This window comes from Meriones unguiculatus, chromosome 15, assembly GCF_030254825.1.
Source record: "Meriones unguiculatus strain TT.TT164.6M chromosome 15, Bangor_MerUng_6.1, whole genome shotgun sequence".
Classification (NCBI taxonomy): domain Eukaryota; kingdom Metazoa; phylum Chordata; class Mammalia; order Rodentia; family Muridae; genus Meriones; species Meriones unguiculatus.
This window is the reverse complement of record NC_083362.1, coordinates 14,884,426-15,028,604: the sequence shown is the minus strand read 5'-3', so window position 1 is coordinate 15,028,604 and position 144,179 is coordinate 14,884,426. Positions and strand designations below refer to the sequence as shown.

The following is a 144,179-nucleotide window of genomic DNA, read 5'->3' as shown; positions in this document are numbered from 1 at the left end:
TGCAGTCCTAGCACTCCAGAAGTAGGGGCAGGCGTCTCAGCACAATCAGTCTAACCTGCAGGTTAGACTGAGAAGAGGCAGGTGTCTGAGAAGAACCTCGCCTATCCACCGTGTCCTCGGCCAGCCGGACCCACACACACCCTGCTTCCACAGAGCAATTCTTGAGTTGAACCACTCATCTCTGGTGAAACCAAGGCTCCGCAGCACTGTCCACAGAGCTTTCAGTGGTCTCTGCCTTCCCTGCTGCTTCTGGAATAGGATTTTCTTGTTAACGTCAGCCCCATGGATGTGCCTGCTTCAGTCCTCACTAATTAGACAACAGTTCTGCAGCAGTCATGACCCCCAATTGAATTAGGGATCAAATCACAGACCTAGGAGCAAAGAGGCCTCGAATTGTGGATGAGCTAGCAGGATGGCCTGCACCTTCCTCTCCTGGCTATGATGCTCCTTGCTGTAGTCTTGGTGCTGGGTGCCATCCTGAGACAAAGCAAGGATGCTCTGTGACACTGTATCCATCCCATGTGGGACTTTGTATCCTCTTCCTCATCATCCACTTTGCTATGTGACCCGTCTCAGTCTGCTTTCTGAGAATGTTCAGGATAATGTATTCATTATAAAGGTGTGTTAAGCCTGTGGGAAGCTAGGAAGTCCAAGAGAATTGGGCCAACATTTGGTGAGGGCCTTCTTGCAGCGAAGGAAATCACAGAGAGAGACAGAGTGAGCATACTAGCTTGGTTTGTTTACAATGCTAGCAACTTCCTCATGACCTCATCTAATCCTAATGCCCTACAAAGCATTAAGATCTAAGGACCTGTTAGATGTTAATCTGTGGACGTTACTTTGGAACCAAATTTCCAGCACATGAACTCCAGGGGGACATCTCATCCAAGGCCTGTGATTCCACCTTCTGGAAGCTCTAACTTGCATTTCCTGCCTTAGTGTGCTGTTGCTCTGAAGGCACACTGTGACCAAGGCAACTCGAATGGAAAGCATTTAATTGGGGGTCTTGCTTGCAGTTTCAGAGAACAGCTCCTATCATCATGGCAGGAAGCATGGAAGCATGCAGGCATGCAGGTGTGCTGCTGGAGAGGTAGAGGTAACTGAGAGCCACATCCTGATCTGTAAGCATGTGTGAGTGTGTGTGTGTGTGTGTGTGTGTGTGTGTGTGTGTGTGTGTGTGTGTGGAGAGAGAGAGAGAGAGAGAGTGCCTGGCATGGGCTTTTGAATCTCAAAGCCCACTGCCCACTTCCAGTGACACACTTCCTCCAGCAAGGCCACACCTCCTAATCCTTCTAATCCTTTCAAAGAATTCCACTCCCTGATAACTAAGCATTCAAACATATAAGCCTCTGGGAGACATTCTTATTCAAGCCACCCCACCTGCCATCCTTCCTTCTCCAGGTATAGACCCTTTCTTATGTGGACCTGTGAGTGGCTAGACATGGAGGTGGTCATGGATATGGCTGAGTGCTTCTCCCCTTGGTTTCTGGATTCAGTCAGCATGTAGAATTGGTAGCTTCCAGACACACATGCTCAGTGCTGGAAGTCTGGGGCAGAGAGCGCCATGAACACTTCTGCCTCTGGTTGCTCTGTGGCCCTGAGTGTGGCTTTTTACCACAGGCTGTTTTCTCCAGATTGTCTCAGCGACACCCCCGGAGCACTAAAGTCCCCAAATGCTGCAAATCTAAGGATCATCAGGATCCATCCAGGTCGACCTTGGAACCCCTCAGCAGAGTAGCTGTGAGTGATTGTCATTAAGCCTATGGTTTGAATCTGGAATGTTCCTCATCCAGTCATATTCTGAGTGGTGCTCCCCAGATGGCAGCACTATTTGTGGGGCCTTCAGAACCTTTAGGAAAGGGCCAGGACTGGGCTCAGTAGGTCTATAGGATGGTCATTGAAGGATGTAGCCCAGCCCCTGTCTCAGGCACCCTCTCTGCTTTCTGATCAGCCATGATCTGAACAGCCTCTGTCACAGGCTTTCACCAGCAGGACCTCCCTTCCGTGAGAGCATAAAGTCCTCTGAAACAATGAGCCATATAGATCTTTTTCCACATAAGTTATTTCTGCCATGTATTTTGTCAGAGTGAAATAAAAGTAACCACCCTCAGGCTTAACACACCTTTATGATGAATACATTATCCTCTGAACGTTTTCAGAGCAATAGAAAGCAGACTGAGATGGGTCACATAGCAAAGTGGATGATGAGGAAGAGGATACAAAGTCCCACATGGGATGGATACAGTGGCACAGAGCATCCTTGCTTTGTCTCAGGATGGCACCCAGCACCAAGGCTGCAGCAAAGGAGCATCATAGCCAGGAGAGGTCATGCTGCTATTTTGAAGCCTCTGTCAGAAGGCCAGCTGGCTCCCAGTCTGCTGTTTTGTCTCTACATACATACATACAAACATACATACACTATATATATGTGTGTGCATATATATGCATGTATGTACATATCTAGAGTATGGTATACACATATATATGTGTGCATATATATATTGTAAGTTTCTCCTTTGCTTCTACATTTACATATATGTATGTAGTATGTGTAGTGTGTTCTAAGGCTTCTCCTTAGAACTGAGCACCAACCTTAGGCCATCTGACTTGAGTAACCATAGCCCTGCCTTGTGGGATGACAATCTGGGCCACATCTTTCTCTCTCCCTTGTCTCGGTTTAGATTCAAGGCTCCTGGCTGGCTGGCTATTCCCAGAACACAGCCTGATTATTACTCTGCCTAAATCATTGCACAGACTTCAGGCCAGGGACCTATTTCCTGACAAATGTCTTTGGTGCTGCCCATCTGGCCGCCTCTGGGATAATTTGAGATTCCTAGAGAGGATAATGGTGCAAAGTGAAGGCCGGATCTCGGGAATAGGGTCTTCCTGCTGCAGTGTGGGTGCTGAGTGATTTCCCCAAAGAGAATGTGGAAACTTGAACTCAAAGCTCCTCAGAACTATCAGAAAGGACGGTAGGACTTTTGGGAGATGGCTCTTTCTTGAAATCCATATGTCGCTAGAGAGGAGGAGCAGGGTGGTTAGGGGCTTGTACTTAATGAGGTTTTAGGGATTCAGGCTCTTCCTTTCTCTCTTTTGCTTCCTGGATTTGGGGTGAGCAGTCTGGCTTTACCATTTTGCTCCTGTCATGGTGTGTTTACTTTCCCACAGGCCCAAGAGAAATGGGGTCAATTGGACCTCAGTGGAGTCACAAACCAGAACCTGTAGAACTTCGAGCTGGAAAGAATCTTGTCTCTTCCTAAGTGTGGACATCTTTTTGGTAGGAGCAAGGGGAATTCAATGTGCGCAATTCCAAGCGTGCAGCCCCGCCCTTGGAGGAGTGCGGCGCAGGCAGCCGACATTGAAGCCAGGCCTGTTCCGTTCTGACTTTACAGATTTTGCTTCCTCAGATCCTTCAGAGCCCATGCAGTTCAAGGTGGGTTTACTTGTCTGCCTTGGGACCTAACCTGCTTTCTCCTTTAGGATCTGACTTTTCCCCTTGAATGCACAGGAACTAAATGCACAGTAGATTCTTGTGGGCTTTAGGTTGCACGCAGAGTCCACATGGTAAAGCTTTGCACAGTCAAAATTGCCCTTTACTGTCCCTTAAGTCACCCCATAATCACATTGAGTGACCCCTTTTAGTGAGTCAGTCTGTACTGGTGTTAGAACACACTAGGTTTGTTTGCTTCTGCTGAGTTGAGCATCAGCGGCAAAGGTTGGCCTGCACCTAAAGGGGTCATAAATATGCAAAATATTAGCTTTCATCACCATCATCCTGCTTGGATGACAAGGTGTTTGCAACGTGTGTAGCCTCCAGGGTCCTGTTTCCGCTCACGTCAAGGTAGAAAGCACGTAGGATGAGTGATGGACGTCATGACATTGCTTCCTCACTCTTCAAATACAAAGAATCCGATTTGTGGGCATGTATGTGCCCCACTGGAAGCCACAGGCAGCGATGCAGCCGGTTTTCATGCTGGAGCAGGACCAGTCCTGGTCTACATGCTTCCTTCGAGCAGTGATTGGCTCTGGGGCACTCTGAGGCCTACAGTCCGTGCACTGTTGTCTCTTGACGCTTGCTTGCAATGGCAGACACTGGGGCTCAGGCTAGAGATGTTAAGTGCTTGCCATGTCCTACTATGTGTGTGTGCTACCTGCTTCCTTATGTGCTAGAGGGAAAGATCAGACCATGGAGAGCTCATATTCTGGAATCTGCTTTTCAGCCTGGCCTTGGATATGGCTTGAGTGAAAGAAGAACTTTTAAATGTAACTTCTGGAATGTTTTTTTGAAATTTAGATTTTCTTCATGCATGGACTTTGAGTCTATGTCTCTTCTCTAGGTGCTCCCTTGTTTCAAGTTTCTGAAAAACATAACGCTGGTTTGAATAGTCATTTTTTTTCTTCATTTACCAAAAGTGTGCGCACTAGTTAAGTGCTATGCTTGGCACTCCAGGATGAAGACTCTTCAGTCTCACACCTGGTGAAAGATTAACCCTCCTCTGCCATTTTATTAAGTTTCTCTAAGCTGACACATTGCTCAGGTAACTTAGAAGAGATTTCCCATAGTGCTCTCTTTATGGCTGTTAGCCAAACCAAACAAAAATGAGCCACAACATTTTTTTTCTGACTCTATGATAATGATTCTATCACACATATTATCCATTAAAGAGTGAGCAGGAAAGCCCAAAACACATGTGACTACAACAGAGACTCTCGTTGGCAAGGGTTCAGCAAAAACACCTGTCATTCTCCCTCTCCAGCATCCACAAAACTTCTGATGGAATATTTGAACAGCTTTAGGGTACCATTCCTTGAACACTGGTCATCACCGCTGGGCTAAATACTTTACCTGTACAATGGCCTTTCTGCTCTATCCCTGGAGGTGAGGCCTTAAAAGCTCTCATCTGTGGCCAATGGAATCAAAGATCCAGATAGTTCAAGCCAGTATCCTGATTCACAAAGCTGGTGACTCCTTGAATTAGAAGTCTAAGAACAGGGCTGGCATCTGCTTCCGATTTGAGCTTTCTGGCTGTGTCATGGCATCATAGCAGAATCCCAGGAAAGAGGAAGAGATTATACAGTAAGGCAGGAAAGAGGAGAGGTGCAGGGGTGGGGTGGGGAAGGAGAGGGTACCAGGCTTCCTCAGCAGCTAATTGCCTTCCCTCTAGAGTTAGATTAATCCCTTCCCAGTGTAGTACCCTTGGTGACCTAAACATCCCCACTGACTGACCCCCCCTTAATGCTTCTACCAAGTCAGCATTCGCACAGTGTGAACCTCTGGGGGACATTCTCAAACACATCCATACGAGAGCACGTTGCAAGCCAGGCTCTCCTTAGCCCTGACACTCATATTCCCAACAGTCTTCTACACACGTGCCTGGCAAGATTCTGAAGTAACTCTCATTTTTGTCATTCAGCATTGTTTGTCCCCCTGCACGCTACTCATGAAGCCTTAAACCACTGAACTATTGCATTTTTGTCCTAAGCTTGTGTGTTGAATCCTAAACCAGCATTTACTCCTTATTTTGCCCTGGAGCCAACCCAACAGCCTTGGCACTGCTCTGGGCAATTCGTAAGTCAAATGGCTACAGTGTTAATGGAGATAATGACTCCCTGTGTCTTCCCTTAAATATTCCTTCTTTGACACACTGGGAGGGTCAATGATAGGAATTTGAAGTCATGTAGCCATCGTAGGGTGGAAACATTTCTAGGCAGGGGGGATTGGTTGGATTGAGTTCCCCCAATTCGTATATTGAGGTTTTACCCTCTAGTGTCTCAGACTGTGACTATATGCGTATTGCAAGAGGTAATTATTTAAAGTGAGAGTCATTGGTATAAACCATAATTCAGTAAAACTGTCATGGAGGAAAGGTGACAGGAGGATTATAGGAGAAAGTGGCCATCAGCAAGCTTCAAAGGAAACCTTAATCCTGCCTTCTAGCTGGCAGAACTGAAAGATCTGCCCACTTTTCTGCTTCTTGGTGCTGGCAGCCCTAGCAAACCAATGCAATAGGCCTAGTCAATTCTGCAAGTCATGATTCCTTCCGAGGCCAGTGCAGGCAAGGAGGGCAGCAAGGCCAGGCGGGCTCCTGGAGTGGAATGGGAGGGGCACTGTCCCTTGCCTGGATTCTCTCCTAAGTGCTTTGTGGTCGGTACTCTAAGCACTATGATGAGATATATGAGATCACCTTTAAGGAGCCAGACGGAAAGGCAGAGTATTAGAGCTAAAAGCAGCCCAGAGCCCGGCACATGTAAAACCATGTCCTGCCATCTATGATCCAACCACAGGAAAGCCATCACCTTCTCTGGACTATAGTTTTATGAAGCAATAATGATGAGGCCAGTTCCTGGGCTTCTTTGAGGAGTACTTGGAAAATGACATCTCAAAGGCTGCAAAATGAGGTTGGTGATGTGTGCCTGTAACTCCAAGTGCTCAGGAGGCCAGTGTGGAGGGATCACAACTCTGAGGCTAGCCTGCCTCAAAATGCAAGGAAAAGAAGTGTGGAGAGAGGGTTGAGAATGTCGCTCAATGGTAGAGCACTTGTCTATCATGTACTAGAAACTGGGGTTCATCCCCAACACCACACACACACACACACACACACACACACACACACACACAGACACGACCTAGCACTGACTCACTTCGTTTCCTTTTTCTTCCCTGAAGAAGGTAAGAATTCATTACAGGTGGCACCTGGCCACACACCTGCTACTGGGAGCCTCAGATCTCGCTTTATGTTTTCTGAATAATAAGTTAGCATCTGCCTGGTCTGGGCCTCCTTCAGTCCCCGCCTCCAATGATGCCACCCCTCCAACAAGGCCCCACCCCCTCCAACAAGGCTACACTTTCTTTTCTTTTCATTTCTTTTTTAAACTTTATTTTTCTTTTCTTTTTTATTTATTTTACACCCCAAGGGTGCCCCTCCCTCTTCTCCTCCCAGGTCCCCCTTCTCTCTTTTCCCTTTCCCCTCTTTATTTCTCCCCTCCCCCCATATCAACCCTCCCGAGCACATCAAGTCACATCAGCACTGAGCATATCTTCAACCCCTGAGTCCAGGCAAGGCAGCCCTGCCGGGGAGAAGTGATTCAAAAGCAGGCGATAGAGCCCATACTAGAAACAGGACTCCCACCCCTCTACTCGCCAGGCAACCCATATGAAGACCAGGCTGCCCTTAGCTACATGTGTGCACGGGATCTAGATTACCTTCTTTTTCCCAGCCCTCTCCCTCCCCCTTTCTCCCCACTTCTGACCCCCACCCTCCCCACCCATTCCATCTCCTATAGAAAAAGGGGAACCCTCCTCCATTGCTGGTGAGAGTGCAAACTTGTACAACCTCTCTGGAAATCAATTTGGCCCTTTCTCAGAAAATTGGGAACCGTTCTACCTCAAAACCCTGGGCATATACCCAAGAGATGCTCCACCATACAACAAGGACATTTGCTCCACTATGTTCATAGCAGCTTTATTCGTAATAGCCAGAAACTGGAAACAAAACAACCTTGATGCCCCTCAACCTAAGAATGGATTCAGAAATTGTGGGGTATTTACACAATGGAATACTAGTCAGCTATTAAAAATAAAGAAATCATGAAATTTGTAGGCAAATGGACGGAACTAGAAAAGATCACCCTGAGTGAGGTAACTCAGACCCAGAAATTGCACATGGTGCGTACTCACAAGCAGATGTTAGACCTATAGTACAGGATAACCATATTACAGTCCATAGACCCAAAGAAGCTAAGTAACAAGGAGGACCCAAGGGAGGGTGCCAGGATGTCACTCAGAAGGGGAAACAGAATAGAAAGCAGAGGTGGATGAAGAGAGGGAACGAGGCTACAATTTCATAACCCTTCCTTGATAATCCACCAGCTGGGAAGCAAACATTCAAACCTATGAGCCCCTGGGGCCATTCTCATTCAATCCACCACACCAGCCCAAGCTGCCCTTGAACTAAGACGGGTGGTTTGAATGAGAACGCCCCCCATAGGCTCACATTTGAATACTTGATCCCTAACTGGTAAAGCTGTTTAGGAAGGATTAGGAGGTGTGGCCTTGTTGGAAAAGCTGTGTCACTGGGGGTTGGAAATGAGAGAGCAGGAAGAAACAGCCTGTATCCAACCATCTGGATTCTCCTAGCAAGCACTGAGGAACAGGGAAAGCCTGGAAGGTGGGGGGCTAGCCTATTTGGTGTGTGTGTGTGTGTGTGTGTGTGTGTGTGTGTGTGTGCTTTTTTGCTTCAGATAGGTTTCACACAGATCTTTGACTGGCTTCAAACTACTTCCACCTCCTGAGTGTTGGGGTCACAGGAATGCACCAAGCCCAGGGAGTCTTTTGCTTTTGTTTTTACAGGGGGAGACTGGCTTTCACAACTGTCTCCTGGCACCAGAGGAGTCACCCCTAAAGGAGCCCTGGCATCATCTGGGAGCTGGTTGGAAAGGTGAGGTCCCCAGCGCATCCTCTTTCGTGAAGCCAGAATCTACATTTAACAAGGTCCTAGGGCAATTCTAACGCACATCAAAGCTCTGAAACACACCAGCCTAAAAGTGAGATGGTCCTGAGTGTGGGCAGCGCTTCTGAATCAGACCTTTGCAACAGAGCCCCAAGCAACCGGTCTTCGTGGTGCCGATGGACCCGCCTGGAAAAGAAGTCCATCCCAGAAGGAAGCCATGAAAGAAAGAAAAAGAGAGAGAATAGAAGGAACTCTCGATGGCTAAACACGTTACTTTTCCATCTCACATTAGCATCTCCCACAGAAGGCCTCTGTGGGTTCCTAATGGTAGAATCGATACTCCTTGTGCTTCGGCGAGTGGAGGCCAAGATTATTTCATCTGAATAATTTATCGTCTGCCAGCATTAGAACTTGAAGACTTGCCAGCCACTGCTGAGTTCTTTAGGATGCTGTAATCCTTTCGTCCTTTCCTGGCTTTATCAGGTGAACTCTAAAAACTCCTTTTGCCTAAAGAGGCTATGAACTCTTGTACTCAAATTCTTAAGGATGTGTTTTGTTGAGTGTTTATATCTGCCTATATCTTCGAGGTTCAAACCTCTATCAAGTTTGAACACATTTGATCCCAACACTCAGGAGGCAAAGACACGCAGATCTATATGAGTTCGAGGCCAGCCAGGACTACAGAGTGAGTTCCAGGACAGAGAAACTCTGTCTTGAAAAACCAATATATATATTATATATACAATACACATGTATATTGGCTTTAAAAATATTTATTTTATTATAGAATTGTGCATGTGCACACATGTGAGTTCAGGTGCTTGAAGTGGCCATAAGAGGGCATCAGACCCCTCTAGAAATGGAATTACAGGCAGTTGTGAGCCTCTCGGTGTGGGTGCTGGGAACCCGGCTCTGGTCCTCTGCAAGAGCAGTATGTTCTCCTAGCCAGTGAGCCATCTCTCGGGCTGAAGTGCTAGGCTTCTGTTGTGACAGTAGAAGCTGTGTTCTCATGCAGAGCAAAGCAGATTATCTGCCACATTTATTTTAACAAACAGCTACTGAATGCCTTGCTTGCCAGCTCTGTACACATGGAGAAGCTCAGAGGAGCACGGCCCTTGCTCTCTGCTCCCTGAGCATGGAGAGGATCTGAGGAGGAGCAACCAGAGCAGACTGCGACCAGCACCATTGACAGTCAGGCCCATGTCTTTCTCAGGCAGCCATGGAAGCTTCACCTGGGAAGAAGAGCCGATGCCGGCATCTTACGGAGGAAGAGGGCTGTCTGGGTTGGTGAAGGTGGAGGTGAGCACCAGAGAGGATGCCTCGCTTCCAGTCAGCGATATGAGAGATGATCCTCAGGGCCGTGAACCTCCAAGGCCTCATCAGAATGCGAGCCAGTGGATCAGTTACACTTGACGGCTGTGTCTGCAAGTTCCTGTCAGAAGCAACTTAAGAGAGGAAAGACTCGCTTGCTACGGCTCCAAGTTGCCGGTGTGCCAGAGAAGATGTTGACATAGCAGTTTGCATGCTGGCCAACAGGAAGCAGGAACCGGATGATAGGAAGGGCCCTGGCAATGTGTAACCCTAAGGCCACATCGCCCATAAGCCCCTTGCTCCCACTAGGTCCCATCTACCCTGCAAGCTTCTCAGTAACACTGCCATATCATTATGAATCCACTGGGTGCTAATCTCCTGCTTTAAGTCAGAGCTTCCGCACTCAAACATCCTCACGGACACACCAGAGGTGCTACCACTCTCCTAGGCATGTCTTAATCCAATCAAGCTACCGTAATTACTTGTTACACTCAACTACATTTCCTACCAGACCATTTTCCCTGCAAACACAAGCTTGGGCAAGTGGGCCTCCCATCCTTGTCACATACTCGGGCTATGCTGTCCCGTGTCTTGTTTGCCTCTCAGGGGAGGTGATGGTTGATCATCTAATATTCCAAAGCCTCACTCCTCATACCCATATAGCATCCCTGCTCAGGAGGAGCTCAAGAAGAGATGGATGGATTTAATTGAACAGTTCCCTGCACCCACACCCACGCCCACACCTGCTGTAACAGTGACTGAACAACCGTGTCCCCCACATCTGAACACATGCCTGCCAAAAAAGTCAGGTATGTGTGGGGGTCACAGACAGGTTCCTTGGCTATCGTATTTTTAATAGGATCGCTGGAGCTGCCTTATTCCAGGCAGTCACCACTCCTAGAATCTTCAAGTCTGGACGTCTCTAAATGTTAACTTTTCATGAGCTAAATTATTCATTCATCCTTCTACCCTAGTGACATTTTGATTGCGGCTTTCACTCTTTAAATTTTCAGTGATCTCAGATTCTATTCGTGCCTGCCTCGGACATAGTAAAAACCGCAACTGGAGGATAAGGAATTGCTGGCTCTGCAGCGCTGGCTTCTGCTGTGATATTACAGAGCACTAGCTTCCTCTTGAGCTAAGGAAGCAAGGAAGGCATCTGTTTTCAAATGTGACATTCCTTCCCCTAGGAAGTGCTTTCAAATGTGTTTTGGTTCTGCCTCCCGCTCTTGCCTGCCTCCTTGCCTCTCACAGCAGAACAATTTCATATTTTTTTCCAGGACAACTTGGGGTACAGGATAAAAGCGTGCCTTGAAATTCAAAACTCTACAGATTTCTGCCTATCGGTGACGTGTGGGAACATTAAGGCTGGCAGATTAAAAATAGGACAGTTCGTATGTGCATAGTTCAGTAATGACCCTAACGTCCAAAGAAATAAAACAGCAGGCACTTGCAGCGATGTTTATAGTTTCGGTTGCAGAGCTGAGGGAGGAGCAAAATCTGGAGCATTTGGGAAGGAAGCCTCAGAATGACCTTGCAGAGAGGTCATGGATATGTGTGACAGCTGATGGGGTAAGACTTTCCCATAGGACACAGACGATGCTGTGGGATTAACTGGGGCTTCCTGTTCCATCCACCCAAATTTAACCAAATACTCACGTTCTTGAGCTCTCCCATACTTTCTCTTTACCGTAAAGCAGAAGCTAAGCCACCACGAGGAAATGAAGCCTCTGGGAAGATGGGGCAGCATGGCTGTCTCCTTCTGTATTTAAACTCCCAGAGTTGTTCTGGCGCACTGCCTCTTTTTTCACGATGTTGCTCCTCCTGAAATCATCTCCTCCCCTTACTCAGCAACCCCCGTTCTCCCCTTGTCCATTAGAGCACAGTAAGCTATGAGAAGGGTCGTTCAGAAGAAAGGGGGGGTCTGAAGATAATGTAATAGTTGACAAGCAAATGCACAAAGCTCTTTGTTTTTAGGCAGTGCATGTCTAACGAGGGTTTGCTAAATCCCTATCCTATTAGCTACTCTTCTTGTCACTATGACAACACATCTGGCCAAACAACTTAGAGAAATAACATATCTGGGGTCATGGTTTTGCAGATTTCCATCCCTTGCTTTTCTTGCTTCTCTTGGTTCTGCCTCCACAGTGAGGTAAAATGTCATGGCAGTAGAATGTGGAGGAGGAGACTGTTCACTTCATGGCAGACAGGAGCAGAAAGAGACAATAACCAGGAAGCAGTACAGGCGGGGGTTAGGGCAGGGTATCAAGGTACAATTATTCAATGATGTGCCCAGTGACCTGCTCCCTTTAACCAGAACTCATCTTCCACAGGTCCACCACAGGTCTTCCAATAATCTATTCAAATTCTGAATCCATTAAAGCACTCATTAGGCCACTATCTAACCCCACTATCTGTTTCTGAAAATTCTTTCATAGACAGACCATGAAGTGCCCTTTACTAATTTCAACCCAGTCAACTTGACCGTCAAGATTAACCTAAATATATAAAGTCTTGTGTGTGTACACACACACACACACACTCATATTATAAAGTCTTGCTGTACCATGCACGAGTTAGTAAGCCACAGTGCAGCATGTTAAACATAAGTTGGGAAGAGAAAATGCTTGAGAACCTCAGGGGACTTCCCTCCTGGGACATCCGGAAATCTTCACATAAGTGGTGTCTGGGGCAGAGCCAGATTTGGAGAAGTCTGAGACTGTGTGAATTGCATGGCCTCTCAGTGACGTATAACAACAACAGAAACTATAACCTCAAGAAACCTTGATCCTACAGCAGTTTCACAAAACAAACAACAACAACAAAACCAACAAGGTCCATGTGAATACACTGCTAACATCTTACCTATGGTCTTAGGAGATGCACGTGTAAGTGAAAGCATGAAGCTTAAATCTTACTGTCTTTGCAGTGAATATGCCCCTGGAGATGACATTTAAGTGGGTTCCAAGGTTGCCTCAGAAGTTGTCAGAAAAACGAAGAGAGGCTATCTTGCTTGGCAAAACTGCTATTATTTGCAAAGGGCAAAGACATGAAAATAGCGCACATCACAGTGCTAATTACATGAAAGCCAGCAACGAGCGAGGTCAGAGACACCATCAAGATGTCATTTATGTGACAGAGGTACAATAGGACAGCGATTCTGATTACATTCGTTGCCATATTCCGTTTTACCAAAGAGCAACATGACCAGATTTGCTTAAGATGGCTATACCAGGCCACTGAGGAAGACAGTGCAGCCACTCCTGATGAGACCTGATAGACTAGGATCAGAAGGAAGAGAGGAAGACCTCCCCTATCAGTGGACTGGGGGAGGGGCAGGGGCAGAGAAGAGGGAGGGAAGGTAGGATTGGGAGGGGAGGAGCCAGGGAGCAACAGGGGGGATACAAAGTGAATAAACTGTAATTAATAAAAATAAAAATATTAAAAAAAGATGACTATCCTGGAATAGAACAAAGAATTTCTTTCTGATGGAAGCATCGAACACCTTGGTGATGGATAGTTGCTGAGCCTGGAATTGCTGAGTTGAAGCTCCAGGGAATGACTTAGGTCTGTAGATACCCATGTCAGAGATCTGGCTGCCATTGTTTGTGTAGGACATTAATAAACCGTAGAAAAACACTGGGTGCTTTGAATGAAAATGGCCCCCAGAGCCAGGTGGAGGTGGTGTATGCCTTTAATCCCAGCACTTGGAAAGCAGAGGCAGGCAGATCTCTGAGTTGGAGACCAGCTTTGTCTATAGAGTGAGTTCTAGGACAGCCAGGACCATACAGAGAAATCCTGTCTCAAAAAATGAAACAAAACAAAAAAAGGCCCCCAGAGGCTCAAATGTTTGATGTTTGGTCTCCAGTTGGTGAAACTGTTTTGGGAAGGGTTAAGAGGTGTGGTCTTATTGGAGAAGGTGTGTCACTTGGTGGATGGGGTGAGCTTTGAGGTTTCAAAGGGTCACACCAGGCACAGCCTTACCTCATCTGAACTCTAAGCAAACCTCCAAGTTAATTGTGTTCTGTTCTAAGTTGCCATGGTTGTGCCATCTCTTCACAGCTATTGAACAGTGCTAAGATAACCATACCACATCCTGTCCATGGACATAAACACCAGAGACTCTCGGGAATAACCCTGTCTCCCTCTGGTACCATCTCTCTTCTTGGAGCCACGATTAAATATTCACTAATCCAATTTTTGCAACAACACTACTGAACATAAATGTCAGTTAATGAGAATCAAATAAAGTGACGTATAAATGTTAAGAAATCATTGTCACTAGTGCATAGGTAAAGATACTATTGACTGTTATTATATATGTGTGTTATTGAAGAAAAAAGGAAACTTTTTTTTTTTTTTTTTTTAAGTTTAGGGAGCTGAAGAGCTCTTTCCTCTTCTGCCCTGGATGTTGCCACGGCATATTAGTTCCAAAAGTGGAAAAGTTTTTTCCACTTTTACATGGTTTCAGCTAGTTGTGGTCAAACGCAGTTCAAAATATTAACTGGAGAATTTCAGGAGTAAATAACCCAAAAGCTTTGAAACCTGTACAACTGTTTTATTAATACCTCTTCTTTATCTCCTTTTGCACCTGATGAAGAAAGTAAGTGTTGTTATGTGGCGTGTCTAGGATAAAGCCTAACACTGTAGGTTTAGTAGCGTGTGCACTTACAGGTGTGCCTGGAGTGCCGGAGTGTGTCCTGGAGAATTGTACAAGTTGTCAGACATCCAGGGGCCGGGGGCAGGAGGGGGCCAGCCTCGAAGTTACCGAGCGGTGCAGGAATTCGGAAAGTGCATTCCCCGTGTCTGCACTCGTCTTTTTCGACATGGACCCAGTTTGCTGTGGGATCTGTGTTTGTGCTTCCCACTGTAGGACAGAGCGCAGTCTCCTTTGAAGCCGTGGGAGAGAAAAACCTTTGCCTGCACACCACTCCAGGCGAGGTTTCTGCCGCCTTCTGCTCCTGCCAGTGTGGCAGCCACACATGCCCTTGGTGGCTCAGACAGGATGCCTTCTGAGTTTGCTGGCCCGCCTCTGCTCCTCGCTGCGTATATATATCAATCTTCAAAGCAGGTAGAGCCTCTCAGACAGACGCCCCTGAATCTGGGCAGGTGGCCAGCACATCGCAGCACAACAGGGAAATCGTTGACCGTTTCCTCATGCTGAGTCAGCAAGAACTGGGGAGATGCACCATCCATGCTCATCTTCGGGGACCAAGGGACTCAGTCTCTCAGTGCTGACTTATACATGTTTCTAGTGTGGGGGAGGGGGAGTTGAAAGTACAGGTTTCTGATTGATTACTTTATTTCTTTCCTTCCCTCCCCTTTCTAGTCTCGCTCCGCGATCAACTCCCATCTCTGTCTCTCTGTCTCTGTTCCCATCTCCTCTCCTCCTTTCTCTCCCCTCTGGCTGTGTATGTGTTCGTTTTGAGATAGAATCTTATTATACAAGTAAGGTGCCCTTGAACTCATGATTCTTGTGAATCTGCTGCCTCAGCCTCTTAAGTGTTGGAAACCATTCCCAGCTTTCTGACTTCTAAGGTTGAAATAATTATAGAATAAACTTGAGTCTGTGGTTAAACTGTGGCCTTGATTTCTGAGTCAGCCCATCCATCCTGACCCTCCGGTCAACCTTTGAGTGTCCACCTCCCTTGTTTACGTGGCAGATCAACTGAAGTCCCTGGACTTCAGGATGCCAGTGACCTTCACGTTCACAAGCTTTTAGCTGCCTCTTTGTTGTAGCCCCCACCGTTCCATCACCCCGAAAGCTCTCCCTCTCTGGGACCTTAACCGTTGATGCTTTACTCGGGTTATTTATGGAAGCTAGTGGGAAGCACGCAGTTGAGTGTGACATGACTTCTCTCTATGCCACGTGGTGCTGTCACTGAGTTCTAGCTCAGAAGACGCCAGCAGAGGGACCGGCTGTAACTTGTGGAAGCCTTCCTCACAGAGATTCATTACTCTACTCCTTCCTGTCTGCTGGGTGGAAGAAAGGTGTGGTGAGCCACGAGCTGAAAGCTATCCTGTCGAGGCTGACAGCTACAGTACAAAGGGAACTTGGGCCCCTTAGGCTCAAAAAGCTCCTGAACAGCCCTGCATCCTCAAGTTCCCATGGGGGAGAACTTCGCTGTGTCAAAGACTCGGTGGTTCTTTGGGTTTTCTGCCCCTTACAGCCAATCTCAACCCCTACATTGACAGTCTCGCCCTGCTCCTGTGCTGAATTTCTTTTCCCCATTGTTTATGCGTCATTGCCCTTGGACCTCAAGTCTGGATTCTTCCAGATTTTCTCTGGGCATGGCTTCCCTCTTTACCCAGCCTCCAGAGGCCAGGCAACACTCGTCCTGAAGTGACTCAGAGCTCCCCAGGGTGCCCAGATTCTGCTTCGCTGTCCTGTCCTGTGTCTGCGCACTGAGAACCATTCACAGATGGGACTCCCAGGAGGGGCATTGCTTTGGTGTCTGCCACAGCCACAGCCCAGAGGACCAATTTGCCAGGACTGCTGACTGAAGAAAGAGCTGTGAAAGCAAACAGAGCTCTCAGCTTGAGGAAGGGGCTGCAGCTGTGAACAGTGCCTTGCAGAGTCCTGAAAAGGACACTCGCTGGGCAAAGAGGCCTGTGGACAAAGATGGCTCTTGTGAGGGTTGCAGGTGATTCAGCACAGGCAGGGACACTGCAGAGGCAGCAATGGACTCCTGGGCTCTGTCTGCATCCATCACACTAGCCAGGAGGCAGTACCACCTCCCTAGGGAGCAATGCCCTTGTGCCAATCATTTATCCATTCTTGTATGAACGCTGCATCACGCAACCCCTAACTTTGAGGTAAGCCCAACAGAGATGGTCTTGATATCATCATGAAGTTCAGAGTGAAATAACCAGCTACAGGAAACATTAAGGAGAAGGGCAGGCCTGTTGGAGGCAAGCATGCCATTCTAGAGTGAGCCAAGCTAGCTAACATCCCTGAGAAAACGTCATCTTTCTGGAGTCACTTTTGTCTGTTTCTTTTTACCCTGAGCCGTAGCAAAGGGGACTGGGGCCTTTGGTGTCCAGAGTTCTTCAGGATAGAGACACAGTCGTCCCTGTGTCCGCTAGACCGGAATGCGATCTACGGTGAGCAAGTATTTGTTGACTGACAAAATGAAAAGGTCTCGACCACAGGCTGAGCTGAGCACCTTAAACCAGTTCCATAAGAACAGAGGGAAATGAGACGGCTGAAGAAGGAGACCACACCGCTGTGGGGCAGCGGCAAAAGCCCCAGGAAAAGCCAGTGGCTGTGCGGTGGGAGGTGGGCTATTGTCGAGTGCGGGTTCCATGTGAATTGTGTCTCCCCTGAGAGGATGTTCCCGGAGGCCCCCTCGGGCTGTGCTTGTGGCTCACTCTCTTACACAGGCACCTATTAGACAGAGCATGTGGAATAGGTGATATGGCTCCTTCCCTACATATCTTGGTACCACCACACTTGGGAACCATCTTAGCAGGAGACAAAAACTACCCACAGCTGAGGGAACGAGTGACTCCCTCATGAATGGCATTAATGGTCCTGACCCCCTGGAGATATGAACGAGTCCTGGGGTCTTAGGTAGGGTGGACTAATGCCCAGATGGAGGACCAAGCAGCTCTTTACCGTGGGAATGACCAATATTATATTCAACAGTTTTCCAGAAAACCGCTTCGCCAGGCCACTTCGCTGATGCTACTCAGATGCTTTCTCTCATTATGGCGTCTCTTCCTGTCTCTGCGACATCAGGTGATGTTCCAAGAAGGAAGAATGTACTTGGGATCTCCTCAGAGTCAAGGCCGCAGGTAAACAGAGTGAGATGGAGGGTGGACAAATGGAGGGTGGGGGAAGGAGAGAACACAGAGATGTCGGGACCAATGAGAAGAAAAAAATATTCACACACACACACACACACACACACACACACACACATACACACAATTCAGCCAGGATGAAAGCAGAGGTAAAGGCTGTCCGTGATAGGCATAGCCATTGGCTGCATAATAAAGACTTTCTATTGGTTAAGTTTATGTCTTAATGGTCCTCTCTAAGGATACCACACAATCAAACCACTGCAAACCCTGGATGAGCCTCTGTCTTCACGGGTCCACCACAGCTCTGAGGCACAAATCCAGGATATAACAACAGAGCCTGCAACTGTGGGCATTCCTGGCAAGGGACCACTGGGACTCATGGCTTGGGACGACTTTTGCTGATATGACTGCAGAAGTAGTTGGATAGAGAGGTGCGTGGCTTGATGTTGGGGAGCCTGTCCAGAAACCAACAACCAATGATAAGCTCGGAGGTGGTGTGGAGGAACCTGATTGGTCGCCCAAAGCTATAGAAGGTGCTCTTTCTTCAGGGAATAAACCAGCCTGTATCTGCTCATCCTCGGATTGCATTCACCTGACTCCCGGCGTCTGTGTGGTGACTTATCCCCTCCGCTTGGACCCCCTGTCCTCAACCATGGGCTGGACCCTTGGGAGGAGGACGAACATGCAACCATACGTGTGCTGGCATTTTCGGATTAAAGCAAGGGAAAAAAAATCTCTGTAGGAGCAAATTCTCTAGCTAATGACAAGCTACATGGTTTGGGGGTTGGTGACAAAGTTGTAAGCTGCCTAGGAATAAGAACTTGCTTTCTTCTGACTTTTCCCACGTGACTAGCCCCAGCATACCACCCAGCATAGGGTGGAGCTTAGGCATTTGCTGAATAACAGGCCACTGTAACCCCTGGGGTCTCATATATATGAGTACTGGGTACCCCTAAAACTAGGAGGGTCTGTTGATTGTGGGAGCTCTGTTTGGTGGGTGGAAGAACTCCTCCTCTGCCTTAAGGGCTCGGAGCCTGGTGTGCAGAGATGTGGTTCATCAATTCCTGGTCCCTGAGTGGCTGCTAAAGCACCTCACCTTGTTTTCACAACCTGTGACGCGGCATTATGCTGGTGGAGGCTGGAAATAGAAACCAGCCTCTACTGGCCGGTGCGCCTGCTGGGCCTGCACCTGCCCTGACACGCACCCAGCACTTCCACCCAAGGGAAAGCTGATCTCTCATCCTGAAGGCTGAAGCCAAGGCAGGGGTTCTAACGCATCGCAGCAGTCTATCTCCCGCCTAACACAGGATTTAAACCCCGTTTTACCTTTGCTGAAATGCCAGAGTTATAAGATAATCAGTTGCCGCTGCTGATGCTCAGAAGAGTGCCGTCAACATCTGTGTTGCTAGGCAACAAGATACTTCCCTCTTCCTGTGCATCACTGGGTGGCTCAGAGCATCCATGACTTCCCTGCCAGCAACATCCCACCTCTGATGCTGTGCTCAGGAGCCTCTGGCTAGCTGCCTTGCTTTGACCAACAGGGATGCGCTTGGCTGACTGTCTGATCTCAGGGACAAGAAGAGAGTTAATATGGATTGAATCTTGAAGGTGGTCTTTGGCTACTTTATGGGCCACTGATGTCCTTGGTATTATGGAACTGAATTTCATTTCTAAATGATCCGCTCGGATCTGACTCCTCCCCTAAGTGGGTCAGGGTAAATTTAGACAAGATCTTTAGAGGCTCTAAGAATTCAATTCAGTTTGGAATTGACTTTTAAGGACATAATGTTCTCACGGGAAGATGCTCCCACCTTGCTGTTCTGAGCTCTCGTGTTAACCGGCTGTGGTCTGGGAATGACCTCCTTCATGTTCTCAGTGATGCCAGTAAGTGGAGAGGTGGCTGATGCAGCCCCTTCTACGGCCAAGAGATTGGGCATACTTCCTGGGCAGAAGTCCAATCCCAGAGTGTCGTCTGAGGATTCAGAATTGCCAGCCCAGTCGGTGGGCACGACAACCCTCCGAGCATCCATTGCCCCTGCAGGGAGGTTCTGCCTCAGCAAGGCTCCGGGGGAATTCCTATATGGAAGCCATTCAGCGGTTCGTTCTATTTGAAGAGGAATCAGGAAAGTTCTGGAAATGGACATCCCACTTTCCATAGCCGCAGAAAGACGATGTTCAGATCCAAATAAAGAAGAGACAGGATGAGAGGCAATGGGTCAACACCTGGCTTCCTACGCTGGGGCCACCCAGCCAAACCCAGGGGTTCTCCCTTCCCTGAAGCCAGGTTCCTGGGTGACAGACTGATGCACCACTGCCAGTGATGGATGCATGTTTTAAGCAAACAAAGGGAAGCTGTGGTTCCCCAGTGGTGGGGGCTATACGCTCTTTCACATGCTGAGTTCAGAGGGTCAGCCTTTAAGGCATATGCTACGGTTGGGATCTGGAGGGTCCCTCAGGAGGCCCTGTACTGAAGACTTCATGGCCAGCCTGTGGCACTAGTGAGAGACAGTGGGACCATTAGCAGGTGAGACCCGGTGGGAGGAGGTTGGGACATGGGCGCTGAACTCTGGAAGGAGTTACAGGACCCTGGTTCCTTCCTACTAGCCATCATGCAGGCAAAGCTCTGCTGTGGGCCCTTGCCATGATGCACTGTGCCATCACAGGCACAAAGTGACGGCCAAGCATGGATTAAACTCTGAAATCATGAGTCAAATAAACCTCTCTTCTGTGTGCACAGATGACCTTGGGTGTTTTCATCTGTGACAGAGAGGTGGCAGTGTGGAAGTGCCTTGGGCAATTCCCTTTCCATAACTGATCAGCAGATGTAAAAACACTGCAAAGTGTGTGTGTGTGTGTGTGTGTGCATCCTTCTCCATTAAGAGTGTTCTAAGACTTAACAGGCTATAATCCCTTGAGAAATGGCCCCCACAGAAATTAAAGAAACAATTATCAGCAGCTATTGCTTTTCTGGGAAATTGAGAAAAGGATTTTAGTCAAATGGGTCATTTAAGGTTTTTACGAAACCCTGACAAGAGATAAAATGAAGTCAGTGAAATTCAAGACAGGTCTTAGTCTAGTCAGCTGCAGGGGAGCCAGGAAGTCCCCAGATCCACACAGTAGCTTAAATGTGCCCCTTGGTGGGGCCAGTTCAGCTAGTCGGGACTTGCATGCATTGGTTGTCCCTTCTGGGGGAGGGAGGGTTAGTTTTCTAGAGTCAGAAACATCACAGGGGTTAGTGCAAACTAGGTGCGAATCCTGACTGCCAATTATAACTGGGTGTGCGGGCTGTTTCTACGTCAACTTGACAAAAGCTAGAGTCTCTAGAGAGGAGGGCACCTAAATTGAGAACATGCCTCCATCAGCTCAGGCTGTAGGCAAGCCTGTAGGGTATTTTCTTAATTAGTGATTGATGTGGAAGGGCTCAGCTCATGGTGGGTGGGCACATTCCTGTGGTCCTGGGTTCTGTAAGAAAGCAGGCTGAGCAAGGCATGAGGAGCAAGCTAGTGAGCAGCACCAGCCATGGCCTCCACATCAGCTCCTGCCTCCAGGTTCCTGCCCTGTTTCAGTTCCTGTCCTGGCTTCCTTCAATTATGGACTACAATGTGGAACCATAAGCCAAATAAACCCTTTCCTCCCCAGGTTGTTTGGTTGTGGTGCTTCATCATAGCAACAGTAACCCTAGGATATTGGATAGGATATTGGATCACCTTCAGACAGCCAGAAGCCTTTCTGACCCTTAGTTCCTTCAGCTATAAAATTAGAGGAATCACCTTGGTCAACAAGGTGATTGAGGGCTGGAGATATAGTTCAGTGGTTAAGAGCACTTGCTGCTCTTACTGAGGACCCATGTTTGGATCCTAATACTCACGTACTGTCTCATAACTGTCTATAAGTCCAGTTCCAGGGGATCTGATGCCCTTTTCTGACCTCCTCAGGCACTAGGCTCAAGCATGGAGCACACACACAGTCAGGTCCACACATATATACACATAAAAACTAAAGAAAAACAAAGTAACAGATCATTAGATGAAGTGACACTAACAGTTTATTAAGAAATTACTGTATGGTGGGTTCTCTGCTATGCCACTGAGTGCTCACAACCATCCTCTTCAAGTCATTTCTCCATCTTGCAGAATGAGAATAGAGGACTCTGGAGAGCCTAAAGAAGCTTGATAGGGTACAGGGTTTGCACCCATGTCTGCCACTAAATCTGCTTATGGATGTGGCCCCCAAACATTGCTGGAAATAAAATTACCTGGAAGTTTAAAAAAAAAACCCAACACTGAGGTGTCACCCTGATCGGTTACATCTTAAAGGTCTAGGGGGACAGACAGTTGGGGATCCACAGGCTTAGGGGGCTCTGACTTCCCGTGGGTTCTCAACCTGGTTGCTTATTAGAATCAAGGCAGACATTTCCATGATGGCGGTGGATGGCAGGAACTTCTGGGTTGTGTTGTGTGGTCCTTATGTCCAGCAGGGCCAAGGTTGTGGTGTGATTGTGAATGGAGCCCCAGGAGGTATAGAAGCTAGTTGCCACTAATGAGTTGATATATAAAACAAAGGCTTTGCTCCTTGGGGAATGGTGGTGCATGCCTTTATTCCCAGAGGCAGGGGAATCTCTGAGCTTGAGGCCAGCCTGGTCTAGGCAGGCCAGGGCTATATAGAGAAACACTGCCTTAGAAAAACACACATACACACACAAACCACAAACAAAAAGGCTTTGCTGAAGATGGCCTTGATTGCATTTGTGTTTCCTTAGGAATACTGCTGCTTATTAATTCCACTTGCCAGCAGGCGGGAGGAATCCTCACTGACTCAACCAGTGGGTGGAGGAGGCAGGCAGGCAAGGATCAGCCCCCAGAGTGTCACTGCAATCGTCCCACAGCACAGCACACTTGCTGAGCTCAAAAATGAGGTCAGCACTGTGCTCATCTGTCCCCCTACGAAAAGAATCTGAAACAAATCCCCTTACTATAAGGTCAAGCATGTCAATTTAAAAAACAACAACTCCTTTCACTGCTTTAAATCCTCTCAACTCGCTGATGATGCCAAGTGGCATCTGTGTATACCTCTCTGCCTTCCTTTTTTTTTTTTTTTTTTTTTTTTTTTTTTTTTTTTTGGTGAGAGGACAGTTACTCTGGTCAGTTATACTGCATTGATGAACAATGCCCAAATCTCAGTGGCTTAATGAGAACTCATGATCTATTTTTAAGGTGGCTCTGGGGGCCAGGCAACTGGGGGCCCAGGCTGGTGTTATGCTTGCATAATTGTTCAGGCAGAATAAAGAACCCAGCCCGTGCTAGCTCCTAAGTTTTCCAGCACTGGGGGAACCCTTGAAACAATGTCTCCTGGATAGGGCATGGCTGATGTAATCATGGACACACAGAAGCTGTGGTTTTCCTCGTAAGACTGGCACACTCATGAAATAAGACAAGGAAGTAAGACCCTTTGAGAAGAACGGGGTCTGTAGGAGTGGGAAGGGGAAGAGGCTGGAGAAACAAGGTCAGGACCCGTTCATTGCCATTTCATTATTTCATTCAGACTGTGCTGTGCAGCGCTGGCAACGGGGCATCACCGTATATCCCCTACAGTGACTGTCAAAAATGACCATGACTTAAAGACGGTCAGCACAAATTGGCACATTCAGTATTGCTCACATCTCACTGGCAGAAGAGCTGTACTATCTTAAAAGGCAGGTGACTTCAGTACGGCTCAGGAGGAGTGAGGAGGAGAGTATGAACAGCTGTCATGACGAACCGAACGCTAATATGCAGATATGATTTTTATCAGCACTTCCCTGAGAGCCTTGGCAGCTGTCCACAGAGTGCAACCCACATGGACCCAGCGGCGGACTGTGGGTGTGGCTGCCTGGGTTGCTAGCTCACGCTGGCAGTGAGCTGGAGGGAGTAAGCAAAGACTGATGGAGACAGGGGCGTTCTCATGGGAGTCAATGGAAAGCAACTCCTTCCTCGCAAAGGCAGTCCGAGCATGTGCCCAGGAGGCAGGAGGCAAGTGTTCTGCCTGCAGGTCACTGTAGACTGCCAGCAAACCTAGTATACCACAGGGTTCCTGTGTCGCCACAATGACCTTCATTTCCTGATTTCGGTTATATCTACAGGAAAGCTTGGCTTACACAGGGCCATATCTGATTAAAACGACAACCAACCAACAGCAACAACGAAACCTAAACCCTTGTCCAACAATCAAAAACAACTGATATTAATTCTGAACTTATCTTGGACAAATCCCAGAGATGTATGGGGATTTTTTTTTTCTTTCTTCCCTCTTCCTTCCTGTCTGGCGAAGCCTTCTGTATTCAAGACTCTTGCCAACCCGTGTGAGGTCCATGTCGGGACCAGCCCGTTCAGATGCTCACTCTCTGCTTACCTGCACTCTTCACAGCACTCGCCCTGTTGTGCTACAACTTGCTTTTTAATCTAATGATTTATTTAACCCATGTACATAGTTCTCTGCATGATGCTTACTGTTTAATCAGCATCACTTTGTCCAATCCCTGTGACCTGCCTATGAGGCGGCCATTGCTATTTCTACTTGGAATATGAGATGTCTGGCCCCAGAGGAGCAAGTACTTTCCCCAAGGTGGCTGAGGAGAAAACACGGAGGCTGGAGCAGACGAGAATAGTTGGACTCCCTTGACTAGGTCAGGAGCCTTGGGGTAAAAGGGAGGCCATCATGAGCTTAAGTATTCCCAAAGGCCTGGGTCAGGGCTTGGCATCAGGAGTGGCTGTTCAGTGAACTAACCTGCTGATGCTCTGTGGTGCCTAATCTTGGTTTTCCAGATGACTACATCTGGAATTAACTAAAACCCAAGCCACTGGACATGCAAGCCAGGGACTTTCTTGGTTTATCAGAGTGAGTAAGACCCACGCTAGACCTGGGCCACACCTCCTGGTGCAGCCCACATGAAGGACACAGAAGAAGGAAGCTTTTGCTTTTGCCTCCTTGCTCTCTCTCACTCTTGCTGATAAGCCCATCTACCCTGTTGCTGAGGCATTTCTTTGCTTTCCTAGAACCTAATTCTTCAGGATTCTGATGTAGACTGAAGATGAACAATCCTCCAGGTATCCTACAGGACCCCAGCTCCAGAATGCGATGGTTGAGACATCCAGCCTCAGGGACAGAACAACTGTTTTCTACCCTTTCTAGTGGGCAACAGCCTTCTCTAGGCTACCTGGGCTACAGCCTGTAAGCCACTCGAATAAGCCATAGATATAAGAATATACAATCTCGCATATATATTCCTTCTATCACTCCGCTCCTTTAGAGAACCCTGACTAATCTGTGGGCCACCACTTGGTCGGCTTGTGCCACATTTCTCTGTGTGTTTGATCCCATACAGACCCTTTCCACAGACTACTTTAATCTCATTGGGGTTACTTGGGAACATACCCCCTAAATGAAATGACTCAAGACATAAAAATAGTTGTTTTAGGTGAGATACATTCCTTTCTCTTTCAAGAAATTTGGAGCTTAAACTTACTATTACGCCCTCTTATGTTATTCATTGATTTTATTTTAACCAGTATAAAATGGTATTTGTAAGGGTCAGAGGTAGCCTGGGGTTGGCTGTGAACCCTGAGACACTGATGAATGTGAATTCATTCCAGGATCACTGTGGATTCTAGGATTTTGTGTGTTCCCAGGGCCTTGCTGAGGGTTAGCAGCTTGCTGGGAAACCAGGGAGCTTCAGTCTTTGCAATGGGACAGGTTGTCCCAATCCCACGGGAACTGGGCTGGAGAAACAAGGTCAGGACCCCTTCATTGCCATTTCATTATTTCATTCAGACTGTACTGTGCAGCACTGACAACGGGGCCACTGTGGCTCTCTCCAGCCGGTCTCAGCTATCCCCTTACAGAGCATTAAAACAGACAGACAGAAAGACAAACACACGGAGACTTATTCCGGCTAAATGACAAACATCCAATGATGGCTTCCAAGCGCCTAACCTTAAAGAAACACAGCACAAAAAGTCCTGAGAACCTGGCTGAGTGATCTTATGCCTGGAGGGAGGAGCAAGCTGCCAGGCCTAGGAGTCGCAGAAGACTAGATAAGGGATTTTAACCCAAGCACTAGGGGTGGCTCTTGGGTCCCTAGTCAGTGTGTCGGTTCTCTGCAGCACACCCCACTGGCCTGTTCTTTTGTGAGCCTGACTTAAGACTTCAGAAACCCTGCCCAAGCCACCCTGAGTGTCTCCCTGCCTCGGCACCACAGTCTCGGACCCAGAAGCCTCTGCCTCTTCTGGTGTTTACAGCTTGGAGGATTCACACACATTTGGGAACTCCTTTGTTTATTACCTCCCAATGCCTTTGTTTTTCCATCTAGAGAACCCAAACCCTTCTCTGTGTATCCCCAGTCTCCCCATGCCCCCCCCCTTCGATTTCTCCTCTGTCCTCTCCAGAGCCCTTTGCTCCTTCCTCTAGCCATAGAGACCTTCACTTCCTGACACGTGGCATTCCTCCTGCCTTCCCACAGTGACTTTGCGCAGGCTCTTCCTGCATAGGGATGACATTTTCTTGTTTGGAAACATCCCCTGGCCCCATGCACACACACACACACACACACACAAAAAAAAAAAAGACAAATGGGTAACCCTCTTAGTCATGTAAGCAGCTCCCCAACACAAAATTAATTTACACTTATTCCTCTTGTAAGAGACTTGAGCCATTCTCCTTCCCTAACATCTAAATCCTGGTTTCCTTTGAAACTCAGAAAGACCTGAGCCAACCTCAGCTCACTTGCTTTCAGATCCTTGCTTGTCACTTGTCTCAGACATCATTTGAGGCAATGATAAAGTGGGGAGCCCTGCCAGTTTGGTGAAGGACTTTTGCCATTTGTTTCATTTCAGGCATCTGAAGATAGCTGTCATTGTGTAGCTCAAAACTGTTGGAGCTACTGATTCCTTTTTCAGGCTTATAAGTGTCTGGTGGATGACCTTGTGACATCAGTGGGCCAAAAGCTCCACCCTTTGGGTCATGCTAAGGTGCCATTTCCTGAACATCCACCTCGCTCTAAGAAGTGTCACTAACTCTATGAACACCAATTTCAATTCCCTTACCTCCAGTCCCCACCCCTCCCACCTGGAAGGCAGACTTAAGCCTTCCCAGTCTGTTTGGCTGCTTTGTGCAGACTGGCTGTGGGATTTGGCATAGTTAGTGGCAGGCAAAATGGGCCCCGTTTGGTAACAGCTGCTCTCTAAACCAAGGAAACTCAACTGTTTGTGCCACATCACCAAAACAAAAGCTCAGTAAGACAGAGGAGCTAATCTTTTCTGTCTCTGCTGCTTGCCACTCTGCACATGGTATCTTTCATACAGTAGGCATGACCTTAGTCCTCACACTATCTAGCAAAGCAGGCATTATTGCTACTGTGTGCCAACCTCGGAGAAGTGGCCTGACGATGTGCATGTGTCTGAACCAGGATTTGGCCCCAAGTCTTTGGCTATTAGTGCCATATGGATTCTGGGGCCCCAAGTGCTTTAAATATGTAGTGTCTTCAAATTTATTAAAATAGCTCGTCTATGACTCAGCCTGTGTTCTTGCTATACAGGACTCTGGTGTACACTGTGTTCGGAGAGAGATGCTGGAAGGCCCATATGTAATCAAAGAAAAATCATGAAAAATACAGTAAGTGTGGGGGCCTCTTGCAATGGAAGTTTAAGGACTCCAACATGCCTGATTCTTAGCAGTCCTCCTCTCCTTCAGAGGGAATGCTCCAGGCTGTTTAAAGGTAACCAAAGGCTTTCTTTGGTTTTAAAAATAGACATACACTCCCAACTATTAAATGGACATCCAAAATTCAGTGTATTGTTATCCAGCCATGAAAATGAATGAAGTCAACCTGGTGGTGCATGCCTTTAATCCCAGCACTTCAGAGGCAGAGACAGCGGAATCTCTGAGAACAAGGCCAGCCTGGTCTACACAGTGAGTTCCAGGACAGCCAGGGCTACAAAGAGAAACCCTGTCTTAAAAAGCCAAAACCAAACAAACAAAAAGAATGAAGTCTTGTTACTGCTATAACATGGATGAAACCTGAAAACTCTATGCTAAGTGAAAAAAGCCAGATACAGAAGGCCACACAGTCTACAAAATACCCAGTTACATAAGATTTCCTAAGTAAGCAAGACCCTGTAATGGGGCATAGTTAATGCATCTGAGATTGTAGATCCTGGAGTGTCTACAAGATAGTGGTAGTGGTTGGCAAATCTTTGTGAAATGTGCCTTTTTAAATCGTTTTAATGCCAGGTGTGGTGGTGCACAGCTTTAACCCCAGCACTCGGGAGATAGAGGCAGAATTCGAGGCCAGCCTGGTCTACAGATCAAGTTCTAAGACAACCAGGGCTACATAGTGACCCTGTCTCGAAAAAGGTGGGGGGAGGGCTTAATGGTAAAATTTATACTACATATATTTTGCCACAACTTAAAAAGAAAAAAAAAAAAACAAAAAAACAAAAAACCAACAACAACATATTGGCAGTCCTGGTTTTCAGGTGCTTTTAAAAAAACATGAATATGCACAATAACTGTCAAGTTTGACAGTCTAGGGTTCCAATATTTCATTTGAAGGCTGTGGCACTGTGGTACATTTGGGACTTTTGCTAAAACAATCAGAGTTTAGAGCCAGACAGTGGCATATGTGAGTCTTGTGTGCCAATTTGCTTGACACAGTGACATTCACCACATATACCAAAACATTAAATGCATTCAATACAAATTTAAGAAGTATCTGCAAACCTCTTAGCTCATTTTTAGAAAAAGGTAACGAAAAATAATTAGAATTATGTGCACAGATATAAAAACTTGGTGCATAATATTGAAAACCTTAACATAGCACGTTACCTCCTGGAGCAAAAATGGAGGTCTGAGGGTGGGGCCACGGCATGTCCTTGGACTCTAGTTTGCTGAAGTCTCCAGGCTGCGGGAGCTGCCATCTCCCGTTGGAAGGGCATGCTGGTGGGTGAGTCTGTGTCCTGGGTCTCAGGAATCTGCCACATCTTTCTTTAGGACAAGAGAGCAGCTGGTGCGCGAGTGGTAGCTGGTGGGGTTGCTTCCCAGGGCCCTTCCCTGCGGACAGCTGCTCTGCCTTTGGCGGACCCCAAACCCACAGAACTGCCTCAGCATCCATCTGCACAGACCGGTGGAAGATGATTTCATCCTGCCGTCCTGCCTTTTAAAAGTCTGAGTGGCTCTGCAGCAGACCTAAGTATTTGGACATTCCAGATGGCTTTGTTCATGTGAGGTCCACCACCGGCCAGCTGCCCGATGGGGCTGTCCTTAAAGCTTCCTGTACAACTCCCTCACTCGCACTGAAATGATGCTTATACTGTCAGCACCAAGTTTACCTGGGAAGTTTACCTCGTGGCCAGAGCGTGTTCCAGCAACTTTGGGGTGTCCTGTAGCAACAAAAGCCTACGCTGACTTCCAGGCAGCCTCTTCCTCTATTCTAACAGCTCTCAGACTCTCCTTTTGCTGTGCCAGCCTGTCACCATGATCAGCTCAGGAGGCTGTGGAATAACACACTGTGATGTGACTTACTCCAAAACAATGAGCATCAAGTTGCTTATCATTATTACTATTACTAACAATCTATTCGCTTTGTATCCCAGTTGTAGCCCCCTCCCTCATCTCTTGGTCCTACCCTCTCTCCCTCTTCCTCCCCTATCCCTCTTCCCTGGTCCACAGATAAGGAAGTTCTCCTCCCTTACTGTCTGACCCTAGCCTATCAGGTCCCATCAGGACTGCCTGGGTCCTCTTCCTCTGTGGGCTGGCTAGGTCACCCTACCAGTGAGAAGTGATCAAGGAGCTGAACCTTTTGGTGAGAGCCGCTTTCTTTAGGACTCCCAAAGTAACAGAAGTGCTGGGGGTCATGAGCACCTGAGAATTAAGACAGAGGATGCATAGTTGGAGATGGCAGTCCTGACTCATACTGTGAGGCTCCCTTGTTGTTGGCTCCAGCTGAAGGAATGCTGGTACACACCTGTCTCTTCCTGTTTCTTTGGCTACGTACGAATTGAGCCCAAGGCTTCAAACATGCTAGGACTGCTCTGCCATGGAACCATCCATCAGCTACTACAAAACACTGGTTTGTTGATAAGACCTCTGTTGTTATGTAAAATTCTTATTTTCTGAATTAAAAGGGTTTGAGCGTGGTAAACTGTGCAAAAGCTTTACTGTGCTAGCTCTTTTAATTCAGTGGCATCAAGCGTATTCTCACTGTTGGACAAGCATTATTACTACCCACTTCCAGGACCTTTTCTTCACCCTAAACGGAACCTCTGCCATCACTCCGTGCCAACTCCCTTTTCTCCTTCCTCCAAACCCCAGCCACCACTATTTTGTCTGTATGAGTGACTGTTAGTAAATATCATGAGAGGAGATCATACAATTGTTTGTGACTGACTTATCTTATTTACCAGGTCTTCAACATTCACCCACATTGTAGCATAATGTCCTTCTTTCTCGCTGCCAGCTAATATTCCACTGTGCACACACACTGCATTTCCCCACTCACTTGTGGGTCGACATGTATGCTATTTCTGGTTTGGGCTGTCATAAAAAGCAGTGTAAAGGTACCTACAGCTCTTATTTCCAGTTGGAAGCTCTGTGCTCCCACCGTGGGAACAGCTGGCTCTGCAGCAGCTCTGATGGAGAAAGGAATGTTAGGCTGCCTTCCACTGTGGCTGCCCCACTTAACTTCTCCACCAACAGGACATCAGGGCTCCAACTGCTCCATCTTCTCTTCAACACTTGTCTTTTGAAACTATTTAAGGGGGAACTGTGTAATCCTGGGAAGGGGCCTTATTACCTCATCTTTATAAGAAGAGAACCATTGAGTTAATGAAACATCAAAGCCTTTTTGAATAGTTCTGTGCTCTTCAGCAGTGTCTTCATAACCCCACCCTCATACCACCCCCAACACCAAAATGCTGGGCTGCATATCTGCAGAGGAGACGGGATGACGCCCAGAGCTGTGGACTACTCCCATATAGGAGCAGGTTCCTCCTTCACATCCCGCTCCCTGCATCTGCCAGCTACAGAAAACACGGAGAAACCTTCCATTCAGAGCTGAGGAAGACGAGGGGGAGGAAGGCGACAGTGAACTGTGACACCAAGACCTTGCTGTCTCCTTGGAAGGACTTTATTTCTGTGTCATCACAGTCTCAGACAGACTCTGAGGCACCATCATTTGTCTCAATTTGGCATCCGCGTGATTTTTTTTTTTGTAGTGCTTTTCCTTAAACAAGAAAATCTTGAGTGAGCGTTGTACACCGCCAGTTAATGTTTTAACAATAATTTAAAAATGGTGCTGTTGTCTCAGTGGAACAAGGGGACCAACAGTACAGTACAGCACAAGGAACGTCACGAGTTACAGTGGGCCAGGCCGACGCACACACAGGTGATGGCAGGGACGGAGCGGTGTATGTACAGGTGCCCGAAGACGCGCGGCCAGGCCGAGCAGAAGACGTGTCCTTCAGTGAGCCTTAAGTCCATCTGAGGGGCTCCGTACCGTTGCAGAAATGTTGACCTGCATCCTTCCAGGTCACAGACACTCTTGTCTTCTGGCCTCATGGCCTTTTCACTACAAAGAGTTCACTGAGTTAGACGGTCCAAAGCATTAAAAAAAAAGACTCCTAAAAAAATTAATACTGGACAAAACAAAATTTAACTTAGAACACGCTGATCTCAACACAGAGAAACCCAAGCAAAATGGAACAGTGCAAATTTAACAGAGGCAGTCAGGATCGAGAACAAGGGTGTTGGGAATCTCTTAAAATGTACATTTTAAAACTCTTAAATCTATTTATATCTTATTTACCTTTTTTTGTTTAATATATTGTGTGTAAAAAAAGATGGAGACAAAAATAGTTTTCTGAGCTATGAAAAAAATTATTACAGGCACGCTTAACTGTTTCATTCCCGAAACATCTCAGGTTACCAGGCTGAACATTCAGCAGCCGTGTATTTGTAAAGACATCCTTTGACCTTGAGGAAGCTACAGCTCTCCTTCTCGGCAGAGGTCGGTTGATGGTGATGGTCTGGTTCTGCATTACAGGGACTCATTCCCGCGATGATCCATGCAAGCTTGCATCACGTCACAGGTGTGGCTTCTCCTCTGTCGGATCCTCCTCACCGTGGTCCTCCAACGACACAGGGTCTCCGGGTGACTGAGACTGGGAGGCAGCGGGGGAAGGTGGGGCCCAACGGGATGGAAGGCGGCGGTTTGCTGGTCTTTCTGGCCTGGAGAAGCAGGGCTCTAGGGATGGTGCGAGCGCAGAACAAGGTAGTTCCTTCAGAGCCGAGAGAGGGAGACAGCATTACTCAGAGCAGCAGCGTCATGCGGGCAATGGCCCCAGACATACCTCAAACATAGCAAAGTCAAATGGAAGAGACCAGGCAGGATTCAGCATCGGAATGATTACGGCATGCATGGAGAGCAACTTACAATGACCAGGAAAACACTCTACATGAATGATTAGTGACGTGACATAAGACCTATTACGCTGTGACAAAATAAAGCAACACAGTGAGACAGGTCTGCTTGTAGGGCTTCTCCAAAACTGGCCTGAAACAGAGAGGATGAGGCAGCAACCTTGTCCCAGTACCTTTCTTGAGCCTTTTGTAAGGTCCCTTCATCTACTGAGCTGGTCTTGAAGGATCTCAGTCTCCTGAGGTCCACAGAGACCTAGGGCTGTATCCGGCTCTATTAGCAACGAGATCCAAACAGAACTCTTCCATTATTTATTCCAGGCTGACTGGCAGTAGGCTAAACAAACTCCCACAATGTGGGGGAAAAAAGAATGTTGCAGAGAGAAATTTTAATTGAGGTCTAGTTTTCTTTAATGACTCCTCACTGCAGCAGCGGTCTTACCGACTGGGAACTACCCTGCACTTGTGTGGTTCAGCAGCTGTGGCGTGCTGGGGGCTGACCACGTGACACACGACGGTAGGCCGTGACACAACTCATCCGTAGCTGTTTGCTTGTTTAAAGGGATTGCGGAGCTACCCGACCCCTGGCCTGCACATCAGGGATCAGGGACGTCCGACCTTGGAAGTTACCAATACTCAGAAATGTGGAAAGCCAAGTCACGTGAAGCGTGAGCCCTGAGGACACACGAAACTGGTGTGCTACTGCGATGGAAGGTGCAGGGACGATGTCATGGAATAAGGCCCCACGGGAAGCCAAGGGGTGAAAACAACAAAAGAGCCAGAATGAAGAGACTAGGAACAGCAGGGATGGAGGGGCAGATGCTGTGTCCAGGGAGCAGGAGCTGGCTCTCGGGGGGAAGATGAACCATGACAGACGATGCTCGGAGGTGGCCAGTGAGGATGACATGGCCCGAGGGCAGCAAGAGACCCACGGGCCTCTGCAAGGGCAGTGGAGTAAAGGGGCAGAGTCTTTCCCTCATCCCTGAGGGGCCAGGAAAAAAAGAAAATGTTAACCTGAGAGCATTCCATCAGATGCCTCTTTCTGACAGGCTTTTTATCCGACCTAGGAGGGGCCTCCCTGAGCCCTTATGCCGACGATACCATGACAGCCAGCATGTACCTATGGCTACCATGTGGATACAAACTGAAGTCGAGGTGCTGCTGTACCTGTGTCTCATTGCCTCACCTCATGGTGCCGTAAGGAGGGTGGGTACAGTCTGCTAAATGTGTCCCCTACTCCCACTACTGTCAGAGCGAGCATGTGCACGTATAATGCAAGTTGGTGTGGCTGCGGCTACAGCTCTAGCCAGTCCCAATTCACACTGAGGCAGAACAGGAACAAGCTTTTCTCAGAGGCTGTCACACCCTCCTCACTGGCATGGGTCTATGTAGGAAAAAACACACAGCCATGACATCAAGGAAATTAGGGTTTTCCTTAGCATGAACACTGGCGTACACTAACAAGCAGCTCCGTCCTTAACCCAGAAGCCACTGGGGGTGGCTGTGTGGAAATGGCCTTTCCTGCCACTTTCTTAGCTATTCCCCCCATCCTGCAATACGGGGACACACCTTTCATCTGATGGTGGCTCTGTCTCCCCCAACACAGGGTCTCACTCTGCAGCCCTGGCTGGCCTGGACATTTTTATGTAGATGGGGCTGGCCTCAAGCTCACAGCTATCCATTGCTTCTGCCTCCCCAGTGCTGGGATTAAAGGTATGTGCCACCTTGAATATCGTGGTTCTATCTTTCTTCTTAACTTCAAGTAGATTAGGAGGGTAACTCCGTCCTTGACTCTACCCAAATGTGTACCTTTTCATAGGTCTCACTTGATTCAGGCTCTGGTGGCCACGCCTGGAGTTCTCAAAAACACTAGTAACAGGGATGTCTGTTATTAGTCCTTCAGCTAATCCTGCTCAAGAACTTACATTTTCACCAATAGGCTCACTTGGAAGGACAAAAGACATTCGGGTTTATTCTTTCTGGCCTGAGTGTTTGGGAAAAAAGAAAGAGAAAAGGCTCAGCACGTTATGCACGCTACAGTCCTGGCACACAGCAGCACACATATGTAACTGAAATGCCGGGGGGCAGTGGTGGTAGGTCTAAAAGCCTGCAGAGGCTAGACTCAGACTCCCACGGGCAGGACCTGAGATGTGTCTGAGATGTCCCTCTCGAACTGCAAACTACACGAGAGGAGAAATTTAGGCAGAATCTACGTGCTAAGTTGTACCCTCTGGAGGCAGTCAGGGTGGGGTATCTGAGCTCAGTGTCTGTCCCTGGGGGTGAGAGTGGATCTCCACGGATGGTGATGGATGCCGGATGCCAGCTATGAGCACATCAGCTACACACACAGCTCCAGACGGGTGGGAACGTGGAAGAAGGCACTTACAGTGTGAGGCAGGCAGGGCTAGAGTCCCCATGGGGCAGTTAGTAAGACAGTTTGGTTCTGGACAGACAGACAGACAAAGAAGAGAAAAACAAGTTGGTTGGAAGGTTTGTTTCAAACAGAAGAACAGTACAAGTATGCCCCAAGATGGCCTCCAGGAGAGAACACTGGTCTGTGTTCAATCAGAGGCAGGCTATGCAGGAGGTGGCCTTGGCACTCAGCTCACAGGACTGTCTTCTGCCATGTGTCAACAGACTGAAGAAGGAAGCAGAGCCAAGGAGGGGCAGTGGCCTCCCAGCTCTCTGGCAGCATGGCAAGGCTGGTTACACAGTCTGGCTTGCTCTGGTCATCACAAGCTATGGCTGCCTGCACTCAACAGTGCCCCCCTGGGCACATTTAGGTGGGGGATGGAAGGATGGCCCCTGATGCCAGATCATTCTCTCGGCACACCTCTGCCTTGCTGCTGAGCTTCAAGAGAGAGGCCAGGGTCACCTGAGGGGTGAGAGGGAAGTGAGGAGGGAAGGACCACTTCCTGTCTCTTGTGTGTGGAAAGCCCAGTAACAAGGCCATGCAGGGTGCATTGGCGTGGGCTAGGCAGGCACCAGGGACTCCGCTGGCGTGAAGCCAGATCCACCACACATTCACCAAGAGCTGAACGGGATTCCCAATGGGCCTATCATGTGGGGTCGATCCAAGCAGAAATGACACACCCCTGGCATCCAGAACCGGCAAACTTGTGGGGGGGGGGCAGAGCCACGCACTGAAACGCTGCCGGTGAGTCCCGTGTATGCTCCAGATGATAAGGGCAGAGCTGTGGTAACCTGAAGTGACAGGGCTTTGATTCTACCATTAAACCATGTCCTCTGGGCTACCTCTCAGGTTGCTCTAAGCATTCACCGCCCGGCATACAAAGGTTTTAGTCCCCAGAGTTAACTTCCGCTTGGTCCCTGAGCAAAAACTCAAGATAGCCCACTGACAGTACCCTGGAACAAGCTCTATCTTACCTGATGGAGTGTTCACCTACAAACAGCCCCTCCCACGCCACAGGCACTTATCCGAGGGCCTCTGAGGGGTAGTGGTAAAACGAGCCAAGACACCACCTGAGAACTCTTAGCCTACAGTGTCCATTTTCCTCAGACCTTGGGAAGAGCAGGTCATGGAATTTCCACTTCTATAGGGAACTGTCAAAATCAACACCTCATAACCTATTTCTGGTCTGACCTCTGTATTGAGTTACGTACTCTTAGGAGGGCTGGACTGAGAGCCTGATCATTTCTCCCCTGTGAGCAATTTGAGGCAAGCGGCAAAGGAAATACTTCTTCCTCCTCCTGTCACCAGAAAGCCAGGATTGCTGACGCTAGAGAAAGTGGCGAGTAGCTTGGGTACAGCCTGCTGTCTTCTGCCCCTGCCCTTGCTGTATGCGGGCTGGGCACATCCAGGCTCCCAGGACTTGTAGTTACGTGATGACTTCCTGGACAGACCTGCTCTGTCCGTCCTGCAGTGACAGCAAATCCCTACTGCTGTCACCCCTCTCATTCTCAGGCTGCTACATTTTGCTGTGGTCATAGGATTTTCTTTCTCTTGAGACAGGTTCTCATTATGTAGCCTCGGATGGCCTAGAACCCTAAGAGATATACCTGTCTCTGCCTTCTGAGTGCTGGGATTAAAGGCGTGCAATAACATGTCTGTGGGGTTTTTGTTGTTGTTGTTGGCTTGTGGTTTTTGTTTTGTTTTTGGTGCAAGAATAGATGGGGGGAGGGGTTGTATCAGGAGTCGTTGGCGCTGACAGATCTGTGTCACCATTGCCACGTTGCACTAGGGCACAGTTTTTACCTCATCTGATGACCTGATTGCAATGAGGAAGGGTGGTTTATAAGATGACAAACTGCTGGCCTGCACTGAGGTGGCCTGGGGTCTAAAAGCTGTTCTTGTCGTTCCCAATAAATGAATTTTGTGTCCGAGTGGTTCAAAGGCACTGTAACATGCCCCACATGCAGCCACACAGAATGAGCTATCGTGTGTAGAAGTCATGACAGACAGACAGAAACACACACACACACACACACACACACACACACACACACACACACACAGAATTTCCTTTGCTTTGTTTTTGGAGACAGGGTTTCTCTATATAGTTCCGGCTATCCTGGACCTGCTTTGTAGACCAGGCTGGCCTCAAACTCACAGAGATCCGCCAGCATCTGCCTTCCTGAGTGTTGGGATTACAGGGGTGCACCACCACACCCGGCTTGTACACACAGTTTTCACACTTGCATCAAGTCTCACACAGGAAGAGCAAACATGCCCCAGACCAAGAGAAAGAGACTTTCCCAGACCAGAGAAGAAAGACAGACAAGTCTTTATGATCTGAGAACGGATAAACTTTCTTACAAGTCACTCAAGGCTTATCTGTCTGCCTGTTCCATTTCCCTCTTCACTTCCTTCCTGCTGGAGCTACAGAACTGGAGCCATTGCCCGAGATCTGACCCAGGCTTCCTATGCTAGGCAGCCTAAAGCAGAGCTAACGGGGAAGGGGCCCAGTTTACCTCCATGGATCCTGGTTCGGCTGGTGCTGCTTCTCCAGCGTGGCTGTCGCCGGTGAGGCCCGAGGGGCCATGGGCGGCCTGTTTCCTCTCCTCCTTTAAGGCATGCTCCAACAATTTTTTGTTGAGGATCCGGGCCACGTTCTCAGTGAGTGTGTAGCCAGGGGGGGCGGACAAGTCCTGCCTCACTGGTGTGCTCTCTCCCCCATCCTCCCTGCACGCCTCGGAGCCCACCCCTAGGGGACTGGGCGACCTTCCCCGAGAACTGGTGCCCGTTTCCTGGCCTGGACCCAGCTCCTGTCGGGGCTCCGCTGAGCGAGACCGGCTCCCAGCCCGCAGCCCCACAGGACTGTGGTCAATGATGTTGAAGAGGCTGGAGAGGCCATCGTTGATGGTGGTGTGCACAGGGCTCTCCCTTGTGGTGGTGGAGCGGGCCCAGGCCGACTCGCTGAACCCTTTCTGGGCTGTGCCTGGTGAGGTCCTGCTATTTGGCTGGTCAGCTTTTGAGAGGGGCTTTCTCTGAAGTTTGGGAGAACCGTACTTTGGGGAGCAGCAGGTGCGTTCAAACTTGGCCTGCACCTTCTCGATGGCAGGGGCCACCTGTCGGCTTCTAAGGCTTCGGGAAGGAGAAGACACAGGGGTGGTGCCACCTCCGGCTTTTGGCGTGAGACACTTGTGGGGGCTGCTGGTGACGCCGCTGGCACGGAGGGCCTCGGTCTGCAGGCCCACGCTGATTGTCTGGACTGTCTGTGTCCCCGCCGTCCTGGACCCATTGGTCTGGCAGGCCATATCCCTGACTTGTGGTTCCGCGGGACTGGAGCAGATGGCATTCCTGACAGAGAAGGCTACCTCCTTCATGTCGTCACTCATGTTCTTAGACATGTCTAAGCTGTTCAGTGGGGAGGCAAATCCCAGGGAGGGGCAGGTGGGTCTGTCCAGGGGGCGGAGAGACCCCTCCACATAGTCTCGGGGGTGTCTGGGTGGGGTGCAAGACCACCTGTTGAGCACAGGTTCCGGATGGCCTCCCTTGGCATCTGCCAGGTTCCCTCTTGCTCTGCTCATGGGAAAGGGGCCCTCAGGGTCCACTCTGCTCCTGCCCTCACCCCCAGACACTAGACTGTCAACCCGGCGAATGGCAGGCGGGCTGTGGAGTACGTGCACCCCAGACTGCTCCGTGAGGACGTGGCTCCGCAGTGGCTGCTTCTGGCAGTGCTCTGGGCTGGTCATGGTGTCTGTGGTCATGGTGACACTCGTGGTCAGGTACCAGGAGGAGTCGGGGAAAGGCTCAGTGCTGGCTTCGTGTCCTACCTGCCCCGCCTCGGTCCTGTCTGCCCAGAGGTCTGAAGGCCTGCTGGGACCAGCCCTGTGGGATGTGTAGTCCCAGTTTTTGCTGTTGAACTCCTCGATGTACTTCAGGTCGTCGGGAGACAGGGGTGGAGTGACATCCTCCTTGCTGCTGGCAGATGGTGGGCCCTTCTCAGGCAGGAATGGGGAGATATCCATCAGACGCTGGAACTCAGACATACAGGACACAGACACAGCCCTGGGGAGAGATGCAGAAAAGGTGTTGGCTCCTGGGCTCTGCTAATGCACAGGACGAACCCACGGAGGTAGCTGCCTTTCCCTCACTCTTAACACCTCTCGAGTGGCTTAATATGCCCACCCCACGAATGCCCTGTCTTTATTGTTCACGACAAGAGAAGTCCCTCACTGGTGAGGTAAAGCAATCGCTGGACTTTGGCAGCTAAGGCACCTGTATGTGGCTGTGGATTCCTCAGTGTTAGCATTTTAATGTCTCGTGTTTTAATCTGACATACGTTTGCTGAACGCTTCCCCATCTGCTCATCCGTCACCCCAGAGGTGGTGGAGTGGCATACTAGACAAGTCAGGAGGTGGGGTATTCGTGCAGCTTGTCTAGCCACCAGGGCAAACAAATCTTCAGAGGCTGGGGGCTGGGTGTGACCACCAACCCAGGGGGCAGAAGCTCTGTGGCCTGGCTGCAGCTGAAGTGGAAGGCAAGGTGGCTAGCAACTCACCATCACACTAGAGTGGTTTCCCCACCTTCTACAGACAAGACTTTATACCTAGGGTTCTAGCTCAGCCCTAGCCATGCCAGGGGGGTTCCCAGATCCAGCACACACACACACTGTCTCCTCTACAGGGCCTGTTTATAGCAGCAAGGCCAGGCTGGGGCTCTCCCGGGAGTGAGCTTGTACTCTCAGTGGTGGCTACACAGAAACAGCAGTGGCAGCCACACTTTGTGCCTCTGGGGTTGGCTGGCTAGAGGGGCACAGAGGTGAGACAGAATGGAGGGTTATGGACCTTAGAAGCGGCCATGTTGACAACAAGACCAGAATGCACTGGGAGCATGCTGGTGCGCCTCCCGATGCAAGAGGTATGGCGGGACCCACCACATAGTTAGAATTCAGAGGGCACGTGGCCAGGGGAGGGCTCCGCACAACTGTGGTTTTGTGTTGGACATTTTGATGCTACTCACAATTTAGAACCCCCTATTTGACTGCTTTTGAAATCAACAGAAGCAAGTCAGACTTAAGAACACAGTTACGGTGCAAAATAGAAACAGAAAGGTGGGAGGCTTGGGCTATCGAAAGCAAACGGCTCAAGGCCTTCACCTGGACCCAGAGCGAATGCTGCTGTGAATGGGGCAATGGGGCAAAGCAGCTGGAGTGGCAGCTAAACTGTGTGGGGTTCTCTATGTCAGTCACCAGCTGCCTTCCTGGTGTTCATACATGTAAACCACACAAAGAAGATAGAGCAACAGAATCTTTGAAACACTCTGAAGCTCTCCTGCTTACGGATGAAGCAACCTGAGGACCGAAGCACTTAGGTCTCAGACCCTCGGGAGCAGAGCAGTAAGCGGCATGTGCAAATTGCTTCCAGAGCCCAAGCCCACAAGCGTCCTTTGCATCACCTTGGGGGAGACCAGAGAAGGGCGGATCGATCCACGCCCCAGCAACCCTGTTGTGTGTGGACAACACAGACAGCACAGGCCGCAAAGGAGACAGTCATTTACAGCCTCCAAGTTTACAGGAAAATAAAGAATGAGGGGCGCCGAAAGTGGCAGACTGCCAGAGAAATAGCATGCGATGGAAATAACATGTACCCGCCTACAGAGGGAAGAAACGGCAAAGCCAGAGAGCGCAGGCTGGCGAGCGGGAAGCTGGTGTGTAACTAACACGAAAGGTATCAGGTCCAGTCTTTTTCTTCAGGGTTTAAAGCAGGGAAAGACTGTAACAAGTCCACACACAGCAGTAATGCTTCATAGGTGGAGAGTTACTCTGAAGTTCATGAGAAGAAAGTTTTCCATGGGCCGCTTAGCAGCTAGTATTTTCAAGCACTCCTCTGGACATAGCACACAAAGTTCTTATCATAAAACACATACCAGTGTGCGTGGCCTTTTGGTTGCTAATACTAAAAACCAGCACATCCGGGAAATGAATAATTTAAAAGCAACTACTTACTGTTCAGTTATTTTGAAGGGTGCTCACAAACACTGCATCAAAATGGAGGGACTTTAAGAGTAAAAGATTTCTAATTTAGCAAATCCATTTTACGTACCTTTGAAGATTTCCCTTGCGACTTTCTTCTTCCTGTAAAAAATAAATATTTGTGGGAATCAGACAATTTTCGCTTCCTAGGAATCCTAGTGACTTGTTCTGCTCCGGTCCCTTAAGATGTGGTTTAAAAGCCTCATGGAGGCCAAAGTGCTAAGCCACTGCCCTGAGCCCTTTGAAGCCAACAGTAAAGCAGCATCCGCAGCATCATGGGAGGGTAGGACCTCTGTAGTCTCCCCAGGGAGGGAGGGGCATGCCTGAGTGAGAAAACTGCCGGAAGCTTGTTGAGTAAGTGGCCCTCCGGCGTTCCCGGGGAGACGGCCCTTCTGTGTGGAGTTCAAAGAACTGGCAATCCTGAGTGAGCCTAAGTCTGAGTGTGTTGGCGTAGGAGTAGAGGGCAATGGAGTGAGTAGAGAGTTGGGAGACTGATGTCCTCCCGTCTAAATCTTGCCATGGAGGTTGGTGTGGCATCCTTGGGGCCAGGACTCCTGCTTGCTTTTAAACATTCTTAGGATCCAAAGCAGAATAACAGTGATTCCCCTTAAGAGCGGAGGGAGCTAGGCTGGCAAACACCGACACAAATGAAAAGGTCTGTCTGCAGAGAAGAGCCTGAAGGGTGCCCCTCCTCATAGATGCCATGCCTCACAGAGGAGTAAAGGTCCCCCTTTGAGCTTGTGCCCTCTCTGCTATGAAGGTGAACCACAGAGTTCGCCTGTAGATCCGTGGGCAAGCCTACCAACCTGATACACACTGCTGAGAGCAGGGCGTTTGACTTCACTGCTGTGACGGTTGTCCACGGTTGAGCACCCCTTAATCCAAAAATTTGTCATCTGACATACTTCAGAACCTGAAAAACCTTGAGTGCTGCTGACATTCGTTTCACACGCGAAATAAACATATTGAGTAAAAATTACCTTTATGCCACATGCATAAGGTATATATGAAACATAAATGATTTCCGTGTTTGACTTGAGTCCTATCCCCAAGACACTTTGTCAGGTGTAGGTAAATATCTCAAACTCTGTATCAGCTGGACATCTGACACCCTATGGTCTCAGCATAGGGACAGTCAAGTCATACAACGTCCTCCTATTTCAATACCATCTGAGGCAAGTCCCTGTAAGTATGAAGTATTTGGGAGAACAGTATCTAGTCCAGCCACAGTCAACTGGTTCCCATGTGAGGATTTCTAGACCAGTGTCCCCACCTCACCCTCCCAGGTTTATTGAGGCAGGGTCTCACTATCCCTATGCCAGTTTCTCAAATGAGGTTTAAAAAAAACCAAAACATTGTACTGTGGGGGGAGAAGTGATACAGTGCCACAGAAATTTGGTGGCAGTTATGACTGTGGGATGTTTTCCACCTTTGCCCAGAATAACCTAATTATAGTGGCTGCCATTCATTAATGTCTACTAAATGTTAAAAAATTTCTTAATATAGAATTATCAGTCATTAGTTCTCTAGAATAAAAAAACTGTATTATGATTTCAAGAAAAGTTGAAGATATACATGTGTTTTCTCTTTTGTATTTTGTTCACCACACCTCTTCTTTAGAGTTCACATGTGACAAAGGACCTTAGTCCAGCATTTCAGTAGGAGAATGGTCAGGTCCACCAAACAAAACGTCACGTCACCATTGGCAAAAGGTCACTTGGCTTGGGACACAGGTTGTCTGGGGAACTTGCCGGGAGCGGACTCTTCCAGACACTGGCTGCATCTAATGACAGGCCCCTCCTGCCCTTGGGGGACAAACCCAGGCTGACCTCAGCAAGGCAATTCCTGAGGGGTGGCGTATCCTCAGCTTCATCATCCAGGGAGAGTGCATCCAAGTACAGGTTCTCGCTGCCCGAGCACCTGTCCGACTCCTTCAGTTTGGAGAGTGGCCGGTTCTCAAATGGGATGGAGTCAGTGTCTGCATGGGGCCACATGGACGTGGGTCGGGGTGTACGGAGCCCTGCTTGGTGTGGAAAAGGGTGGGCCTCATCCTCTTTCGGACTGCAGAGGAAACCGCTGCTTCTCCGGGGACTGTTCTCTTTCTGTAACTGAGAGTGTTAAAAATGGAAACAATCAGCCTCCCTTTTCAGTGTGACAATCGACCATGCTTTCTTCGCTGTGTTGAGGTGCCTGGGTCTATCTGAAAAGACCCGGCTGCAAGCAAATGTTTTTACAGCTAGGACCTCAGTTTTAAAATGTCCCACAATATCACAAATGCTTTCTAAAGAAAAGCGCGTTTTACCAGTACTGCAGAATCTACGTATACCAAACAAGTCTTCCTGATGCAAACATTTGTATTAGGGAGGGTTTTTTGTTGTTGTTGTTTTCATTTTTTGTTGTAGTCATATAATTTGTTTATCGATCATCGTGTTCGTGGGAAATTAGACTCTTGGTTGTTTTTTTTTTTAGTTTAATGGGAACAGGTTTAGTACCTTCGTTTGCAATTACCTCCAGCACTTCAGTTGTGCCCCATGGGATTCTGCCACAGATGGCAAACTCCTGAGGTGAACCCCATTTTCCTAACTGACCCAAGGCAGCTAACAAATTATATATACTATTGGAGTGACTGACCTAGATTAGAGCTGTGCTGTCATGGTGCTAACGACTTTAACTGCTTGGGAGGGTTAAAACTTAGTCCACTCAAGATCTGGCACACTAGGTGGCCTAGCTTAGGCAATTGAAGCAGAAATGGGCAAACACACATCGCTTGAGTGAGAAGACAAGAGATGAGGGGTTGCAGATAAAGCCAGTGAGAGAGCAGTTAGTTGCCTAGCACATGCCAGGCCCTGGTCCAATTTCCAGCACTTCAAGCTGAGGGACCGGAATGTGGAGTGCGGCCTGCTGGTTTGCCAGTAGAAGTAATCTCCCAACTGTGGAGCAGCTCAGCGGAGCTGTGTAGAAGGTGAGCCGGCAGAGAGGCCTGGCAAGTACACATCACTGTGCAGATAAACGCCTTTCTTCCGGTGGAAGGTCTTGAGCCGGGGTAGTTTATTGGAGAACTACCTAAAATCATAGAGGAATGATGGGATAGCCCAGGGGTGTGGCTCATGAACCTTCTTTCACATCGCCTCTCTCTCGCTCTCTAAACACTTATAGAAAGTGCATTTGAGACCTGAAGCTATTTTCACCTATGAGAAGCTATTTTCCAATGAGATCTTTACTGGCTGATGAGTGTATACTCTGACTTTTCTCTTGAATAAGTACATCGTTTAACGATCAAAGTGACATTTGGATTTCACTGGGAGGAGTGGCCAACTAAAGAGTTCCGGTCTTCATGTGCTGAGATGGTAGAAGAACTTCTAAAAATCCCTCAAACCAGACAGATGGTTTTTAAGAGCATCTCACAAGCTAAGCTGCATCTTGCAACCCAGTTTGAGCCTACATCCACGAGCGAGCAGAAGCCAGGCCTGTGAGCCGCCAGGAGGAAGATGAACAGGACGGAAGGACCCTCTAGCTGTTCGAACGGAAAGCTCTGAACATTCTTGTTGGAAAGATGGGGGTGGCAGGAGCAATATCTTAGATGCAGGACTGCAGCAGGGTCACTGTTAAATTAGGGAATAAGCAGTTCATCCCAGGTTTGAGCTCAGCCCCCTCTGCTTTCTCCTCCCTCTCCCTGATAACACATTTCTTCGCAGTTCCCTTAATGATGCTAAATGCTTTACTTAAAAATTATATATATGTATTAAGAGGAAAGCATTTTATTATATCCCTCTAACGCATGTCAGTGTAGTTGAATTTCAACACATGATCATCTCCCAAGATATTTTGGGCAAAGAATTAAAATGCAAGAATCACGCTGAGAGCTGCAAATGTGCACCGAGGGTGTGTGTGAAGGAACAACTAAAGAGGAGAGCTATGAACAAACACGTCCTAACTCAGTAAAGTGGGATTTCAAAAATAAACCTAGGCAGCCAGCAGCAGTTTGCACTGGGGCTGCTAAGTGTTAGGTTTCCTAAAAGAGGAAAAAAAAAAAAAGCCAGAGCTAGAGCTGGCAGTGCCTGCTGCTGAGATGCCTGAGTGCTACTGTCATAGTATAATGGGTCCTTGAGTCCTTAACAGATAGAGTTTCCCAGGGCCACACACCTACTGTACTTGCGAACTTGCAGCAGGATGACATTTAGTGCAAGGAGAAAACATGTTTGTGTTTCAAATAATCGAGCACAACAAAATCTCTAGAGCGTCACCTTACAACTTCGTGAAAAGAAAACGGTCGCCAGGCGAACAGGTTTTAGAGGCTGGGCCGGCCGTTCAGGCTCTGAAGGCAGCTGACTTGAGAAAGCTATCGGGAAGGAGGTCAGGCCATCGGTCCTTTCTAGCCCCTAAGCACAAGGATAGCGACACTCTGTGAGAACTGGGGGCTTTTGCTCAGCCCTTTGGAGAGGTCCAGGGTGACTGCATAAAAGCTAACCAGCCCCCAATCAAATGTGGGCTGAGATGAGAGCTCTGCCAGGAGAGGAGACAGGCTGCTGCATGACCTGAGCCACATTCCCACGGCCATCCGTCATAGAGACTGCCTCATGTGGTGCAGAAACTATGCGGGACTTTAACGGCACTGGACAAGTATGAAGCACATGCTCTGTGAGTGGAAAATGGATTTAGTGAGACTTCTTTGACTGTCCGCATCAAGCTATCACAGCCAAGGTTATACGGCTTCCCGGGGAATCAAATATCAAGTGGACGCTGTGAGGGATATTTGGTTACATTTCTTGTTCCTCTGTGGAATGTGCAACTAAGACACTAAACCGGCAAGCAACTGGCTGAGTGATGAGACCCCGTGGGCAGTTCCACTTGTGCACGCATCCCCGAGGGCATCTGAGCCAGCCTCCTTTGGATAATGCTTATGGCTACTGTCTTGGTTTCCAAGTGTGGGAGTGAGGCTGTAAGACCCTTGAAGATGCTGAGTGCTTCCGTGGAATGTAGACCTGTTTCTGAGAGCCATGTCTGCACGTGTGCAGAACCCTTTCACCGAGGACCGCTCTGATGTGCAGGGAAATCCTGCACAGGTGCTGGGGTCTCTACAGCACAGGGGTGGGGGCCAGGTGGATGCCTGAAATGCTCGCTGCTGAGATGCTGACGACAGGGAAATGCAGCTCACCTCTTGGTCTGTGTTATCTTCCCCAAAATAGTCTCAAAGTTGGGTGATGGCCAGCCCTGAGTCACTTCGGGATCTGAGTGTCATCGGGATGTGTCTGACCAGGTTTTTCTTTGCTGGAAATTCCTCATTCCCCAAAGAAAAACAAAAGTTCTGGCTACCTGATTAACTTACAGCAAGTGTGACTTTCAAACTGAAGAAGGCTGGGAATGGGTTGATATGCAGCAGTGACTAGGCAAAGGGGATTCCAGTAGGCCCATGACAGAGAACACGATGGCCTCACTGGGGTGTGGCAGGGACGCTCAAGGTGAGCAATAGAAAGCAGTGGCCAAGAATGAACCGGTTACCTGTTCTTTCCTGGGAGATGCCTCTTGGAGGGGGGAAAAAGCTTCATGCAACTTACAGGGTCCAGGGAGCAGAGAAAGTTCCAAGATTCACCGAGTCTTCCCCAAGGTTATGCAAAAAGTAACAGTTGTAGAGGAAGAAGACACCAGTCAGCTGAGCTGCCTGCAATGTGTTCCCCGGAGAGGCACCCCTCACAAAGCATCGCGCTATGGTGGGCTTTTCATTAGGTGCTCCAATAAGCATCCCCAATAAACTCACTGGCTCACTGATCTAGATTTGGGTGGTGTCATTCTCTGGTCTGTAGGCAGAACTCCATCTGGGGCAGAGACATCTGTTCATGTCTCCTAAGAAAAAGTCAACTTGGGTGTGATAAATTGGTGATCGTTTTATATAAAAATACATGCTACTGTTGGCTCTGGATATCTACCTCGAGGCAGACCCACTCGACAGAGCACACAGGTGCTAGGCACAGTCTGGAAGAGGCTTCACGATGCTGGTATTTCCAAACCCAACAGGAAATGATGACTTTCCTCCTGGTAGTATTTGGAGAATTTTGAAATGGAGCCATATCAAATATTAGCAAGGTGACTCATTGGTGATCAAACCCTTAAGAGCCTCCATTTCTTCCGTCTCCAGTGTGCTGCCTTCCTCTCTACAGTTCCTAAGGCAAAGGCTCTGGGTCATTTCTAAATCACTTAGTTCACCCTGTGTCCCTCCCTATGCAAATTTAAACTTGAACTGACCTTGGCCGGTTAGCCTTAGCATAGGCGCTGTGTCACACAAACTATTGGAAGCGCACACTTTCCAACAGGCTCTCTGTTAATGCAGGCAGTGTGGGTACTGTTTCAAACTGAGATATTTCTTGAATTTTTGTGCATTTATGAGAGTGACAGATTGGAAGAGGCAAGGTATCTGTGGGGTAAAAATCCAGCCAGGGAGGAATTCAAGAACCTCCTGTCAGTGTTTTGTGAACAATTGGATTTGCACATCAGTCTGGGCCTACTCTGCAGCCGGGCAAACTGTACCAAGTGCCTGCAATGCGGAGAGTGCTGATGCAGGCGGCAATAAAACAGCTCCCTCTGAGCTCCCCGCATCCATCTGAGTTTCTTTATCAGGAGATGATGAGCTACCAGATACCTCCCTTGATTCTGGCCCTATCTAATCACAGCTCAGCAGCACTCACAGCAGGCGCAATCACCAGGAAACAGTGGCTTCTAACTCAATTTGGTAATTACTTCACTAATGGTAACAATTCCATTCAGGCTGCGGCCATCACCATGACCACGTCTTCCGTAGCAATCATAAGCGTTACTTGACTCTGGAGCACAAATCAATGAAGACAACCCGAAATAACCTCCCCTTTCAAGTTTAATCTTCAAATCCCATTGGAGGGTCACTTCCCGGCCCCTGCACACAAAGGCAAATCGCCTACAAACTGCAATGAGAGGTATGTGTGATGTTAGGGTGTGATCGTTAACCTTAATTGTCAGCTTCACCAGATTGAGAAATACCTACATTAAGTAAGGCTGACCTGGGTGTGTCTGTGGTGGCCTTCCAACGAATTACATCCTGGGGGCTCTGACCTAATAAAATGAATTAATTCCTAGGTGAACTCATGGTTGATGGTGGCATTATTGGGAGGCAGTAGAAGAGGAGGGGGTCTAGCTACAGCTTGCCCAGCTCTTCTGCTCTTTCTCTGTGCTTCCTGTCCACCATGAGATGACGTATCTCCTCTGCCATGAGCTCCAGGCCCCATGTACCACCCAAGCACACAGCACCAAGCAGCCACTGACGGACTCAGAGCTAACCACACCCTTTTGACGTGTCCTCATGGGCCTTCCGGTCACAGGTACACGAAAAGTAATACATGGAGGACAGGAGCGGCTGTCCACTGCAGGAAGCCTAACATGTCTCACTTCCTCTGGATGCCCCCGACAGGGAGTGGACCACAGTGGCAAGCTCCCTTCTCTACGTTCCTGGCTCGCAGGGCTGTGCACCGCCCTTACGCTTCCTCGCTGCGGCGGCTGCTGCTGCTCCTCGCTCTGAGGCTGCGCCGCACCTACCTGCTCCACCTGCCACAGGAGCTCCTCCTTCTGTCGCCCCCACTCCTGCCGCTCGCTGTCCAGACGCTCCAGCAGCTCCACCTTCTCTCGATTCCAGTTCTTCTCCCGGAGGTGGATCTGCCAGCGCAGGTCCATGACCAGGCCGTGGCTATCAGCCAGCAGCTTCTGGTGTGCCTCTCTCTCCTTTCTCAGGGCACCTTTGCCCTCAGCAGAGGAATCCAGCTCCCCCAGGCCCTTCTCAGTCTTCTCCTCCAGCTGCCAAGAAGAAAAGACATAGGAACCTTTTTCTGGAAGTCGAGCGTTGGAGGGAGAGAGAAAGCTCAGTATATCTACACCTGATTCACATGATGAATACTTAAGCCAAGCTGGACTAATGCTGTGGGAAAACAAAACCAGTTTTTTTGTTTTTGTTTTTTTTTGCTTGGTTGTTTTAATTTGAGACAGGGTTCCTCTGTAGAACAGCTCTGGCTGTCCTGGGACTGGCTCTATATACCAGGCTGGCCTCAAACTCACAATGATCCACCTGTCTCTGCTTCCTGAGTGCTGGGATTAAGGGCATGCACCTCCATCGCCTGACTACAAATTTCATTTTTTTAAGCTGGAAATAAAAAAATAAGAATGCAAAATCTCAGAGATTATTGAGCACAGCTCTTACAGACTCCTTCTTAGCTCCGCCCCCCAGTCTAAATCACTCTATCTTCAGCCTCTACAACTCATTGAAGGTGGTACCATGCCTGGTCCAATATTCTTGGCCCCTGTCTGAGATAATCACGGAACCTGATATTCTTTAGCAAGTCTGTCAAATACCTGGGGGTTAAATATCCAAAACAAAGAAAATTTTTCCATCTATATGGGCAAACTGGTAGAAGCCAGGGAGAAAAGACACACACAGAGGCACGAGGGCTTGCATGCAGGTCTTCCTTCCTCTGGGGACCCATGGCACATCCTGTTTTTCTAAGTGCTCTTGGTTCCTAGAACCACTGATCACTGCACATGACGTTCTAGGATTACATAAGACTTCATCAGAAACCATGCAAGCCGGGTAACGATGGGTACCTCTTAATGGCTGAGGCAAAAAAAAAAAAAAAAAAAAAAAATCAAACTGGATAAATATGCTGGTTAGTTCCTGTCAAGCTGACACAAGCCTAAACAGATCTGGGAAGAGGAAGTCTTAATTAAGAAAATGCCTCCATAAGACTGGCCTGTAGGCAAGTCTGTGTGGTATGGCCTTGATGGATAATTAGTTTCGGAGGGCCCAGACCATTTTTGGTGGGTGGCACTGTCCCTGGGCTGATGGTCCTGGGTTTTTGTTTTTATTTTTTCAAAGCAGGCTGAGCAAGCCATGAAGAGCGAGCCAGTAAGCAGCACCTGTCCATGGCCTCTGCTTTAATTTCAGTCCCCAGATTTCTGCCTTGAGTTTCTGCCGTGACTTCCTTCAGTGATGGACAGTGAAACGGAAGTGTAGGCTGACATGAACTATTTCCTCCCCAAGTTGCTTTTGGTCATGGCATTTTATCAGAGAGGTCAAAACCTAACTAAGATAATAAAACTCTAAATTTCAAAACAGAAGGAGAAACCCTTTCTAACACAGAGAAATGAAAGCACACAATAAAAACACAAACAACCCTTGCCAGCAGGCCTGCCCCTCGGGACAGTCAAGAGAGGGTCTTCAAACAGATGGAATATGGATCAATACTTTGATCTCCCCAAAAATTGCACAATGGAAGTGGCAGAAATAAATATAAAACTCATCTCCTCCATTTTAAATGACTTTAAACATCGCTTTTTGTCTGAAGCCAAACCAGATGTAATACTTTTGTATTAAGAACACATACCAACATAAACAGTGATGATACAGAGGACGGCATTTGGATAAAGGATGTGCTAGTCAAAGATGGCTACTCAGCATGTGGAGGGGCTCAACAACCCCAAGGTACGTTGGTTAGTTTTTACAGTCGCCCAGGGAAGAGGGACCCTCACCTGAGGAACTGCCCCCATCGGACTGGCCTGTGGGCATAAAGATTTTCTATTCAGAATCCTAGCTGCTTAGACCAGGTTGGAACAGAAAGGTTGTGTCTTGCTATGTTTCCCCCACATGAGAGATGCAGCCACTGGCCTCACGAGTGCTAGGCAGGTGCCTTTATTTTGAAACTGATTCTACTTTTTTTTTTTTTTAACCAAGGCTGACCTCAGACTTGGGATCTCCCTGCCTCGGCTTTCCTACAGTTAATGCACCACAAAGCCCAGCTAAACAAAGACTGTCCCATTTGCTGCTGGATCCTCGTTATTTAGAGCAAGGCTTAGTTTGGGAGAAACCAAAACCAAAACAAAATGAAACAGAGATTCGAGCTCCACTGAAAATACCTCGGTTTTTGTTTTGTATTTAAGTAGAAGAGTGCTAAGCGAGGGTCACAAGCCAACTAGCATGAGCTGCCCTTCACGGGTCTGAACAGCACATGTTGAAGAAACTTCCTAAACAGTTGGGGCAGAAGGTGAACGCTGTCGCACCACCTGGCTTCTGAACTTGAGGTACGAGCTTGTTGCCTGACAGGAAGTCCCTCTTCTCTCTGAGGCTTTATGTGCAGCCAACACGCTGAGATGTCTGAATGTGGCTCGCATCAACAGCGACGTCTTCCTTCTTCTCTGCATACATCCCCTGCACCTGTGATACTTCTAAAGGCTTTAATGGCAGCTCCTGGAACAGCATCCTTGCACATTCCACCCAGTGGCTCATGGCTGCACCAGCTCCTAGACTTGGCCTGGAAGCCTCTGCTCCTGACTCTACACATATGTTCCCGACCGACTATGAGCCCCAAACCTGAAGTCAGAGGCCAGAGCGGGTGGGCTTGTGGGCTGCACAGGATCAGTGACAGTACAGGTGAACCTGGAGGTACTTAAGTTCATGCGATACAACAGGTGACCTTGAGGGTTATCTGGGGGGGGGGGGGTTCCAGGGTCAGTGGTAATGCAGGCAAATGTAACAGGTATCAGGGATTCCTGGAGTTGTGTGAGCCACCAGTGAACTTGGGGAGTCCTAGGAGAGCTGTTTTCTTTGAATTGACAGGCCCTTTTCATCTTTTATCATAACTGAAGCTATCTGTTTATAAGGTATCTCCTTTATGGTGAACTTTTTCCTTTCATGACTGAGTCAATTCATATAAAATTTTATAGTTTGCCTCACAACAAAGGCTAGAAAATAAATGGCCAACAACACAAAGATCCTATTTCCACCTTATGACCCAGAAGCACCCCAGAGCAGCAGATGCTGTGTGGGAGACACCCTGAGAATCAAGCTAAGCAAAGGCTGCTTCCTATGGCTTGAGCCACACCCCACAGGCTGGGCTGTCACTCCTCTCTGGAGGTGGGTGGGACAAGTGGGCTCCTCCCCATCCTAGCATGGACTCAGATCTGAGGCAAGCTGCCCCTCATGGGCCTCAGTTTCTTTGGTAGAAAAAGGAAATTGGATTTGACAAGGTTTCCAAGCCGTGAGGGAAGCTATTTTCAATATTCTGAAAATTCTAAAGGACAGCCGGCTACACGTCCCCTTTTTCATAGGTCACATGACCACAGTCTGAAGACAGCATGGGGATTCGGAGTCATCCCAGCACTTGGGAGTCAGGGAGGCAGGTAGCTCTCGGTGAGGCCAACCTGGTCTACAGGGCAGTCCAGCCAGGGCTAGGAAGTGAGATGCTGTCTCAAAAAGAAGAAAAAGTGTGCTCTGGCTTTTTGTGGTCCAGAACGGTCAGCCTCACATGGAGACAGCTCCACACGGTGACAGCTTCACTGCCAGTCCCTCCACGGCTGTGTTTAGTGCCGGGGGCCAAATAACACAACGGAATGCTGTGGGTGAAGGCTCATTTCACCCCTGGGAAGGAGACTAGTGTGAGCAGAAGGGCTTGAGGCGCTTCCCAGACAGCCTCAGGGCCTGCTCTCCCTGCCGCTGCACCAGGGTTGCCACGGGGAGCCCACCTGTGGCTGTGCCCCACCCATCCTGGCTAGGGCAGAGGGGGACAGATGCACAGTGTTGAGGAGGGAGGTGGGACAAGGGGCAGGTACCTGTTCCAGGCGGCACTTGAGCACAGCCCACTCCACATCCCAAGCAGCCTTGTCGCTGGCATACTGCTGCTGCAGGCGCAGCCGGGCATGTTCGTCCTCACGGAGCTCGGAACGGAAGTCCTCCAGCAGGGCCTTGAGGGCCCTGAACAGCTGCTGATTCTCCACCACCTGTGGGAAGAGAGCCAGCTTAGCCTACTGCTGAGTGTCTCGTAGATGGGAGGCAGAGGAGCTCAGTCAGTAGGGGCTGGAGCACCTGCCAGGGTCGCTGCAAGAAGGCACAGGAGGGTGGGGTCCTACAATCACTAAATAATGGCGGGATGGTCAGCAGCCAGAGGCCTCCTCACACCAAGGCCCTGAGCAGCTCTCTTCAGAGGCTGGACCATGGGTTGGTGTTCTGAACCCTGAAGGTTAGAACCAACAAGTTGCCAAAAGCCACAGGCAGCCCCTGAAGTCAGGACGCTTTGTGGGACTTCAGACAGCCAAGGGCTGTGACTTGGGCTAAGCGCTCCATCACACCATCATTCCAGTGCCAGCTACTGAAGTAATCACTGAGCGCCTGTGGTTCTCAAAGACACAGGGTGGCCGCTCTTTGACTTATGCCTACTAAGAGACTGTAACAGTGACAAGCAAGGCGGGGTGGGAGGGGAGCTTCTGAGAGTTCCTAATTAAAGCCGGAGGTGAAACGCACAATTTACTCACACAGGGCTTGCTGATCCCAAGACTGAACTATTACCTCATTACTGTCTGTGTTTCACATAAAAGCTACTAGGCTTTCCAGGCCATGCCCACCCTTTGAAGGCACACTTTAAAATTCGGATTCCTGTTTTGGTGTGCTGGCATGGGAATTATATATCACAAAGTCTGGCACAGGACTGAGGAGGCTAAGATGGGGATTTTAAGTTCCAGGCTGGCCTGGGCCATACAGTGAGAATCTGTCTCTATTAGAGGAGGAAGGAAAATAAAGGAGGGGAAGGTTTATCGGAACTGAATACTCCTAAGTCCATTATAGCTCTTTGATAATATGGGCAGCCATGACCCCAGTTAGACAAAAAGCAGCCATGAATCCTTGACTGGATGTTCTCAGGGTGTTTGTGGTTTTGTTTACTCAGGAAAGCGCAAGGAACTAAAAGCCAAATCCTGCCTCATACATCTAAGCTCTACCTCAGGATATCAGAGCCCGCTGGCTCACCCCCGCAGGCTCACACAGTAGCTGTGTGGTGGTTTGAATAGGTATGGCTCCCACAGACTTATGTGTTTGAATGCTTGTCCATAGCAAGTGGCACTGTTAAGAGGTTTGGCCTTGTTGGAGGAAGTGTGTCCCTGTGGAGGCTGGCCTTTGAGTCACATATTCTCAAGCTACACCCAGTGTGGTACATGATCTCTCCCAGCAGCCTTCTGATCAAGACGTAGAATTCTGAGCTCCTCCAGCACCGTGTCTGCCTGCACGCCTCTGTGGTTCCCGCTGTGACAATAATGGACCGAACCTGTGGAACCGTAATCCAGCCCCAATTAAATGGTCTTCTTTATATAAGTTGTCATGGTCATGATGTCTCTTCACAGGAATAAAACTCTCACTAAGACAGCAGTTGGTACCAGGGACTGGGCTGCTGCTGTGATAGGCCCAACCATGCTTTTTGTTTGGAGGAATGTGGATTTGGGGACTTTAGGAAAGCAGTGGAATGCTTTAAGCAAGGTTTTAGTGGGTCATCCTAGTAGGAGCATGGAACACCGTAGTGCTGAGGGGATTTGAACTGGGGGGGGGCAGCACAAGAAGTTGCAGAGAAGAAGAATCTTAGTATGTTGCCTAGAGATTGTTGTTGTGAGATTTTGGTGACGATTGTGGCTGTTTTTTGACCTTGCCCAAAGCATCTGAGGCTAAGGTGAAGAGATTTAAATTAGTTGCATGGGTAAAGGAAGTCTCAAAAGAGCCTACCATAGACTCTGTCCTGTTCATGCTTGTGAAGAATGTTTTGATAAAAGTGATGAGCAAGGGAAAATGCTAAGTGTATGGTTCAAGGATTAAGGGGTCACCAGATGTAGAATGGAACTAAATCCTGTGTTCAAAGAAATGAACAGATTAAAGATGGCCAATAGAATTAAGGGAGTAGTGACCTCAACCAGCTAAGCTTCCATCTTGTGAAAAGGAATTAAAGAAAACCTTAATTAATTCCAGCACTCAGGAGACAGAGGCAAGAAGATTTCTGAGTTCAAGGCCAGCCTGGTCTACAGAGCAAGTTCCAGGAGAGCCAAGCTTAGGCAGTGAAGGAAACCACTGAAAGTTGAAAGGATGTAATTAATTGAACAAGGGGGTCACGTTTCAGCCCCAGCAAGCAGCATAGCTTGGCAGCTTTGGCAATGTGGTTCTGGCTTTAGAGTCCAGGATAGAAGAAAGAGGTTTATGGCATCTCCCTTTGCGACTAAGGAACTTTGCTGAGGCCAGGTGTGTGCCTGTGTGGAGGCCTACAAAGGCCACTGTTTGATGCTGTGAAGGTGAACCCTTCTTGGGCTTTCAGATGCCACAGCCGTGGGATAACTGCTACAGGGATCTGCTAACAGTGAGTGGACCCAGAAAGAAGTGTGTTTCGGTCAAGAAAGCTGAAAGGAGTTGGAGATCTAAAGGGCACCTTGACATCAGACATGGAGTATTTATTTCCTCCGTGTGCTCCATTCCCGATGTTTTGGAATGGTCATGTATATCCTGTGGCACTATATGTTGGAAGCATGGGATCTGTTTTTTGATTTTGATTTTATAGGGGATTACAGTTAAGAGATTGCATGAATCTCAGAAGACACTTTGCTCTCACATTGCTGAGACTATGATAGACTACAGGGGCCTTTGAAGTTGGACTAAATGCATTTTGTATTGTGTTATGGCTATAAGCCTATCAACCAAGGAGTGCAATTGGGAGGTGTAAATAGGTATAAATGGCCAGGACGGACTGTTAAGTCACTGTCTTTTGATTCAAGTGTAGGTGTAAAATAACCACAATAATTTTGAGCTAGCCTTGGGGACAGTCAGTCATTCTGTGCACATGGAAGAGAAAGTGGTGAAGCATGAAACACATTCTTACATGTGCTCAGCAGTTTTCCATGAATCTCAGGTTGTAAAGGCTCAGCCGGTGATGGCTCAGAATCTGAGCTTTACAGCCTTTTTGCAGATTGAAATTTTACTTTCTCTGGAAGCAAAGCCGGCACTTTTTTGGCATTAGCAGACACTGGATCCAATCAAATTAAGCCTTAATGTTTCTATGCACATTTGGGTTCAAGTCATCAATGTAATCTCCTATGAAGCCCAGGACGGTATTTGTTAGCACGGGGTGAAGGCGGCCAGCGAGAACAAGCAAGCCCAGGGAATCAGTGTGACTGCCACTTGTTATTATAATCCCCGGAGCCCCGTGCTGGGTGGCAGGAAACCAGAGAAGCTCTGCCAGGAACACGCAACATCCCTGTCAACGTTTCCAGGGACCCTCATGCCGTGGATGGGCATGGTTCTTCTAAAGGGTTTTGATGCACAGACGTAAGTCCAGTAATGACAGTCACTACTACTTACGAGTTATCTTTTTAAACTGTATGTGCATGTGTGCTGAGCCTGCATATATGTCCATGAACCACAGGCAGGGTTAACAGATGGTTCTGAGCCACCATGTGGGTACAGGGAATCGAACTTGGGTCCTCTGGAAGAACAGGCAGTGCTCTTAACTGTCAAGCCATCTCTCCATCCCCTACCTGCCATTTCTTATGGACTGGGCTGTGTGCTGACTTCCTCATCTGTGTGACTTTATATCTCCTACCAGTCTTGATGCGTTTTATAGAGGAGGAACTAAAGTTTTTAGCACACTTGTGTGCCAAGTCCCACTCTCAGCCACAACTTAGGCCCACCTCCACCAACGGCAGGCAGCCTAAGCCAGAAACATTTAGAACCTCACACTGCACAGCTTCACAGCTCTTTCCATCGGGGGAGGCCATCCTATCCTTGAGAAACTGTCCTCGCCTTTCTCGGGTCTTTCCTCATGCCTCCTGCTGGAATAGGTTTCAGGGTAAAAAGATGAGCCAATGTATGAGGCAAATTGATCAACACCGGGAGGGTCGTGAGTTCGAGGCTAGCCAGGGCTACTTAGTGAAGACTGGTCCATAGAGATTTCTTGACCCACAAAGCCATTTGGACACAAGAGCTGTTTGAACTTTTCATGTCAGAGCCCAACACTTTTTGGTACAGGTAAGTTTTAACCCAAACAAAACAAAATAAAACAAAAACACGCATGGCCTTCCAGTTTCTTCAGACTGGTTGTTTGGCTTTACTATTTCCTGTTCCTTAATTTAAGGGCATCCCAGTCCTTCATAGCACATCTCTCTTGGGTGGGGCATTTTAAAATCCAAAATTGAAGTCTGTGCTCTTGGATCACGCTTTACGGCAGGTTCAAGGTTGCCCTTCAGTCATCCAGACTGCCTTGCAAGCCTGCGGTTCTATTCACGGCAAGTGAAGCAGAGGTGGGGCTAAGGCATATACCAAAACACTTGTAGTGCAATGCCGGCCACTTTTTTCAGAACCTGAGACTTCTGAGACATTGCAACTGTGTAAAGAGTGATGAGTGTGAAGAGATAAGCCCTGCTGGGCTCACCTCTGAGCCATTACCTTTGGAAACAGGCTTAATCTAAAGGTGAATGGGATGCCCTGACCTGCCTGCCCCTGTGGGGTGACTCAGAAAATGACAGTCACAACAGAGGCACTGGCCTCTGTCTTCTATTTATTTCAGCTATTCACCCAGGCAGGCGGGTTCTGCGACGTTGAGGGCTCTGTCCTGATTGCCTGACCCGTGCATGGCTAGTTCCTATTTGACAAAGGTGAGAAAGGAGCTTATGTGGCATTCAGTAAAGGCAAATGAATCCATTCCAGGCAATCCTGTCTATTGGCAGGAAACCCCAAACACGACCTTAAAATGACAGATCCGAATATCAGCAACATTTTCCTAAATAAGCCATTTGTCACTCCTGCCTTCATTGTTGCACTGAGATTAAGTTCAGCATTCCTCTCCGAGGCCATTATCTTCCCGCAGATGAAAGAGGATGGGCCGCTGAAGACCGGCCTAAGTATGCTCTAAGGTCCGAGCTTTCCAGGAGTGGTAGTCTCTGTCATTTACCTTCTAGCTGGGACGGGGGCTCTTGACCAGGAAGGAGGGCTCTCTGCCTACTGTCTGAATCCCCTCTGCAAGGACCCAGCTAATAACTAATAACTCAGTATGTATAACCTGAGCTGAGAAATCAAGACAAGTCAGAGGAAAACAGAACCACTGTTCAGACACACACACACACACACACACACTTTGTGGAATGTATGTTATAAACTACTGAGTGGGAGCGAGGCTGGGGGTGTTGAGAGAACCCATTTACTAAGCACCTTAAGTACCCGTGAATCTTCCTGTGTGTGCAGTTTCTGGAGACAATAGCAGCAAAGACACAACAAAGACCAACTACGTGTGATCATGTGCTCTGGGCTCATTTGCTCTAGTCTGGCTCCTAGGGAAACTACAGAAGCTGCAGGGTCTAAAGAATAAACCAGGCATAGAGCACAAAGCCAAAATGCAAACACTATCTAGGCGCAAGAGGGAATTTTAAAGAATTAATGTTTTGGAGTGAGCAGAGACTGAATTCCAGGTCCTTGTGCATTCCAGGCAAATGCTCTACTTCTGAACTACATTGGCATCCTGTCATTGAAGTTTGTTTGCTTTTTTTTTCTTTTGCTTGTTTGTTTGCTTTTTATAATTCTTTATTTTTTTTATGTGCTTTGGTGTCTTGCCTGCATGTATGTCTATATGAAGGTGTCAGATACCCCGGAAATGGAGTTACAGATGGTTGTGAGTGCTGGGAATTGAATCAGCATCTTCTGGAAGAGCAGCTAGTGCTCTTAACCTCTGAGTCACCCCTCCAGCCCTTGTTTGTTTTTTGAGACAAGGTTTTGCTATGAGGCTCAGGTTGCCCTCTAACTTGGTATCTTCTGCATAACTGAGATCCTAATAGGTATGTATCATCACAGCTACGAAAAAGAAAATGAGCAGAATGGTGGTTCATAGTTCTGACATGCTATTCTCATCTATAAGAAAGTTTTCTTTCAAGCTGTTTCTTTATCTTGGGAAAAACAAACAAACAACAGCTAGAAAGCAAGGCTTCAAATACTAGAGTTAGTCAAAGCCTATTAGCTGAAGGTTAAGCCAGCTCTGAGGCAGCCCCTTAAGACTGGACTGGCGATGAAAGGCTCCAGCAGCAGAGTGAATAAAATAGTATAGCTCAATGGGAAATCACATTTCTTAAGCTATTGCTGTGAATCTTACATTTGGCTCTCTACCTTCAAAGTATAAATTTTGTCATATCTCTGAATGTTAGAGTAACTTTCCTTTAATTAATTATTCTAATGCCAGGAGAACGAGCTGTTTTCTCCCTATCGGTGCAAGCCACCCCCTTTGCTTTGCCTCGTGACCACAGGGGCACAATTCTGGCAATGTGAATCACCTGTGTTTCAGTCCTCTGTTTCAGAGTTTACTAAGAAGTGAAAAATGCATAACCAGCCTTAGGAATGCTGGCATCCAGTGGCCAGGAGGCAGCCAACAGCGGAAAGCTGGTGTGAATGACACAGCTGGTTCTCCCTGCTCTCAGCTTCAGCTTATCCGAGCACCAAGGAAAATGAAAGCGCACACTGGCCTTGGGAGCAGGCTAACGGGCGTGGAACTGGGTAACTAGACCAAGGAAGCCGGGAGCACTAGCATGACCGAGTGTTTGCCATCCTGATAAAACTTGCTTTTGACCTGCACTCCATGTTGAATGGAAACACGAAATATTTTTTAACTTCTCTGGACATGATAAAAATGTTGCCACCTATGGTGTTCCACTGTGAGAATCGGAGCAAAACACAAATGGAAGATGAGGGGCAGGGGTGGGGCGGTAAATTTTGTTACTTGCTCATTTATCCTTGGGAAAGCCGTTTGGACATGTTTCCCATGCTGCTGAGGTTCCCAGGGATTTGAAGGGGCCACGGTTCTGCGCAGAAGCGTTTGGAAATGCTTGCAGCGGCTCTTGCACCCCGGCTGCCTGGTTAATACCATGCCACTCCCAGAGAGACGACTCTCCTAATGGAGAGTGCTCACTCTCGTGAGCCAGCTGTCGCTTACAGCAGAGCTCATTAATCTCCTGCCCTCACCCGAGGGGCACTGTGCGCACATTTGCTTTCACTACCGAAGGCCGGTGGACCCGGCGAGATGCAGACCTGATTCTGACATGCACACTCCCCATCCGCCGGTCCTCCAGCAGGCACACTGTATGCGGTGGAAATTCACATGTCTGTCCTACTTTTAAGAGTAAGCACAGAAGGCAAGAGGAGATAAACATTCAAACACACTGATGGGAGGTTCCGGCTGAGTGACTTTACATTATTTTTCACCCCAAGGGTAATAGTTTCCACCATTATTTAGAAAACCAGATGTGTTACATCTCTTCCCCTTTTCAGAGCATTTCTATGCACTCCTGGGAAATGCTCACCACATGATCTGAGTGAGCAGGTTTCTATGTAAGTGTTGGTTGGAGCCAATCACAGACACTTCAGACAACTGACAATACCTCTTTTCAAACCAATAAAATGCCTACATTTTAAAGCTTTATTCATAATTTGTAATGTTCTAGTTTCTAACCAGATTGCTGCTGGAAAACTTATTCCATGACCTCAAATCTCCCCAGGGATTCTGGCACACTGACGCACTTCCTGATGACTGTGAGGAGAGGCTCCTTTGAAAGTTATTATCTCCGTCCTGAGTCATTCTGCTCAGGGAAAATGAAGGTGGGTGGGGTACGGACGACTGTTCTGATTTGTGTATGAAGAGAAAGTGGTAAGAGAGACCCGCATATCCCCTAAGCCTGCGCTCCAAATAGCACCAGTAGCCCTGTTTTCCTGTTGGAATCTGCACTGACGTCCTGGTGACAGCTATCTCCCACTTGATGCACACAACTGGGCAGAGACGACAGGTGAAAATGGAGAGGCAGCTGCGGAGAGCACCGCAGGGGTCATCCAGAATGGCTGAGGCTGGAAGGCAGGGCTGTGCCCAGTGCCCACACCTGCACCCGTCACCCAGCAAGCAGGCAGCCAGGGTGGGGACCCCAGGCTTTCTGTTGGGACCCTCTGGGAAGCCAAGGAGGCTCAAAACGTACTCAGAGATCTCTCGGGATCGCAAGTCTCCAAATGAAATACAGACGCCACTTTGTTATAGAAATGCAAAATAAATAAACAAAAATGTTTATGTGGGTTTGGAAGGAGCTTGCTTTCAGGGTTTCTGTCTAAACATTTAATAACATTTAATCCTCACTCCTCTTTATACTCACTGTGATTTTCTTTCCCAAAGTATCGCCATGCCTTTGTATTTGGGTATGTGTTTCAAGTGGCCAAAGAGAAACTCCAAATACTTCGTGCATGATGGGAAATTAAACAAATACTTCTAGATTTTTTTCCCTTGTAAACTATGTTACCAATGCAGTGCTGTTGGCCATGACTATTCTGTTAAATAGTAACTAAAACACCCTGCAAAGTTGCTACCTTGCTACAATGAAGTCAAATATTCTCTCTTCTCAGAGTCTGTCTGTGCATTGAATTTCTTCTTTCTGAGACCAATTTTCTGGTCACATATGCAATAGAGCTGATCTTACTAGGTCCTAAGTTATGGGTTAACTGAGACTTGCAGGGCTGACACTGGAGTGAAAGGCTGAACAGCACGGCAGCTAGTAACATTCCAGCCACCTTGACTCTCCCTATACTTACAGGTAGTCAGAGTCAGTCAGGACTTTTCTGCAGCCAGGGACATCAGCATTTGGAATAAGATGACGCATACAGACTCCCTCCTGGGTGTAGAGAATGCTAGGTTAGAGCACCCACCTGCCTGTTGAGTGGTCCCCCATCTGCAGCTGGCAGCCGTGATCCACGTTCGCTCATCTGTCCCGGGGACTGTGGGGCATGCTCTCCCGGGGGAAGGCCGCAGCTTCGGTCGGAATCCTCTTGGTCAGCTCCTGCCGTCTGGTGACTGCCCTGGACTTCAAGCTCAGCAAGCCCATGCGCACTGTCTGCATGTTCGCTCTGAAACCAGCAGACACGAGGATCAAAGCTTCGCCTGTGTTCTTCTGCTCTACAGACCAACTTTCCACCTGACTCATGAGAATCGTCAACTCCTGGTCTCCCACAAGCCTCCTCCTCACACGGGAGCACTGTGTGGCCTGACCGGGCAAGCATTCACCTTCCCTGAGTCTTTTCCCTAAGAGGCTCATCTTACTGCACTTCTTTCATTTAAGCGGCATGGGACCGACAGATGCTCATTTTATTAGAAGAGATTAACGGAGAGTTTTATTTATTTATTTATTTTGTAAATTGTGGCTGCTTTTGCTCACAGCAGCAGTTTTATAAATGAGGAGGATGAGGAGGAATTCCAGTGTGCTGATCAACAAGAAACCTCACAGCCACAGGGTAACTTGGGATGACATGTGCTGTTCACTGGAGTTAAAAGTACAATAAAGGCCTCAGCAGCTCAGAGGCCCCCAGTTCTCACAGCGCGGGAGCAGCTGAGTAAGTAGCTTGTGCGGCTGCACAGGCCGCCCAGAAAGCAAGCCTCGGGGTCAGGACATGCAAAGCCACAGGGCACTCAATCGGCAGTAAAAAGTGGGTCACTGCCAAGTACGGTGGCCCATACCTGCAATCTCAGCAACTAGCAGGCTGAGGTATAAGAATCTTGAGTTCAAGACTAGCCTCGGCTACATACGAAGATCCTGTTTCAAAAACAAAAACCCAACGGGCAGAATAGATAGTTCAGAGGCTAAGAGTATGATCTGCTCTGGCACAGAGGAACCTGGGTTTAGTTCCCTGTACTCACATGGCGACTGACAATTATCTTGTAACTCTAGTTTCAGGGGGATCCGACACCCGCTTCTGGGTGCTGCAGGCACCAGGCACACACGTGGTACATAGACATATGTACAGGCAAGACATTTGTATACCAACCAAACAAAAACTAAACAGAAGGCAACAAACCCTGCTCTCTTAACTAGGAATTTGTACACATGGGGTAAACATACCCAAATGCCAGAGGTGACAAAGGGACCTGTGTGAGGATTAGAAGGAACCCGCATAAAGCTGGAGAAATGGGCTTCAGCGTGTGAGAACGTGTAAGGGCAGGAAACATTTGTGCACCGGCTTTTATAAACCAGTGAGCTTGAATGAGACAGTGAAGACCCCAGGGTGACGACTTTAAAGATTCACACCCATCCACAACAAAGGGGACGTGAGCAAAACTGTTCCAGAGTGGAATTAAAGACGGGGACGTTCTTAGAACCAAGCCCGGGTACAGAACTCAGCTCGTTTTTGTGCATGCCTGGACAGGCCATTCTGTTTCTGTGGCTTGGGTCAATATTGGAAGATAAATAAAAAGCAAGAAGACACAGTGGGTGAGACAGTGGTGTGTGGGTACCCAGCATGAAACAGATGCAAATTAAGTGGTCTGCATGGGTGGGAGGCGTTACCTCCGCGAAGTCCTCTCCTCCCTCCTCCATCTGCTTCCCTTGTCTCCAGTGCTTCAGCAGCCACCTGAGCTTGACATAGAAGAGGAAAATGTTCTGCTTCAAGGACCGGAGCTCCTGCTGCAGCAGATTCTTCTCATCACTCCAGGTTCGCTTGTGGAGGGTGTTCTGCAAGGCCAGGCTGTGCATTTCCAGCTCTTTCCAACGCAAGGCATACAGGTGGTCCTCCTCCATCTTGAACAGAATCGAGAAGCTGTGAAAAGCAGCCGGGCCCTGTGCCATCCAAACCCAACCAAGGTTCTCTAGAGCAGCCTACTGTCCAATCTTGATGGCGTGCACACACAGGATATGAAACACAGGTATCCTTGTAAGTTTAGGGTGACTAATAATCTGATGCACAAAACCTCATGAAGTTTTGTGGTGTAGAAGCAAGTGCTGTTTCAGAGGAAGGCATTGCAGCCTTCTTCACTGCTAGTCTCTCAGTGCTTTATAGAAATGTCTTGTTCCCCATCAGGAAAACGTTACCTGGGCGCATGGCTTGTGACTGACTCAGGTGCCACTCAAGGGGGCCCTGTTTCCCTTGGGTGCCTGTGCTTGGCCCACAAGGGTCTTTACAATGGCAGAGAAGAAAAGAATTACACATCTACCTCATCCTTCCTTCCTGAGGTTTCTGGCTTCTCTCAAGCCCTGGTTGAGAATACTGAGACAATGGAAAGCTATGGAAAACTACAGCAGTTGAGCCAGGGGAAGACACAACAAAACAGAAACAACAACTCTTCCTGAGCATAAAGGACTCAACTACGTACACCAGTCAGCAAATGTGATAGCCGGTTTCCATACTTTAGGCCTATTCAATGTGATGGCTGCTTAGGGAAACAAAACCATCATTAAGGAATTACCCATCTCCATCTCTGTATTCAGTACCTGGGATTTTTTCTTTTTTAAGATGCAGGGGGGGTCTCACTATATCCCTCAGACAGCTCTTCTACTCTTGTGTTAAAAGCAAATCTCCTGCCTCACCCTTCGAAGTAGCTGGGATCATGTTCACAGGCCACCATACCTGGCTAAGCCCTTTTTTAAAACAACACAAAACAAACAAACAAAAAACCATGGAGCTCTTCCAAGCAGGAAGCGATTACCATGTGTCAGTGCTAACCAAAGGTGTGCAAACAAAGTCTTACTTTGCAGAGAAAGGCTGAAGGATAGCCTTCAGTGTAGTGGAAGTGACACTGGAAACCAATGGCTTCTGAACCAGACTGACACGAGGGTGACAGTGGCAGCCCTACCACTGCCTTTTGACTTCACACTTAGACCGAAAGCCAAGGAAGTGGTTTTCCCTATAAACCACTTGAATATAGCTACGGCTGCCCGGTGGAGACAGCTATACAGCCAATGTGCTAAGTGAAGGCTGATATCTTCTGCAAAGGTCCACGTGGCCGTGCAGTGTGGCTGCATTGGCTACTGCCGTAACACCAGCTCTACACTGGATTTCCAGCTGGAAGAGGAGGAAACATCACTGATTTAGTCACTACCTCAAGTCTTCAGAGTTGCAATGCTGGTTATTCCCAAAAGGACACGACGGCATGGAGGGAGAATGGCCTGATGCCTTGGAGATCCAGCCCTGCATCTGCTCACTGTGCTGTCCCAACACCCTGCATCTCCTGCCTCCACGATGCTGTGGAAAGGTATCGATACTCAGGGAGATGGACCTGTAGGTGCTCTACGGTCCCCTTGGCAGCACCCTGCCCAGACCCTAGGGACCTGTGAACTTCTCTCCACACCTGTCTGCTTTCTTTCTTTGGGTCCATTAGGTGCCTCTAGAGCACAAAGCGTGGCCTTTCCCTACTCAACAAGCTAAAAGGACAGTATCTCCTCCTCTGATGACTTTTCAACGAAACTCCTTTATTGTAAGCCCAGTGTGCACACCAGGGACTCTGCCACTGCATCACCAGCATCTCCAGTGATAACCTTACCTTCCAAACCATTTCTCAGAGCAATGCAAATGCCTGCATGCATGTACATGCATGTGTTTGTGCATGTGCCACATTGGGGGAGAGGGGGCATTTCTCTCGTATGTAATTTTTTTTCTCTCCTTGGTAACAATACTCGAAATTCACATCCACAGGAAATGTCTGGAACGGACATTTCGGAGAACACAGCAAGAGACACTTAGGAGTCTGGCATTTAGTTTTGCCCTGTGTACACTGCAAGGCATAGCTGACACTCTCTTCATCAGCCTATGACCCACTCAGATCCTTTTGGCCTCAGTCACCACGGAGGTATATGCCCTACAGTACATATTCCTGGCCCAAACAAATTCTTGGATACACCAAATGACTCATTTTGCATAGCGTATGTGTTTGGAGCATCAAGGGATAGATATATCGTCCAACCCCAACTGTTGTGCTTTGTCTCTGTTCAAAGCTACCAATGTCCTCCAAGAACAAGCACAAGGGGAGAAGAAGAGCCGGGACAATTCTGCGTCTAGATATCTGCTCACAGCTTAATTAGATTTGAGGTGGCAGGGCAGTGTCTTTGGAGGCCCAGGGCAGGAGTACTTGGATCTGAAACCCCTTGGTGGGTGAAGGATAATTAGCCTGTTACATGTAATTTTAAAAATAACTACAAGTTAATCAGGCCAGAGCTCAATCAATGGCAGCTTTTTTGAAGACAACAGTTTAGGGTGAGCAGATGTTTCTACAGAAAACTCCCTTCGCAATGACGGACACACTGGTCTCATTCAAAGCCCTTGTTTCGTGTTAGTTCGCTGGCATCGGTGCAGGAAAGCTCAACAGACCTGAAGATTTTCCTGAAACTACATTTCTCCCTTTCCAATGCTTTGCTTTCTGTGGTTTGATATGTGTCGGCCAATCATGGTCCAAAAATAGTAATTAGGAAATCCCCGAAATAGCTAAGTCATCCATTTTAAATAGTGTTCACCGCAGTGTACTGTTATAATGGTTTTATTGTATGGTTAGTTATTGCTGTCCCTCTCTCCTATGCCTGATCCGCAAGTTAAACAGTTCAGGAACAGACAGCAGATGAGAGGTTTGATACTCTCTGTAGCTTCAAAGCCACGCTGGAATGTTCCAGAAGGGCTGGCCTGTGGATCAGGAGAGGCAACATGACTGCCAAGTGTGCTGTGGAGGGGAAAGGCCTGCGGGTGTTGGCACTTGCATGCAACAGACAGCGTAACTTTAAAATGCGTCACGGCACTGCTCCTGAGGGGCTCTGTAGCACTCAAGCAGGTGTGCTGAATCCTCACGAAATATTTACCTTACGGATCTTGTTTGTGTACGTCTCTGTCTCCTCCTGATGCAGTCTGGCCGCCTGCGCGAGCTGACCCTGTAGCTCTTCTACCGACACACTCTGCTCAGGTAAAACGGGGGAGCCCCTGAGCTGATTGGCAGGATAAAGCAAGGGTTTAGTGGAAGTGAGAACTCTGCCTCAGGTGAGGACGCAGGACACACATCTGTACAAAGTGACACACACGGGGGGCGGGGAGGAGACACAGCACATCGGCTGCAGCAGTGGAGTGACCTCGGCAACCTCCCCTGGGGTTTCTCACAGGGGAGCCCCTGATGTTCCGGGCTGTATCTCTTTTATGTAGGACATGGGGCAGGTAAGTGGGGGCCTTTAACCACAACAACCATAAACCAGGCTGAGAGAAAAAAATGCCAAGAAGGCTCTCTGCCACCACACAGCGTTTTGTGGCTTACACCATTCAGGCAGAAGGAGTTGGTGGTGACACCTCAGTCCACCAGGGCCACTGCTGCGGTCGGCCTCCTAGGTTCAATTCTTGGAGCCATCTGGGGTCTTTCTAGGTGGCTTAACTAATCTGTCCATATGCTTACTGGAGATTGTCCTGCCTCACCAAGGGCCTTTCTTTAATCCCACAGCATGGGGTCGCTGCAGGTGGGGCTCCTTTCTAGAGCAGACACTTGCTTCTAAGTTTCTCTGTACCACATCCAGGAATCACACAGCTCTATTAATACTGAACTCCAGCCTAGGGATAGGTCAAGGAATCTGTATTGTTATTGTTATTGATGAAGCTTATACTTTATGGCCAAATGGCCATCAAAGACAGATTAATTGCTACTATTCAATGAATGTTTCACTAAAATTGGAGGCACCATTAAATGTTAAGCAAAACATGTACTCATTTTAGAAATCATTAAGTAGCAAGTTTGTGTCACTTAAGGTGTGTGGTAAAAAAAAAAAAAAAAAGACGGGGTCTCTCTACGTAGGCTGTCTTCAATCTCTCTATGTATTCCAGGCTAGCCTCTGCCTCTGCCTCTCAGATTAAAGGAGTGCGGCACTACACTGGCCTGGGCAAAGTGATTTTGAAAGCTGGGAACTAGAGTGGACTATTGTAATAAAGATATATTATCTCACCAGCTCCTTCTGCCTGTCTTTAACTGATTTCTACTTCCCACCGGGGAACTGGCTCTTCTGGATGCTGCCATTACTTAGGTTGGCATTTGGCGAAGACCACACCTTCGGGAGAGAAAATACAGAACTCTCAAGGGAAGAGCTCCTCCTTTTTACAGTTAGAGGCAGAGAAAACTGGACACTGGGGGTTTGGCAACTTTACAGTAAACCTTTGGGCACCAATAGGTTTAAACTCACTGGGCGCGTATGTTTAATCACGATACTTGTGAGGCGGGAGCAGCTTGAAGGCATTCTTCCTGGCCTACATAGTGAGTTCCAGGACAGCCAGGGTTCCACAGTGAGACTGTCTCCAAAAACAAAAGCTGGGGTGCAGCTCGGTTGGGTAAAGTTCACCCAACTTTAAGAAACTCAAGGGCAGGGATTATGAAATGTTTCTCTGCTCTGCGTCTTGTTGGGCACTGTCATGGATTCTCTTTGAATTTATCACGATGACGAAGTTTAACTACTTATAAATAAGTGCCTCCTTCTGTAATAACAACTCACTCTTTCCTAACGCCTCTCTTACTGCTTACTGTCCATCTGATAATCTAACTTGTTATCCAAAGATCTCAGAGTTGAATCCTCGTGTCTGCCTACTCGTACTCTTTCATGTTAATTTAATTTATTTTGACGTTCGGTATTTTTATAAATAAAAATTCTTTGCCAGGTTCACACATTATATAATGTATTTTACTCCTATTCATCTCCTAGTCCCCTCTTTTATTCCTTCCCACTCTCTTCTTCACAAAACTTCCTTTTCCAGGCTGGCCACAGACTGAGAGATCCACCTGCCTCTTTCTCCTAAGTACCGGGACGAACAGTGAGAGCCATCACAGCCAGCTAATCCGCTCAGTTTAACTACGATTGTTGATATGTGCATGGCTGGAGGGTTATTTGCCTGCTCTAACTTGGTGAGCCTTTTTAAACTGTGTTTGAAGTTCTGCACTGTGAGCTCCTCTTCAATGGGCATTTATTTGATGGTCTTGCATTTGACATGTTTGACAGTGTGGGACCACAAGACGATTTTGTGCTTGCCAAAGGCAGCATTACAGACACGATCCTTGGAGATCCTTAGAACAAACTGGTAACATAAGTTCAAATCTTGACCCTGAGTAAGGTTTCTGAGTAAGCTGTGCTGCCTTTTCCTCTCGACCCCACAGCCTGAGCGGCTAGACAGGTTTCTGTTGTTTCACCTCTGCCTATCCAACCTGTAGGCAAAAGTCTCTCCTGCCAGTGTTTGGCCCAGTGCCTTGTCTGCTGTTCCCTTGGCGTTCCTGAAGCCAGTGTCACCGACCCTGGCAACCATCATTCAAAGCCACAGGTCTAAAAGCCAGCTACAGCTCTGTCCACTGTGGAGTCCAGTTCCAATGGAAGTATGTTCTATGCAATTTACATACTCATTTATTTATGTGTGCCTGTGTGAATTTATGTGCACCTGTGTATGAAGGTGCCTGCAGAGGCCAGAGAAGGCGTCAGATCCTCTGGAAGTGGCTCTGTACTTGGTTGAGAGCTGCCCGATTGTGGGTGCTGGGAACCAAACCCAGGTTCTTTGAAGAGCAGCAAGGGCTCTTAGCCTTTAAGGCATCTCTCCAGCCTTTATACAGTGTGACTGGACACTTGGTATGCTGGGCACCACCCTCAGCACTGGGGTCAGAGCAGGGATCTGCAGCTCAAGTGCTTTCTTCCTTCCTTTCCATTTATTTATACAGTGTTCTGCCTGCACGTGTGCCTGCCTGCCAGCAGAGGTCACCAGATCTCATTATAGATGGTTGTGAGTCACCATGTGGTTGGTGGAAATTGAACTCAGGACCTTTGAAAGAACAGCCAGAACTCTAAACCATCGCTCCAGCCCCAGCTCAGGTGTTTTTTTATATGGTTGTTTCAGAAGGCCTGGGTGCTAGCTGCCAACTTCACTTTCCAGTTACACATGGTAGAGTCCAAATGTAAACACCCTCTAGATTTCAGTGTATTAGATTCTAGCCAATGCATTGTATTATTAGACACAAAACATTCTAATCAAGTCATTGCTAAGAGAAGTATATAAGATACATTGGAAACAGTACCCAAGACTAAATAAAAAAATTCATTTGTTTTAGATGTACCTTATACCCATAGTCTGGAGGTGATTTTATACAGTATTTTTAGTAATTCTGTGTGTGATGCTGCACGGTATGGAATTTTCTACTTATGGAATTATTTAAGTACTCAAAGGATTCAGACTTCGGGGCATTTTGGGTTTCAGTTCAGATATTCTCAATCTTATATTAGTTTTAATCTTAATAAATATTTAAAATGTTATAAAGAGATGAGTCTCATTCCTCAGCAGCATCCGACTGATAGCATTCCTTTCTGACTGGTGCAAGGTCAGAGAGAGAGTCCTCGAGGTCATCTGAGTGTATCACCGGGGCCGCGGGTTTATTACAGAGTTCTGAGCACTCATGTCTGTGCAGACCATGAGCGCTCAGAGCCCTGCTCGTTCAAGTTCTCTTTTCATGCACTGATCCTCGTGCTAATGAAATACTAGAACACTTGTGGTCACTCCAGTGTTACACAGAACAGACTACAAACATAACTGTGTCAAAAACTCCTTCTAGAACGATTCTACTGCCACACAACTGCGAACAATCACATACACTTAGGGAACATTTCCACACAAAACAAATTTCCTGTAGAAAAAAAAATAATACTGTTCGTTATCACCAAATCCCCAAGGTTTGAATTTTGAAAACCTCCTTTGCTTGCTTATTTTGATCATAACGACAAATGGACTCATCTGGGTTTTTCTGTGAAATCAGTTTATGTGAGCACACACCGGACGCGCCCGTTCCGAGGCTGCCGGGACACCAGCCTTGACGTCATGGCCTCCCTTCCACTACGTCAGCTCTCAGAAACCCACCGTCCATGTCCCTCCCCAACCAGAGGCTGTGTCTCACACTCATCCACATTGCTGACCTTTAACCAGCTCCAGATGAAGCAGCTTGTAGGTCAGTTCAAGGCTTAGTAGGGACAATAAGCAAAACAGGGTGACCCCTCTTCTGCCCAGCAACCCCACAACCACCTAAGGACCAGGACTTCATTTCTGGTGACCTTCATTTTGTCCCGGCCACTTTTCCACCACTTCTTTCAACCTCATTATCCGAGGTCCACATATGTACAGATACTTGGCATAGACCCCACGTGGTTTTCCCGGGACTGGTATTTCACAGCTGAGACACGAGGCCGCACAGATGCTGTGTGCTTCAGTGATTAAAGGATAAAGGGGAGGAACGAGTAAGAAGAGCCCTTCGAGATCCTGAGGCAGAAACCCGATCCTCTGGGCACCAGCGTGGTTTCATTTATATATGAAACCCGACCAGTGTCCATGCTTGGCCACTTCTCACTCGGGACTATTTTTAAGGTGCCTTGTACATTCCATGTGAACTGTCCTATACAATGCTTCCTCTTACCATAAGCAAATCTCTTAGCAGATTTAATGGGAAACATAGGGGCAGAATCAGGGGGAGTCCAGAGCACAGTGGTAGCCTACCACCAGTACATACTGGGATGAACACTGGCCCTTCAGTCTGGTTGGTTTTCAGCTGTTAATTTCTGTGCATCTGCATTAGCGAGGTTGCAGGTGTGGATGGGTTCTGACTTCTTTTTTAGAGAACGCTGGCTCAGGCCCATCATTCCTAGGCATCTGAATAGCAGGCTATCCATATGACACCTGTTTGCTATCTACTAAGAGTGGGCTTTTCCTCCTTGCTGTACACAACACTGACACTAGTGTTACTAGCAGTAACCACAGCTTAAACCCAGGAAAAAAAGAATCTGATCTTCGAAAGTAGCAACTAGCCCTCTTTCTTCCAGCCTGAACAGCGGCACTAAGGAGGCCAAAGCTACCGATGGCATATCACAAATGGGGCTGGAGGTTCTTCCAATGCCGGGGTCCCCTCACCCCTTCCCTCTGAGAACTTAGGACAGAGAGCTAAAGGAGGTTCAGACAAAGGCACACATTGGCTCGAGGACAGACTCGGTGGGCATTTAAAGGGGATGCAGGAGGGTGAGACAACTGCCAGAAGGACACATGGCAGCAGCCTGCCAGGCCGCGCTCTGGATCAGTGTCTACACTGGGACTGGAGTGTGCACATGGCTCGGTGGTGGAGGAGTTGCTTAGCATGCACAAGGTCCTGGCTTCAACCCCAGCAAAAGGAAAAAGAAGTGTCCGTGTTTGCTCTACCATTCCATCCCTCCCCCCTTCCCCAATGACTGGAGTCTGTGTGACTCTTCAATCCAGAGCACCTCTGTGGTCAGGATGCCCTGCTAATTCTTAGGGGCTCCATGCTGTCTCCAGGACCAGCAGGGAATTGAGGGAGTTCTACACTGGGAGGCTTTTCTTGCTCCTTGGAATTTCCCATTGTACAGTCCTTTAGCATAATGTAATATTGCAGCCAGCAAGGCTATGGGAGTGACATACCAAACCAGGACAGCCAGCCTCCCTGGCTGGGACCCTACAAGGGAGGACTTGTCTGACAAAAGGGAAAAGCACAGCAGGATCAAAGTTAATTAAAATTTTAAAAGTGGGTGTGTTTACATACTTGACCCTTTTTGTACTCCAAGTGAAATGCCTCTGTGAATAAAAACATCAGAATGAAGGACGTGCGGATCTCACCCCTTCTAGGAAAACATGTTCCCCTGACCTCGTCTTCATTGGTTTTCTCACTTCCCCCTTTAAAAGGAACTTGAGCAGATATTTAAGAGAAAGATGGCACTTTGGTAGGATAGAGGCCGTTGAATGACAGTGGCCGGAAACATAGCTGTGGAGAGGGTAGGCTCTGGGCTGTCTGCCCCTGCTGTCACAGAACAGTGGGACAGGCTGAGAGAACTGTCCCAGACTTCACAATATGACCAAGTGGCCTGGGAGGGACGAAGAGGAGGGACTTAAGATCATTTCTCTTCCAAGGCTGAAGGTCAGATGTTTCCTCTCGGGCTCTCTGTGTCACCTCCCAGATTTACTCTCTACCTGGAGACTGACTATCCATTGTATTTGATTTAATTCTGTTTTCCCTATGCAACCCTGTGGCCAGTTTCTCAATTCCCTGATGCCTGTGTGCACGAAGCCAGCACCTTGCCATCACGTCAACATACACAGGACCCAGGAGGGGTCTAGCTGGTGACGAGCTCTGAAGCTTACAGACCTTCCCTAGCCACAACATGCAAGAACAGCCAGCCTCCTGAGGTGGGGGACACCACTCTCCAATAGTCCATCGCAGGGAGAGGCAGGCTACTGCCACGTGTCACAGAACAATGGTTTTCACCCTTGTTCTTAAAACTCTACAGCAATCCCCATTCACAGCTTAAAGAACCATCTGAGACTCGTCACAGTCACATACAAGCACAGGAGGTGAGTGGAGCAGCACTCTCACCCACTTCACAGATGAGAGAACACAGAGCCTTGCTCAGGAAACCAAGCTGGTAATACACACCCAGACTAGAAGCCCCGGGCTCTCAATGTCCCTGACAGGAAGACAGTGGTGCGGCACTCATTGGAGATTGGGAAAATTGTCTTTCTGGGGTGTCTATCCTGGTGATGGGCCACCCAAGAACCATTTGAAAAGTGTGTTTGAGCCTACTAGCCTTCTCAGATGGAGACCCTATGTGCTATACAGGCTAACAAAGGTGTTTCCTGTGAAAGCTTCAGAGTTCTAAGACACTCGTGAAATCCGTGGGGGAAATGAGCACCTCTAGCATGTGGCTTCTCTGTTACACTTCAGTCATAGTACTGAGGAACATCTAACTTGCCATTTAAAGTGGATACACTCAACATTACTGATAAGGCACAGATGCTCATGTGCATGCTGGCTGTTCGGCATTCTCTGCCCCTCCTGAGGGCTGCTCTCCACAAGAATATGGTGACTCTGCTTGCTTCGGGTAAGCCAATACCGATGTATGTTCAGTCCTTTGGTAAGGGGAGCTTCCTGTCACAGGCCTGTGAGTCCGGAGTCCCTCAGGGCATGGACTGCCTCCTGAGGGAGGAGAGGTCGAAGACGAGCAGTGAGCACGGCAGCTCACTTACCTCTAGGCTGAAACAGCTCTGGCCTCCCAGCCCGTGGCTGCCGGAATCCCCATCGGCACGGCGATGCAGCTCCCGGGCGGCTCGGAGGCGAGGGCCCTCTCGCTCATCCCCGCGATCCTGACTGAGCTGCCACTCCAGCTGGTCCCTCAGTTTGGACTGTTAGGTGCATGAAGGGGATTTATTTGTTTTGCTTTTAATTTTTTAATGGGAAACAAAAAAGACAAAGGGGTAGGTAAAAAGTGGAGGAGGTGGAGGGTAAGAAACAAAGCGGGTAGACGATGGAAAAAAACTACCAGACAGAGAAAAGCGTGAATGAAAAGGAAAAAAAAAAAAGCAACTTAAATGCTCAAGAGAGTAAAGAGAACAAAACCAAAAGGAACGTGAGTAAAAGGATGAACTAACATGGAAAGCTGGTGAAGGGGCGGCTATGCGGAACACTGGCTAGGAGACACATGCAATGGGGAGACTACCCATGAAGAAGACGGGGAAGAGGCTCTGCCTCCCTTACTTGTGGGTCGAGCAGCCAAAGCCACAGTCCGGGGCAGCAGCTGGGCCATGCACCCAGGGCGAAGCTCCCCTGGGCCCTCACCCTGGGCGGCGAGGGAGGCGGCAGGGGCGAGTGGCAGCGGGATTTTCCATCCAAACCAGCCTTCTCAGAACCGGCTCCTCTCCCCCATCCTGGCTTATCTTCCAGAGGGAGTAGGTGGGCCTGGGCTGTCTGAGGCTTCTCAGAACTGCACTTGTCCCTCTGGCAATAGACCAGAGGGAGCCGGGCACGTGTTACTGAGTCTGCTAAGTTTCCTGACCGTGACGGGAGTTGGTGTTTTTGTCTTAAACTCCTCATAGCTTCTTCGTCAGGGTGGCTGGTTGGTTGAGACACCAAGAAAGGAGCAATGGAAGACTGCATCGATCCCTAGCGCCTCCACTGGGCTTGGCCTTGTCATGAAAGGCCCTCTAAACCACGAATAGTGGTGCAATTAAAAGAAAACAGGAGAACAGGGAAAGGAACAAGGAGATAAGGGAACTTATAAAACAAAACAAAACAAAAAAGAAACCAACCAAGAGAAAGGATTTGGTTGACGACGAGGCTTTAGTACAGTGCAGGTCTGAAATTAAAACCAAGCAGCCGAGAGCAGTGCCAGCCCCAGAGCAGCAATGCCAGCGAGAAGGAGGAAGAATGAGACGGAGCAGGAAGGCGATGCTGGGAGCCCCCTTACCTGCAGGTCCGGGCCCAGCTCCTTCCCCAGGGTCCCGATGGGGGAGTCCCGGGACACAGAAGTCACGGTGGAGAGGAAGCTGGAGGACTCTGTGAGGTGGGACAGGGGCGACAGACCATCCACGACCCGCGTCATCTGCTCCAGGAAGGCCTGCAGCTCCTTCCTGAAAGCCTTCATCCTTGTGTTGATGGTCTCCAACAAGTGGGGCTCCTTGGGGCTGCCCTCGCCTTCGCTTTGGAGGCCTGAATCCACGAAACCATCCATGTCGGTGATGAGGCGCTCCACGGTCCGCTCAAGCCGCTGGGCCTCGTGTTTTATGGTCACCAGGCACTCGGTGTCCTCCCGGGCCCTCAGGAGTTCTGCTGGGCATGTCTCACTCGCCTCAGATGGCTTTCCACTGCCGAAGCCTGAGGTCTTCTCAAATATGTCCTCGGAGTCGCTCTCCCCACCGACAGGGCCTTCTCGCTTTGGCTGGGGCGGGCGGCCCTCTTCCCCATCGCTCTCTTTCTTGCCGGCGTCGCTCTCGGCGTCACTGTCTCGGGGGCTCGGAGCACGTAGCCCCAGATGTGCAGCCAGGTCACACCGCTGGACATTGGACAGCAGCAGCCGGTTCTCATACTGCAGCTTCAACACCTTCCCGCTGAGCTCATCGATCTGCAGCTTGGCTGACTTCAGCTCCTCCTGTAGGGGAATGCTGGCCCCGGGGCCCTTAGATACGCCGTCCCCCAGCCACCCTGACTCCTGGCGAGGCTCAAACTTGAACTTGCTCAGCTCGTGGGTCAGCTGCCGATTGTGGTCTTCTATCTCAGATATGGATCTCCTCAGCAGCTCAGCTTCCTCCTCCACGAACTGCAGGTGCCGGCGGAGCTCCGTGGAGGACTCCAGTGAGTCTCCGAAGGGTGAGGTAGGAATGCTCGGCACGTGGTCCCTGCCTGCTCCCTGCTCGTGCTGAACCCGCATGTCTTCCATCTCTGCCTTGAGGCCACGGTTTTCCACCTCCAGTTCCACGATCTTCCGGCCCAAGATGCTGGCCTCCTCCTCCACCAGCTTCAGCCGCAGCTTCAGCTCTGCCTCCCTGGTGCTGGGGGGCCCGCCAGCCTCCCCTGTTGGGAGGGGACTGTCCACATCACCATAGAGGGACTTATACTTCTGCAATTCCTGTTCCAACTCGTCCTTCTCCCGCCCCAACTTGGCCATCTTTTTGCGCATCAGGGAGGCTTCCTCTTTGGCAAACTGAAGCTGGCACTTCAAATCCGCACTGTCATCCTGCCAGGCAAGAATAGCCCGAGGGAAGGTTATCTGAAAACACCAAATGTGTGTTTTTTATGGTTCCCCTCACACCTCACCCAACACACACACACACACACACACACACACACACACACCACCCCATTCTTCTGGTTGGTGTTGCCATGACAAAGGAGCAGTGAGCCCCAGAGCCCTTGCAGGTGGGCTCTGAAATGACCTATAATTTGTTGCTTCGTCAAGAAGCTTAACGGTTAGTTTTTGGGAAGACCACGCATGCCGAAACCATCATACAAGTTACAAATGAAGAAGGAGAGAGTTAAGTGAAGTATAAGATCCACCAGTAAGGTTGTGGCCCGTTGGTGACTTTGTGGATCCGACTTGGTTCATATCAGCCTGTGGCCACTTTCACATGCCTGAGAATCCAGAGGGTTCCGCAGGGACAGCAAGGCTGAACAACTCTAAGATGGAGCCTAGCTTTTCCACTGACCAGCTGAGGTACAGGAGACAGAATAATTCACCTTCCCTTTTGTCCCATCTCCTTCCTAAAGGCTCCCAAAATGACATGAACAAGGCTCTGGCGGGCACCCACCACCGAGCTTGTAAAGTTGAGGTACCACATAGGAACACACGCTGATACTGAGCACATTTTGGCTATGGCAAGTGAAGACACCTGGGCTCCATGCCGTGCAAGGGCCACTTTAGAGCCTTTTGTTCCTGGCCTCTGTTTCAAGTGCTGTGACGCAGCAGGAAAGTAAACACAGAGACCAAAGAAAGAAGCTAAGTGTTTGAAAATCTGAGAAGCAGTTCTTAGCAGAATACCAGAAAACCCAGAGGGCAGGTACTGCTGCTACCCAGGGCCCAACTGCCTGGCAGAGGTTAAGAAAATCAACTGCCTTTCCAGCTGGGGGCCCGTGCCTTGAAGCAACCTATACTATCTTGGCTTAGGAATTTGGTTCACTCTGTGTTCAGTGCATAGGGACAGTGAATTTCGCAAAACAGTCCCGTTTGGTTGATGGGGGTGGGGGCGACATCTGAGAAGGCCCCTGTCTCTTGGAGAAAATAGTGACACCAGCTCTGAGACTTGCTGAACTGCTGCGGTCCAGACTGCCAACCATGTGACGGAAGACGTCAGCCTTCCCTGCGTGGTCGACTGCTTGTATTCCTGCCATCCAGGAGGATAGATTAAGTTCTTGAGCTCAGAGAACTGCAGCTACTCTTTGCCACATCCTGGCAACACTAAGCCAGACCGTAGTGAGATACAGAAACTGCTTTCTTGGTGCCATCCAGCTTTCTGCCTGGCCCGATTCTCCCTGAGCACAAACTCATGGAAGGAGAACCCGGTGTTCTGGAAGACTCAACCAAATCTACAGCCAAACTGCAGAAAGCATGATCTGTGTACCCTATTAAGTGATACACTGCCATCACTGTCCCCTGGGACCTCTTCCCCAACACACACTCTTGGCACACTATGGAGAGTGATCTATGTCAGTCGTCACGTGCTGAGAATTTTGGCACTAAGCATTTAGTTTTGGATAGGCAGACAAAAAGAGAGCCTAACTAGAAGTAAGGCTACCAGCCCTATATCTTTTCTTGCTTTGTTTTCTGAGACAGGGATTCTCTTTACAGCCCTACCCTAGCTGTCTTAGAACTCACCATGGTGACTAAGCTGGCCCCGAACTTGCAGAGATCGGCCTGTTTCTGCCTCTTGAATGCTGGGAATAAAGGCATGCGTCACCATGCCTGGCTACTCTACTCTTTTAATCACTAGCAAAATGGGTTCACAAACTGTGGGGTTGTAATTTCTCTCGGAAAGGACTTTATGCACGGAAGGACTCAGAGAATTCTTGGCCTGACACCATCGAAAGCATGCCTGCCTGCTCCTTCCCTCGTTCACTCCCTTGTTCCTTCATTGTCTATTGAACTCTATCTGCAGAGTAGCAGCGACTGGCATGCATTTTTAAACAACCCTCATGTCTCACAACATTCTAACAGAACAAGAAAAATCACTCTCCCGGCTTCCTGTTAGACACAGATAAGCACGTAGTCTCTGCTATTCACACGAAGAAATAAAGGAAGCTACGCTACTTATCAATGAAGATGGATTGTAAATACTTTTTAACTGAATTAATTGGGGATTTCAGTGCGGGAACTGGAAGAGAGAAGGGTTTCAGTCTATCTTTAACTGGGGGGCCAGTTTCACCAAAATTGCCTAAATGGCCTCATGACTGCAGCTGAGGCAGACAAATCCTGAGATCACGGAGAACATGGCTCAGCCACAGATATCCAGCCTCTTCTGGCCTCCACGGAAGTGCAGGGCCTCCTGTTATAACACATGTGAGGCCTTGGAACCAACAAGCACCAGGGAGGATCCCACCCAGCTCGGGAAGCAAATGTCTTGAAACAGGAACATAGATCGAACTCTCAGCAATCTCACCTGTAGCCAAGGGAGCCAAGTGATTAGGGAAACGGGGGTGGGGTCTGTGAAAATCCCGGGACTCCTAAGTGTTTGTCATCACCCGCTGTGAGCGCCTCACAGAGCCCTGCAGTCACCCTGACCTCTAGAAAAGCTGACCCTCATATTTCCTCCACCCACCATCTCCTGCAAGTCATCTCCAGCGCCATTTTCTCCACCTCCTTAAGCCTAAACCAAGGACAGTCACAGCAGCAGTTCCACAGACTGGACGAAAGAGTGTCCAACCTGCAGATCACCTGAAGATCCATCCTTGTTCCGTCTTCTTTTCCTTGAGGAAAGAAAGCATACAAACAGCGGGCGCGCCGACACGTGAGGAGGCGTGCTGTCATTTCTACCGGCACCCATGCACACTACCAGGCCTGCCGCCAGGACTAAAGCAGAGAGGGGGAGGGGGAGGGGAAGGGGGAGGGAGACGGCGAGAACACCGAAGCCTGGTAGATGAAGGAAGTGCGTGAAGGAGTTGGTCTCCCTCCCTGATGTCAAGGCAGCTGAAGCAGGAGCTACCACTCTGGGAGGTCCGTGAGAGGGAGGGGTCCCTCTACCCTGGGAAGCTGAGCTCAGCCTGTCCTGAAGAGCAGCCTACTCCTAATGAGACAAGTTCATCTCAAACAGCTGGCAGCTATGTTATCAACTTGTAACCAAAGACTTCTGGAAGATGCTGCCAACACTCTAGGGATCTAGGTTGAATCCTAAGCTTGGGAGTAGCAAACTCAAGTTTCAAGAGCCCATGGATAGGTCCAGACACAGTGTGAAAGCACAAGGCCAAACCCATCTTTCCAGTGGAAACTACAGACAGAAAAAAACAAGCAAGGCATGGGGTCAGACACACGGGGACCAGCACCATCACCAGCAGCTGGAAAGGCTTGTCAAGCGACAGAAATATATCACTGCTGGTATATATTCTTTGGCTTGCAAGTCTGCCATCTAGCTAGCACCCCAGCAGCCGACTGCCCATGTGCCTACCTTGTGCCTTGGTGCCAGCTTCCTTTGGGTTTTGGTGGCCAACCTGCAGTTCCCAGGGCGTTCCATTCCACCATTCTGCTGAACAGAAACTCCTTTCTCAATCACCCTGCAGGCTATATGGGGCAACTCCACACAGCGAGGCTTGCTTTCGTACACACTCTAGAAGCTACAGTTCATGTGCCGGACATGTGACACCCAACCTCTTCATCAGTCAGTAATTGCACTTTGAGGAAAGAGCTCTTTGCTGGGCAAGAGATGGAGAGCTAGAAAAATATTATAAACCCAGGATGCTAAAAACACTTAGCCGTGGGGCGCCTTTAATTTCCTTGTGATCAACAGTTCTGAAATGAGATTTGGGGGAACTAATCGGGAATGAAAGTGAAATTAGTCTTGTGCTGTGTCCTCGAATGACACTGAATTCCTGAGGGCTCAGGAATCGGGTAGTTTGAGTAAGACGAAGTTCCCCATAGTTTCTAGCACTTGAACACTTGGTCCCTAATTGGTGACACCGCTTGCTGAGGCTTAGGAGGTGTGGCCTTGCTGGATAAGGTGCACCACTGGGGAGGGGCTCTGAGACTGAAAGGCCTCTCGTAGTCCCAAGCCTGGTCTCCCTACTTGCTGCCTGGGGTTCAAGATTCAAGGTCTTGGTAGCTGCTCCAGCAGCCATGCCTGCCTGCTGTGGTGCTCCCTGCCTCGATGGTGAGGGACTCTTATCCGTCTAGACAACCAGCCCAAATAAACCCTTCCTTCCGTAAGTCGCTCTGATTGTGAGTGTTCTTATCACAGCGATAGAAAAGTAACCGGTGCAGAGGGGGATCATGAAGAGAGGGTTTCCAGGGACAGGGTGCACACAGACCCTTGAACCCTGACGCATGGCATCTCTCTAGTCACCACTCGCTGCTTATTTACACTCTGCTGAGATTATACACCAATGACATCTTTGTTCTCTTCAAAGACTTAAAATGAAAAGCAACTGCAGAAAAAAGAAAAGGAATCCAGAAAGGCAATTTCAACAAAGCTAGAGAGCCTGGAAGAAGACATACCCTATAGTAAAAAAGGGCTGAACTTGCTCAGTTTTTCTGCTAGAATGTTCTACTTTCCAGTGAGCTGATCTAAGGTACTGTTCAGCTACACATTTAAAGCACACACATTCACAAAATAATGGCAAATAAATGACCCCAACCATCCAGTGACAGCAGGACTTCACTATGTGTCCGACTGTGAAGGCCACAACACTTTCTGGCAGTTAGGAGAGCCTCCAGACCCCTGGACTACACTTACTGCAAGTTCACACAGAGCCAGTTTGTTCTCTTTCCTAAAGAGCTAGAAGGTTATCAAAGCAGAAGAGGAAAGGATGGGGCTGTGGATGTGGTAAGAAAATGTTCACCCTGTGAAGGTGAGAGTGAACCCCAACGTGTTGTAGGTGGCGGATGCTTCTTTTAGTGTCTTAGACACAAAGAGAAAATTCAGAATGGGATGGCTCCTTGTCATGAGTAGAACTTTGGGATGAAAACCTCGGCTTACCTGGTTAATGGTTTTCTTCTCTTTGTATATTTCTCGGCTGCCTCTTCTCTTCAGAGAACTCTGAAAAAGATCCAAGTGATACTTTGTTACTGAGGGGTCACATGTGACAGCTGGCATTTGTTCCCACTGCTAGAATTACTTAACTCCAGAGAGAAAACAGAAAGCAAAACAAACAAATAAAAATCTCAGCTCAGTCAACATTTAAATGAGTTTGTATGTTTGGTGAGTCTCTGACTGCTAAGGTATTTTACATTTTATTAATTATTGTATCTGGGGGTGCATTCCTCAGTTACTCTGTTTAATGCAAATAGAAGGTGGCGTGGATGAACCAACAGTAAAGAGAAGGCAAGAAAACAAACACAGAAAGTTTCAGAAACAGATACAAAGTAGTTCTGGAGTTGGCTTATTTCCTAATTATACTTTTTTTTTAGCTAATATCAAAATTAATCCTTGTATTCTGATGGTTGGATTAAAATGTGGCAGGCTCTTATTTATGGAATGAAAAATCTAGTTTGCAAAATTATCAACAATCCAACACCATTAAAGCAATGTCTTTTTTAAAAAGATGTATTTATTATGTACACAGTGTTCTATATACATGCACCCTGAATACCAGAAGAGGACACCAGATCTCATTACAGATGGTTGTGAGCCACCATGTGGTTGCTGGGAATTGAACTCAGGACCTCTGGAAGTGCAGCCAGTGCTCTTAACCTCTGAGTCATCTTTCCAGCCCTAAAGCAATGTCTTAAGGGTCTCCCAATTTATTCTTATACAGTGGCCTTGGCTGTGTGCCTCACTAGGTTATGTGCCTGCCTAGATTGCATACAGTCAACTTGCGGTGTCTAGACAGGCCCTCTTTCTGGAGCCTGCAGATTCCAAACTCCATGGATGTCTAAGTACCTTAAATAAAGTACTGTAGTGTTTGCATATAACCCACAAACATCTTTGTATATACTCTGAATCATCTCTAGAGTACTTACAATGCCTAATATAATGTAAATACTATAAATAATACTACACTATCTCGTCTGGGTGGCAATAACAAAAAGCCTAATGTGTTCTACACCCATACAATTTTTTCCCAAATATTTTCAGTGTGCGGCTGGTTGACTGCATGGACATGGAGCCCCAGTAAATACATCCCTTTAGGGCCACTTAGTGACAGGAGACCTTTGCCTCAACAAACTGCGTGCATGTACGGAACACAAACCTGAGTATAAGAGGACCAAGGGGTGCCTGGGACAGACAAACAGGGATCCGGGACTGTTCTTGCTAAGATAAAGCATGAAAACTGACAGAACAGACTGGTAGAAGAGCAGCACCCTGGAGGAACTGGACGGAATCTGGATACCCCCAGTCTGAGGCGATTCCATTAGTAGCTGTAAGAAAAAGCTGGAGATGAGCAATTGGGGGGAAGGGAGGTGGAAAGCTCAGCTGGCCAATGCCTGCATTCCCTGGGGCCACTAGGTTCTCTCTTCCCACCCTGGCTCAGCTCAGGCAGTGGTGTGCCCTCCTGGGTTCTCCTGGCCAGTCTTGACGTCCTTCTGCAGCTCCATCCCTTTCTTCCAGTGTCACCATGGCTAGGGAAGGCAGCTCCTGTGCTCCTGTCTCCTTAGGAAGTGCTCTGAGTTCATTAACTCAGCACAGTTCCAACTTTTTAAGTGCCTCCCTCTCCAGAGTGTCAGGTTTACTGCGGAAATTTTAGGCTAAAAAGTTCTAAGTCTAGCTATCTCTTAGCTCTAGGAGGCTGGTGACCCAGGGGGTTAAACAAGTAACTGAGACCAGGAAAGGTATCAGGAAGGCTAGTGGAGGGGGTCAAGGCATGGTCTGCAAATGCCAGCTAGAGCTGACATTCTTTCCTTTTCTAGTTTTTAGAAAAGGTTGGCTAGAACTACAAAGCGAAACTCTGTCCTGCAGCAGGTACAGGGAAGCCTGCTTGAAGGCCAGGACTCATTTCCCCAGTTAGGGGCCTTCCCAAGGTTTTCCTCTCCACCCTGCAGCTAAGGAGTGGGTTTATTTAGATGAGAAGACTGAGCCGCAAGCTCCGGGTGATTCTGGCCTGGAGAATTACAGAAGAGCAGCCCAGAGGGCTCCCAACACAAGCAACATAAATGCAAAGGTCTACAACAGTGCTTAAGTGCATCTGTGAGCCAGGGCCCGCCACTGATGGGTGCCCCATGCTTTATCGCAGTGTTCTAGTAAGGGCAGAGGCCGTGTGCTAGAAGGAAATGAACTCTATAGATGTGAAACGGAAGCTAGAAGCAGAGGCAGAGGCTCTTCACTCGGGTTTGGAATCACTGAGTGCTGGAGGGTGGCTCCCATCCAGGGTGAGGTCTGCCGGGGGCAGGGAGCCCGTGGGGAGACTCTTCCAGTCCTGTGATCCAGCAAACCACAGACCAGGCTGGGAGTCTTGAGACGGCTGAAAAAGACTGACTTTATAACAGCAACTAGGGTGGAAGCTACTGGAAGGATTAACGTTTACCAGGAATCCGCAGGAGGGCAAACGTGAAATGCTGGTGATCAACAAACACTAACGACGGATGCTGCCCACTGGGGAGACTTTATGACATAGAGACACTACTTTTGATGTGAGAATAATATGCAATGTGGCAATAGGTAATGCAAGCACATGTGTGTGTGTGTGTGCGCACGCGTGTGCATGCAGTCAGAATTCATAAGGGCTTAAAGTGATTCTAGAATTCATCTAGAACAGGGGTTCACAAACTAGTGCTCTGCGGCCAAAGTAAGCTACAACTGTGCTGTGAGGATGCAGCCTCCGTCCTTCCTGGATGCTCTGTAAGCTGCCAGGTTTACAAATGTTCTGTGAGGATGCAGCCTCCATCCTTCCTGGATGCTCTCAGTAGCAGAGGCGGAGCTAAGCACCAGGGCAAACCATCCTCCCCTGCAAAACCGAACGCCTTCACCGCCAGCCTTTGGCAGAGAAGCTCTAAATCAAGAGCAGCAAATGGGTGAAAATAGGCATGGATGCACTGAAAGGAACAATGACAGTACAGAAATGCAACATAATGGCACTGCAACAAGCTTACAAAGATTAATGAAACCGCGCAAAAAGCTTAGAAATAGCATTTGAGGGAATATGAGCTTTTAGCGACCTACACAGGCAACATTTTAAGCCAATGAAGAAAGGATGAGCTAGCTGGTGTAAGTTTTAGAACAACGTGAAAAAAAATTCTGAGGTAAAAGAAGCATTAAAAAAAAGGAAGGGGGGGCTGGGGTGATGGCTCAGCAGTTAGGAGTACTGTCCGATCTTCCAGAGGACCTGGGAGTGATTACCAGCACCCCCATGGTGACTTGGAACCATCTGTAACTCCAGCTCAAAAACAAAACAAACAAACAAACAAAAACCAAAAACTGTTTTATCTATAATACACAATTAAAACAAAAGATTGCATTTTGTTTGTTTTGTTTTTTCCTGCTTGGATACTCACAAATTCAATAAAATCAGGGCACCTGGTGTTAGGATGGACCCACCAAGAGAGGCATGTCCAGGAAGAAAATGGAAGTTGGAGGCTGGGCTCTAACTTCAGGGAAATGTCCTGACACAATAATTTACCTCTGCGGATGGACCCTGAGAAGAGATGCTGAGCTGTACAGTCAGAATGCGCTTAACATGCAACACATTTTCTAAGTAAATAAGCACCGTGGAGCACTGTAAAGCCGCCCTACTTTGTATTTATTGTGCATATTTAGTATGCACAGGAAGATGTCTTGATATGCAATAGGCAAGTGGGGTGATTATTAAGCCGGGCAAGCTAACACAACACAGCATCCCACAGTCACTTTTCTTTCCTTTTTTAAGAGTATCTAAATTTTACTCCAGGGAAATCACCAGTATACAAGACAGGCTATTATATAAAAAGGCCATCTGCTACATTGTATCTTCAGATACAATGATACTTTTGGAAAATATGGGAAGATACAGGAAATGCTCAGGATGTGTCAAAAGGAAAAATGCACACAATGAACAGCCTTAGGATTGTAATATAAATGTCACCATATTACAGGTGTAATCCTGGAAAGTGGATTTGAGGAATACAATGTTGGTGAACATTTTATGGTGACAGAATCGTGGGTATTTTTTTTTCACTCTCTTTGGTGGCTTTTCATAGTCCCCACATTATCTACCGTATATGTCATTGTTTTTAAAACACAAGAGGCTGAGGGTACTGCAAGACGGTGCATGGGCTTGTGTACGTAAGACCCTGGGTTAAAGCCAGTACCTGAAAAAAATAAGTAGAAAAGGTGAGGAAATTAAAATGTATACTCAAAAACCAACAGGAAAAAAAGGGGGCGGGGACATGACTGCCTCTGTCCTCTTCTGCAGGTTTGCAGCAGCATGATATTCACCAATTTCTTGGATCTCACCCCATGAACTGGTAGTTTTTCTGAGGCTGGTCCTTCAGGTAGTACATATACATCTGAGGTCCCAAGGATTACAGAAACTGGACAGGCATCCCACTATTACTGTGGATCTCAAGGCAGAGAGAGGCATAGTGAGGGATAATTGCTGCTCTCAGCAAAGGGCTCCTCCAGAGTCTGGTCCAATATGGAGTTCCTGGGGACTCTACAGAAGGAGTTGAGTGGTTGTGTGGCATGTTTTATGCCCAGCTTATCCCTGGGCATGACCCACCAATCCATGTGTCTTCTAAGTGCAAGGAAAAGCAAGGGCAAATGTGGAAGCAAAATAAGTGGAAGGCGGGACTGGGGACTCGGGCACACCTTTCGGTCTGCTCAACTGCCAGCAAATCCACTTTACATTCTTATCTAAAAAACAAAGTTTGAGAATCCAAACTGAATCCACCAAAGGCCTTTACGTTTTGTGCTTACTGCATATAAAATCAGGCATTTATTTGGGCTTTCCTTATTAATTAATTAACTTATTCACTGGGGGTGGGGGATAGTATGCATGCCAGGGCAGATATGTGGCGGTCAGAGGACAACTTGTGGGAGTCAGTTCTGTCTGTCCTACCGTGTGAGTTCCAGGGGCTGAACTCAGGTCATCAGGCTTGACAGCAGGCAACCCTGCCTGCTGAACCATCCCGCTGGCTCAGTTGTTTGGACTTTCTATTTAAGCCAATTTCTTTCAAGTAATTTCAGAAGAACTGGCAAGGTGGTTGCTGAAGTGTTTCAGAGGCAGGCTAAAGCTTCAAGTGTAAATTGTTGGTAAATAGAACCAAATAAAAATGAGGACATCGTAAAATGAGTCAGTAAACGAGCCGGATGCAGAGGCAGGCTGATGGCTCCAGAGGCCCTGCACACTCTAATTATTTAGAAAGCTTCTTCTTCTTTCTTTTTTTTTTTTTTAATTTTTGGCACACAAAGAAACAGCATCAGATCGAGACATGAGGGTGCCCTAGTTTCCTTTCTGTTCCTAGGAAGACAGTTACATTACAGGGGCCCAAGACATACAAACTTCTGTTCAATAGAAAATGTCACAGTTACAGTACAAACTCCCCACCCCACCCTGTCGGTCTGTCAAAAGGACAAGGATGATCTTATCCACCACCCTATCTGTCATGGACTGAGTGTTTATCTCTCCCAGCTCATCCACTGATACCCCTAAGATCCAATGTGATGGTGTGAGGAGAGAAAGTCTTAGAAAGATAACTGGGTCTGCTGAGGTCCTGAGGGTGAGACCACTATAATGGGGCTGATATTATCCTAAGAGAAAGACAGCAGCTTCTTCTGTGTACTGTCGGATGAGTCCCTAAGGATGCAAGCCCAGAAGGAGCCTTGGGCTGAGCTCAGCCATGCTAGGACCCTGGACCCCACAGCTTCCAGAACTGAGAGAAACAGTGATCTGTTGTTTATGTCGGCACTTCATGATTGGACCTTGTCTATTCCTGGTGTCTTTGTGCCTGACAAATCTTCATGTGACTTCAAGCACACAGTCATACAGGATATGTCTGTGAAACAAAGACTTACCGGTAATAAATAAATCATAAAAAAGTTATCTAAAAACAATTCTGCCATCCACAGAACTTTTCCATCTATTAGACATAAAAGCAAATTTTCACACTAAAGAGGCACATGTCCTTGTTTACTTTTACATAATGAATGGCATCTTGGCTGAATATTTGGCAGCATGGGCTATAAAACACCTTTGACATTTTTCATAGTTAATCAATGTTTTGATTTTATGATTGTCAATGCTAAGAACACCACGTGGCATGAATATGTAGTAAAAATTTAACTTAAAAAAAGCATACTTAGGGCCATTTCAAAAACAGTTAGAAATTCCACCCTATTTCTAAAGCAAATTTACCACAAAAAAATATTTTATAAAACCTAAGTCAGCAACTTAAGCAGAAATCTTTAAAATTAAACATTCTAACAATATAACTCAAAGTTATACTCATATGAACCTACACACTGAAGAATGACAGTAAAAAAAATAATTTTTTCTTTTCTTTATTTTACTTCTGTAACTAAACCATTAGGCTTTTTTAGGAGGAAAAAAATTGTTTTTCTGTTTTTCTTTTTTGAGACAGGGTTTCTCTGTGTAGCCTTGGCTGTACTGAACTTGCTTTGTAGACCAGGCTGGCCTTGATGTCATAGAGATCCCCCTGCCTCTGCCTCCCTGAGAAAATTCTTAATTTTCAGTAAAAGACTGAAATTCTGAACGCAACCTGATCCAAGGTGTCTGAGACAGTGTCCTGTGACTGCAGGTTGGCGTGAGGGCAAGCGCGGGGACTGTGCTCACGGGAGGTGCAGCACCCAGGCTGCCGGGATGCTGTAAGGTGAGCATGCGCAGGTCCTGACAGCTACGGGGCCACAGTGAGCATGCGCAGGCCCTGACAGCTACGGGGCCACGGTTTGCTCAGCCAACTGGGACATTTGGTTACAGAAGGCAACCAAGCAGACACACTACCCAACTAAAGCTGAATGAGAGAGGGCAGGACAGACAGGGAGAGGAAGGGGGAGAAGGAGGAGAATGAATCACTGACCACAACACTAAATCAGGTGATGCTGACACCCCCAAACCAGGAACACCAGCCTTAGAAATCTCTCACCCTGCCAGGCATGGTGGCCCACATCTTTAATCCCAGCACTCAGGGAGGTTCGAGGCCGGCTTGGTCTACAAAGCAAGTCCAGGACAGCCAAGGCTACACAAAGAAACCCTGTCTTTGAGGAGAGAGAGACAGAGAGAGACACACACACAGAGATCTCACCCTGTGAGACTGGTCGTGGTTCCCAGATTGTCAGAGCAACCTCCCACGGCTTACATTTGTCTCAATCTGAAAATTTTAGCTTTTTTCCCCCCTGATCCCCTGACTGGCAAGTTTTCTCATTCCCAAAATGTCTCGCCTTCCTTTAGCCAGGGCCCAAAGAACTATTCTGGGAATGGCTTCGAGCTGCCGGTCTCGAGGCGCCTTGTGCACGGGCTATGAAGGTGCACTTGTTGGCATTCTGGAGGTTTCGGAAAGATCTGAGCTGCCGGCAGCATACGTCCTTATTTGGAAAAGTCAGTCAGAAAACTGTCGTCAGCAGGCAAAAAAATGCCACAAAGTCAACGAGGGAAATTATCCTAACACAGCCTGGGCTGAAGAAAAATACAGCAATAGAAGCCGATGCCCAGTGACCAAAACCTGAGGAGGTAAAAGGGGCAGGACAGAACACACACAACCTTGAGGCACAGGAGCCAGACCTGCACGCTGGCTGAATAATTCATCTCAGACCCTATAGACATGTATCTTGAGATCTAGTTATTGGAAAATTGCTCTGAAACGTACTACCAAATACTATAAAATAAACTGAAGGTACTGACAGTAAATTATAACATATATGAAGAAAAACGAGAAATCATGATCTCTGTAAAACCATAATGATGACTCACTCACAGCAAAGTACCTCCCCCAAAACTGTAAGAATCCCAATTGTGGACGGGCCCACACTCACCCCACCACCAAGCACTATACGGCTGAATCTGTATTTCAGAAGCCCTGGCTGGGTCCTGCAGTGGTGGGGGTGGGGTGGAGAGAAGGGAGCCCTAGCATGGTGATAACAGTTGGAGAAACACACAGGCCAGCTGCCTCAAGAGAAGGCTGTATCTTTAAGCACAATCTGCCTCTGAGAGGAGCTGGGTGTGGTGGCACCTGCTGGTACTCCCACACCTCAGGAGGGTGAGGAGGAGAATCAAGATAGAAGCCAGCCTGGGCTACATAAAAAGTCTCGGTCTCTAAAGAAACCAAAACCAACACCCAATCTGTTTCTGTACCCCCTCCCCGATTTATGAGAGGGAAATAACCCAGTCCGAAGACGCTCAAATCATTTCCTAGCCTGATAAAATAAAAAGAAAAATGTGTTGAAAAATGGAGCGGAGTTCAAAAATTATTTGAAGAAACATAATTAAAACACTGTGCCCTTTATAGAGAAACTTTATGGGCCATTTTTAATTCACATGCATTGTGACTGAAAAAAAAAGTTTATTGTTTTCACTTAATTTTCTTTCCATTTATTTATTTATTTTGGGTTTTTTAAGACAGGATTTCTCTGTGTAACCTTGGCTGTCTTGGAATCGCTTTGTAGACCAGGCAGGCCTCAAACTCACAGAGATCCACCTTCCTCTGCCTCCCTGAGTGCTGGGATTATAGGCGTGCACCCCCACCCCACCTGGCTTTCCCTTAACTTTCAAACACAAATGTACGTGAAGTTGTGAACCACATTGGGTAGCATTTTATACTGATCTACCACAATACTTTAATTTGACTTGGGGTATCATTTTAATTAAAGTCTTGTTAATGTGATTTTTCTTTTTTAAAAAAAATCCTTTATGAAAGCAATTAAAGGAATGGTGGGTTTATCTGAATTCATGGCCAGCAGTAGATGAAGGTGACTGTGGCTACACGGTATCCAGTCAGGAAACGGGGAGCAGAAAAGCTCAGCTATGGCAGCTTCTACAGCTAGGACCAAGCGTCGGGAATGAAAGGTCCCTCCATCCTTTGCGGTAGGTCTTCCGGCTTTGCTTAGCCTAATCAAGATAATCCCTCACCTGTATGGCCAGAGGCTGAGCTCATCTGAATAATCCCTCACAGATGTGTCTGTGGCTTGTCTCATAGCTGAGTCTAGACCCTGAGACCTCTTTGACAGTCAATATTGGCCATAGATCATCCTTATCATCCCAGATCATGGAGTACACTGTGCTACTCATAACCTTCACACGCGCCAAAACCCAATGAGTAAAATATCCAAGACCTGTGCATTTCAGCACAGGAAAACATCTCTAATTAACAGTGTGCATTTAGGGGAAAGGCTGTAATTTATTTTCAAATGCACCGAAAAATAAGATGTTCAGGATGTAAAGTGAATAAATAAATTAAAATTTTGAAAAAGATGTAATGGCAAATGAGCAGATGAGATGAACCAAGTGTGCCCAAATGTTAGTGCGTAACATAAGTGAGGGTAATAAAGGTGTTGGCTATAAAGTTAACTTTATGAAGTGTTTGAAAAAGTTCATAATAAAATAGGAGGAGAGCTTTTAAGTGTGTAAGCTTTCAATGGTACTGAAAACAGTCAACATAACATTGTATTGCCATTAAAACAATTAAAAACATTTAAAGACATGGAAGATTTCTCATAATATCTTACACTTTTCAGTGTAGACTTAAAAACCACATATAATCTCAACAGGATTAATTTTGGTTTCGAAAACGTTCAGATGCTAACACACTTTTAAAATACCAACACAGTGGGTCTGGACAGCCGGTTCAGCAGTCAAGAGCTTTTCCGGAGGATCGAGGTTCAATTCCCGGCACCCACATGGCTACACGCAAGCATAGGTCACTCCAGTCCTAGCCTATCTGATGCTTCTTCTGACATCTGCAGCACCAGGCACACATGAGGTACAGACATACATGAAGGCAAACACTCGTACACGTAAGATAATAAAATAAATACATCTTTTACAAATTAAAATGCTAACAGCTATTTGTCAGTGAGTAGTAGAATTATGAGTGGTTATAGATTTTTACAATTCCATCTAAAAACCGAAATTGGTAGATGTTCTTTGAGGCACAATGAGATTATATCCTGATACACGCATTGTAGACAGAAAAAAAAAATTCTACTTCAAAAAAATGCTTTTAATACATTTTCTCCACCAAATGGCACAGCACCGCACACGGAGGGTGATGGTGACTCCACTCATGCCTGCAGCTGACTGGGAGTTGCTGTCCAGCACGGCACAGGGTAGGACCTTGCATGAAGTATCCCCGGCCCAGGAAAGGATCAAAACCCAGAATTCCAAAGACAGCTTCTGCTGAATGCACACCGTTTTTGCAACGCTGCAAATCTGATAAATTCAAAGTCATAGCACCCTTGGTCAAGGATGATCTATATATACTCTTCTTTCCAATCAGAGAAGACTTTTGTTTTAATGATAATGGAATCAAGCAGTCAACATTCGAATTAATAAGCCTTTGTCTTCCCAGTGATGGGTGAGACCGAGGGGCCCTGAGCCTCAGACCAGGCAGAAACAACAGGAAATTAAACAGGGAGTTAAGCTCCAGGCATGATTAGCTAGCTCTGTGTGACTGGGGCTCTTCATGTGTGTCTTTGCAGAGGGCAATGCAGGGTCTAGTGGACACCTGGGGCTCGTAAATGGAATTCCGAATCCCTGATTGCCTTCCCAAGCTCAGGGCTTCCTACCTGCAGGCTCTCCTACTAGATGGATGAAGTATAATGTCTGTCTGACTTACTGACCTGGATCTGCCTCAGATCCCTGTTATCTAGAGGCACAGCCTGGTTCCATGAATCATCCACCACACTGCTCAGACACTGGCCTGGCTGGCACCACACAGAAGAGCCGTATCCCGGCTCTAAGGGCAGATCTCCAGCAATTCCTGTTTCCAGGGCAGTGGCTGCCTAGATCCTTTCCCCCAGGCATCAACTAGGGCACACCCCAAATAATGTGTGAGAGGTGGGGGTGGGGAGAGCTTGGCCCACGCTTTTATGATTCTCAGGGACCAGAGCTTTCTCTCTCTGCTCTCCACTTGTCTCCTCGGAGTCCTGAGAAGAGTGACTTAATTAGGCAAAGGCAGTAACTGGGCTGTAGGGGAGGGGTGGAGGTGTGAGAAGGCCCCTAGAGGCCGCTGGGCAGCCCAAATGCTGTGGAAGGGCTGGCCAGCCCTGGTGGGGCCTCGGAAAAACCTGTGTCCAGTGAAAGGCAACCTGGGAGCAGAAGGGCTTCAAGAGCGATCACTGCCCTTGGGGCTAAGGACTGGCAGAGGGCAGAACAGATGGAGGGGCTACACAGGCTGACACCTACTTGCCCTCGGCTGTCTTGATTGTGCCTTGATGAGAAAGGTGGCCAGGAAAGGGTTGTGCCAGGAGGCACACAAACAATCTAAGCTTTATATGGTGAAAAATCAAAGGAGGTAGTTTCATTATCTCCAGGGCTTGGTGCCTTTCTTTAAGTGCATGCTCTGGGCAGGCAGCTCAACACGCCAAACTGTGAACATTTCTGCTACCGTATTATGAGACAGAGCTTCTCACAGTCTGAAGGCATGGTGAGTTGCCAGTCCAAATACTCCCAAGGCAGGCCCCTCAACATCTAATCGAGAGAGCCATAATTTGAGCCACCATTCCCCTCTAGACCCCCACTTGGGGAACCCATGGCACTAAGCATGATGTGGTGACCCCACAACAGAGCAGGGCAGAGCAGGGCAGAGCAGGGCAGCTAGCTGCAACAGCTAATGTCCGGCTGAGGCTGCAGCAAGAGGACCACCTCACAAGGCAGAAACCACCCAGACAGGGACCCAGCCTCTTCAGGCACTACTCTGTATGCACTCCTGCTGAAAGGCAGGGCTATGGCGCTCCCGAGCTGTGCCTGTGTGACTCAGCGGGGGCAGAGAGGCTTGTTCCTTGCACAGCTTTATTTGTGGGCTATGAAATGACATCAAATCTACAGACAGCTCCTCCGCTGCTGTGGTAAGGCCATGATCAAGGCAACTTACAGAAGAGTTCACTGGGGCTCACAGTTCAAGGGTCATAGCCCTTGATCACCATGACAGGAAGCATGGTGGCAGGCAGGCAGGCATGGCCGCGGAGCAGCAGGGAGGAGCTCACATCCTGAGACAACAACCACAAGCCAGGGGGCACTAACTGGGAAATAGTGTGGACTTTTGAAACCATGACACACCTCCTCTGACAAGGCCACACCTCCTAATCCTTCCCAAACACTCCCATCACTAGAGACCAAGTGTTCAAATACATGAGCTTATGGGGGTCATTCTCATTTGGACCACTACACCTTCTTGACAGGAATTTCCTTATTTATAATTGGGACTAACAGTAATGATTGGCTCAGAGTGTGGTGGTGAAGGCCTTTAACCCCAGCACACTGGAGGCAGAGGCAAGGGAAACCACTGTGAATTTCAGAAAAGCTTGGGTACATAGACTGTTTCAAACCAAAACGAGCAAATAGTAATAGCTGCCTTACAGAAAGGGTTCCTGTAAGGATAGAGTGCAGCAGTGTGCTTAATAAGTGACAGCCACAATAAGCAAAATTTAGATTAAAAGCAAGTATGCCTTTTCCTGGTTAAAATTTTAAGTGCTGGTTGCCAGGAGGTGGTGGCTCATGCCTTTAATCCCAGCACTTGGGAGGCAGGGACAGGCAGATCTCTGAGTTTGAGGCCAGTCTGGAACTGAGCGAGTTCCAGGACAGCCAGGACTATACAGAGAAACCCTGTCTCAAAACACAAACAAAAAAGAAAGAAAAGAGAAAATTTAAGCGTTAATAAAAAAAAATTAAGTACAGAGAAAGTCACTATGACTCACTCTAGCTCTCTTCTCTCTAGGAGAAACCCAATGTTCAGAAAAGTTGTTTTCCATCCTGCATAGGAATGAATACTTGGGAGAATAAACTTCACTCTGAGGGTTTCTGTATGTTCTTTCTGGGTGATTCAGAGCCCAAGCAGTACCTCACAGTTCACACAATGTCTTGTTGGAAAAATGTCTTACTGTTACTGCCTGCTCATACCCATAGGAGAGATTTTAACAGGAAAACTTCCCCACAATAGGAAAGCACCACTTCCATCATGAAGGGAGGTTAAGTAGGTCAGAGTTTGCATGATGCTATTAAGTACAGGCAAGAGCCAAGGGGAGCAATGATTTCACACACGATTTACGGGATGTGTCAAACCACTAGAATACACGCAGCAACAATGCTCTCTCCTCACTGTCCATCCTAAGTACTAGAGGGGAGAGTTTCCTGAGAAGGCTGACACTAATCAGCTTTGTGGGGATTCAAGTCTGGGGTGACCCCGGGGGACAGCCCCAGCCAGCCTGCTTTGCATTTGCCCAGATAACCCCTCCCATGGCCCTGCCTCTCTCTTGGACATTTTAACCAACTCCTTGCTTTCCAATCCCCTGATCATTTCCGGATTCCTGCTTTTGCTTCTCCCAATCTGAGCAGCTCAGCCTTAGGAACATCTCCTGTTTTGTTCTAAAGAGAATTGGGAATGAATGGAGCTGTGAATTAGTACTCACGGGCGAAGATTTTTTTTGTGTAGCTGCAAAGTGCCTTCCGGCTACAGAACATATAGATTTTCTAGGTATCCCCAAAACAACTAAGATTGAAATGGACAAGGAAGAGAAAGAATGGAGAAACAGAAGCACAGGCAGACAGACACAAGTGGGACGCAGAAGGCTAAGGGGCTGCTTTCCACAACCCGTTTTCTCATGTTGTCTCTGTGGATCCTAGATCCTCTGCTTTCCTGTCTCCTGTGGGTGACGCTTCTCTCCACGTGGTGACCATCATCACTGCCCAGTTCTCCATCACTTTGGGGCCCATGGAGGCCCACCCTCCAATCCCAAGGACATGCGTGTCCCGTCATCACTGCCTCAGCTCCCTCGTCACTCCAAATGCACCTCCCAGCTGTAACATATCATCCTTCCTTCTTTCCCCTCTCCCACAGCCTACAGAAGACTTGCTCATCTGGACTATTTCTGGAAAGCACCCATACTAGGGGCATCGCCTTGGTGTGGCTCTCTCCCATCATCCCTGAGCTAGTTAATAACATGATGCCTTGGAAAGCCACAGTGGCAGCTCTACCCATGTGTGAATGCAGCAGGCGGGCATCCTGCTCTATCACCCTCCACCTCATTCCCTTGAGAGAGGGTCTCTCCCTGAACCTGCAGCCTGGCTGCAAGCTAGCGAGGCCCAGTGATGCTCTTTGTCTCTGCTCCCTACAGTGCTGGTCACACCCAACGTTTTACATGGGTGCTGGGGATTTGAACTTGGGTCCTCATGCATTCTTTCTGCTCCTTTTCAAATGCTTCCCAAGCCTTAGGGGAAAGGTATAAATGTCTTACTCATCTATCACTTATTCTCAGCACCTTAAGCAGCCATGAGTCTTCTGAATTCACCACCATCCTCTGCTCTCCATCTATCTAATGTCATGTATGCCCCTGCAATCTGGAGACTTCTCTGACTGAGGTGCATGTTTTGTACTGAGCAGCCCCGTAGGTAGGTATGTCGGCATTGTCACCTATGGGGAATGTCTGACACAATGCCATGAGCCCGTGTCCTTATACTTTCCTCCTAAAAATCTCAATCCATACAATCTTTTTAAAACACTGATTACTGGGAACTCAAACAGATGCTTGAGTTCCAACCACACTGTTCACGGCAGCCAAGGATAACCCAAGGATCTGTCAGAAGATGGGTGGATAGCCAAAGTGTGGCTCAGGCCTACAATGGACTTACTAGACAGAAAGAAGAAAATAATTCTGTTATGTAGATTAACTTTGAAAACATCATTTTAGGTGAAATAAGTAAGACAGAAATACAGGCAAATGCTTTGTGATTCCACTAGCACACGACACCTGGAATATACAAACTCACAGGACATAGTAGTGATGGCTGAAAAAGCCACTGAATTATCTGTCTAAGAATTAAAATGGCAGCCGGGCTAGGTGGTGCACACCTGTAATCCCAGCACTCAGGAAAACAGAGACAGGTGGGTCCCTGTGAGCTAGAGGCCAGCCTGGTCCAGGACAGCCAAGGCTACCCAGAGAAACCCTGTCTCGGAAAACCAAACCAACACAAAACAAAATAAAAAACAAGAGTTAAAATGGCAACTTGTGCATTGTGTATATTTACTATAATTAAAAAAAAATTACATTCAGAGTAGTCTATTTTAAGAGTTTGAAGGGCACGCCCACAACGCTCATGTGGGTGCCATGGCTTAGTTTGGGGTGTCATGATGGACCCTCATGATTTACTGCTTGCCCCCCTGCGCAAAGCTATACATTCCGCCTTCTCTCCTTTTATGGCCACACAGCTAAGATTAGCCAGCTCTGTTTTCAATCTGTAAAATACACACTCAAGCCGACTCACACTGTTTACAGACATTGTGAAGGCAGCTTTAAACAGACCAAGGCTTTAGGGAGGGTTTTCTCTGATGGCCTATTTTAAAAAAAGAAAAATAGTAATACACTTTTTGTATTTTCTTACATCTCCTTTACTGATACTTCAAGTCTCTCTATGTGATAACTACCGTGGATATGCTTTCTTTCGAGAAAAATTGGTTTTCCTTTATTCATTTGTAGTTATTTCTAAAATTTACTATATACAATATATGTAGTATACACACACACACACACACACACACACACTAGTGGGAGAAATTTTGGTCCTTAACAGAGTTATCTTAAGGTTTGTTTGAGGCACAAGTTTTACATTCCAGAAACACCTTCTGACGTGTCTCTTACTATTGTTTTACACCCACACGAGCACCTACTCGCACATGCGTACACACACACATGCACACACAACACCATCTTGTGGAAACGTAAGAAGAAAAACTGACCGGGTAAAAGGCGTTAGAAAGAATGGAGGTAGGAAAACGGGGATCTAAAACAGGAAAAGGTGTGGGTCTCACCTTCTCTTCCTAGCACAGTTCTAGTGCGTGCTCCCATTGACCCCTGAGTTAGCGAGAGTGTTTGACTTTACGTGGGCTCGCAGAAGGAGATGACTGTATGTACACCAAAGGACTGCCATGCAGATGGCAGGAGGAGCACGTGGCTTCTCTTTTGTGTCTAGCCACTTGTTCCGTTAGAGCCAAACACTTTGGAGTCAAGACACCTCCCGACACACAGGAGGGAGATATTACTCTTACTTCATATATCAAAGCAAGTAGCTTGCTGCCCCACAGCCATATTTGGACCTGCTCCCTTGGAAGTCCCAAGTCTTCCCACAGCGTCTCACAGGCGGGAACTCCAGGAGTAGACAAGGCCGGGAAGGATGGCTACCTCTTTGCTGACAGCAGCCAGGATCGGGATCAGGTGAGGTCAGCTCACAACGTTCTATGAGTGTACGAGACTGTGACCTGGATATCTGGGCAATTCCAAAAACGGCAAGTTGAGGGCTATGCGCTCCTTATATAGGACAGCACAGCCATACCCTAGCTGTCCCAAGGCCCTAAGACCACATGCTCTGTGAATCAATCCCCCGAAGAGACCTAGAATCCCAAGCCCATGACTCTCCTGTCAGTCACTCCTGTGTGGCAGTCTTGTGTTCCACCTTCTTCCAGCTACAGTCGGGACAGGCCAACATCTAACGTTTCCTGAGATGCTGGTAGAAACAGAAAGCCTATTTTCACAACAATCAGCCATTCATGACCATTGCACTTTCTCTAGAAATGTGTGCCAATTACAAGCCTTTCCAAAGGTCCCCTGCTCGGGCAGGCAGCTCGCCCTTAAATAAGGGCCTCATTATGGCACTCTGCCTTTTGAAATGTTTTCTTCTCCTGAGACTGTTTTCATGCTACTGATAACAAATGAAACCTCTCCGATTGTTCTACAAGCAGGTTTTCAGAGTGTCCTTTGGGGAAGCGCTCTCTCCTCTTTCCCTGAATTAATGATGGAGAGAAAGGTTTAAGTGTGTGATCCTGGCTGTATGAAGGTGATATAAGCAACTCTTTAACTGCAAAGAGCCAGTGTTCCAGCCCAATCTGAAATCTGTAGGATTCTTTCTGAATGCCTCCTTAATCTGACTCTGTGGTACAGCTAAAACCCTGCTCAGGGCTTAGAACAGAATGGGTTGAGCCTCAGGTGACAGTGCTGCAAAATTTCCTTCTGCTTTCTGCAAATGATCTCAGTTGAGAACTTGAAATCTGGAAACAGTCGTCTACTTTCCCCTACATCCCAATGGTCACCCGCTTTTTGCCTTTCCCTTTCTGTTCCATGGCAATGAATGACTGTCCCAGATTGTAAAAACTGGAAGGAGAAAGGGGAGGGAGTATAAAAAGGCTGGTATATTCTGTTCTCAACTCTATTTTGAAAACCTGTTGTCTGGTTCCCTGGCTATCAGCAAAACCTACAGATCCTTTGTTCCAAGCCACTGCTATTATCTACTGTCCGATCACATACACCGGATGACCTAAACAGGCGTAAGCATGGGGAGGTTTCAGGAAGCCTCAACAGTACCAGAGGCCATAGCTTTGTGCTCAACCACAATTTCATAGATTTACCAAGTTGTATGACTTAAATAAAATACCAAGGCAGAAGCATGATCAACCGGAAAGATTTATCCATTATCTTCAAATTACACCAAATCTTATGGTCAAAGGAACATTCTGTAAATTATCTACAGAACAAGAAAACTTAGTAATATTTTTCCTGGGGAAGTATGAGGTGAGCCATGCCAGTTGGGTAAATGAAAAGAAAACTCTCAGTGGTACCCCTCACTGTGCTGAGAAGGGAGGCCACCAGCAAGCTTTATGAGACGCTGCCACGAACTCTCCCCAAAGGGCAGCTTGACAGCTTTTATCTTCTACACATCAAAAGTGAACAAGCTGGCTTTTAAAACCCTTTTAGCCAAATCCATAATTTGGAAGCCAGTTAAGGGAAGATTCATCCTCATCAAAAGAATGAGCATATCTTATGACCACAGCGAAATGGTGCTGCATTCTAAGATCTAGAAAATTTTATCAGACCATCCATCAGAAGAGATCCTTTCTCCCAAAGGGAAAGTCCTCAGAGACACGGCCGTTCTCTTCTGGGGTGGTGCTGCTGGTAACACGTGTGTATTTACTCTGGCTGAGCTTCTGCAAAAAGACACAGGCCAGGCAGAGACACACACCTCCTTCCTGCCCCCTCTGCAGTATCCAGACTTCCTCCAGGCTTCTGGCCCAGGGTCAATGGCAGAAAATAGTCTCTCTTGCCCCCTCCACAGACGTCCTGCCTCCGGCCACCTCTACTTTTGTTTCTGACCTGCATTTTTCTACTATCAGTGTAGTTCTCATGAGAAGAGTTCTTCAAAGGATGAGTCATCGCTGCAACGTCAGTGTTAGTTACTACAGCGATGGTTCAAGGACCCAGCATCCTCCGGGGGAGAGACATTCAACTTTCCTTTGCAAAAGCTGGAAAGTAAAACAATAGAAAACAAAGCTCACCACTGTAGAAGGCTACGGCTTTCTAGACTCCTGGACGTTTGGGGTCAAAGGATAAGAAGTCTGCTGAGTGGTCAGGGGCACCCCTTGCAATTTGAATACTCTTTCCAAAATGCATGGGATTAGAAGTAGTCACATTTCAGGGTTGTTCTCCCTCTCCCAGGTATTAGAATAATAGCACATACAAAGTGAAATATCTTGAAGGACCACAATCTAAACACATCGGCTGAAGGTGAGTTTACACGGCATTTTAAAATGACATTGAACACAAAATAGTTTGGGGAATGGAATTTTCCATTTGTGGTGTCATACAAGTGCTCAGAAAGGTTTGAGGTATGGAGGATTTTTGACTTTCTGACTATGAATGCTCAATCTCTACTTGTAACTCCTGCCTACTATTTCAGAAAAGCCACTGAACTTGTTCTTGCTTGCTTCCTTCCTTCCCCCATCCCAACCCCACTACTGTTTTTAGTGGAATTTGTTGAATATAGGTTAACTTTTTCCTTGTATCTGAGGCTCCCAATAGCATTCCCTAGCAACTCTACTGTAGGGCTTGGTGGCTGGCTATTCCATGGTGCTAATTCTGCTTCCCTCACTTGTAACTGGGGAGTCAGCAGGACCTTCTTTGTGCCCTGTTAATGTCAAGTTGTTTGAGGACATGACAGTAGACAACCACAGGCTCTAGGAATGTATCAAAGGTGTCTCTAAGGTATGAATGCATCCCACTGAATATTTAAGACTTACTATATACGATTCTTTAGAATTAAGAAACTAAAAAAAAAAAAAAACCCACAAAACCTCAGACTTTCTGACCACGCCACAGATGCTAAAAGCTAACAACCCCTGGATGCTAGCTAGACAAGCAGAACATCACTGTCTAACTTGACAAAAACACTCTCAATCTTTGCTTCTCTTCCTCCCTTGCAAAGGCTTGAAATAAGTTCCTTTCTCTCAAAAAAGTTTGCTTCTACACTTCAGTATTACTGAAAATCCTCCTGCATAGGACTTTAACCCATTGCCTTCAGTAGACAACGTTCTTTGTTCACGCCTGGCTGAGAATTGAGTTCTCAGCCTGCTCTACAGTAGAAACATGGTGAGGGCTATACACCACTACAGCCTCCAGGAAGCCCAAAAACCCCACAAGAGCCTAGGATTCTGTGCCAAAGCACACCCGGAGAGCTGTGGGCCCACTGTGCGCATAGTAATCCTCGGTCTTCATGCTAACTGAGCATAGCCACATGAGAGCTGTGCACTCCGACCAACCACACAGCATCAGGAAGCATGTCCTGTTCAGGATCATGTGCTCTCCGGGAGGGGGAGGGTTTGCCTTTAAAAGGTGCCTTAGACATTAAAAATAGTTGTCACAAATGGGTCAGGTTAACCTGGAGCCCCTGAGAGACATCCTGGAAGGATCAGGGCTACACTGGCTCAGGATGGTTTTCTGGGACAAGGTCAGTCCCAGGGAAAGAAAGCAGAGGAGGATGTGTCCTTGCCGTGTTCTTGGCAGAAGGGACAGACGCCCCTTCTATCGTACTTTCATAAAGAGTAGCAAATATTGCTGGAAAGAGGCCTCCTAGCACCTCCTCTCTTACAGAGGAGAATCAAAGGGTAAAGACTGATGTTTTGTACCTCTGTGGCCATTCTCATCTCAAATGCACCAGCAGCAAGCAGATCCCAAACAGCAACTGCAAGCCTCGAATCAGGAGTCCAGGCTCTAGAACCTCCCTGCTCGGTATTTGTGTGACTTCAAACAAGTCCTTTGGTGGAAGGAGGGGATTTATGGAGAAGTGGCCCCTAACGCCAGAGCAGGGCTGGGAAGCAACCACAGCATCTGGCAGGCTGTGTCACTGTGGCCATCTTCACAGACAAGTTTCCCAGGAACGCCAAAGCAATGTCTGTGGTGACTAACCGCCCCACCCCCAGCAGTTGGTGAACGGCTCCGCTGCTCACACCAGGGGGCCTCTTTGATGCTGTAATGCAGACTGCATCAAAGAGTAAGAGCTTTTAGAGAGACTTTCAAATGTAGCCACCTGTAAACTATTTCTTTCCCACCGCCAAGCCACAAATACTCCTGTGCTTCAGACCTCAGGGAGCCGAAGATGACAAGGAAATAGACAACGGGAGAAAAACACACGGCAAAGAAGTGGGGGATTGGATCCTGGGCACCCAGGTGGGTGTGGGTACAGAGATACCGAAAAATGAAAGGGTGTGAAACCATTCTCCACAGAAATCCCTTCTCTCTCTCACTGGTGTTTCATTATAAAGCACTTGGGTTGTCTCACATAGGCTGGTTCATGGTTCTCAGGTTACAAAGCCAAGGCCAGGGACTGAATCATTTATGCCTTCCATATTCACAACAGCACTGAGAATTCACATTAACATTGCTTTATAAAGATGACTGATTGATTGATTGATTGAAGGAGAGATGAAGGAAGTAGTCAAGAAATACCTGGAAGGAGGTACCTGTTATGTAAGTCTACAGGAAAGCATCTGGAATGGTAATAGTTTGAAATAAAAAGTAACAAACTTCAGAAATTTAAAAATGCGGGGTGGTGGTGGTGGTGGTGCATGCCTGTAATCCCAGCACTCAGGAGGCAGAAGAAGGCAGAGCTCTGAGTTCCAGGCCATCCCAGTCTAAAGGATGAGTTCTAGGACAGCCACGGCTACACAGAGAAACCCTGTCTCAAAAACAAAACAAAACAAAACAAATTTGAAATCTATAACCAAGTAATATGCTGTGAAATAGCTTATATTAGTGACAGTTCACAACACACTCCCAGATGATTTTATATTGTATAGCCATATCTCTGCAGGGCTCACCCTCTGCCGTGTGGGCCACAAACCCATGGCTATGACCAGGACCAGTCTCCACATGGACCATTTCTGAGGACTATTGGCATGAGCCCTTGAGGGATGGGGCTTTACAACATCTTTTTACAAAGAACAGGCCTGCTGAGTACAAATGATGCTAGAAGACGGTAGATTCCATGCTCAGTTTTTTTCAGCCGACACACCAGCCACTACAGACATAACATCCACCTGGGCCCACCAGGTCACACTTCCTAAATGTGAGTAGAAGGGGAGCTTCTGGGGGTGTCCTGAGGGATGAAATCCTTTGTCCCCAGCCTGGGAATCTTCTTCTGCATCCTGAGAAAAGCAACGAGCTCACTTTTAAGACTACAAGTAGGCTAAAATCTAATACCAAATGTCAGTATCTTTATTTTACATAATGACTTATTCCAACTTAAAAAATAGCTCTAGGGGCTGTAGAGATGACTTAGCAGGTGAGTGGGCACACTCTAGCAGTGTGCACACTGCTCTAGGGTTTGGTTCCATTCCCAGCACTCACAATGCCTGCCTCACAGATGCTTGTAAATCCGGCTGCAGGGGATCTCACGCCATTCTGGCCTCCACAGCCATGCACACACGCACGCATTCATACATACACATATACGTACATATATACATACATACATACAAATAGAAATCATAAAAATAAACCTCTGAAAAAGTTTAGCCTTTACAATTGAACCAAAGAAAAATAACTGGATTAGAAAAGAAAACAAACAAACAAAACCCATTTGCTTTTAAATAGGATTTATCTAGCACCTGACATTTTAAAAAATGATTGTCATTTTATGAAGGCCATCTTTCCCACGTTGTGCCCTTGAAACGCACTGACAAGTCGCTATTTGCATGAGGAAGTTCTGTCCAAAACACGCACACTCAGCCATGAAACCTCACTGGCTCCTTAGGAGTTTGGCCTATCCGTTCTACTCTCACTCCTAAGGCTTCTCGGGCTTCTACTTAAGTCAGCAGTAAAAGTTGGAATTGGGATAGAAAATCAGCCCCTAATCTTAGCTGCATGCCGCCCTCCGCCCTCTAGAAGCTCAAGAGAGGCGGGTTAGAAATGCTGATGAGGCTCTTTGCTCACCTCATTTGCTGGTTTCTCCCTGCTTCCCGGCACTGTGCCTATGCCTCCCTATAGCAACTGTGACCATACAAACCTCTTCATGGTTCCAGAGTAGGATGCATACCCAAAGTAGGTGTCTGATAGAAATGGATATCATTCAACATCACTTCTAGTTCTTATCTGTGACTGTATTTTCAGTATCATTCTCCTGGGATTAACAGCTGAGATGTTATCGAGGAAATTTTGTTGAATGGTTTACCACAAGAACCTCCAAAGTACTAAGAGTCTGCAAAATAAAAATTACTACATTTTCAAAACGTGCAGCGGTGTTTTCCTTGCATGTACAGATGTGCGGTGTGTGCCTGTGATGTGAACTGGTGCCTGTGGAGGCCAGAGGGGACCTTGGATCCTTTGGAGCTGGAGTTACAGGCAGTTGCAAGCCGCCAAGTGGACTCTGGAGATGTGAGTCCCTCTTAAGTGCTCATAAGCACTGAGACACCTCTGCATTCTCCAAATCACTCCATCCTAAGCCTTACTCTGAAACAAAGGGGAAACCCTAACCCTTCTCTTCATCTTACACACTCATGAACAACCTCCACTCAAGGTGCCACCTGCTGGCTTTTCCTCCTGTTTCTGCTCTAAGCAGATCTTCAATACCCATGTTAGTGAGATACATTCAAAAGGGAGCTACGCAAGCTCTGTCTGTCCAACTCTGGGCACTTCTATTTTAACCTAGTCTTTCATGATAAACGGCAAACAACTTCTATTGCAATGCGCACATAAGCCCCTGGCACGGTGCACAGTGCCAATCTTACTTCAACCACGTGCATGCAGTTTGCCCATAAACCTGGTTCTGCATTGAGTCACTGGGATTCTAATTTCGCCAGAGTTCATTTCAGGCCTCTTCCATGATGGAAAGGCATAATGCTAGTGGCCAAGAATACAGCAATTATTTTCAGGTTACTGGCATAGAGGAAAAAATGTAGCAGAGGATTCAGGATTCTACTCTCGGGAAGTTTGCACAGCCACTCTTAAACCCGGAACAGTAGTAGCATCGTTAGTTACATCCTTAGACGCATGGATAAAGTATCATGTTACACTCCTGGGTGGTCTCTGGAAGAGTCATGTTATAACATCTATGCCTATAAAATCTGAAACACAGAACCCATTACTTGGCACAGTTCCCTTCTGGGGCCTTTTATGACAGAACCCACACGAGCTATGTCCAAACACGTCAAAGTCTATTTAAACATTAAGCAAAAGTGTAGAGTCAGTACCAGTCAGAACCTTTTTTTTTTTCCTGCATAAACTTTCTTCTCCACACAATCCAGACTGGCACAGACCCAGGACTGATGGAGAGACAGGCACAGGACGATAGGTGTGGTCACACGCCTGTGCCCAGTGCATCTGCACACAGTCTGCATCTTCAGGGCACATGAGGGCAGTGGTGACCTGGCACAGTGACCTAGCCACGGGGCGCTCTTCAGCAGTTAATAGCGCCTTCCCCACCCCAGGGCTGCACTGCTCACTAGCAACATGTAAACACACAAGAACTCCACAGGCCTTGGTCCAGCAAAACCAGCTCACACCTCTTGTGACTCCCATGGGGAACTTGTTTTATCTCTGAGCCACTTCACTGTCCTCTTAGCCAAGCCCCTCTAGTCTGGTGGGTCACTGCAGCTCATTCAAAGTATGTTAATAATGTTGTAGGTCCAAAAAAAACATATTTAAGTCCTATTTCCTCAGGATGTAGGCACTCAGGGTCAGAGCATGTAGCCTCAAGAGTACACAGTAGTCAATACTTCCTCCCTGTCCCCCATCTGATGTAAATACAGACACTTCCTGCTTTTTTACATCCAGCCAGTGAGGTGACAGCTACTGCCTTGGTACTAGATACTTTGAGCTGTCTTTGAGAAGCAAGGGACACAGAGAAAGTAGTGGGTACACCCTTACTGAAGGCAGGCTTACCTCTGGGTTCTTCCCAGAGAACAAAGGTTCCACAGCCACACAGGAGACATAAAATGTCATTGTCACAAAGTTAGCACTTGCTTTACTATAACCCCCAATATGGAGCCCCGGGGGAAAATTTCAAATAGCATCTTAGGTGGTCTTCCAGAGCAAAGCTTTAGCTCACAGAGACAGGGCAACCAGCTCAGAAAGGGCCGCTGGCATCCCTACTTTGTAACTGCAGATGCTAACGCTCAGGTCATCAAGCCATTTGGCCACAGACACCTAGCTGCTACATGACAGACCAGAACTTGTGTCTAAACACTGTCAAGCTCATGCTCTGGGCACTGCTCACTGTGAGGTGCCATCACAGGGCTGTCCTTCCAGGTGTCTAACAGGCGGCCACGCCTTCCATGATCTCTCCTGGCTGTAGAAGCCTGTCTTTGTCAGAAACACCATTGTTTAGGTTGTTTTCTTCCCACGTATGTCTTTGCTATAGCATCCAAAACAGCTCTCTCTCCATTCTATCCCAACGTCCACTATGCTCTTCTAAAATCCTGCTGGAGCCCATTGTTTTCAAACGCATCTAACAACCCAAGCAGGATGTAAGACCCACAGGGCTTGTCCTTGTCCTGCACAGCCTCCCTCAGGCTCACCTCTGACCTTTATGCATCCTGAATCCCTTGCTGCAGTGACAGCAGCTTTACAGCCCCAGGCCAGAAGACTCTTTCTTACCCTCAGACCACAGGCGCCTTCAAATGGTATTACTGAGACCCAAGGCAGTTAGCTGATCCAGATGCCCTGTGGTGCATCTAGCTTTCTGTGTGCTCATCCGTATCATGATGCAATGAGTGAGGAGGCACTTCTCAAAGAAGAACACCCCAGGAACTGAAAATGGTGCTGAGTAGCTGAAAGCTGCCGAACAAATACAGTAAGTGGCCAAATGCCTCTCGAGGTCATCTGGGGCAAGCCCAGTGGCTTTCTATGTAACAGAACTAAAAGTGGAGATTATGTGTGTGTCGCTTGCAGGGAGGCCATCAAGGGACCTCATTTGTCCTTATTGGTAAGAAACTGTGAGGGAAGGATTTACCTCTTGGATGGCTGGCTGTAAGGATCTTAGAGGCAAATGTGACCACTTGGAAGAAGAAATATGGATGCCGTGTCAGACAGCCCTGGTGTACTAACCATGCAGCCTCCTTCACTGAAACCTCTCCTTGATCTACCAACACTGCGAAGGATAGTGGAAGCCCTCCTGAACTAATGTAAAAAGTACTTCTGAAGAATACGTAAACAAACCAATAATCCTTCCCCCTCACTTCACCACCCCCACCAAACACACCACACACACACACACACACACACACACACACACACACACACCCCTTCTCTTCTGTCAGAAGCTTCCGGGACTGGGAAGTGGCTTAGCGAGTAAGCATGCTTGCTGCCAGGCCTGACAACACAAGTTCAAGGCCCAGAATCCATGTGGTATGAGGAGAGAACTGACTCCCACAAGTTTTACCCCCTGGCCTCCACACATGCACCATGGCAGATATGCTAAACAAACAAACAAATAAAGTGACTTTTGTTTTCTCGGTTGTCTGAATTTCCATTCCTCCTTAGTTATAAATCTATTTCCATTAGCTATTTTTGTTTTCTTAGTTATAACTATTGGCTTAAGTCTGTTGGGGATTTTTGTGTGTGTGTGTTTTGTGGGTTTTTTGGGTTTTTTTGGCTTAATATTTTCTCCCAATAGGGATTCATAAGCTACCTCACTGTCACTAAAAAACAAATAAACGCCAAGGGGGGTAGATTTTTTTCTAAACTGAAGTAGAAATGTTTACTGTTCGAAAGAATGCTTCTTGGCCAACCTCCTGGGACAGAAACAACAGCCAATCACAGGCGATGTACTATGTTCTCGGCTGAGTGCTGAAAGCCCTGCTGGCTTGAGGATCCTTCACTGTCTTCATGGCTGGTCTCAGCTCCTCGGCCTGCATGCGCTAGTCACTCACTCACCCATGCATGCACTCATCCATGCATCCAACAAAGGCTCGCTCTCTTTCTACTGGAGTGGCTGCATGGAGAGACACATGCATGAGACAGTGCCTTCCCTGGAAGAGCTGAGTCTTTCCCGTAGGGAGTGTCAAGGCTGTTAATTAGATAAGAACAAAAAGAGCTTTCGCAATCCTAAGAGAGTCCTCCAGCTGTGTTCCTCAAGGGACTGGGAGCTTCACCAGGTAGACAGCAAGGAAGAAGACACTGTATATGAATCAAAGGAAGTGGGGTACACCCCAGCAAAGCATGCACAGAGGGTACCTGGCAGGTACCCAGGTGAGTCACTAGGTTCTTGGGAACAGGATGGAAGAAGCTGGAAAGTGAAGAATGGAAGTCCCAGGGGTAGTGGGCCCGGAGGCAACATTGTTGGGGGAGGGAACTGTTGCAGAAGACTTGCCTGTGCAGAACTTATGTGAGGGGAAGCCCTGAGGTCTTGGAAGTCTTAGCTCCATGGAGACAGCGAGAAGCAAGAGAGAAGGCAACAGCAGGGAGCCTGGAGGTGAGGCAGCTGATTGGGGTGCCTGGTTATCTTCATCTTCGGAGGAGACGGAGACGTGGCCTAGGCCTAAAGATCTAGAGTGGGAGGAGCACTGTCACTAACAGCACAGCTCAGACATGACAAAGGGATCAAATGACTCCTCAAAACCCACGGGGGTCAGTCAGGGGCGCTGGAGCACACACAGAGTACACATCAAAAGGCAGAAATTACAGAGGCCCCTAAGCTCGCGGCTCAGGCTATCTGCTGTGGGGGAGGGTGTTAGGGGTAGGAGTCACAGCAAATGAATGGCTATAAAGAGGAGCAGTCAAAAAAAAAAACCAAAACAAAACAGACAACACAGAGCAGTGATTCTGTGCTTACGTGCTATGTGTCATATCAGGTCCCATGAGTGGAGGGCTGGTGCACAATTTAATTTCTCTGCCTACTTCAGTGCAGAGTTAACCTATGACCCTGTGACCCGTGAATAAGATAATGTTCAAGTCCTTACTCTGATAGCAGTGAATGTAATTTTACTCAGAAAAAGGGTCTTCACAATGTAATCAAGTTAAGATGGGGCTATGCTGGAGGTCGCTGAATTTGATTCACTGAGGTTAAGATGCTCAGAAGCAAAGGGAAGAGAAATGCACACAAAGAGATGTGTGATGGCAAAGACATACAGACAAAGGCTGAGTGTCAGCAGGGGCAGACACTGGAGACACCAGCTATGGCAGGCCATCTAGGATGGCTGGCACCAACAGAAGCAAAGAAAAGGGCACAGACTCTCCTGTAGAGCCTTCTGTGAGCATGGCCCAGCCACCACCTTGATTTCAGGCTCCTCATTCCTGGAGCTATGAAACAGTGAGCGTGTGGTTTTAAGGCCACCACCAGCTTGCTGTCTTCTCAGTAGCCGGAGGAAAGTCACAGAGTCAGTACTAATGGAGCAGGTAGCACCTGAGGAGCACGCTAGGGAAAGTGTCAACCTGCCAGTCTGGAGGCTGACTGTCCTCTCAGATTTCCATCAGGAAGGCTAGGCCGACAGGGGACACTAAAGAAGAATGGGTGCTGTGATCCAAAGCAAGCTCTGGCTGCAAAGGCCAGGGTGAGGAGAGAGGCGGGTCCTGGCCAGTACAGGCCCCCAAGCTTCATCCTCAACTGGCTGCCTGCTCCCATCAGAAATGAGCTCCCAGCAGATTAACTAGCAAGAGGAAGCCCCACCAGAAGAGGTTGAACCTGATCTCCTCAGGACCAAGGTCTTTCTATTTAGCTGCTGTCTCTTTTCTCTAAGAACAGATACACATACACACACACAACACACACACACACTCTCTCTCTACCTAGCCATTACTTTTGCATTTATGCTAAACTACATTTAAAGTCACAAGACAGAGATTGCCTATGAGAAGCATGAAGAAATCAACCACACAGAAAGAAAGAAAGAAAGAAAGAAAGAAAGAAAGAAAGAAAGAAAGAAAGAAAGAAAGAAAGAAAAAGTGCTCCACTGTTTGTATACCTAACCCTAAGTAATTCATTTATTGCCCTTAGATATAGTGAGGTAATGCTGCTAAAATGCCCTGATAGGACCCAGCCTACTCCTGTAAGACACAATTAGCAAATGGCCTACAAAAACCAATCACACACACTGAAATGGATCAGGCTCTCTGCTCATATTGATCGTGAAGATAAATTCAAGAACTTAATTTTGTGAGTCAAACATTCAATTGCATTAGAATATATTCTAGAGCTTGCCGCATATAGTTTAAGGATAGAGCTTACAAATTTAAGCAAAATATAATTCAAGTCTCTATTCTCTTTTTAAAGATTTATTTGTTTATGTATATGAGTGCTCTGTCTTCCTGTATATCTACATGCCAGAAGAGGGCACCAGATCTCACTGTAGATGGTTGTGGGCCACCATGTGGTTGCTGGGAATTGAACTCAGGACCTCTGGAATAACAACCAGTGCTCTTAACCATTGAGCCATCTCTCCAGCCCCTAAATCTTTACCCTTAAAACGTGTCTTGGAATGGTGAAAGAGGTACAATCTGGAAGAACACAACTTCCAGCATGTGTAAGTGATATGTGTAGTGCCTTGACTGTGTTCATAAGGATATCACAACTATGGAAAATAAAATAAAAGAGTTGGGCATGGTGGCATGTATCTTTACTCCTGCAGAAGCACATGGATCTCTGTGAGTTTGAGGTCAGCCTGATCTATATAGAAAGTTCCAGGCCAGCCAAGGCTACAGTGAGACCCAGTCTCACTAAAAACACCCAAACATAAACACAATAAGATACAAATACATGGAAGGATGCTTTGATTTCAGAAGACAACTAAAGGAGAATATAAACTGAAATTAGAAGCATGGCTTTTAGCAGAAAGCAGAGGCAGGGGGATCTCTGAGTTCAAGGCTAGCCTGGTCTACACAGTGAAGCACAAGAGTTACATGGTAAGACCCTGTCTCAAAAACAGTAAAATAAAGGTTAAACAGGACATTGGAGAAAATAGGACACTGGTACATCACTAATCACAATATAAAACGTACAGCCACTGTGGAAAACATGACTGCATTTCCTCCAAAAATCAGAAATAAGACTACCGCAAAGTTCAGCAATTCCACCTCTAGACAAACAGCCGGTGGGATCAGAAGTGGGGCTATCCATGATCATAGTACAAAACTGTAGGAGCAATTCTCATGTCCATCAACAGACAAACAGATACACAAAAATGTGCCATGATCACCAATGAACCATCATTAGTTCCTAAAGGAATGGTAATTCTGACCCATGCTGTCACATTGCATGGGCTGAGCCTGGAGGACAGGATGCCAAGTGAAATAATCCAATAAACTCAAAGGTGGAAGGCCTGCCTTGCATCTAGCACTTGTGAAGGCTCAATGCCGAGCATTTTCAAAAACAACAAACCTTCAGGTGATGAAAGTCTACCACAGAAGACACCTTCACTTTGCCTCCATAGCCCTGTTTACCCAAAAGTAAACAATGTAAGTGAGCTGCATTAAAGGGAAACTTCATGAATTATTATAGACTACTTCAGCTTGCTAGCCTCTGCTCCACATTTTTCGTTTGGCAAGTCAAGGAATTCAAATGTACTAAATAGCATTTGTGTGGCTAGCTGATGTTAAGTCAACATATAGGGCGGGAGAATGATGGAGCGGAGAGATAAAAGCAGAATGGCACTGATGGCAGAGGCCGGGCAGGGCTGCGGGTCCTTGCATGTTCACCGTGCTGTTCTCTCCAATATACATTTGAAATTCTCCATGATTAAAATAAAAAAGGAAAAAGAATGAAATGAAACCCAGTGAGCTTCCACTTGTATAACTACTTCTTCCTCCCTAACCGTTAGCCTGAGAAGGTGGGCCCTGTTCCCAAGCTGCCAGTCCCCGGGGATGAGCCGACTAGAGGGAAGCAGAACTTCCCTGAAGGCCCATGCTGCTTCTCAGTGACCTCACATCCTCTAAGCAATCTCACCTGCGGGAGCATGCCCAAGCCAGAGCTCCACCAAGCCAAGCACGCACAGCCCTGGCTTCCAGCTGCCCTGAGCCAGCTTGTTTCCAAAGCCATTTAACTCTCCATTAACTTGATTTGATGAGTTCCTGGACAGCCACCAAGTGCACTGAGAAATGAAGCCCCAAACAGCAAGCGCATCATAATTTCACCGCAGCCATTACTGGGCCCTGCGTTCTGTGTAGCTTTGGCACCACAGTAAATCACTCTTGTTTTTGTCTCTTCCCTCTCATCCTGCTTTGTCTGTGCGTTGCTTGGCATTCAGCTGCAGCTTCTCTGCAACTGTTATTCCATTTACTTTCCTCATCCAATAATCTTTTACCTAGTTGCGCGGTTTGCTGTTGCCATCCATATAATTTTTGTCCTAGGGAAGCATCCGGTTCATTCTATTAATGAACCTAACAGAAACCCATCCTTTAAACATCTGGAGTGCAAACGACGGAATCAAAGATACTTGCTATTCTAAGTAATTTATTAGATGCTAGAAAAAGCAAAAGCTGAAACAAAGGACATTGATGAATGGCTAAAGCCAGTGTCCTCATTAATTCTCCACGGAAAGTTGGGAAAAGGACAGCCAGACACAATTACTATGGGTTAATTAACACCACTGTAATTAGCCAGGGTCTTGTAGACCACACCTCTGACTTTTACCAGACAACCCCCAAACTCCCTCACTCATCCACTTCCAAATGTCCACTATAACCACATGTTTGCAGGCATCACACTGTGCAGGACACTGGACCCTCTCCTAGGGCTTAAGAAACTCTTGGCCCTGATCCCTAGTTCTGTAAAAGGAGCGTTTAGGGTTGCTTCTGGAAATGATGCAATCAGTGGTAAGTTTAATGTTCATTTTGGATTCAACAAACAGAAGAGCAACTACAGAAGGTGATAGGAACAGAAAGGGCTCCAGTGCCTGCCCTGAACCAGCCTGCCTCCTGCAGCTCTACCACTTCCTGAACCAATTATTCAAGATCCCGCTCCTTAATCTCCCTAGGCCCTGGGTATCTGACTGATAAGGGTGATAAAATAATCAATCAGCAACCAGCTTACCTCACAGGGTTAAGTGCAAATAAAGCCAATACTGGGCCATTATCACATTCTCTCGTTCTCCAAGCTTAAAAGCGGATTCCCAAGAGCTGACCATATTGACAGAGCTATACCTAGAATTTTAAAGTTCCCAGCACACGGAAATGAGAGGCACTTAAGGAGAGGAAACAGTAATTGTTCCATTGTGGAAACCCATCAAATCATACTATATCCCATAAATAGGTGCAAATATTATGACAATTAAAAAAATTCAAGATTAGAAGATTACAGATAGCAAAGTTAAAAAAAATAATAAAATATTGTTTTGTTTTAAAAATGAATAAGACTAGAGTCAGATGTGGTGGCACATGCCTTTAATCCCAGCACTGAGGGGCAGGGGACAGGCAGTCTCAGTTTGGAGCCCAGCCTGGTTCCTACAGAGAGAGTTCCAGGATAGCCAGGGCTACAGAGCAACATAATGATACCCAGGAAGGGTGGGGCACAGGGACAGGGCTGGGGAGGTGACAGACATAACTGGATTTTAGCTAGTAGGACCTAAAACTTACACAGGAGAGTTAAAAGTACACTATACAGATGGCTACTTAGGTTTTTAAAACTTAATTTAAGAAAGTGTGTGTGTGTGTGTGTGTGTGTGTGTGTGTGTGTGTGTACCAAAAGAGATCAGAAGTGGGTGCCAGATCCCTGGAAATCCAATTTGGTTCCTATGGAAGAGCAGCAGGCACCTTTAGTCAGGGGATCTCTCCAGTCCGTCCAGCGATGACCCTTGCCTCCCAGCTCCTTGAAGACAGTGCAGGAGGAGAGGACAGCCATTTTACAGCCAGACAGTTCTGTAACGGCCATGAGAGCAAAGTGTGACTCCTTCTTTCTTCCCCACAGAGATCTTAGGGTGGCCCTTTGTACCGGCATACACAGCCTCCCTTCTAGCCAAACCTGGGATAAAGGGCTCCACAAGGCTTTTGTTCCCCTGACCTTGGCAACTCTGGAGCCACAATCCTCAGGAGATACATTCAGGTCATTCCAGTGACACAGTACACAGATGCCTGAACTCCCAGGAGCACCCACATCCACGCTTGTCTCCTATACACACTTAGGACAAAGTTTTTAATACATAAACCGAACACACTAAGACATTAAAAACAATAAAACAGAGTAAGCTGGACATGGTGGCACGCCCCCTGAATCCCAGCACTCTCAGGGGCAGAAGCATGTGGGGGTGTCTCTTGAGTTCAAATCCAGCCTGCTCTACATAGGGAGTTCCAAGACAGTCGGGTCTACATGGAGACCCAGTCTCAAAAAAGTAAGAACAATAAGTAAATCTAGGCACCGGCTGACACTATGACAGAAACGTCTTGCTGCTTCCTCTAAACCCATCCTTACCACAACCTTAACTCCCTGCTCGTGCCCTTTACTGAATGTCCAAATGGAGCCTCAGGGCATGAACTCAGAAAAACCTCTCAGTGAGTACTGCCTGTTCTACTGTCTGGTCTGCAACATAAAAAGATCAGCCCCGGCATCCTGTATGTGAACACACTGCTCTAGGACTTCATGGTCTCGTGAACAAGAACAGGAGTCCAGCACAGCCTCTCAGTGCTGGGATTAATGGCTTGTGCCGCCACACCGGGCTCCCGTCTTTTTTTTTTTTTTTTTTTAATGAAATAATTTTATTATTTTTAAACTTTGATATCTGTGAGCTTCTAATCTTAGATTCTTTTTAAAAAATTAGTTTGTTTGTTTGTTGATGGTTTTTCGAGACAGGGCTTTTCTGTGTGTAGCCCTGGCTGTCTTGGAACTTTTGTAGACCAGGCTAGCCTCAAACTCAAGAGATTTGCCTGCCTCTGCCTCCCAAGTGCCTGGGACTAAAGGTGTGCGCCTCCATGGCTGGCTGCATTCTTCTTCTTTTTTATAATTGCCATAATATTTGCAGATATTTATAGAGTTTGGTATGATTTGATACGTGTCTACAATGGAACAATTAGCATTTCCATGTGCTGGGAACTTTAACCCTGGAATAGCTGTCAGTGTGTTCAGCTCGTGGGAATCCAGCTTGGAGAACTCCTTGAGCATGAGATAATGCCACAGTACTGGCTTTATTTGCACTTAACAAGAATGTTCTGTGTCCTATGTGCCCTCAGGGTGCTACCTTGGGAAGTATTTGGGTTTATACAAGGGAACCACAGTTCGTGCATACCATGCTGCACTTATTTCAAGGTGCACACTCACATACAACCATCTCTGAAATCAGTCATGGCCAATGGCCTGTCATGGTTTCACTGGTTGCAGGTTTGATTTTAATAACAGACCTTCTCATCTCTGAACATGCCAGTGAAAAGAAACATGGTTTGTCCCCAGAAGCAGCTATTCCTGGCTGTCTGTGTGGTGTGGTTTTTTAGGGTGCAAGAGAACTATAGGATTCTTCATTTTTGCCTCTTTTTTTAGAACACACACACAGATCGGTAGACATTGTATACACTTCAAACATAACACTCACACATTTTCTATGAGTTTCTCTTCAGGAGAGGGGAAGAGATTTTGATTTTTAAAAGTGTCTTGGTCCACTAGACTCACTGCTCCTGAGTATGGTTGTGTGTCCTGGGAGTTAGATCCTATTTGCCCCAAGGTTCAATTTTCTCACCAAGTTGGGTGAGTATGCCCCACCCAAATCACTGGCTGCCCAGAGGAGGACGAAGACAGACACTTAGATCATGGAGGGCCACACCCCAGTGCCTCAGGGAACATTCAGTTGATGACTGGAAGCTCTAGCCCTACCTTCAAAGGAATTCCCAGAAAAGTGCTGGCTGAGTGAGACCACCTCAGGGCCGTCTGGTATCCTTAACTCTTTCTGGTGAAAAAAAAAAAAAAAAAGCATTCTGCTGCCCAGACCTGATGGCTTTTTTTTAAAGAGTGCATGGTGGCTCACACCTTTAGTCCCTGCATTAAGAAGGCAGAGACAGGTGGGTCTCTGTGAGTTTGAGAATAGCCTGGTCTACAGAGTGAGTTCTAGGACAGCCAGGGTTACACAGAGAAACCCTGTCTTAGAAAACCAGAGAGAGAAAGAGAAAGAGACAGAAACAGACAGAGAGATATTGAGAGAGGAGAGAGGCTGAGAGAGAGACGACTCTACAGCTCTGCTGGCTGTCCTCGAATTTACTATGTAGGCTGTCTAGCCATGCCTGGCCTGATGGGATGTCTTAAAGGCGGAAGGCAGAGGGGACAGCTCCTGACTGGCTACTTTGTAGCAGGTACTGTCACATTCCACTTGGAAGGACAGGGGCACAAGCAAGCTGCAGGAACTACTCCAGGAGGGAAAGGCAGGAAAGGAGAAAACCAAGATGGTGGAGAGGAAGGAACCAAATATAAACTTCAGACACAGGTCACCTTCCTGTACTCTAGAGTCTGGCGTTTGGTTTGAAATTATTACTGTAAAGAAATCAATGGTATCACTGTCCTTTACAATGTAAGTCATAAAAATACAAAACCCAAGACTATACTTACTAACTCACTAGAGTAGTTGCATACTATAGCTATCAAGCCTGGCTTCCACTCTGATGAAAACAGATCCTCTGTCCAAACAAGGCACTCTGAATAAAGCCTCAACCTCATAATGCGCCAGTTTGGGGCAACTTGTATTTACCCTTCCCCTGCCTGAGAAACCCACGCTACAAGAAGCACCTTGCTCAAGAACATCCTTCAGGACTACGCCATCATCCTCCTACACACAAAACTGCAAGCATCGCCTAGTTCAGTTCACAGGCACCTTACAAGGCTTTGCAAGATGTGAGAGGAGTGTCGGTACCTGCTGCTCATCTGACTGATTAAAAAAACAAACATAACAAACAAATTGCAGGATGGCCTGCCCCTGGGAAAATGCACAGTTCCTAGACTTCAGATTCTGAAGAGAAACGAGATGTAAAACCAGTCTGAAAAACATGCTGCTGAGATGCAAGAATGAGCCCTGTCCAGTCACCTCAGTCATGTCCCCACAATCATGCCAAACATGCTCTTTGAGAGGAAAACACCAGAAACCCCTGCTGGTGGTAAACACACAAGGACCACAGCTTGGCTTCTTGTTGTTGTTGCGAGCATTTGTCGAAGTCAACAACAGGCAAGCTGATCCCCCACCCCCCGAAATTCTGCTCCAACACGCTGAGCAATATCTGCAGACCTTCTGACGGTCCCCAAACTTGGAGCTGTGGCAGTGCTAATGGCATCCGGTGGGGAGAGACTAGAGATGCTTCTGGGTGACTGACATCCCATGGGAGAGCTCCTACCACAAAGAATCCCCTTCCAAAATGTCATGCACCCGGGGGCTGAGCAAGCCTGTTCTGAGCACATAGCTCAGAATGGATTCCTCCTACAGCCACCCCCTCACACACGCCATAATGCTTCTACGGGGGCTCCAGGACATGTGGGCCTCAACACCTGGGTGATCACATATCAAGCCTTTGTTTACAAATAAGCCCAATCCTGGACGAAATGCCTACCTTCAGACCCATGAAAACACACAGGAAATGCCTGGTGTGCCTTCAAAAATTTTAAAGGTGAATAGCTTGGTCACAGACCCAGAGTGACTCAGGTTCCCTGGGGAGGAGGCCCCTTCCCACTCTCCGCCCACAGGGATGCCTGTGCTTTCTGTCACTCAAAGTGTGTTAAACAGGGTCCTGTGGCATACAATTACACCACCTTCACATGTTCATGCTTCTTATATTTTATAATTAGTCCATGGAAGACTTTTCAGCAATTAGTTTATGTAGGAGAAAACAATGATGCTATTTGTGTGAATAAACACAAACGAATCTCCAGGAGTCCGGTCTACCACAACCAAGGTTGTCTGGCGGTCCCCTAGAAGAGCACCATGTGCCCAGAACCCACCCTCCTCTAAGGTTCTCCCAAGCATTCTCCTTGTCTCTCCTAGTTTCTTCTCTCTCACTGGAAGGGATGAAGCCAAATGCCATGGAAAACAGCCCACAAGCAAGTACCCTTGCTGCTTAGAATTAAATGATAAATACAAGTCGATGTTTAATAAATCCGTAGTTTTGCCTGAACAACCAGCTCCTACCAGCAACCAGAGATGAGCAGCGCCCATATGCCGATGCCAGCCATCTAATGGACACCCCACACTTCCCACGTCTCTGAGCCTAGTGAAACTGCTGTGGGACACAAGAAAGTACAACCAAAGCCCCTGTACCTACATATAAATTCTTTCATGAACACAACTAACCAAGTTGTATAAACTAAGAAAGAGGAAAAGTGCTGTGCTTTCTCTGAAGCTCATCTGAAGGTCAGAAAGTCAATGGACGGGTTCTTGCTGTGTCCGCCCTGGCTAACCCTGAACTCTATTACATAGACTAGACGATACTCAAAATCATGAAGATTCCACTGCCTTTGCCTCCCTAGTGCTGGGATTAAAGGTGTGACTAGCCATGCCTGGCTTATTTTAATTAATCTTTTAAAAAGCAACTATAAAATTTTGCTAATAACCAGAAGTTCATTTCTGATGCTCAAAGATTGATGGATAACACGCTGAAATGTTGCCTTCTACCGTCTAAGATTCTCATCAAAATGGGGCTGCGGGCTGGGAAGGAAGAAGTGGTTAGAACTCAAATCCCTGGGAAAGCCTGTAAACCATACCAATACTCTGATGCAGCCAATCCCAAGAGCACTGTCCTCGCCTTGAGGAGCTACTTGGGTACCATGAGGCTGCGGAGGAGATGCCACCAGCTCACAGGGCCGACTGGCACTGACTGACCCCAGTGAAGCATGGCTAAATGTTCAGGAACCTGACAGAAACAGCTCTGCTTATCACTGACCAAACATGAAGCTTTTATGACTCTCAGGCATTGTCAAAAAAAAAAAAAAAAAAAAAAGAACTTAAGCAACAGTAGAATTACTGGCTCGCATTAACTCTCTGGGGTAATCCTTTACAGAAGCAGAAATCCCTTATGAAGAGATTTGTATTTTAAAAATTTTTTTAATTAAATTGTTATTTTTTTATATTAATTACAGTTTATTCACTTTGTATCCCAGCTGTAGCGCTCTCCCTCAATCCTACCCTCCCTCCCTCATCTCCTCGAATTCCCCTCTCCAAGTCCACTGATAGGGGAGTCCTCCTCCCCTATGAAGAGATTTTTAAATAATGGCATAGCAGGGCAGGCCCTGGTGGCAAACACCTTTAATCTCAGCACTTGGGAGGCAGAGGCAGGTGATTTCTGTATGTTCTAGGCCACTTTGGTCTACAAAGCAAGTTCCAGGGCAGCCATTACACAAAGAAACCCTGTTTCAAAACAGCAAACAAACAAGGAAAAACCTAATAATGGCATGACTGTTTCTTGAGCCACAGTAACGAGCTTTTAACGAGCATCTGACAGCAGGGGTGGGATACAAGTATATATAGCACAAGGCAAAAATGTGACCGTCCAGTGAAGGATCAGATCTTGGCTGGCCTAGACAACATAATCTAGAACGCACTCAATATGGAAGTGAAGAATCAAGCTTGCATGGTTTTGCAGAGAACCAGGAACTAAAGCCACACAAACATGCCCAGCTAACTTGTGGTTGTTCTCTGTTGCTGAGAAAGTTTCACTGTGTAACTCTGGCCGGCCTGGAACTCGCTCTGTAGACCAGGCTGGCTTCCAACTCAGTGTTGCCTTTGCTCGTAAGGCTGTGGAGAGCCTGGGATATGGAGAAGAGTGGGGACAACTACTCTGAGGGCTTTCTTTATAGGATTCAACATGCAATCCCTATACAACCCAGAAACATTATCTTGGGAGATAACCCCAGAGAAATAAAAACTCATGACCCTACAAAAACTAGCACACAGTGCTCTGTAACGGCCTGTGAGGTGCGAACACAACTGCCTTCCTTCCCCTCGACCGCACGCTCAAAGCAGAACACTTCTATGACAAACGTGTGGCATCACAGAAGACTTTGTTACAAAGGCATGGTTGATGATAATTTGATCTTTGCTTATCTTAACCCCCCGCCCCTCCCACGTTAAGACTTGGAACAAAGCCCCACCTGTAAGTGTGTTAGTTAGGGTTTCTATTACTGTGATGAAACACCGTGACCAAAAACCAAACTGGGGAGGAAAGGGCTTATCTGGCCTACACCTCCACATCACTGTTCATCATGGAGAAGTCAGGACAGGACCTCACACAGGGCAGGAACCTCGAGGCAGGAGCGGGTGCAGCGGCCACGGAGGCATACTCCTTACCGGCTTGCTCCTAATGGCTTGTTCAGCTTGCTTTCTTATAGAACCCAGAACCACCAGCCTAGAGATGGCACCACCCACAATGGCCTGGGTCCTCTCACATCAATCACTAATTGAGAAAATGCCCTACATACAGATCTTACAGAGGCATTTTCTCAATTGAGGGTCCCTCCTTTCGGGTAACTCTAGTTTGTGTCACACTGACCTAAGACTAGCCGGCACAATAGTCAAGCTTTCCACATGACACAACCCTAGCCAGATTAACACCCCTTTGAATGGCTCACTCCTTCCCTCTGTTCCCCAAAGATGGAGGATAAAGCCTACAGTCTCCTTGGCCAACTATTCTAAGACAGTACAGAGGACACTAACCATCTGCCCTCTCATAAGCACACACTCTTATTCCTTTGGAGATTCCAAAGGTTTTAGGGGATTGAAGCTGTGCTAGGAAAGAGTGTATGGAGAAAACAAACACAACTGTGCACACGTGGCCCATAGATAACTGCATTTTCGATATACATAAAGTGATGTTGTAGCACCTAACAATACCATCATCATTTCAGTTAGTGAAAAGACACCCAATCTATCTATCTACATATATGCACAGGCTAAGGATGGATCACTCGGAAATTCCTTTCTGATTCTATGTGACTATATCGCAGCTGTGACAGTTTGCTTTTACAAATTAGTCACAGGAAGAGATTAACAAAATAACAAGAGACAACACACTGCAATAAAAATACCTGCATCATCTATTTCTGGAGTTTCCATTTTATGTGTTTTGTCACAGTTGGCTACAATAAATAATGGAAATGTTGGCTAGTGAAGCCACAGATAAGGTAGGACTAGCTACTGTACTTTCCAAAGCTCTGCCACATCCTTATAGAGCAATAAGACCTTGATATTTTTGGAACTCCCTCACCACGATGCTAATGTACCCTGTCCTTCCAGTGACCCCGACATCCCTTATTCTACTTCACTATATTGTGAATGCAAAGCAAAGGGAACACTTCTTGAATGACAATAAACCATGGGATGATTTGTGCAAAGATACTGTATCTAATTCCTACCCTACAGAACTACACTATACATTTCCAGTTTCACCCAGTTAGCTGTCTCTCTCTGAGCACTTTCTCCTTCCACAGCTTTATTCCTCGGGCTTTCCATAATAATCAGATAGTGGTCTAATCATATAGAAACGCCTGTTCAGAGTCTGGGATGTTACAGAAAGCTTCTGTGAGGAGCTGGTGTTGCCAAGAGAATCTTAGAGAAGGTGCAAAGACTGCTGGTAGAGGGGCATCAGGAACAGAAGGCACAAACCAAGGCCCTGGATGGAAGGCATGAGGCGTGACTGGTAGAGCAAGGAGCTGAGGTGGATAAGGGGCTTGTACTCACTCCTGCGGAAGGGAAAACCTTCCCTCTTTCCTCCTCCTGTAATGCTCTCGTTAGGTGAGGCAGCGTATTAAGTACTTGTACAAACAGAAGCTAATTGCATAGAAAAGCATCCATGGGTCAAAGGAAGGCACAGACTGGAGCTGGCTATCACATACCCTGCCCTTGCCCAGAGTTCTGGCCCTAGTGATCAAGCTCCTCCAGCTACAATGAAGACGCTCAGGGGAGCTGTGGGGGAGCAGGAGAAGGTTTGAATCCAGGGAGTACCTCCTTTCCCTTTGGGGCAGCATGACTGGAGACCGTTCAGAGCACCTAGACCCCAGCTTCCTTGCTTTGCCCAGAGAGGGTAGGCCCCAGTCCTAGGAACCCTTCAGGCTTGGATGTGGACAGACCTGGCGCTGTCAAAGTCCCACAGAAGCCACCGTGCTGATGATCTGATTTGGAGCTGTGGTGCTCCTGGCAAAGGCAGGAGGTGGGAAGTCACTAGGATATACCCTTGTGTATCTAGGAGGACCTCAGAGTGTTGGTCTGTGCTTCTGTTTCTTCTTCTCAGCTACCATGATAAACAACTTTGTTCCAGCCCACACTCCTCTTCAATTTTCACTTCAACACAGGCCTCAAGGACCATGGATTGAAATCTCTACATCTAAGAATCAAGGTAAATCTTTTTTCTTGTAAGTCAATTATCTCAAGTATTTTTCCCCCAGAGTTGCAGAAAGTAGACAACCATTCTTTAGGTCATGACACAGATCTGGCCTTGCACATGGATGAGACACACACAGAAGCTGTGCTCACCTTTGCCCTTCCCATACTCCTCACCTCCATGTTCTCTTTACCGTAACAAAGGCCAAACAAAGTGTCAGTAAAAATCTTCCTTTAACAACCAAACTCAATGAACTAACATAACCTAAGAATCCAGAACATTCCAAATACTTGGGCAAGCCAGTCACCTTTCCTCCTGAATCTCTGTGCAAAAAGCAAAGAACCCGCCTTGCACAGAGCACAGGGCCCAGCTGAGGTGCCCCAGGAGGCCAGTGGGGGCTATCGCAGAACAGTGCCTGGCCTCAGAGACCTTGATACAAGTCTGTCTTGCTTCAGAGAAGAACCAATGCCCAATGGCCTGAGATCCACTCTCACCCTCTACAGCAGCACACCACTAGTGTCTTTACAGCTCCTGAACTGAGGGCACACACCCTCCCAGCTGACCAGCTTCGGCGTAAGCATTCCAAAATATTTATGCCGTTGTCTTTCTGCGGCTGGTGACTGCTAAAATTCTCGGTGAGTCTCTGAACTCTGCATTTCCCAACTGAGAACACCTGACCTGTTGTCTGGATAAAAGAAAAGGCTCATAGGAGCGGCGGGAAAGAACGTGGTTTCCCTGCAAGCCCCAGACACTGAACACCCACACAGACCTACACAGAAAGAGAGAGAGAAGGAGGGAGATAGATAGACAGACACACACCACAGGCCAACTCTCATCAAGTTCCAGTGTTAGGGAACAGGCTTAAGCAGACTCCATTAATTCCTCTTCCTCTCTCCATCCCACTTTACTCCATTATTAACTTAACAGGATACACAACTGGTCTATCACTCAAGTCAGCAGACTTCTTCCCTTTCCTATTTCCTGGCTGGAGTTTCCCCACCACCCACTGCCGCACACAGTCGTGCATGAAGGCATACCATGACTAGGGAAAAGAAAGCAGGGACTGCTTTACTCCTTCACAGTCGTCCTGAGCGAGTGCAGAGAGTCTGCCTTGGGATTTACTAGCTTTTGAGCTGGGGACAGTGCTCTGACCCAAAACATAGCCAGTGTCCTAAGGAGAGGCTCAGGGTAAGACTCTGCCTGCACCTCCGCCAGGCAAATCTCTGCGTACGAGGGGAGCCACAAACTCTGGAAATAGCAGCGATGATATTTTACCACAATGTGGTAGAAGGACAATAGCTATTTGTTATTTTATGCACCCACACCTGCAGACTCCCTGAGAGTTTGAAGATAATGGCGCATAAACAAAGTCCTAGCGTAGAAGACTAGGAGCAGACAGGCAGCAGAAGCTCTGGCACAGAAGAAGTGGGAGAAAGTGGGAGAACGGCCCCGAGAGCATTGGGGACTGGGCGTGGCAGGGGAGGGAGGGGCGTGGCATACAGACCCAGAGCCAAGTGGTGAGTAGAACTTCAGGAACACCGCTCAAAGCTCCAAAGCTGCTACTGGGAGAATGTCCACTGAAACCCACAGCCACATCCGGTTTAGGCACCAGTGTGGAGCTACCGGGACTCTGCAAACCAACACATAACCAAAACGTTCGATAAAACACAACGAACAAAAATTTCTATTTAGCTGAACTTGGGGGAAAAGACAAGGCTTCTCCAGTGTCAGAAAAGAGTAACGGACTGACAACTAGAGCAGCCGGCACAAGGATGTGTGTTCAGGGCAAGCGTGGCAACGGCAGACTCTCCAGGCCCTCAGAGACAGGGGCATGTGTGCTGGGGGAGAGCTGAAAATCTCTCGGGAGGAGAATGGGGTCCCCCTCAGGAGCCTGAAAGGGAAAAATCTCTCCAAGTCCAGCTTGGATGGCCGGATTCACGAATGCCCTTCTAACAACGGGCCAGAAATGGAGCTCTATCTCTGACTAATAGCAGGCTGTTTGTTGCTCTCTAGTCTGATGGCAGCATGCTATTGCTGAGGCTACTTACTTATATTATCAAATGCAGAGAAGCCAAGTTGGTGCCCACCTAGGCGCTCCGCCACTGCTAACTAGAATTCATGGTACTGGAAGGTACTTTTCACACTATCAGAGGGAAAAAGGAACCCTCAGTATCACACAGCCATAGATCCCCCCTGAGACTACAACAGTAATGTGCCTGCAAGAAATACTGGTGTAGTAGTGGCACAAATGTTACAGGAGTAGCCAAGCACTGTGGGATTGGATATAAGAGATGATACTACTGAAGTGGCCAAGAACCTGAGGTGAGATTCGTCGTGAGCTTAAGAGGCCTAGAGAAAAACCTAATCCTATTATTCTGCTAAAGAAACACAGTAGTAAAATGACTATCCTAATGCCATACTGCTATACCCATAGAGCAAGCAGAGCATCATTCAGCCCTCAGAAGTCTTTCTGCAATAGTCAGGAATAAACACAGAAATCCACAAGTATAGACAATGTATAGACAGTGAGAGAGACTTCGGAGCCCTCAGTTCTAAATGGGATGCCTCCATCAAACCCCTCACCTCAGAGCTCAGGGATCTATTCAGAAGTAGAAGGATTGTAGGAGCCAGAGATGGTAGATGACTCCAAGGAAAGATAGTATTCCAGACATGACAAAACTTATGTACACATGAGCTCACAGAGACTGTGACAGCATGCACAGGTTCAAACCAGACAGTCTTAGCACTGAAAAAGGGGGCGTGGACACAGACTCCCACTGCACCTAATTCAACATCTTTCAACTAACAGCAAAAACATTTTCAGACCTCATTTACGAATCAGAATGCCTAACAGCTACAGTAACAAGTCAGTGTGAAGGAAACAGAAGGAGAAAGAAACAGAGGTAAGAACAGTGATGGGACCTTGAAGATGGTTCAGTAGGCTGAGTGATTGCTGTGCAAGCATGAGGACCCAAGTTCTGGTATTATCATCTACGTTTAAAAAAAGAAAAACAAAAGCCCAGAATGGAGGCACACTTTGGTTTGTTTTTTGAGATAGGGTTTCTCTGTGTAGCTTGGCTGTCCTGGACTCGCTTCATAGACCAGGCTGGCCTCGAACTCACAGAGATCCAACTGCCTCTCCCTCTCTGAATGCTGGGATTACAGGCGTGCACCGCCGCTCTTTTAAGAGATGGGTTGTTTTACTCAAGAAAGAAGCAGGCATAATAAATTTAAACCTCAACTCAAGCATGCATGTGAAATATCTGAGTCAGATAACAGCAGAAACAATGTGTTGTGTCCCGGCTGAGAGAGAAAACATGAGAATTAACAAGGGTTCCGTGAGCTGGCTCAGGGGGTAAAGGCCAATGCTGCCAAGCCAGAGGGCCAGAGTTTCATCCTCGAGACCCACGTATAGAAGACTAGAACAGCGCTTGCAAGTTGCGCTCTGACTTCCATGTGTGCACCATCGCACCATGGCACCCTGCCCGCCTGCAATTAAATAAACATTTAAAGAATTAACTTTAAAAATAAAAATTCAAAGAAAAGGCAACATTTAAAAAAAGAAAAAATCAAAATGCATGGAAAACAAAGATCATAAAATATGACTGAAATAAATTGACACATCTATTAATAGCCACAATGACATTGGTTCAATAGCACTTTTCAAAAATATAGCTATATTCTGGTTCATAGAAATAACCTAAAACATAATCATAGGAAATCAGAAACTGAAAAAAGCCAAAAACAACTATCCCAGGCAAATGCCAATAAAATATTTACTAGAGATGAGAAACGAGAAAAGTTGAAACTTTATACCAAGAGCCAGTAAATTAGAACAAAGACGTCATTGCCAAATGACGAGGATAATTTGTCATGAAAGTCCTCAATCAATTTTTATTTATTGATTGATTTATTGATTGATTTATTTGCTCTTGAAGACAAGTTTCTTCTCTGTGTAGCCCTGACTGTAGACCAGGCTGACCTTGACCTTAGAGACCTGCCTGCCTCTGCCTCCCAAGTGCTGGGAGGCAAGTGCCACCACTGCCTGGCAATCCATTTGCATTTTAAATATATGGCTTCAAAATACATAAAGCAAAGGTTTGACATGGCCTGATTTATAATTACAGTAAGACCCGATTATAAAGTGTTCAAAAAGCTCAAACAACACATAAATAGAATACACTTCTACAAACTGCAGCAATACACAAACGGGCTATAAATAAATCAATTACAAACAAACAGGACAGGATTGAAAATACAGTAGGCTGCATAGAAAGAGAAACGTGATTTCATCAAACCTTTACGTCTGTGCAGAGGGACTGTACAGAACATTCTCCCTGCCACAGGTTGCCTGAAATTTTAAAACTTCACTCTCACAGAATTACACGGAAATCTCCACCCAGGCATGAAAGATCCAACCTCCCATTTACTAAGCACAAACCCAGCACTGACATCACACCCAGGTTGGGAAAGCTGCCTGAGGAAGCCCTGTGGCTTTCCCTGTTCCCGTTCCACAAACCCACTGCTCAGCCACCGGTCCACTGGGAGGTCTCATTCTATTTTATGAAATGGAAACCATCCCAAATCTCAAAATCGCAAGTACCAACCTATGGGATCTGACTTTCTATTTGTCTTTTAACATTCTTTTCCACAGGACTCTTTCACAGGGATGACACATCCATGTCCTTTGTAATTGCCAACCAATTTGGCTAGTTATTATTTTTCTCTAGAATATAACCGTATTCAACAAGTTGGGGGAGGGGTTACTGTAGAATGAAAAGAAACATAAGGGTAACCATCACTGAAAAGTGGAAGCTAAGCTACATTTGTCCACTTTTGCTTTCTGTGACGCGGTGCAGGGTTGAGAAGAAACAACTCCCTGGGGACTTCGGGAGAGCAACTGCCTGAACAGCAGTTCAAAGGGTCTGGGCTCCTGGACGCTGGGCCCATGAGCAAGCAAGCCCAGAAAGCAACCAGCAGACCAGGCCAGGTAAGTCAGCCCTCTTTCAATGGAGAAAGAGTTTCCCAGGACACACCTGTTTTCATTTAAAGAGGACCACAGGGGAAAAACCTTTATCGCTCTTTTGACAACCCTTTCCCGATCTGGAGCCTGCATGGGGGGTGGGAGGTGGAGAAGGAGGACAGGGAGAGAAAGGGTGAAGGCCAGGTAGTACTAGTCCCCTGTCTCACCCTAAAAGCTCAAACAACTGAGAGCCCAGGCAAGTTTAAGGCTGAAGGGATACGGTCAGAACTCTGGCGTGTAAGGGAGAGAAAGACTGGAAACTGTGCATAGGTCAATGTGCACAGTCAACCCACATCCTTAGCCAAAATAGTGGTAAGGCATGATAGAAGAAAGAAAGCCATCTTGACACAGCATAAAACCAACCATTTCAAGTGTATAAACCAAGAGCATTTGCTAAGTTCACGTGTGGTTTACAATCACCACCTCTATCTGGTTCCCAAACACACCCAAGGCAATTCCAAACCCTTAGACAGCCGGCCCTGCTTTCCCATAACTACTGGAAATTCACCTAATTACAAAGATTTTGCAAAACCAATTATCAGTGAAAAGGCAAAACAGTGTCCAAAGCTGGTGGCAAATCACCGAAGATGGAGATGAGGGGTGGAGCCTGTGCCACCAAAAGCCCCGGAAACTGCAGGATGCTAGGAGGCAGAAGGACGCTTATAGTGTGGGAACGGTGTGGTGGTGTCTACCAGGGCCCTGAACTATGAAAAACAACATGGAGCTTTTCTCAAGGACTGCACAGCAGGGCTGCTCGGGTCCTCTGAGGCCAGGTGGCTCCACTCAGGACTCTGTTATTCAGAGGAGCAGGAAACGCCCTTGCATTTTCAGGTCACTGTGCATCCATTTACAAAATGTCAGAGGTAAACAACAAAGGACCAACTTACCAGAGGCAAACTCAACTGTGCATTTCTTAGCTTTTGTGAAAGTAATCCATCTACAGTAACAACAGTTGGCATTTCCCAGTGATCTCTCTTCAACCACCGTGGGACCCTACATGCCCTGGCTCCATCTCTCTCTCTGAGTCCAGCCGTCTCCGCCAGTGTCTAACTCTCTGGAGACTCCTGTATGTTATACAATCCCTTAACAGTTTGGTATAAAAATACCATCCCACCAGACTGACTGCAACTCTGAGGGAGACAATTTTATTCAAAGGGAGGGGCTGATCCCTCCGCTTCACCCCTCACTCTTCACACCTGAGCTAGCACCGGGCTCCAAGATGACCCGTTTCCCCCAGCCTTTCTTTTAATGTCAAAAGCAATAGTAATCATTTCTTCCTCCCAAGGGATCCCAAGTCTTAACACAAATCCATTTGAACATATGCAGGCTCTTCCCTTGCTTAAAATATGTAGCCTGTCTTCTGTATCCATGTGACCCACAAACTGGCAGATTCCACCAACCAGAGGTATAAAGCATTTCACTTACTTACATACATACATACACACACACACACACACACACAAACTGCTGTAAATCTTAGTACATAGACTAGATTTTTATAATTAATCCCTAAATAACATAACAACTATTTATATAGTGTGTATATTTTATTAGACATTATGAGTAGTGTAAAAGTGATTTAAAGTATGCAGATGTGCTCAAGTTCTATCAAAATACTATACCATTTTATTTAAGAGACTTGAGCATCTATGGACTACAATTTCGGTGGGGCTCCTGGAATGTCCTGGTATCACTATGTATGCATGCATGTGTACATGTGTTATGTGCATGTATGCAACTAAAATATGTATAGCTAAATATTAACACCAACACATCCACTGAGGTCAATTTTATAAAATATACTCCTGAATTATTTTCTATACACACTGATAGGGCTGGACCTGTAGAACAGAGCAGTTTTGGAGAACTTAGACCAAAGGAAAAGCAGACAGTAAAAGGTACCAGAGGCAGTGAATGAGGCAGAAGACTGATCACTAGACTCACGCCTGGGGATGAATCCAGGCAGCAGGTAAGGGGCGTGCTCTAAGATGAACGTGCTTTCACAGCTGGCCTCCTGGACAGTGAAGCCTTACAGCATCTGCATCCCTAGGCCCAGCAAGCTGTGATTGCCACGGCGCGGCACCATCATCTCTGTGTTGGCTCCTCACTCAGCATGTGTCAGGCATCCGTGCAGGCACACGGATCCCACAGTGAACTGGACAGACAAACCCCTGCCCCTGTTCAGTGGAGCTCACATTACAGAGGAACATAGGGAGAGATAAGAAACAGCACTTCCACAGCCAGCACGGCCATGAGCTAAGGTGGCAGCATCTCCGCTTTGAAGCGATCTGTGTTCTGCTACACAAACCTTGGGCACCCTGATGGACTGCGGTGCATATTCACGCCTGCAGCCCTGAACGAAGTGCGGCGCTCCACATGTGGCCGGGGTGACCGAACGAAACAAGAAATGTACCCAGAAGGCATGGGGTACTCCATGAGGCTATCTGGCAGGTCACATGCCAGCTTGAACCAGCCTTCCCTGGTGCCTTCTCACATCATCGGGATACAGGGTGTTTTCCAAGAAAACACTCAGCTTCAATGTTATAACAAAGTCGAAAAGGAAGTCAAGCCAGGACTCCACATTGGCATATGCAAATGAAATGGTTTTCGCTTTTTCTAGACTACTTTGCTAGAATAATCACTCTGTAACTTTGGAAAATATCTTTATATAGATATCTATGTTTGACTCATGCTGGCTGAATGATATATAGGGGTGTGTGTGTGTGTGTGTGTGTGTGTGTGTGTGTGTGACATATCTATTTTCAGAGGGCCTTTTTTGCTGTTGTTTTCAGACAAGGTCTAACTCTGTAGCCTTGGGTGGCTAGGGGCTGGCTACGTAGACCCAGCTGGCCTTGAACTCAGAGATCTTCCTGCCTCAGCCTCCCAAGTGCTGGGGCTATAAAAGGCATGAGCCATCACACCCAGGTGTTTATGTGATTTTTATCAACAAACAAAATACACCCCCAGTTCATTAGAAGGAAAGATTGGGGTGGGGGTGGGGAGAGCTACTCTTCAATTCTGTATTCTAGCAATAATACACTGCACTTGGGCATACTGAAGGGATTGATGGCCTACTCATTTGAATGCAAATGATAAGAAATGAATTTAGACTAGAGTTCCAAAGCCTTTTTCGTAAAAGGCCAGTGAGCGAACAGTTCAGGCTTTGCAAACCATCTACAGCCTTTGCTCCATGAGCCTCTTCTCCTCTGCGTGTTTATGTGACTTGTTTTTGTTTATTTGCCTTCCAAATAAACAAAAGGTGTGCGGTGTGAGGAGCCCCTAGTTGGTAGCGGCGCCCGCATCTCCGCGTTACCTCTCTCAGTCTCTCCAGCTCGTTCTGAAGTGCCTGTCTGGATATCTCCACCTCGATCATCTGCTGCCGGAGTGTGTCGTTGTCATCTTCAGCCTTGGCGCGCTTCTCCTCCACGGTCTCCAGTTCGTGGTGCAATCTCACAGACACGTCTTTGGCGACCTGCGGTGGGCACACGGGGATCGTATCAGGGTATGACATCTGGGGAACACTAAGGGAATGTCAGTCAGCCTCAGAGTCCAAGAATCCAACGTCTGAAGTGCTGCAGAACCTGAGCCACTTTCAGGCCCGAGCACTTTGAATAAAGAATACAGTCTTAGCTAGGGTCTCTGTTGCTGTGGTAAAGCATCATGACCAAAAGCAACCTGGGGAGGAAAGGAAAAGGAGGGGTGCTGCTCGTGGACTTGCTCCCCATGGGTTGCCAGCCTGCTTTCTTATACCACCCAGGACCACGCGCTCCCAGATGGCACTGCCCACAACGGGCTGGGCTCGCCCACATCAATCATCAGTCAAATGTCCTACTGACTTGCCTACAGGCCCATCTTAGGGAAGCATTTTCTCAACTGAGAGTCCCTCTTCTCAGAGGTGTCTCTTTTGTATAAAGCTGAGAAGAAGAAAAAACAGAAAAAGAAATTCGCAGCACGGATACTCAATGAATAATTTAAACCTGAAACTACATTAGGAAGGAGAACATGGCTTTCATGATGACAAAGCATGGATAGGGCTGTTTCCTCATGCAGCATCATCAGAATGCTAATTCTCCTTGCTCTCACATGCTTCCCATCAAACAAATCAATATTAAACCTAGAATCAATAAAAAAAATAAATAAAAATTTTGTATGGAGTAAACAGTCCATAATCAAGTTATTAAAGATGTCTTCTGTGGCTCCAGTATGGTTAAAATACTGCAATGTTTAAGGCAATTAAACGCTTTTACTTTCTCTTTTAAACTTTATTTCTTTTATTTGTATGTGTATGAGTGTTTTGCCTGCGTGTTTTACATGTAGTGCTCATGGAGGCCAGGAGATAGTGCCAGATGCCCTAGAACTGAAGCTGTGGATGGTTGTGAACCACCATGTGGGTACTGGCATGGAACCCAGGTCTTCTGCAAGAGCAGCCGGTGCTCTTAACTGCTGAGCCTCCCTCCACCCCAAAGCTCCTTTACTGTCTAAGAGTGAATGGGAAAAGACTGTAAGAGAACTACAGATCACCCTCCTTACGCTGAATGAATTTTGTCAGTGGCTGACAACTGGGAGAACTGCAAAGCTTATCCCTGCTGCACGGAAAGCCAGATGAGATCTCGCACTCTCACAGCCTGGGGGACATTCTGTGTAACCCACATCTAGATAAATGACTGGACAATGAGGTCATGGCAGCTCTGCACTCCACAGCGTGAGCAAAGGGCAGAGAGGATCTCCTCTCAGTCCCTTCCACCGGTGATTCTCATTCTTTCTTGCGCTCTTTGAGATCTATTAATTTTTATTTTATGTGTAGAGGTATGTTGCCTACATGTATATGTGTACACCATGTTCATTTCTGGTGCCCACTGAGACCAGAAGAGGGCATCGTATATTATGGACATGGAGTTACAGGTGGATTCTAAGCCACCATGTGAATGCTGGGAATCGAATCCAGGTCCTCTGCAAGAGTGGTAAGTAAACGTATTGGGTGGGTGTCTGGAGTTACCGTCTCAGACTCCTAGGCATGGGATGCTGGGTGACCTCACTCACCTTCAAGTCCTGCTCCAGGCTTCTGATGAGTTCCCCATCCACCTGTCCTGTTTCCGCCACCTTCAGGCTTTTCTGCTCAGCCTTCCTGAGTCGGTACTGCAGGATTCTGCAGTTCTTGTTAGCTCGGTCCAGCTCTCTCCGCAGCTCCTGCAGCTGGTAGCCATCCTCTTCTAGATAGCTGTCTCTCATCTCTTCCATCTCTGCACGGAGTTCATCCAGCTCGTCCTAGGAATCCAGACACCTCAGGTGAGCCAGACCCCTACCCAACTCCAGCCAGGACACTAAATGTCAAAGGTCTAGGTGTGCCCGTCAGCCCGTGGTCACACAGGATTAAACAGCAAGGGACTGCTGGAAATTGTCACATGACATGACAATGTCACCAAGTGTTTAAATCTCCTGAGCTGAAGCAGTTACCATGGCTCCTCACAGCTTCTATTTCCTTACATATCGAGAAAGGAAACAATTAAGCCTTCAAACTCAAGCCAAAGGCACAATTTCAGTACTAAGATGAACCCGACAGACCTTTCTCTTCACTGGACATAAACTTTAGTAGGGTAATAACTGTTGATTGTCCTGGAATTACAGCCTGCCTGCAAGCATCTCTAAAATTCGAATCCATGATACAAATGTTAGCGCTAAACTGTTTCTAATTAGAAACATTTCCCATTATTTCAAATACAGAGTTTGTCACCCTGTCTCCTATCCCGCATTTCCCATACCTCCCTTCTTTACAATAAAGATGAGCTTTCTCTCAATGAGAAAGCATTATGTAAAATTATAGAGCCCACTGTTCCACACTCAGCTCTAGCCGTAGGCCCCAACACTGATCAGCCTGAATACCAAAATGAAATCATACTAAGTTTTCCATGCCACCAAACAAAACTGTGTTGTTATGTGGCCTTCTGAAAAATCAGGGAGAGCTGATAGCCAAAGGTCTCAACAGGCCAGTTTCAATGCTGTTGAAACAAACTCCCAGGCCCCACCTCAGCTTTAATCTTTCCTGGGAGGAGAGTAACCTGAGGTAACCTGATATCTAATCTGCTGTTTTTCTATGGTTCTCTCTCCTTGGTCCTGTCTCTCAGGGACAGCAACTTCGAAACACCCAAGTAGTCGGTTCTTTGTTCTTTGTTACTGCTTTCTTCAGGCTTTCGCTGCCTATAAAATCAGCCTCAGTCCAAGGAACTAAGGAATGAGGAGTGCTTGATTCTAGAATTGCTGCTAAAGCCCTGTCCTTAACTGAGGCCTCGCCCTGGCTCCCAGCTTCCCTCCCACCCTAGAGCCCAACTCTAGGAAGCATCATTATCATCTCAGTGGGTGATTCTCCTCCCAGGATCCCAAATCCCAATTCCAATTCAGGTTTCGGCCTTAATCCCAAGTAATAAACAAATCCTTCAAGGGCTCTCGGCTTCCCGGCAGGCCTCCAAATCCTTCCTTAGTCTATCTCCACCTGCAGTTACCCTTCAGAATGCAAATTAGACGCCTCCACCCACTACCAAGACCCTTACGACCTTCTTTCTCAAAGTCCTTCCCAACAGCCCTTCCCACCCGTCCTCGGGCTCCTCCCAGCCTGTAGGCCCACCTGTTTTACTTCTTCCCTCCCACAGAGTGTAAAGTACAGGTGAGGACTCCCTGACCAGCCCCGGGTTGTGTGTCTGTCTCTGTCTCTCTCTGACACACACACACACACACACACACTTCCCCTATCTTCTATCACCATTTAGTGTTATTTGTATATTTTCTGGTATGTTTTTCAACCTACCCTTAAACTTTAAAAACCCGAAACCTTGTCAGCTGGCCCTTCTTTGTACCCAGAGTAGCAAAAGGTACACAGGGGCCTCTTAAAAATATTTGTGGAATGAATATAGAGGAACATCATCAACACATAGAAAAGACCAAATCAGCAAGACAATGGAACTCAAACTTAATTGCAACATTGTTTTGCCCCAATCTTGCAGTCTAGTTAAGAAACCACCCCACAAACCAGTAAACGCAGCTGCAGAATATAGAATATACATATCCTAATGAAGTATCACGAATTATCTCGAGAAAGAGCTATTTAGAAAGAACATTGAGGAGAGCACTCTAGAAATTTTCCTAGTCTGCTCAATAACTGGCGATTCAAATGCCTACAGAACAAGAAGCACTCAGTTACTCCTATTTATTTTGTTCAACTAATATTGGGGCTCAAGAAAAGTAAGACATGCTCACTCACCCACCCTTGGACACCCTAAATAGCCCTCTTTGCCCCGCTATTCAGTTTGTCCCAGCGTTCTTGGGGCTCTTACCACCCTCCGTAATCCTGATTTGTTCTTAAAGCTGGGGATTTAATTACAATAAAGAAAAAAAATTCCCAACATCGGAACCCCAGCTTGACAAGACCCTGAAGGGAAAGAAATACCCTGAAAATGATACTATCGTGGATAAAGGTTAAGTAAAGAAAACATGTGAGGACTCGGGGATCCCCTTGGAGGAAGACTGCCCTCCAACTCTGCTACATACGATAGTCTGAGAAAAGAGACGTGGGAGCCCATCCCCCTAATCCCAGCTTGCAGCCTCCTCCTAACCGTCCAAGATCCTGATCCACAGGATCCCTGTGCTCCGCTGGCCAGCCAAGCTAACCAAATTGGTGAGTTCCGAGTTCAATAAAAGACTATGTGACAAAGAATAATAAAGTAAAAATGGATTGTCAGCCTCTGGCATCTACAGGCACATGCACAAATATATCCCTGCCTGAACACAAACAAGCACTAGACACAAGTACCCACATACGGAGAGCAACCTTCACCCACTTTCTAATGGTCAAATAAAAACCTCACAAATCTTGATGCACTAGCCTCCTCCCAAATTGCTTAGGCACCTGTGATGTCATCATTAGTCGCCACTGCCGGGGGGCAGGATAAAGTGACCTGCCTCCCCCACTTCTCTCTCCCTTCCACCTTCCCTTCCTCCTCCCCTTGCTGTTTCAGTCTCTCTTCCCTTTCTCGGTCTCTGCCCTAATGGCTTACTCAGGCCCGTTAAACTCTCTTATGCTTCTCTTCTCCTAAATAAACTTTCATATAAGATCAGCTGTGTATATAGTATCATTTTTATATAAATAACAACACTCACACATGCCTATAATCCCAGCACTCAGGGAGGCAGAGGCAGGCAGATCACTGTGAGTTTGAGGCCAGCCTGGTTTACAAAGCAAGGCCGGGACAGCCAAGGCTACACAGAGAAACAAAAGCAGAAAGAAAAAGAAAATATCTATTCTGCTGAGTGTGAGGGTGCATGCCCTTAATCCTAGTACTCAGGAGGCTGAGGTAGGTAGATCTCTGTGAGTTCCAGTCTACATAGTGAGTTCCATACTCAAAAACAAAGAAACAAACAAAAACAAAAAAAACACAAGCCATTAATGGCTGGAACCACCCGTTCTGGTCTTTAAAACAGCTGTATCCATAAGAAGATGGAAGATACAGTTCTCGGACACAAATACATTCCCTAGTTTTCACATATTACGTCAGGAGAAGCGCACCTACCCTACTGCTGGCTCTGCTGGAGAGATGAGTAAATAACCATTTCCAGCTAAAAACTGTTTTAGATGCGCCTTCACCTCTGTGAGCAAAAATTCCTGAAAAGAAGTGGTGTCTGGCTGTGAACAAAAAACTGCTTGAAGGAGTCTGTCTGCAGAGACTGATAGACAGATTGGATTTCGGACCTGCAGAGAGATTAGAATTTTTGTAGTTTCAGAAGCTAATTACTTTAACTTGGGCTAGCGCTAGCCTTCTGGAACAGCCATTCCTTGCCCCAATCTGTATCTAAACTAACACCCCATAATAATAAATTAAAACTTCCTAAAAGCTATTAACTTAGCAGAACACTGGCTTCCACCACTCCAAGAGCTCAGCATCTCGGGCCTATAGAAAACTTCCCCCATTTCACTGTACCTGCCTCTCTGGCGTACCCACCAATGTATTTAAAGTTGCCTTGACATATGACTTAAGTGTTCAGTAAAACTATAAAAGCCCTGTAAAGCTGCTTTCACCTTGGAACATGGAATTTGGGATAACCTCCATCTGTGCTCCTAGACCACAATCACTCAAAATGGCTCCGGAATAAACTACTTCTTATTCCCTTTAGCATGAAAGTGGTGGTTTCGATGTGGACACCTCCCAATCACTGAACAGGCCACGAGTAAAGAGACAATTTTATTTTGGGCACAAATAATCAGCAACATTATTGGTAGAACCGAAAAGAAAACTAGAAAAAGACCAGAATTATCTTCACTCCAATCACTGTTTCTATAACCCCATATTTTACACAAATTTCTGAAATGGAAGGTATCCTATATTATGCATGTTACTCTGCTTGCCAGCCCTAAAATAAACCTCCATTTTTAGATACATAGAAACCAGAGTGAGGCCAGGGCCTGTAACCTACCCAGGGTCTCAGAGCTAAGGAAGCCAGACTGCAAACATGGCTGTCTGCTACCAGACACCAAAGCTTCTAGTAAATGCAACAAATTAGCTGTTACAAGCAGGGCAGGCGGAACAGTAACAAACCTACAACTGTGCTTTTAAAAGCCCAAGATCCATGTAAAACTAAAAAAAAGTTGCCCCACGGTTAGAGCCTGAGAGTGGATGGCAAACATCCTCATCCAGGCGAGCGACGACTACTCAGGAAAACACTGCAGCAGCCGGTGAAGATGTTTCAAACACTGGAAGCCTGAGCGTTCAAACGTCTTCCTGCCCTAGCAGGTCTGCTCCAAAGGTAAACTGAGGATGGTGTTTCAACTCTCTTCATGGCCTTGAAAAAATGTGATCTCCAGGTCTAATGAAAGTCAGTTAACCACAAAGGCAAATTATTAACCATGGATGATGGCAGCAGGGCCTTGAAACACAAAAAGTACTATTATTTGGACTAGCGTCATGGTGGATTGTGATTTTCAAACCAACCTTACATTACATTACTGAGGACATGCTAAACTTCAGGAGACAGTTTGTTCCAGAACCTTAAAGGTGTCTGCCATTTCAAAAATATATATATTTAAGAAGAGCAAACAAAGCAGAACATGCAGTGTTGTTGGCAAATATAATTTTGATATAGTAAGTAACGTAGAAAATTCTGATGTCTTCCACATGCACAAATTACTTTCTTTTTAAGATTTACTCAGCTGGACAGTGGTGGTGCAAGCCTTTAATCCCAGCACTCAGAGAGGCAGCAGCAGGTGGGACACTAAGTTCGAGGCCAGCCTGGTCTACAGAGCAAGTTCCAAGACAGCCAGAGCTACAGAGAACCCCTGTCTAGAAAACCAAGCCAAAACAAAGATTTACTATTATTCTTTATTTATGTGCATGTGCCTGCATGAGTTCATGTGACCCACATGTGTGCAGTTACCTTCCAGACAGAGGCATAGAATCCTTAAAAAGCTATGGTGAGCTGCCTGATTTGGGTACTGGAAATAGAACCTAAGTCCTTTCGTACACAGGAATGATAACAGACATCAAATTTAACAGACCTCAAATATGAAAAATTATGAGTGCCATGAATGCAGGTGACTAAAACAATTTATCCATAAGTTGTACCAAATCCAGGATTTCTTGATAAAATTAACCAAAACTCTAGGTCGTACTAACAATTATATTCAAATCTCCATCTCTCTAAACCAAAGATGAACAGCATATGTGTGTGAAAATGCCATAATGAAATCCACCCATCACTTTGTATGTGAACTTAAAAAACTCAGACCAGTAAGTATTTCTACGTTAGTAACTCCTTGTAAACAGACCCTGTGGAAACACAAACAGTCCTCTGGTTACTGTTGCAATAGTCTCCTCTTCGGGGAGTTTAAAGCAGAAACTGCTGTCTTTTGTCATATAGGAATAATCCATTTCCTTTGGGACAATGGAAATGTTTTGTGCAGAGGACCAGCTGTAACCGAGCAGGCTCAGGGACTGCCACTATTGTTTACCAAGTGACAGTCCAGCCGGCAGCTGGGTGGCTACTGTCCTGGACCACAAAGTCTTGCCACCTAAGATTAGCATACTGATGCTTTCACGGCTGAATAAAGAATGCCTATGGGAAGCAGAATGTGGGGAAAGAATAAAGAATGCTAACCATGTTAACAGCCCCCCACAAAAAAAAAAAAAAGGGAATGGGAGGGGAGTGGAGGGGAAGGAAGGAGGAGTTGACCCTCCAAGGGCTAAGATGATGATGGGTCTTGCCCACGGGAACCACCCCACCCTGAGGCCATGCTGAGCACCTGGCTTCCAGCCAGCCAAATGGAACAAACCATGTCAGACTGAAACTAAAAAGCTCCCCTAAACCTCAGGGGCTGGGGGTGGTCCCCAGTGCAGAGTCACACATGACAGGGCTTCAATCCCCAAAAACCTAAAACCTCAATGGTCTCTCTTAAGAAATCAATCCTCCCAAGAAGACAGTCATCTGCCCTCATTTTAAGTAAAAAACGATTCTAAGAAAATAACAGTGAGAAAGAAAGCAGAGCAGAAAGAAACAGCCCTTCCTAGCCTAACTTGGCCACCATGCAGGACATCAGGACGGAGTATCCGCTGTCCAGGGCCATGCCATGAGCGCAACACGGTGAACAGTAAGACGGCTGAGAGCATCTTCAAAACTCGGAGATAACCTCCTGAGAAGCCCGTGGAATCGGAGGGCGCAATTAATGTTGGCAGTGAGCAGCCCCGCTGGTCTGATTGTCCCAGAGCACTCAAGCAGAACTCCAGGCAGGGAGGAACCAAGATAGTGTTTTGTTTTGTTGTAGAAGTGAGTTCTCACCATCAAGGAACTTGCCTGGATTTGTCCGAGAAAAACCCAAAGGCCTTGGATAACTATGCTTGTCTTAATTTCTGAATATTATCTGTGAGTTCATCAAATGTCAAAGGACACCCCAAGTGCATTTCTGCTTGTATTTTCATGCAGAAGCCAGCCTCCAGGACTAAGGCATTCTTCTTTTTTTTTTTTTTTTTTCATGTAATTACCCAGTGCTTTTTGATGAAAGAACAGCGATAGGGTCAAGGATGATTCTGCACGCTCCATGCGGCAGAAGACAGAAAGCACACTAGTCCAAGAGATGCCCCCTGAATTGCTTTACCAATGGGACATCTTCCCAGAATAATGTCAACCTTATTTTCCTATTCCAGATGCTCGGGTCAGCTGTGAAAGTTCTGCACTGCAATGGTAACAGTGCTCTCTCTGGAATAATGTGTAGATTTTACTCTGCACCAAATGCCTTACTGGAGAACACTAGTCCAGATAGATGCTGTATGTCAGTCATCTCAGGAGTTCTGTGCAACAAGCACACATTTCTCTACCTTGAGGGGATGGGCAGAGGTACCCCAGTGCAATATAAATAAGCAAAAGGCAAAATTAAGTTTATAACATGAACATTGCATCAACCATCTGCAAAAAAGAAAGAACCACACTTCATCAGGGTTCACTGATACACAGTCCAACCAATTTCTAAGTAAGTGGGTGGGCTCACTGACCTGTGGCAAGTCCACTAGGCTTATTATTCTTTTGAAAGTTGAACTAGTGCAAGAGAAGCTTCTGAAGTACCCCCAGCGTATGCATGGCATACACACAGTCAACTCCTCTGGCTTCCTGCTTGCCTTCAGACACCCTCTGAACCAGTTCTCTCTGCTGCGGTCCAGGGACCAGGGAAAGGCTGAAGGAGGAACCCCAAGGCTCAGCAAACAGATGGCTGGGAAGCACAACTGAATACTTCTTGCAAGTCAAACCTTACTGGCAGGATTTCTATGCCCCTTCAAACGCAGGCCAGTGAGAGATACTCATTATGAGAAGGAAACAGAGGCCTTTCTAGGAAAGCTAGTAAAGGAGCTGTGAGGCAGTGAATGATACACACCACGCAGAACAGCAACCAGGGAGTAGCCTGGCATGCAGGCTAGGAGGGGCCAAAGAGCAAGAAGACCCCCCTCTTGTTTTTCTGGTGTTTTTTTTTTTGTTTTGTTTTGTTTTTTTTTTTGTAGCATAACCCTGAGGAAGACCTTAAGTGTCTGATACTTAACATCCTGCCTGAGGAATTGGAGTTGTGACAAACGTAACGGCAGCAGGTTTGAAAGGTGGAGGGCTGTAGCACAGATCCTGCTTTCAGCACACTTGCGCCCTGTGTTCTACACCTAGTAGGAAGGGGTGTGGAGGATGTGGGCAAAATCCAGTTCCTGTGTTATGAAGGGACAATGAAATGTGAGAGAGGCTATACCAGGTCCCAGTAGACAGCTGGGGATTTCACTGGGGAGCTAATCATGTGTTTACAATCAAGTACGTAGGCAAGGTAAACCCGCAAGGGTGCAGGGACACACACTCTTAGCAGTCTCAAGTTGGACTTGATTCGAGCAGAACTACTGTAGGCCGTGGTCCGCCGGTTGAGCTTACAGCTGGGGCTGCAAAGGCGGCCAGTCTCATGCTGCCGGACCTTTCCTACCACCACACATCTGCAGAGTGATGCCTGCTGGGAGCCGCACACCAGCGTAGCTGCCTTTAGGTCCACACCTTTGAAATGCTCTCTGCTATCTATTACATAAGACCGAGGGACAAAAAGCACATGCATTTGTGGAAGTCTCCCAAAGGGCCCCCCTCACTTCTGTCTGCCTTGCTTCGCAGAAGATAACCTAACTACTGGGCTCAAGAGTAACTTCTGATAAATGACGTGGGTTCGGAGGACCCACAGTCAAGGTGTTAATTCTGGCTTGGCTTCTCAGACAACCCATCCTTAAAAACCTGAACCTCCTCTACTCCAGTCCCAAGACAGGGCCTCATTCAGGCAGGTTCACCACCTGCTAACCAAACAGCTCAAATTACATAACCCAGGGTGCACGGGGCACCCTGGCACTGTGGAGGACATTCAACAAGATCTTGACAGATGTGTGAACAGATTGACATTCCTGGAGTTATTTAGTAACCTGAGGATTACAACAAATTAGGTCACTTTCACTGTCCCCTCCTTTGTTTTCTCTTATCAAATCACCTCAACTGTCTTTAACTCACCCCTAACACTGTCTAAATATTCTGCTCTGCAGGCCAGCCCTGTAGAGAACGTGGAGTCTGATTATCCATCCCAGTGCTAAGAAGATAAGACCATAGCTAGCAGGCCCCATTGGGTAACGCTCAGAGTGTGGGAGGATGCAGTTCCTTCGAAAGAGCTGCTGTGTCCTTTCCTGACACCACCGGCTTTGAAAACCTACTCTCAGCCATTGACAAAGGGCTGCTCATAGAAAGGCTGCTGTCCCTGAACACAGGCCACAAAGTTCAAGGCGCCTCTTTGGGATTTAAATTATGCTTATCACTAAGGACCAGCCCCCCTTCTGCTACGCCCCAAGGGCTTGGAGAAGACTGAAAGGGACCCCGGCTCTTTCTGAACTCGCAGGAGGACCTGCAGGGAAGTCTGACACCTGGAAATCACATCACACACAAGCAGGGTCCCAGCTGGGCATCTGGACAAGCCTCTTCAACAGGTGACAGCGCAGGGATGGATGTATTCAAAACTATTTATAGCCACCCAAAAGGCATCAGCAGAGCCAGGCAACAAAACAAAACCAAAGAACAAACCTAAAGGTCCTCCTCCAAGTTTGGGGTTTAGTTACCAGAAGCTAGTGGCTTTGGGTAGCAGGGAGGTGCAAAGAAGACGGGGCAAGGAGTTAACGAGGCCCTAGGAGATGAGCTCGCAGGACCCCCGGGAAGCAGGAGGACCCAGTCTCCGCCTCCGAGACACCTGCCACCCCCAGCGGAAGCTCACCTTGAGGTAGTCGTTCTCCGAGCGCAGCTCCTCTATCTCCCTCAGCAACTCCTCCTCCTCGGCCACCACCAAGAGCCGGGGCTGTTCGCCGAAGCCTGGCTCCTTGGCGGTCCCGAGAACCATCCGCTCCGGTGGCGCCCGGCCCCCAACATCCTCCTGAGAACCGGGCCCGGGAGACCCCGAGGGACCCCTGCCCGGGCTGCTTCGGCCCCCGAGACAGGCACCGGCGACAGGGGGCGCCGCGAGCAGGGCGGGGGGCTCGGGGCTGCCCGGCGGCGGGCCGCGGGGTCCGGAGCTGGGCGTGGGGGCCCCGCGCAGGGGTTCCCGGTCACTGGAGCCGGTGCCGGACTCGGCGTCACTGCTGGCGGCGGGGAGCAGACGCTGCTCATCAGACAAGGGTTCCGAGGCGCAGTCGGAGAGATCTGAGCTGCTGTCCGTGTGGCTGATCCGCGAGGCGGCCACCGAGGTCACGGAGAGGGTCACGGCGGGGACCCGAGCGGCGGGGGCCGGGGGCCCGAGGGCGCGAGCCGGGGGCGCCCCGGGGCCGCGCTTGGCTTTGCGGCCCTTCGCGACCGCGGGCGGCGGCTCGGCCCCAGCCGACCTCCCGACCCGGGACGGCGGCTCCGCCGGCCCCGCGCGCGCCGCCCTCCTGGTCCCCGGGGCGGCCTTGGCGCCACCCGCCGTCCTGGCTCCGGCGCCCGGCGGCGGCTTGTCCTTCGCGCCGGGGACCGCGCCGCTGCGTCGGGAGAGGCGGCCGGGTGCGGCCGGGGGCCCGGGCGACGGCGGCGCCTTCCCGGCGAGGCTGGGCGAGCGAGGAGCGGCGGGAGTCGGGGCACGGGCCGCGGAGGGGGCGGCCGTGGCGGGCCGCGCGTGCAGGTCCTTGAGGAAGGGTCTGGCGGGCGAGGGCGCGCGGTGCAGCCGCCTCCTCTCGGCCAGCGGGTGCAGGTGGTGGTGGCGGTGATGCTGGCCGGCTGGCTGCGGCTTGGCGTCCGGGGCGCCGCCGCCCGCGGGACCGTTCAGCGTCTCCATGGCCCGGGCGGCGGCGGCCGCGATCCGCAGCTCCGGCGGCAGATGCTCCGGGCGGCGGCGGCGGCGGCGTGCAGCCTCCCCGCGCGCCCGGTCATCACTGACCCCCTGCCCCGCCCGGCGTGCGCCCCGCGCTCCCGCCGTCCCCTCCCCCGCACTCGGCCAACCCCGGGGGAGTTCCTCCCCTCCCTCGCTCGCTCGGGTCAACGGCGCTCCGGTTCTCCTGACACAGCCGCCGCGGCCGCTCGCATCCCCCTGCACGGTGCGTTCAGGGCTCTAGGGTGCAGCCGCTGCGGCCTCGCACAAAAAAATAAAAATAAAAAACACTTGTCTGGCGGCTCGCGCCGGGCTCCCGCGTTCCGCTCCCCGCCCACTGCCGGTCCGCAGGGAGCGGCGGCCGCGGCTTCTGCCCGGCGCCTCAGGCGGAGAGGAGCTGCACGCGCGTTCCCCTCCGCCCGGAGCCCGGCGCGCACGCCCCGCCCCCTGCCAGCCGGCCCCGCCCCGCCCCCTGCCAGTCGACCACGCCCCGCCTCCTGCCAGCAGGCCACGCCACGCCCCCTGCCAGCAGGCCCGGCGGGGAAGCGGGGCGGGCAGGAGGGCGGGGCCGGAGCTCGGCCGGGACGCAGAGCCCGCGTGCCCACCCGCCCTCGCCGCCAAGGACCGCTCTTTGCCTTTGGATGCACTGGGGCTACCAGCCAGAGCTGGCTAGGAAAGGAAGAAGCCGGGGGTGACGGGAGGGAAGAGGGCGAGCGTCGGCCGCTTGGGGACGCAGAAGGTGCTCTGCAGTGGGTGCCAGCTTTCTCTGCGCTTGGCCCAGCCCCCTCTATCCGACTCGCCACCCGTCCTCGGTTCGGCCGCCGCTCTCCCCGGGGCTTCTTTAAGGCTCACTGATACCGGATGCAGCGTCAAGGCCGGCAGGGCGCTCCACAGTTGGCACCCCCAGTGGCCTGGGCAGCTCCGAGAGGGCGGAGCCGCTGTAGAAATAGGAGAAGCGGCTCTCCCAGCTTGGGGTCTGAAAGGGAGCTCACATTTATAGAGCCGGCGGCGGCCCTGAGCCAGGCACTGATGCTGCTGCACGCTTTACCGTTCCGGTAACAGTCCCGAATTGGAAACCCCGTCTTCAGAGTGCGAGGAGGTGAAGCCGGCTGGCTGAACCTTCGTGGCGGAGCCGGGATTCAAACCTAGGCCTGCCCGAGTCTCGGCCGCGTGCGTTCGCCTTAGCGCACCGAGGAACCTGGGAACGGGTTCAGCTCCGTGGGCAAGGCACTTGAGCTGAATCTCGGATTCCTTCCTCACCTGTAGGATCAGAGAAAACAGGATCTGGATGTATCGGGACTAAATGAACAACTAGCAGGACGCCCCTGCCGACTTTGAAGTGCTTTTGACAGATGCTAAGGGTGGTGAATGTCCCAGGCTTTGGATGCTGGGTAATAAATGTCCTGACGACAAGCCCGAGCCGTCCTCTATCTAGCCTTGGCGTTAGGGGAAGCAAAGGTAGACAGGAGAAGGTGCCAGCGGGGAAATCCTATGTTTTCCTGAAGGACACTGACCTTGCAGGGGAGAGATCAGTTCGCAGCACGGTGTTAGGGCAGCGGGGCTTAGACCTAAGGCTGGACAGGCGTGGAAATGTTAAAGGAAAATTGTGCTCCAAAGTCTGTAATCTTAGTAGCTGAATGACCCTTCTTAGTCTGAACTGTCCGAAGCTGCAGGAAAAACTGGGGGTTTGTTTTGGTGTTGTTTATTTGTGTAAATCAGGAAAGCTTCCGGCAGAAGTCTTGTTAGGGCTTGAGCTCAGACCCGAGGGAAACCTCCCCACTCTACTGCACTTACAGGCCTGGACTTTACAAAGCACTTTTCTGGAAATCTTCTGAAAGTGAGACACACCAAATATAATCCGTAACCCGAATCCTTCACTACTTGGTTAGGTTGTGGGCCAGGGAAGAGAATAGAAGCCGACAGTCACGCTTGACTAAACATGTCCACTAGAGGGCGCTCCAAAACCCTCAACGGGGTGACGGCAGTCCGCTGCCCATGACCTAGAACTCCCACACCCTCACATCCCAGAAGGATTATGTCCAGAACTCTTAGCACAGCTTGTCACCTCTTCAAACCATACACAGTCATGCAAAAGTCTACCCAAAAGTGCTTCAGTAAGTCTTCCAAAAGCTTACTGGCTGGTACCCAACTTCCTTTTCCTCTTAAGAGGACA

The 144,179-nt window shown here is 47.7% G+C and overlaps 1 protein-coding gene across 11 annotated transcripts; it reads right to left on the bottom strand.

Annotated features, from left to right (window-relative positions):
• Positions 1-30,705: 30,705 nt before the first annotated feature.
• Positions 30,706-142,408, bottom strand: Mtcl1 (microtubule crosslinking factor 1). Of its 11 annotated transcripts, XM_060368235.1 has the most exons (17): positions 140,945-142,406; positions 131,194-131,418; positions 129,467-129,625; positions 80,514-80,573; positions 78,990-79,067; positions 74,306-75,604; positions 73,089-73,244; positions 65,879-66,001; positions 62,606-62,836; positions 60,975-61,172; positions 52,067-52,234; positions 48,011-48,265; positions 42,280-42,558; positions 40,521-40,552; positions 36,945-38,484; positions 34,399-34,455; positions 31,734-31,873 (listed from the first exon to the last, which is right to left on the bottom strand). In XM_060368235.1, the coding sequence occupies exons 1-16, from the start codon at positions 141,971-141,973 to the stop codon at positions 34,417-34,419; spliced, it is 5,871 nt and encodes a 1,956-aa protein (XP_060224218.1). In that variant the 5' UTR covers positions 141,974-142,406; the 3' UTR covers positions 31,734-31,873; positions 34,399-34,416. The 11 variants fall into 11 exon arrangements, with proteins under 11 accessions (XP_060224210.1, XP_060224212.1, XP_060224211.1 ...); XM_060368227.1 differs by lacking the exon at positions 34,399-34,455 and having other exon boundaries at positions 30,706-31,873; positions 140,945-142,405; XM_060368229.1 differs by lacking the exon at positions 34,399-34,455 and having other exon boundaries at positions 30,706-31,873; positions 74,306-75,571; positions 140,945-142,405.
• Positions 142,409-144,179: the final 1,771 nt, after the last annotated feature.

What these genes read in the sequence shown, in the direction of transcription:
- Mtcl1 (XM_060368227.1), bottom strand. Translation starts at nt 141,973, where the DNA reads ATGGAGACGCTGAACGGTCCCGCGGGCGGCGGCGCCCCGGACGCCAAG. An exon ending in CGGAGAACGACTACCTCAAG is followed by an intron (nt 131,419 to 140,944) that starts GTGAGCTTCCGC and finishes CTGGATTCCTAG; the next exon opens with GACGAGCTGGATGAACTCCG. An exon ending in GGGGACCACTCAACAGGCAG is followed by an intron (nt 52,235 to 60,974) that starts GTGGGTGCTCTA and finishes CTCTTCCCACAG; the next exon opens with GTGGTGGAGAATCAGCAGCT.